The 109,355-nt window shown below is 34.4% G+C and overlaps 4 protein-coding genes and 2 non-coding genes across 16 annotated transcripts; 3 read left to right on the top strand and 3 right to left on the bottom strand.

Annotated features, from left to right (window-relative positions):
* Window positions 1-12,742: 12,742 nt before the first annotated feature.
* LOC18439322 (Cation efflux family protein) lies at window positions 12,743-35,861 on the top strand. 2 transcript variants are annotated; one of them, XM_011626973.3, is made up of 8 exons: window positions 12,743-12,802; window positions 14,139-14,348; window positions 28,772-28,944; window positions 31,326-31,524; window positions 31,954-32,132; window positions 32,737-32,887; window positions 34,415-34,548; window positions 35,368-35,861. In XM_011626973.3, the coding sequence occupies exons 1-8, from the start codon at window positions 12,796-12,798 to the stop codon at window positions 35,545-35,547; spliced, it is 1,233 nt and encodes a 410-aa protein (XP_011625275.1). In that variant the 5' UTR covers window positions 12,743-12,795; the 3' UTR covers window positions 35,548-35,861. The 2 variants fall into 2 exon arrangements, with proteins under 2 accessions (XP_011625275.1, XP_006849552.1); XM_006849489.4 differs by lacking the exons at window positions 12,743-12,802; window positions 14,139-14,348 and adding an exon at window positions 26,511-27,966.
* Window positions 35,862-38,796: 2,935 nt separating this feature from the next.
* Window positions 38,797-38,877, top strand: LOC148782204 (small nucleolar RNA snoR117). The gene has a single exon (XR_016055148.1). It is a non-coding gene; the product is annotated as a small nucleolar RNA snoR117 (small nucleolar RNA).
* Window positions 38,878-38,998: 121 nt separating this feature from the next.
* Window positions 38,999-39,075, top strand: LOC148782203 (small nucleolar RNA snoR116). The gene has a single exon (XR_016055147.1). It is a non-coding gene; the product is annotated as a small nucleolar RNA snoR116 (small nucleolar RNA).
* An 8,595-nt stretch (window positions 39,076-47,670) lies between these two features.
* LOC18439323 (transmembrane/coiled-coil protein (Protein of unknown function DUF106, transmembrane)) lies at window positions 47,671-52,410 on the bottom strand. Of its 3 annotated transcripts, none has more exons than XM_088864417.1 (2): window positions 51,734-52,410; window positions 47,671-48,474 (listed from the first exon to the last, which is right to left on the bottom strand). In XM_088864417.1, the coding sequence occupies exon 1, from the start codon at window positions 52,313-52,315 to the stop codon at window positions 51,767-51,769; it is 549 nt and encodes a 182-aa protein (XP_088720543.1). In that variant the 5' UTR covers window positions 52,316-52,410; the 3' UTR covers window positions 47,671-48,474; window positions 51,734-51,766. The 3 variants fall into 3 exon arrangements, with proteins under 3 accessions (XP_088720543.1, XP_011625276.1, XP_006849553.1); XM_011626974.3 differs by lacking the exon at window positions 47,671-48,474 and adding an exon at window positions 49,209-50,116; XM_006849490.4 differs by lacking the exon at window positions 47,671-48,474 and adding an exon at window positions 51,361-51,601.
* A 2,025-nt stretch (window positions 52,411-54,435) lies between these two features.
* Window positions 54,436-67,928, bottom strand: CLC-F (chloride channel F). Of its 3 annotated transcripts, none has more exons than XR_016053831.1 (9): window positions 67,363-67,928; window positions 59,864-60,266; window positions 58,720-58,914; window positions 57,689-58,143; window positions 57,418-57,522; window positions 57,078-57,300; window positions 56,653-56,865; window positions 56,112-56,344; window positions 54,436-55,140 (listed from the first exon to the last, which is right to left on the bottom strand). XR_016053831.1 is itself a non-coding variant. In XM_006849491.4 (9 exons), exons 1-9 carry the CDS (start codon window positions 67,669-67,671, stop codon window positions 55,065-55,067), a joined length of 2,202 nt encoding a protein of 733 aa, XP_006849554.1. In that variant the 5' UTR covers window positions 67,672-67,928; the 3' UTR covers window positions 54,436-55,064. The 3 variants fall into 3 exon arrangements, 2 of the variants coding, with proteins under 2 accessions (XP_006849554.1, XP_088720542.1); XM_006849491.4 differs by having other exon boundaries at window positions 57,078-57,290; XM_088864416.1 differs by having other exon boundaries at window positions 57,078-57,290; window positions 58,743-58,914.
* A 6,484-nt stretch (window positions 67,929-74,412) lies between these two features.
* On the bottom strand, window positions 74,413-90,419 carry LOC18439325 (casein kinase 1-like protein HD16). Of its 6 annotated transcripts, none has more exons than XR_016053829.1 (18): window positions 90,130-90,419; window positions 88,902-89,454; window positions 86,689-86,817; window positions 86,480-86,553; window positions 86,284-86,353; window positions 86,019-86,074; window positions 84,728-84,799; window positions 84,420-84,514; window positions 84,234-84,300; window positions 83,984-84,113; window positions 83,558-83,776; window positions 83,322-83,464; window positions 82,153-82,327; window positions 81,929-82,019; window positions 75,704-75,861; window positions 75,147-75,335; window positions 74,835-75,003; window positions 74,413-74,723 (listed from the first exon to the last, which is right to left on the bottom strand). XR_016053829.1 is itself a non-coding variant. In XM_088864414.1 (17 exons), exons 2-17 carry the CDS (start codon window positions 89,295-89,297, stop codon window positions 74,944-74,946), a joined length of 2,124 nt encoding a protein of 707 aa, XP_088720540.1. In that variant the 5' UTR covers window positions 89,298-89,454; window positions 90,130-90,419; the 3' UTR covers window positions 74,413-74,943. The 6 variants fall into 6 exon arrangements, 3 of the variants coding, with proteins under 3 accessions (XP_088720540.1, XP_006849555.1, XP_088720541.1); XR_966846.3 differs by having other exon boundaries at window positions 90,381-90,419; XR_016053830.1 differs by having other exon boundaries at window positions 90,031-90,201.
* Between the last annotated feature and the right edge of the window lie 18,936 nt (window positions 90,420-109,355).

Genomic DNA, 109,355 nt, shown 5'->3' with positions numbered 1-109,355 from the left:
TCACTAAGATTACCAGACATTCTGTTATACCGCATATTGATATTTTATGCCCAACAATTGTCCAATGTTTCCTTCAAATCAACAACTTTAGCTTGGGGATTAATAGTCTTATTATAGAGATTGGAAAAAAAAAAAGATATCGTAAGTGGCTTGCCCCCTAGCCCTCACCCTTTCCAATAACTAATTGAACACTTATATTAAGAAAAAGTTTACAAGAGCATATAGCTTTCCACATAATAGACATATTAGGGCTTCCCCTACCTCTCACAATCTAAATTTTATTTCTATCTAGACCATATTTAGCCTCAATAACTCTTTGCTGCAAATGTTCTTGAAAATGAATACTTGTCCACCACCATTTAGATAGCAATGCTTTGTTCATCAAGACTACTTTCATGATCCCTAAGTGACCCTCACTCTTTGGGATACACACTTTATCCTTTCTTAACAAACAATATTTATCTTCCTCCCCGAAACTTTCGTAAAGAAAATTACCATATTAAACATTTAATCATTTTTGCTACCAATACAGCATTTGAAGAGTTAACATCTGGTAGATAGGCAAATTTGTAAAATTAAAACTTAATAATCGTAATTCTACCCGCCAAGGAAAGGTACTTTGGTTTCTACATATCTAATTTGAATTGAGCAGAATAGCAGACAAACCAACCCCAAATAGTTGAAAAGGGCTCTGATAACGATGATGTTACATTGCTAACATCAACTGCTAACAACTCAAGCTCAAGTCTGATTCCTTGTGGAATACAGACTATTATGCATTCATCTCTCTCCATGTCAAAACATGCTAGAAAACACCTTTTTTGTCTGGAAAGGAATATGAATAAGAGAGCTACACTAGCAAGGAAACACATTTTTTGTCTAGAAAGGAATAAGAATAAAAAGGATATATTTTATAGGAGGTTTGGCTGAAAAGGAATACGAGAGTTTTTTAGGGGATTGTTTTTTAAAAACGAGTGATTCAAAAGAGGATATTACATACTTTATAGAGTTGGTTGTCGATTATAAATAAAGGTTTTGCAGTCTCTAAAGTTGATTTGGAAGTGAATATTATTAACCGTATGGCACAATAGGTAGTTAAATCAAGATCGAGAGGGTGTTGGGTAGTTCCTTTGGAGGGTAGTATTAAAATTAATTATTATGGTAGTTCAATAGGTGACCCAGGACAAGCTAGATTGGGGGGAGTTGTGAGACATTATAGAGGGGAAATATTATTCTGTAATGCAAGTCCATGTGGAATTACAATGGCTAATGAATCGGAGTAGCTAGCAGTACTTTAAGGTTTGAAAATTATAAGGAATGTAGTATTCAATTACCGTGCATTGTCGATGGGGATTCTCAGAATGTTATTAATTGGTGTAACCTCATAACAAGATCCCCATAGAGATTAAGATCGGAGTGGATGGAGATCATGAATTTGGTGAGCGAGAAGAATGTCACTTTTCAACATGTGTATAAGAAAGGTAATGGGGTTGTTGATTTCTTGGCAAAGAAAAGTCCTGATATGCTGACTTTGGTAATTTCAAATGATTTTATTATATAAGGTCCTTGCAATTCTCATTCATTAATATATTATGGACATTGTAAACACAAAAAAAAAAAAAATCACATTTTTTGTCTATCTAAAGAAACTCCATAGCAAATTGGCGTCAACGCAAACTGATATCGATATCTCACAGAGTTTAAATTTTATTAGATTTCCTGGAGACCTCCATCTCTGCATTGACGAATTTTAAGTAATTAAGCCCACAACATCACTATCAGATCGAAAGTCAGGGTCAATTTCGGTTATAGATAAAGATCCATAACCTCCAGTCTCAGCTCCTTAGCCAACATACCCAATCGAGTGTATTCGCTCCCCTCAAAAGAATATGAGCTTATGTGCCTACCTCCACTATTAGGACTGCACTTGATCTACTCCATAAATAGGTGAACATGCTCAGTGTTTAAACCAAAACAATCCTCAAACTCCTGATTCTAGCTCTAAAAATTTAGGATATGCTTTTTTTATTTTCGTGTCCATCGCGCTTGCTCCAACTCGATTTGTCAGTGGTTACGAAGAGGTTCAACCTACTTTATGAAAGGTATTTCTCAAAGGTTTCGGGTGTTCTTGTCTTGGTTCAATGTGCTATAGATCTGTATATGGGATTAGGCTAGAAAAAGCAGCATCCCGATAAATAAATTGATACAAATATTATACCAAAATAATATACTTGAAGTGGTGTTTTTTGTGGAATGAAATTCTTTCGCATTAGGAGATTTCTAGTGGCAAGACAACAACCACTGTCCAAATCTAAAATGCAGTACACAATGTCATTATTGTCAACCACCCATCTTATATCTTGATCCTTAAAATCTATTTTTTTTATAGGCCGAATGACTAGTAATGCCATGAGCATCAACACAAACTATTTGAAGATCATCGTCTACACAATGGGTAAAGAGTGAGAAATATCTCAAAGTAAAGATTAGTTGTTCATAACAAAGTAGTGTGAGGAGAATAACCTTTCCAATCATTTACAGACTACCTTGAATATAGAGATGGACTTCACAGTTAATGCAGCAATGATCTGTTCTTCATATCATTTGGATGGATGCAAAACTTAACAACTATTATACTAGATCTACGCTGCATATGTCAATCCACCTAAATCTACTTTCTCTTATGTTATCACCTATTGGAGTTGTTAGCAATGTGACATCTCAAATTTAATTCCCTATTGAACTATCTAAAAAAATAAACTAATTATAGTCCATTAAGGCTTGTGCATGACTGGTGCTACAAAATCATATAGAGAGTGTGGATTTAATGATATTTAAGCGTAGGCATTCTCGTGCCTTATACTCTCAGTAAAATGTAAGAATGAAGGTATCTGTGCAGCGCATGCGATACATGTGACGCGTGCCTGCGTGGGAATAGGCATATTTGAGCTTAGTGGTGGACTTTGAACTTCACACACTCGCATGAGGCGTCTCTCACTTGAGCACATGTATGGGTCGGGCTCGAGGCTTGATATCTTTTTGTGAGTATGGTTCATGTGGAACATCCAATGATCACTAGCCGTTTAAGAAGCTTGTAACAATAGCCTAGTCGCTCCGAAATGTATCAGGGGGAAGGTGATTAAGATGTTATGACTCCATATCAGAGAAGATAATGAGACGACTAACACAAACGAGGGCAAATTCGTCTTTAAGTTTCATATCATGAGAACAAAAGGGTTTTTCTTCTATGTATACTGAGTATATGAGGAGTTATTGAGACTTACAATCTCTGTTATAGTTTACATCGACTTGCTATGTAAGGTCAAACACCTTTGATTCGGTCATTGAATCCTATACATTCAAAGTTCTAAAAGGAAAATATATAGACTAATGGAAAAACATCAATATGAATGGGTATATGGACCTGTATATTGACTACATGTAGGGGTATTGTCTTCAAATATGATACTTCTCGAGTTGAGGCTTCAAGTGAGTCATGATTAACAACTTATCTCTCTCTCTCTCTCTCTCTCTCTCTCTCTCGATGATTTCTACATTATAGAACATGAGATAACGATATTAAGGGCATATCTCTTTATCGTCGGTGCAATGTTCACTCTTGTCTCTTTATCTCTCAATCATGTATAAAATGGAAATAGATGCGCATCAATTTTGTCCAATCCCCTTCTCTATTGAGAAGTATGTTTAAATATACCTTATGAAGTGATAAGAACAAAGTTTAAAGAAGTATATCCAAATCATTAGTCATATCTATCCATCTCTCACTGTTCGATTTTAAAAGATAAGCTCGTACCTTAGCTTGAATTCGAAAGCACTTTCAGATGTTATAACTTTGTTCTCGTTTGATCTTGATATTGTCATAATATTTGAATATGAATATATAACTGCCAAAATTCATCGTGATATTGCATGTAAAAATCAAGGAAAGTGGTTGCTTCTTATCCGTCATTAATCAACATGCATAACAACATTAACATATCTTAGTTTTTTTCACTGTCGCTTTCTAGTGACAAATCTATTTATCATAAAATTTGGAAGGATGATATATGACTCAAAGATGAACAATATGGTTCAAACCTCACCTCAAATGGGTCACATATGAGAGAGATATGACCCATTGAAGCGAACCCATTTATTTTGCAGATTACGACAACAGATCTGAGGATTACAGGTACAACTGCTTCCATCACATGATATTATAAACCTGGGAATATGATAATTTTGTTGAGGGGATTATTACACATATCTCCACAAAATTTGGGTTCAAGATTATCCATATTTTGAGAGAAACCGTCAAGCGACGGTCAAACGTCTACACAATTTTCATAATTATTGATGTAGAGCTTGTCGCTTTCTCATAAGAGATTGATATGAAACCATACTTACATGACTACTAAAACACTGAATCAGAAATCTAATGATTCAAGTCCTATGAAAAACTCCTTAAAGATTGAGAGAAATCTTAAATTTAGTGAGCGAAGATCATCGTGGCTGTTAGTCTGACAAACGATACCTAAGGATCTAACTGTCAACGAATACGAATGATGAGTTTAGCCATATCAGAATGACTTGAAACTTTGAGATGAGGGATATGATGCCTTAAATATGATTTTCCAACAAGTTTCAACCAATACCCAAAATATTAAGTTCGGGGTTGTTGGTCAAAGCATATTTTGGTAGTCGACGGATTATGACCGATGGGTCAAATGATGTCCAAATTGTGTGATTCTTGCACCAGATGCATATGAAGCATCATTGAATATAATTATAAGGGAACACTTCATTGTGATATCATATGGTCAGGTTTCCTTATGCTTCGTCTGTCAAACACTCATTCTTTGGTAGATGAGGGATTTAAAGATGTATCGTAATGCATCAAACTCTTCCAAAATTGTGTGGAGAAGCGTATCATGGCCTCGGGGATATATGTCTTAGAGTTTGTCTCAAATTGAGATGGCTTGATAGCCTTTTATGATTGGTCGTTAGCCAATATGCACATATTTGACCGACGATATATTGGAAAGTGCATCCTACGATATCTAAACTCATCCGATATCATTTGGAGAGGCGTATTGTGGCCTCGACAGTATTTGTCCTAGAACTTGTCTTGAATTGAGATGGCTTAACACCTTGTTATAATCAATCGTTAGTCAAGATGTACATATTTGACCGATGACAGATTCAAATGTGTATCATTTTGTTTCCAAACTCTTTCGATATTATATGGAGAGGAGTATCATGGCCTCGAGAATGTCCCAGAGTTTGTCTGGAATTGAGATTATTTGATACCTTTTACTATCATTGGTTGTTAACCAAGATATATGAGTTGACTGTATTGTACCATATTCAAACTCTTATGATATCATGTGGAGAGGCGTAATATAGCCTCGGCAGCAAATGTTTCATAGTTTGTCTCGAATTGAGATGCCTTGATACCTTTTATTATTATTTGTCAATAGCCAAGATATATAAATGGATCTATGACCATGACTCTTTAGGCATATTGGGGCCTCCTTATGATGCATCTAAAGCACATTATACTCTATTTGTGATATCAATTAAAGACGTGCATGTAGCTTGTGACTGTTGGTGGTACATGTAACTACTCTTATAATAAATGGGCAGCCTCTATGAGTTCTAAAAAGGGGATTATTTTCACCTAATGCATTATACTCTCTACTCAGCCATCAAGATTAAGGACATGCATGTAACTTGTGATTGTTGGTGGTACATATAACTACTCCTACAATAAATGGGTAGCATCTATGAGCTCTAAAAAATGGGTCATTTTTCCCATACGCATTACACTCTCTACAAACATTTTTCTCACACCATTCTGTACTAAATTCCAGATAACGTAACAAAATACTCATCTTTCTCTCTCAACTCATTTCTCTCATTATCTCTCTAAAAAATACAAGACTCTGGTGTCTACTGTGGGCTTCAAGCTCTTGTGCATAGAGCATTGGAGCATAAAAAAAAACCCTTATGTTTTATTGTATCCTGGGGACAAATTGTTTTTCCATATGTACACTTTTTGTAGAATTGAAGGGGGTAAATATCATCTTGAGATGGCGCTCTTGTGTGCCTGAAAACAAGAAATATTCAAGCTTCAAATTTCTTAATTTGTACTATCTTTTTGCCCCTTTTTTCACCCAACCGATTTTATCAATATTTTTCATTGAATCAGATCTTTGAATTGGTGATACACTATTTTTGGGCATCGATGTTGTTTAGAATGTGGGTTGGGGCATCGGTTGTTAGGGGGGGAAGATGCCTTAATATATCCACCCTCCATTACCACCATTAACATATTAAAAGTAAAAAGTATTTGTTCAACACATGTCATGGGCTGCTTTCAAAAACATTTTTTTACTCTATATTTCGATAATATTTATTTGTAAAATGTGGCAAAATGCAACTAAGATCAAAAGAGAAAACAACTCATTCATCTTTTACTGATTATTAGACATAAACAGCAAGACACCTATTCGGTTGTCCAAACTTGACATTAGCCAAATTCACATCAATTTAATGACCACCATAATTAAAACCATGCATAATTGAAACCATACAATGAACCCAATTACTATTTATTTTTAAATTATATAATTAATCTAACTATTATTTATTTTTACGGTCAACTCCCAAAGAAGAAGGTAGATGCATTTTATGTGAAAATACCCCTATGTATAAACCCACAGTTTTCTCTCTAAAAACTTGAAATTTTAAATTTTAGAGAGAGTGCAGACACCCATTTTGAAACTCGTAAATTTCATGGTTTTCTTGAACCTTTAGGACCATGCTATTCCATAAGGTCCCTGAACTATAGAACACCGTAGTCCATAATCCCTATCTTGTGATCTAATATCCTGGCATATCTTTTAGTTATTAAAATATATCCATTAAATTCTAGCCTGTAACTTTCAAACTTTAGATCCAAGATAACCATTCAACCAAGCCAAAGGTTCCGTCAACATTGAAGAGAAACACGAAGGATCCACGACGGAAATCACAGCCACGGTCCTGATATGGGCGAGGCATCGAAGCCTCGGTGGATGATTGGCCAACCAAGTATATTTCGATCCCTTTTGTAGTTCTGTATTCCATTTTTTATTAGATCTAGGTCTTATTTCATTTATTTTACTTCAATAATTCATGTTTGTGATCAACGCTAGCTCTGCCACTGATCTGAGAGCATATCTGCTCATTTATAAGTAAATATGATTTTATATCAGAATTCGAATTGTCCCCACTCTCTGTCACCTTTTAATAACATGTTTATAATGTTCAGATCCGGGGGATCTTCAATCGAAATTCTCTCTGATTTTGCGCTGTAAACAGAGAGAAACTAGCTCAAAATTTCTAGAGAGATAAATTATCTCAGATTTTAAGTTTTTAGAGAGAGAACTGTGGGTCTATTTATAGGGGTATTTTCATATAAAATACATCTATCTTCTTGGAGGTATTTTAGACTTGTAAAATTTAATTTTAAGTTAGCTTGTCTTTGGGGTATTTTAGAATTGTAAGGCATTTTGTAAAGGGTGAGATTTATATAAGAATCCTCTTTATATTGGAGAAGTAAGGTGCACATCTAAATTTTGCTTAAATATGTAGTTTCGAAATCAGAAACCCCATGATTGCTTGAAAATCTATTCTTATCCCTAGTTATGGAATTTAAAAAGGATACAGATCGAGCATATCTATAACCATTTGAAAATCTTAAAAATAGACAATCCAGAGACTTGATACATGATGCACTATTTTTCAACCTCAATAGTCTAAGTTTGCAACCGTATATAAATTTTTTCCTTTTTGAAAATGTAATTTGAATGGTTTTGCTTTACTCTATCCAGCGAACAATGTGTACCGCAATGTTATGGGGGACCAATTTGGAATTTTAAATAGTACACAATTTATTTTCTCTCAATTAGAAGAGGCACACTAATTCAGCTTAGACCTCTCCATCAAAGTGAAATGCAAAATAAAATAATTCAGCTCGATGACTCACTACTTTCTTATTTTTCATTTTTAATGGCTGTAAAAATACCCATTCCCAAGTGTTTAAATGTAAATGTGCATTTTTTTTCTTCTTTCTTTATTTAATTTTAGTGTGATCAGCATTTCGGCCGATCTATATCGCTCATCACATGATCCGAATCGAGCGAAGGGAGAGCTGATCCATGTGGATGCCCGGTTCTCCAAAACACTAGCCGGGAATAAAAGACAGTTTTGAAAAAAAAAAAAAAGTAAAAGAAAGGGTGAGGCTCTAAACAATCAGATTAAGGCGCACGTTAAAAATTCACCAAAAGAGGTTGTTTCAATGCTGAAAAACCCTCAATTAGATATTCTCAACCTTAAGATATATGGACATGAGAAGAAATAGATTTCAAGTTTTGAAAAATGCATCTTGTAATGTACTATCTAGACTGTCAATTTTTAATATTTTTAAGTGTTTAAATATATGCTCGATCTACACAATTTTTTAATCTTGAACTTTTATAATTAGAGATGAAAATAAATTTTTAAACTATCACAAAGATTTTTTATACTAAAAACAACATCTTTCGTCACTATTTAAAGGTGCTCCTCACGTTGATTGATTAGGACCTCAGCCTTATACAAACTACACCCAAAAGCAAATAGTCTCATTGTATATATTTATAAAATAGTCCCCATCTTTCTCACCTGATGCCATTTTCTTTTATTCAGGGCAGTTTGGCTTTTTTCGGGGAGGTCCATCCCTACAGTTCATTGAATTTGGGTCTCTTTAATAATAAACCACGATATCTATCATGCAATATCTACTCAATGTTTGGAAATGGGGACAAATACAAACGTTTGTGGTCCCGCAACTTAACCCGACTTAGGTTTCATGGCACGTGTTATTGGATCAATATGAGCCCTACAAATTATGTTCGATTCAAGAATCATATATATTTTTGAAATTTTAGGGTGTTCGAGGAATTGATAAAGCACAAGATAAACAATTTAAAAACTTGTACGGGGTTGAATCGGTTACCCACCGGTCCTAATTGAATCGGGCAAGTCTAAAAATAAACAAAATTTAAATAGTTTAAGCCGTCAACAAGGTTTAGGAGTTCTAGATTTTTCTAAAAACATTAGTTTTTATTATAATAAAACCTTTTTGAATGTCGGTTCTACACCCTCATGTATTCAGTCCCCATTAAGAGTGGGATTTCGGATTAAGTGGTTACTAGTTCGGCTCGACTCGGGCAGTTCTGAATCAAACTGATGAATTTGGAAACAAAAAATGACCACTAAAGACGGAGACGAAACTTGAGGAGGAATTGGAAGCAGCTCCTTTCTGACGTTTCACATCGAAGTCTAATTTCTGTCTCCTGCCATAGTTGAATGTTGAGAGTTTGTCTTCGTGCAAAATAATAGCTTGGCATCCTATTTTTTTCTTTGGGTAATTTTTTAAAGGGTGCACGACAACGATTTTTTTTGGAGGTCATCCATCCTAATACTATTCTTGTCCAAGTACATTTAACTTGATTGGTTAGTTGTTGACGGCACATGTGTTTGTTTTTATTTTTGAATGGCCCCATTATCCCATTTATTCATGTCAATATTGATGTCTTTCCTTAACTCTTAAAAATCAAATAATTCTATTGTGATTTCTAAACTTTCCTAAATTTTCCAAGCAGTTAACGACACTAGTAAGCAAGGAAATTGACACCATAAAAAGCAAGTAAATGTTAGTAATTTCCAATAAAGGACATTCTTAACCTCAAATAGACAAGGTTATATGAATCATGTGTGTGAAGATTAGTGCTTTATTGGCTTAGTGCCTTGGTGGTAGGATTGTCGATCCCATAGTGAGATCTCTTACATAAGGGCTCAAATCCTCACTAACTTACCATTTTTTATTCACCCAAAAAAATAAAAGATTAGTGCTTTACTAAACTCAATTGGAAACAATATTGCGTAAGCCATTTTCTAATGGAGAAGTATTTTGTGAGTGAGCAGACTCATTAGCCTACTGACTTACAAGCGTCCATCTTTAAGATGAAACTCTACAACTAAAGATTCCTATCCAATGGATAAGAAATTTTTTTTTTTTTTAAAAAAAATATATTTTTATATTCATGACCATGATAGTGTAGATCATAGATCTCTACAAATTTAAATCCAAAATATATATAAAAAATGGATGTTAGAGGGAGCACGCACATAAAAAAGTATGAGTCATGGTCTCATATAAACCGGATCCTTTTCAAATTCAAGACGGGTTTCTTTTCGTAGAAAACTTGAACGCACATACTATTTTGGTAAAAGACACATGTGAATATTAGTGCCATACCATGTGATTGAGGTAATGCCGTCTCGTCACTTCGTGTGGTAAACGGGTCTAGTCAACTTTCCCGCTTTGGACCACAACCGGTCTATGAACCTGACCAATGTTTGGTGAACTAGCCATCCTACAAATTGAATAGGAGCAATAAGAAAATAAAAGCGTTGAGAATAAAATAAAAAATAAAATATAGAGCTAAATAAGCCGATTATGTTATTGACTGGTTTTGTTAGAGAACGAGATAATGATTTTTAGATATATTCAATGAATTAGGACAGCAGCAACTAGTACCAAGGTCAGATACAACAATTCCTATCCAACACAGCATTTATTAAAACATTAGACCCGACTAGGTTTAGGTTTGCGTATAGTCGGATCAGATACAACAATTCCTATCCAACACAGCATTTATTACAACATTAAACCCGACTAGGTTTAGGTTTGCGTATAGTCGGATCGAAGTCAATCCGACTATGCATGTAATTTTGGTAACTTTTCATCAACCCTTAGGGCATCTTTGGAATTTGGTCAATACCCATAAATTTTTATAGGGCATGTTTGTTTGGTAGAAATTTTGGTATTTTTAGAAAGAAAGTACAAGAAAAAGAGAAAAATAGAAGCCGCCCGTTTCATACCCCTATAAAGCCAAAGCCGAAACTTCCGCCAAACAAACGCACCCATGATCTTCCATTTTAAAGGGTACATTGTTAATTTCGAGTAAAGTTAAGAGAAATTCTCATATTCAAGGGCACTTCGACAATTTTATGTAAAAAGTGGCAGTTTGTTTTAAGGTATTAAACTCAAAGAATCAAAGATATACCTCAAAATCTGGTTCAAAGATGTAATTTTGGTGTTGGAGATGCCTTAAAATCTATTTCCACCCCTAATTATAAAATTTAAAGTTGTAAAAATATTGTAAAATAAATGCATCCATAAGCACGTGAAAATCTTGGTGATCATCTACATCATCGTCAAAGCTTTTTTCCAAATAATTGGGATCGACTACATGAATCCACCATTCAACTTCTAACCACCTTGACAAATAGACGTACAAATAATTTATTATAAGATGCACTATTTTTAGAACTTGAAATCTATTTTTTTTTTTTAATATCTATAAATCTTGATATCGAGATAATTGTTTAGAGGCTTTCCAACATCCGAACAACCTCTTTCGGCAAATGATCGAAGTGCAACTTACTTCTACTCCTTTTTTATGGACTTCTCTATTGTAAAATAGCAGGAAAATTTGCAAACTTTTCAACTCCCTCTTGTGAAAGGAAAGTATATACTATATATCAGGTTAATATAGAAGGCGTATATTGTAATCAGTAAATATATGAATGGTAGGATATTCTGTCCGGTATATTATGGTAAGTTTGGGTATAGTTTAGGTGTCTATGATTTAGTTTATATTAGTGTCATCTGTAATTTATCTATCAAAGGCAATTATGTACAAGGAGTTTCTTTAAAGAAACCTGAGATTCTTCACATGGTATCAGAACCAAATTCATTTTAGTTGTGTCAATTCCTCGTCCCTGAAGCATTGTCGTTAATTTTCAATACGAGTTTGTTGCTCACTCAGTCGGTGCAACTTCAGTCGAGTCGTGTTTCGACTATCTATTAAGTCGTGTTTCGATTATCTGATCTGTCCTCACTGCTGAGATGTGTTTCAACTTTCTCTCTACTGAGTCGTGTTTCGACTATTTGATCTGTCTCTCTGCCGAGCCGTGTTTCGACTCTCTGATCTGTTTGATCTTTTCCAATAGTTTCTGAAGCCATATGTTCTCGAGGCCTATTGAATTGCCACTGCTCTCTTTCATAGCATATTGAATTTGAAGGGGAGTGTGAAAAGAAATTATATACTATATATCCAATTAATATAGAAGGTATATATTGTAATCAATTAATATGGAAAAAGTGGGATATTGTACCATGAATATTATCGTAAGTTTAGGTATAGTTTAGTTTGAGAGGGAGTGTGAAATGAAATTATATATTGTATATTTAGTCAATATAGAAAAGGTATATTGTAATCAGTAAATTTGGGAAGGTTAAGATATTGTGTTTGTTTGGGTATAATTTATATGTCCATTATTTAGTTTTTATTAGTGTCCTTTGTACACCGAGTCTCTATAGAGAAACCGGAGACTCTTCCTCTCACTGTGTACATCGCATTTTCACTCTCTCAAATGAAATTTCTGAAATAAATGGCTCACATTTTGTTCTTTCTTTTTTTTATCTTTTCATCTCTCTGACAGGAAATTTGAGAAATAAATGGCGTACATTTGTTCTTTCTATTTTTACCTTGTCATCTCTCTCTAACAACCTCTCTCTCTAGAACAACTCCTCTCTCTCTATTTATATATAGTAAGGATACAGGGAGTTGAGCTTTTGTGACTGGAATGGAAGATTGATCAAAGCTCCACAGTGAAAAATACGCCACTAGATTGAAGATGAAAGGTATTTTCTGCAACCATTCTACCAACTAAATAGAATACCAGGTGTGTGAGTATGTCCATGGCACTTTTCTTGAGCTTTTTGTCTGAAATTTGATTAGAAAAGAAGGCGTAGAACTACAAGTGTGCCTCTTGTTTAGGTTGAAATTATTTTTCTGAGAAATTCGATGGAATTAAGGGATTTTTAGGCTTATTTCCATCCGATCTTCCTTTTGCTTTCTCTGTTACAAGCAAACAAAAGAAGGAATTATGGTAAATAACACAATGTAGGAAAAAAATGCTTTCTAGTAATTTGTAACCTTTTTTTTTAATTCCTTGGTATCAGTAACTGATCGAGATGATTTTTCATTTCTTTTCTCAATTTTTCTTCCTTAAATTTGACAAAAAGAAACAGGTTTAAAACATGTTTTCTAGTATTTTGTAACCTTTGTTTTTTATGCCTTCGTATCAGTAACTGATTGAGATGATTTTTTATTTTTTTAAGCAATTATTCTTCCTTAAATTTAACAAAAAGAAACAGGTTTATGCGTAATTTTAGGGATTCTTTGGCAACTTTTTATGAAATAATGAACACGAAAAGAAGAACTTTGTTGATAATTATCTCTTTGTTTTAGTTAAATATCAAATTTATTCAGAAAATTTTTAACACTGGGATGCTCTGGATGTCTGGATTTTTCTGCGTCAGTTCAAGCTTGAAATGCAATATATTTTTCTTCAAATTTTGCTTAAATTGATCCACTAAACCAGATTAAAAATATGAATAAATGAAACCAGGTTCATGAGCATCCTCTGCAATAGTGGAAAATATGAATAAATGAATATTTTTCTGCAATTTTTCACCCAACTCATAAACCATTGTGATTTTGCATCTCCTTTTAGGATTAAAACAATTAGATTGAAAGCTCTTTTCTCTGCAATTCCAAGGAAATTCAATGGTAAAATCATGTTTTCTTTTCAATTTCTCTATGTGAAAGGCTAAAATAATATGTATCTTTTCCGCAATTTTTTTTTGAAATGTAAACAAAAATCCTGGTCAGTGAGACATTAGAATGAGCCTACTTTTATCTGCAATGTTCTTAAAAAAAAAAAAAAAAAAAAAGCTAAAACCACGCATATGACGAATTTAAATAAAAAATAAAATTTAGTTCCCTTGAAAGTAATAGAAAACAAAAATATTGGCCTGAAATTTAATGAGAAAATGAGATTTGTTTCCTTCAAATATCTTTTCAAACTCGAAAAAAGAAAAAGAAAAAGAAAAAGAAAAACACCATGTCCATGCTTCACTCTGCCTATATCGCATCCTGACCGTTCGATTTCACCCCCTGTGCCCAACGGCCCAGAGCCGAGATCAGACGAATCTGGGCCTCTGTACCGTCCAATTCCTGAGGGAACATCTCAGCCGTTGATCATACGAGTTGATTCAGATGGCCCTGAAGTGTCACTATCAGTAGCAAGAGACAAATTTTTCCATAAATTTTCAAGAGTTTGTAAGGAAAATTACGAGCTTCAATTCCAAGAGAGGAGTAATAATCGGACAAAGCTCAATAAAGGTACGGTCCTTTCAATTATCCCCGTAAATTTCGGTAAATTTCTGCAATCTTTCGTGTATGGCTTGTTTTCTTCTAAATTGCATTAGGTTTCATTGAATTTCAGCGGTTTTTAAATTGGTGCATTCACCATGTTCATTTACTGGATACAAGCACACAACCGTATCATTCCTTAAATGTTGGTGATTTTTTGGATAGATGCATGGTATGCTTTAGAGATATTTCGGTGAATTTCGGCCTTTTTTTTTTTTTGTTCCCTAGGGTTTCATGTTTGTCCTTTTTTTCTTTTTTTTTAAATTAAGAAAAAAAAAGTTATCCTGGTTAAGATGAATCTCGTCGAAAATCTCGACAACCACAATCATGAATATGAAATAAATTAAATATTTTAGATTTTGTTTATAGACTTTTTGTCGTCATCCATTTCATTTATTTACGGAAATTAAATATTTTAGATTTTGTTTATGGACTTTTTGTCGTCGTCCATTTCATTTATTTGCGGATCATCACGGATACGCAATGTTTGACCTACAAAATCACAACGTTGAAATGTACATAGAGTGACTTGAGATGTGCTTCAAGAGGGATCCTCATAAAATAAAACGACTGCATTTGAATACGGCCTCATTTTAACTTTTTCAAGTGAAGAAATCACATTATGGAACTGGGGCTGTAAACAATCAAAGTAAAACACACCTTCAAGTAGTGTTGAGAAATGTGGTTTTAATACCGGAGATCTTTGTGATAGCCTTATAATATATTTTCATCTTTAATTATAAAATTTAGTGTAGATCGAGCAGATCTATGAAAATTTGAGAATCTTGAAAATTAACGGTCCAAAAATACGTTACAAAATGCACTATTTCTATAATTGAAATCTATTTTTTTCTCATGTCCATGCATCTTGAGGTCGAGATGATCAATTTGAGGGTATTTGAGCATCAAAATAACTTTTTCTAGTGAAATTGTTAAGGTGCACCTTAATTTGATTATTTAGAACCTCGCACTTGTATGAACTTTTTCCTTTGAAAAATAACTCTCACATGATCCTTTCTTTTTCTTTTGGTTTGTTCATTGGTGAGATTTACCTTGTGTTGCAATTGTCAAAACAAGATCAAGACGTTCCTGATCATTTTGTAGTCATGGATCCAGTGGTGTGATACCCACTTTTTGAATTTCAAACCATAGTGACAGCCCCTTTACATTCGGTGCATTTGATTAATTTATATATGCTCTAATTTTCGACTTTTGAGTCATATAGTCCTCTGATCTGAATGAATGGCCGGGAACAATCATTCACGAATAAAAAAGCATCAGGCTACTCGCCCGCTAATATCACACTTAAAAACATATCTTTTTTCTCATAATCAACCTCCAAAACTTTTTTTTAATGTTAATTCGGGTATTTAATAAAACTAGAATTTTAAACATCAAGATGTGACCCTGAACACCCAAGTTTTGTAGTATAGTTGTTGTATCAAAGCACGTTTTCTATTAGAAGTTAAGGGACTTTTAATCTATCGTATTGTTTTGGGAGGAAATCATGTTCACATACATTGTTATCAATCTCGGTTCTTTTGGTTGCTTTTGTATTTTTTGTGCTTTTGTGTAGTTGACTTAACATAATAAAACAAATTAAATAAAGGGTGTGGTTTGTATAATGCATCAACCTTATACTAATAGATAGTGTTTTGGTGCCGGGAAACTTTACGATGGTTTAAAAATTGTTGTAATATGCAATTATAAAATTTAAAGCTCTAAAAATCATGCATATTGAGTATTTATGGTGTTTTGGTGTCGGAAAATTTTATAATAGTCTAAAAAATTGTTTTGATATGTAATTATAAAAAATTAAAGATTTAAAAATGATACAGATCGAGTAGATCTATAAATACTTGAATATCTTGAAAATAGACGGTCTAGATAATATTCTACAAGATGTCCTATTTTCAAGACTTGAAATCCAATTTCTTTAAATATTCATACATCTCGAGGTGAAGATGATCATTTGGAGGTCTTTATAGTGTTAAAAAAAGAAGAAGTTTTGGTGGGTTTTTTAGCCATTCTTTACTTCAATATAAGTTTGACACCTTACATAAACTTTTTTCTAAAATAAAATAGAACACTGCAAATGATATTTACCCAAAAATACTTTAAAGGTGATAATTGGGTTGGGTTGATCCAAAATATATGACAATAGGTCTTGACCTACAATGAATAGTAGTTTAGCTCGTGCTCTCAACTGTTAGATGTTGATTGGATAGTTGAAAATACATGTTATTATTTCAATTTAATCTTTTCTTAATAAATAAAATTAATATAAAACCTTGTGTATATATATTACATAATAGGGGATAAGAAAAAATATAAAATAAATATTTTACAAAATATAATATAACCAAACTACCCTTAAAAATGATGGGGTAATTTGGTTATATATTAAATTTTTTAAAACAATTTTTTTTATATTTTTATATTATGTGTTATGGTCTCAAAGATATATGCCTAAAATTTCATACTAAACTGATTTGTAGAAAGAATAAAATAAAATTCAAATATTAACATGCAATTTCAACTATCTGATTAAGATCCGATGGTTGGGAGCACACTTAAACTACTATTCATTTTAGGCCATGAGTTATTGTTAACTTTACACACATATAGGTTTTTATATTGTTAACACCCTATAAAATCATATAAACAGATGATTTAATTTTGATAAGAACTGACCTGCCCCGGGGTGTCAGGGTCTGAGGCAGTTGACCTGGACACAGTTGGGTCTTGGGGAAGGTTGAACCGACCCATTTGGGCCCCTATTCAACTTTTGGTTGAGACAACGCAGTTAGGTATTCCTAACCCTAACCGGATGACCACTAAAAACGGATTTTTTAAAATTGTTTGCAACTATCTTAACAACCCCCCTGAAAGGGATCATGTATAGTACATGCTTAATCATGGGTGGTTTTACTAAATAAATAAGGAAAATTGTTTCGAGCGGGCTGGACTGCATTTCTACAATATGCGGTCCAAAGGTATAGGACGGATGCAAATAAGTGGTCCATCTAAAAACAAGTGTAAAAATATACAGGTATATAAAGGATGCAAATAGGTGGTTCATCTAAAAACAAGTGTAACTAACTGTCTAAATATTTTCTTAATTTAATTATTATTTTTAATTTTCAAATTTTTTTTTCATATTCATGTTCTCCATGTTAAAGATTATATATTCTCTGAAAATTAAGATTAAATTATATTTATTGCCCAACCCGCATTTCTACAATATGCGGGCTGGCCACATGGTAACCGTGTCCAATGATTAATGCTCGTTTTTTTTTATTTATAAATGAACTAGGTTTGGTGGACATGCACACCGGTATACAAAAAGAGTTGTAGCATATGAGGCAAGGAAAAATGACCATAGTGAAGCTTAGAATTGACTTAATTAGTAAAGTAATGTGAAAAATAATAACAAGCTATACACAAAGGTGGTCAGGGTGCCATAATTGACACTGTTCCAAGTCAACATTAAAAAAGAAAAAAATGGGTAAGACAAGCAATGATGTATGTGCTCAATTATAAAATCTTTTTAATTTCTTAAATTGGTTTTCAATGATCGCACATGATACATGTAGATCTCTAAATTTGGGTTATAAAATATATTAGTAATATTTTCTATCATAAATTTTTTTATATTATTTATAAGAAAAGCTTTCTATGTTCTCCTACAACATAGAAGTTCCCCTTATCCAACTGTCCATTTTTGTTATATTATTTATAAGAAAAGCTTTCGATGTTATCCTACAACATAGAAGTTCCCCTTATCCAACTGGGGCTAAGATTGTCCAATCACAATATCACGTTTTTATACTATTTTATTTTTAATTTTTTTATATAAATTATTTTACTATTTTATTTTTAATTTTTTTATATAAATTATTTTGGCATCAAATTTTGGATGCCCATTCCTCTATTAAACTCGTACTAAAGAATAATATAAAAAATATATATTTTCAATAAAATAAAATAACAAAAATACCTCTGAAAGTTTCAAGGGGCATTTTGATCATTATTTTTATCGAAAAATTATTGTTAATATTTTTTATAGGTGCGCCCCAATGAGAAGATGACACGTACCAAATTTTATATCCAAAAAAATTGTATTAAAAAATACTAAAAATAAAATACTTTGAGCCATTGGATCTAAAATCAAACGGTGAATGACTCTCTTGATAAAAAATGAACAACCGGATGGTAAAGGAAGGACATAACTCCTATAACGTAGGGAAAGGACCGAACTCCTATATTGTCAGAGAACATATAAAGCTTTCCCTTATTTATATGTTATACTTCAAAAGTCGGAAGCCGTAGTCCATGTTAGAAAAAAATTGACCTTTGATCCATATTAAAGTAACTATCTATAGTTTATTGTACTTTATTTTCATATATTGTTGTATTAGATGAGTATGTCTAAACTTTTGTACAACACACATGCTTCTTACTTGTAGTTTTTTTACTTGTAGTTTTTATGTGTAGTAGCTTTGAAAGGTGTTTGAAAAATCACATATCTTACTTGGGACCAGATATTTGCAAGGCAAATCTAGGGGTCTACCTTTTTATATATTTAATTATTTATTAAAAATCCCAATTCCCACTCAAACTCACTCAAGTTATATGTTAGGCTTTGGTTGAAAACCTCAAATAGTGACGTCTGACTTTTTGAAGAGAAGATGAAAACTATGACCTAATCGCCACCTTGCCCTCTATTCTCACTGTTAACATATCCCCTTTTAAAAAAAAAAAAAACTTAAACTTATGATCCCTTAATTGCCACACAATCCTATCATATGAAGTACATAGTAGATAAACATCATAGGTTGCATTATTGTACGAGCTTCTCAGTACCCCACGTCCCTTGTCATGGCTATAATAATAGAGGATAGGGAGCCCTAATGGCTTTTTTTGTTTTATTCTCATTGTTATTTTGTATGTTTTGCTGAATACAAAACACTCACAGGTCTTGCTGACATACGACATCTCTCCCTCACCTCACCCGCTCTGTCGTTTCATACCACTTTGTCTCATATGGTTGTTAAATTTGACGCGTGAGTGCAATTTGCTCGTGCGGGACTATAGTATGCATTTACTTCTTCGAGTTAAATGACCAAAAGAATTTTTGCATAGCTAGAAATTTGGGAGCTGCCTTAGAATCACAAGTTGTGTATTTTCAAAACAAATAAATTTAGATTTTCTCGTCTCGTATAAATTATTAATTTTTTAATTTATTTTTAATATGTCCCCAAATTGGGGATCCCGAGTAATTCTTAAAATACTCCTAGTTGGGTATCTCCTCGCTTGGTTTATGAGCCCCTGGACATATCCCTCACGGGTTACCTATTACATACCCCTGAGAATGGGACCAACGATAATTTGTGATGAAGTCTTGGGACTAGTATTATCAAAGATCAGATCAGCTATCAAACTAGTCAGAGGTTTAGTTTGGTCCAATCAGTTTGATTGTTGGTTGAATTGGATCGAAAAAAAAAAACAGATACACGATAATTTTAAATATAAACTATATTAAAACAATTTCCAACTTCATTTCGTCGGTAAGCCACTTAAGACTAAATGGCATGACTAGTTAAAACTAGTCAAACATTGATTTTTACATGCTTTTAACCAAACTTAATTTTTATTTTGTACCATATCAGCCGAGCATCATTTGACGGTCCACTTGGTGTTTTAAAACCCGGATCAAGAGTGCAGATTGGTCATATATTAGTCTGATCCATATCTCCAGTCCGTGCCTGTTTAATTGATTCTATGGTATAGGAATCGGTTTTAAAATAATTAAATAATAATTTTAAATTAAAATTAAAAATTGAAATGGCCGGGACCTGCTGCTTCGAACGATCTAGATCTCGTAGTTCCCTAACAGACTCGCCTTGTTCTCTGATAGAACCAGGTGAATGTACCAAAATTAGATTAATTCCCTGATTCCCAGTTCCAACTAGGAACATAATAGGTCCCCACCAAATCCCAATCTTGTTGATTCTCGATCTAGTTTGACGGTGTTTAAGACACATTTTTAACAATCTAAGGATCACTTTGAATTATCTTGGCCCCGTTTGATTCTTTGGAAATGGGTATCTTGGGGAGATGCCTCTCCTGGAATTGGTTTCTCCTAGAATTGATATCTTTAAAAATATAGGTGTACGCTGTTTTGAACAGACTTACCCCAAGTTCTTGGGTCCCAGACTCTCTTTCAATCTCCCGTGAAATTGGAATTTCCAGCAAAAAAAAGCTTACAACATGAAAATCAATCTCCATGCAGAAATGAGACTCCCGCCCTGAAAGGGCTTCCAAACAACATTTACTTGCCGTTTTCCATAGAAACGGGTCTATTAGAGAGGGAACCGAACGGACGTAAAGAGGAGTCACTTATCTTACTACCCTTAACTTTCCTTCTCAATTTTTTAAGTGCATGAATGATTTTTTTATGCAAATATTTACGGATTTTCAATCTCAAAAGTCAAAAGTCATACCAGGGTGGGCTAAATGCTCCCTCTTGAGCAAGTTGTACACTTGCTTCCTTTCACAGATGACTTGGGAGGATTATCTTGATATGAAATTCTCGAATCCACTTAGGTCACGACCACTGCATGAGTATTTTCATGAAAATAAAAGAATGATTTCCAAGACACCCTCTGTTCAATCCTAGGACATGGTTTCTTCAGGCACTTCGTAGTGCATAGAGAACTTTTTTATTTTTTTTTAATTTTTAAGTCGGTGGCTAGATTGAGTGGGTTATGTTCTCCATAATTTGGGTCCAAAAAATGCTCCCACTAAGGGTTCACCTGGGGATCAAATGTACAATTTGATCATGCCGGAGCTATAATCTTATCCATTTAAAGATAGAAATAAATAGAAGGGTTTGGTAGGTGGTTGGTCATTGGATATATGGCAAGTGTAACCCCTTCTTCAAAGTTGGTGGCTAGCTAACTGGGGTAAAAATGGCTGGCAAATTATGACCAAGTTAATGTATTTGGCATTATAAGGGGCCTCTCATTTCTAGAAACTTGTCCTTGTCTGATGAGGAGGTGCATTTAAGGGATTCATAGTCATGGGACTTGTTTTTCTATTTGGGGCCAAGTTCCTCTCTAATATTAGATATCACACTCCTGTGTAAAAAGAATTTCACCTTGTAACAAAAGTAACTGGTGGTCTCTTTGTATACAGTCCCCCCATCTTTATCACAAGGAGGTCATAAGTATTTATAGTCATCAGATGTCAAAGTTGGATGGATGGCTTAGGGTGTATTATGAAGTTCGAAATTTTTTTTTTTAAACTTTGAGTTTAGTCTACAATACATTAACAACCACCCGTTTTGAAATCCAATAGACAAGAATGATTGTGAACTAACTGAACTGAAAGTAAACTAAATACTCTCTTTGTATATTTTTCCTTCACATATTTAGTTGAAAGACTTTTCAAAGATGAGGCAAAAATAGGATGATAGGAATATTTATCCCCCGATTTGGATGTTAATCATTTGAAATGATTGGAGATGCCCCATTTTCATGAGAAAAATATCTTGGAAACAAAATTTCAAGAACCCAACAGGTATTCCTAGTCATGTGTGTTACATGTCTCTTATGTTTTTAGAGTCTAATGCTTTTGGAAATCAAAAAATAGATCTCAAGAGCCGTGAACAAGGTTAGCGTTGTTTACTTTTAAATGAGGCTGGGAGATTTGGTTGATAAAAATTGAGTTTGATAATTTCATCAAATGAAGACAATGATCAAATAGGAGGAAGGAAAAATTTGTAGGAACCTAGTCACAAATAACTGGTTGAGGATATTTTTAGGTGGGGAAATTGCAAGAATGTGTATAATTATTAGCTTGTATGTGTATGGTTATGAGCACGCCAGTAATTGTATGCATTTGTGGCTTTTCATTCTCAAGGTCTGCCTACAAGCAGTATCACAAGTGATAGTATGTGTATGAGCATGTGTTGTGCGTGCATGTATGGGTACATTATTTAAGCTCACACTAAAATAAGACACTCCAAACAAAGAAATGCAAGACAGTGCTGCTGGACTGGCCATCGTATTCGTACTGGTGAGGGTTTTGATAAAGTCAAATGAGTTCAAACCATTGATTGAAGCTGCTGGATCGATTTTTAGCAAAAATGAAAGAAAATTTGATATGATAGTTTAAAAATATAAGTTGTATTTTAAAAAATTTTGTAACTTTATTTGGTTGGTTGAATTGGCCAAAACTAGCTAGTCAAATCGGCCAAAATCAATTAAACATTGTTTCTGATTGGTTCTCAATCAAACTCAATCCTTACTTTGGATCAAATTTGCTAAGGTAGCAGTTGGTCCGACCATTTAGACTACTAGATCAGTTCAATCTTTCAATCTTGAAAACTATGGCGCGAGATCTCTATGGGTCTAGGGATATCCAGCTATTCAATGGTCAGGCAGTTGAAGTAAGTTTTATTGCTTGACAATATTCTCCATTGATTTTCAATTGATAGTTTTGGATTTTGAGACACATAAATTGGTGTGGTTTTATAAGGTGTCAACATTAAAAAATTGGCGCCTCACCAAATCCTATCAAAAGATGCAGTTTCTTCGTTGGGAACTCCTATTATGGCCTGAAAATTTATTTACACTCTTAATTATAGAATTCAAATATAAAAAAAAATGATGTGTATCGAGAAGATCTATAAACAATAGAAAACCTTGAAAATGGATGGTCCAGATAATTTGTCATACGATGCACTTTTTTTTTGTTTTTTTTCATTTCCGTATATAATTAGGTGGAGATGACCAGTTGGAAGGTTATTCGAACAACCTTTTCTAGTGGCTGTTTTGAGGTGTGCCTTCCTTTTGTAGTCCAAAATTGACAATTTATACAAACTTTTCTTCTTTTTTTTTTTTTTCTAAATTATATGTGTGGAGATACATAGGTATGCTTCCAATAAAAGAAACATTTCCACATGTGGCAATTGTTATTTTTTGCCGTTTTGGTCTATATTAGTATAGTTAAAAGCAGGTAAGAGAATGGGTTGGTAATGGCCTGGTTGGCATTGCTTGGGCGGCCATGCTTGGTCTGATCCTAAAAAACTAGGGCCTAGGTAACCAAATGTGGTCCTAGCAGTAGGCCTGACGTTAAGAGTTAGGGCTGGCTCAGGCCGAGGCAACATCCATGACAAGACCGGCCTAGTTTGGCCTTGTCCTTTGTCTATTATTTTGTATTTACTTTTATTATATCTAGCCTAGCACAGCGGGTCATGTCAGCCCTATCAAGGCCGGGCCGGCCCTCTAGGGTCAGAGAGTGTTTTACTCAAGGGAATGGGCTTCTCTTACCATTATCAATTAAGTGGCAGTGCTATGTGTCTTTAAGGAGAGAGGACCAGTTCTGATATTTAGAAAACAATAGATTGTGGGACACATAGCAGCTCTCTCTTTCTCTCTTCACATGTTGCGATGACTGCTAAACAAATTTATACACCATCATTAATTGGGCCTGAGTGCTATGCTCGCTTACCAAACCAAGAAAAGAAAAACTATATGCATATAAAATATACCCAAAGCTCCAATTGCATGTGTAGCATAAGGTCACCTGCACTGTATAACAATAATAATAGAACTATATGGAATGCAATGTTCACAATAGGTTGGGGATTTCCACCTATACAAAATACTCCAGGAAAATGTTATATAAGGTGTCAACCTTATACTGTACAAGCAAGGTGTACTTAAAAAACTCACTAGAGAAGATTGTTTTTGTGCTGGAAAATCTTCAAATCAATCGTCTCGACTAGAGATTGACAAAAAAGCAAAAAAAATAAAATAGAAGGGAATTTTTAGTCCTAAAAATAGTTTAGCACATTATCTGGACCCTCCTTTTTTAAGATTTTTAAGTGTTGACAAATCCACTTGATCATCACTATTTCTAAAACTTTAAATTTCATAATTGGGGGCAACAATAGATTTTCATATCATCTTAAGGTTTTGTGGCACCAAAAGTGTATTTTGGCATAATTTTGAAGTGCACTTCAATAGTATAAGGTTGACACCTTATACAAACCTCACCCATATTTTAAATACCTTTGCCATTTTAAGATGTATTACTTTAATAGTATAAGGTTGACACCTTATATAAACCTCACTCATATTTTAAATACCTTTGCCATTTTGAGGTGAAGGTGTCACCCATACTTTAAATATTATAAATACCTTTGTCATTTGGAGGAATAAACCACTTGAAAATAAAAAATCAGTAAAAAAAAATACAAGTATAAGGATTCGAATCCTCCGCCACTCACCACAAAAACAATAGAAGAAAGAACCCACAAAAAGACTCTCTCTCTCTCTAACATGTTAGAATGAGACGTTCAACCTCTTTAAAACTTCTCCAAAAACAAACGTCCTACTCTTTCTCTCTAACATGTTAGAATGAAGTAACTAACTTCCAATTGTTATTTAACAAAAACCTTCCTAAAACACCTAGTAACCTACTCTTGATAACCTTCATCGCCAATTCATGTTGAGATCTAATCGTTCTAAAAAAAAAATCGAGTGCGATAATCTCGACTGCATCAAAAAGAAAGATGAAGAGCATCATCTCAAGTTAGGAAAATCTATGAATAGTAACCTTAATCTCAACTGCATCAGGAAGAAATATGAAGAGCATCATCTCAACTTAGGAAAATCTATGAATAGTAACCTTAATCTCGACTGCATCAGGAAGAAAGATGAAGAGCATCATCTCAAGTTAGGAAAATCTATGAATAGTAACCTTAAAGAGAAACTAATAAGGAAGAGAGAGAGAATCATCTTAGGTCAGGGAATTTATGAACCTAACCTGAAACAGAAACTAGTAAGGAACATATAGGGCTGGTAATGGCTGGGCGGCCCCGCCATGAAAAAAGTAAAGCCGGGGCCACAACCTATAGTAGCTAGGCTAGGGCTTGTGTCAATCCAAATTGGCCAGGCCCGACCTTACCTGTTTTGTTTTTTTTTTTTTTTTTATATTTTTTTCATTTATTTTTGACTTGAACCGATCCGGCCCGACCTTAACTAGAGCCTGGCCTCGATCGGCTACACAAAGACAAGAGCCAGGCCATGGCTCAGGCTGGGTTGCCACCCTTAGAAGGAAAGAGAGCAAACAAGCCACATTGAACCCAAAAGTTCGCTGAAACTATCCTATTTTCTAGCTATGATTCACCAGACTTTAGGGAATATCTACGAAATATTCGACTAACAAAATATCGGTAACCTTATCATAAAGGGAAATTATCATAAATATACATTAATTTTTGTAACCTCAACTTTCATAAACCACCTCGCCCCCACCCTTTTTCCATGATAGTATTACCGTGAACCTAATTATGACGATTTAATTACTGCAAAAACTAATCCATGTTATACAGCATTTTAAGTACCGTCATACGTTTTTACGGTACTTAAAATACCGTATTACAAGGTGGGTTAGTTTTTAAGGTACTTAAAATTACCATATAACATTTTAGTTTTTACGGTACTTTAAGTACAAATGCCGTATTACATGGTGGGTTAGTTTTTAAGGTACTTAAAATTACCATATAACATTTTAGTTTTTACGGTACTTTAAGTACCGTAATTGTGCTTCACGGTAATACGATTATCGTGAAGATTTATTTCGATAAAAAAAAAGAGTCAAAATTGAAGAAAAAGGATATAGAAAGAGTTTATAAAAATTAAAGGATTTTTTCTAAATATACTTATATTTGTCATAATTTCTCTATCATAAATAAAAAGGTTCATATAAAGCCTAGGCTCTAAACAATCAAATCAGAGCCTACCTCAAAAATTTCACTAGAAAATGCTGTTTTGATGCACAAATGTCGTCAAATTGGTCATCTTGACATCAAGACTCATAGACATTAAAAAAAAAAGATTTCAGGCTTTAGAAATAATACATATTTGTAATGTATTTTTGGACCGTCAATTTTCAAGATTTTCTAGTTTTCATTGATCTGCTTGATCTACACTATTTTTCAAGTTTTAAAATTTATAATTAAAGATGAAAATATTTTTTAAACCTATCATAAAAATTTTTAATATTAAAATCATATTTCTTAACACTATTTGAAGGTGGGCTCTACTTTGATTGTTTAGAGCCTCGCTTCTCTACAAACTGCACCCTATCATAAAAGTTTGATTGTCCTTTAGTCCCCTCTTTTTGGAACAACCCAAAATATTCCAGTCAGTTGCAGAAACGGTTCTGTGTCCGCTAGCTCTAAAATTTAGGTCTCTTGTTATAGTCCGCATATTTTCTAGGGTGAAAAATCCAAAATTTCGCAAAGATTTCACCAAATTTCGGCTCCCCGCCAATAGTCTCTAAAACTCCAAATTTAAGGATTCATGGCCTGTATTTTGCAGAAAATCTACATTTTAGGAAATGTTTTATTTTTTTGCTTGATTTTAGCAAAATCCCTCAAGGTTTTGAACTGAATTTCTTTAATTTTTGCTCAAATATTTGCAAAGATTGAGCCGCAATAGTGTCGAATAACGAAATCTCCGTGACGTTTATCCGAAATATAAAAGTGGGTTTGACCAGTATAAGCACTTTCGCCGAAGTTCACCGAAACTTTTTAAAGAAACGACCGTGTTTCTTGTCTCTTTGTGTTTCTTGTGGACGCTTTTGCCTTTATCGCCTTTTTACCCGGCCTCACCGCTGACATCACAGGTTTCCTTTCTGTAGAACGAAAAGGGCGGACATTTCAGTCTTATCAGGTAAAAATTATTCATGAAACTTCGAAAAATACCCAAAATTCCGAAACTTTTGGCCGGCATGGAGATCCCCTTATCAGACCTTGCTGGATTTTTTTAAGGCTGAAATTTATTCAAATTCACGTTCTCTCTCAACCCAAAAACTCAAATTTTAATTTACTTCTCTCTCGACATGGTAATGTAGACAGCCCCTTATCAAGGCTTTTGCTCAATTTTTGAAGGCTGAAATCTCCTGAATTCCACGTTCTCTCTCCTGTTTTACCACCCAAAAAATTCAGCTTCAATCCCTTTAGCTATAGTAGTTGCTTTGGAATCTCAGAAACCCAAGAGGCAAAACTCTTTATTTTAGATCTTGCTGCCAACTGATTTGTCAAAGGAGACTTGCAGAGAAATCTCTTCTAAAAAGGTTTAAACTCCAAGTTCTCTTTATTTGGAGCCACGAATTTAATGAGAACACATGAACGATTGGCCACCTGTATCTTACTTGCCCTCTAGGCCACTCGTTCTATAAGAGAAACCAGAAAACGAATTATTGGGCAACCCAAACCAGTATTTTTGATGTTGGGTTCTTTTTAAACCTGTAATTCTAAGCTTCCTGTTGGAGAGGTTTAGCTGGTTCAGTTGATTTCTTTAGTGGGTGGGGAATATGGAAGGTGGTGAGGGAGCTAAGAAGCCATTGCTTGGAGGGAGTGCGAGAAAACCAAGGCTTTATCATAGGATTTCTTTGAATACATTAAGGGGTGATTTTATATCCAAGCTTCCTGAAAAGGCGAAGAGTGGGTTGGATCCAGAGAAACCATTCCACATTGATGTGTCCAAAATCAAAGGGCTGTCGGAAGGTGAGTTGGGATTCTGTGTTTCAACGTGGAGGAGCGCATTTCATGGAATTAAGGCCTATTACTTTGAATTCTTGTGTCAAATGTGCCTGACTTCTTTTGTTCATCCTGTACTGCTTTTGTTATAATTTAGTGATAGTTTTGAGGTATTGGACTCTCTCTGTCTTTGACGCCGATGTGTCTATTCTTCCTTTCTCTTATGTGAAGGAAATTCTTTCCAAATTGTTCAATTATTCTATGAAAATTGTCCTGCAACCTAAAAATGTATGTAACTATGGCAATAACTGGCATCTGTTAGGCTTGGGTTAGATTATACGTCTCAACTTATTTGTGTTCTCCTGATTTATATTTTTCCTGATTGTTAAACAAAACTAATATTGAAGTATTGAGCGGTGCTATGTTGTGGCAAAGGCCAAAGTTTCATAGCCTTCAACTATTTATTGCAAAGAGGGATTGATAGGATTGAAATTTAGCAAGCTTCTTCATTTTCAAATACACAAAAAGATAATTGGAAAGCAGAGCAGTGGGACTAAAGCTAGGGATGCATTTCTCATCTTTCTTATAGAAGACAAACTGTGAATTTGACACACATTAAGCATCGCCAATTTGCACTTTATTCTGCGCTCTTATCATGAAAGAGGTAAAAACAGCCCTTCCTTAATAAATATCCTCCAGGGGACATAATAAAATTTCACACGCACAAATGCATGCTTGCACGTGCGCACAAACACACATATCAGAGAAATTGTATTCTTAGCGGCATTTGTTTTCTTTTCTTTAACATTTTGATATGATTTTACTGCACCAGGGGAGAAAGAGTACTATGAGAAGCAGTTTGCTACTCTAAGATCATTTGAGGAAGTGGACTCATTGCATCTGTCCCATAGTATTGATGAGGATGAAGAACTTGAAGAGCAAGCCCAACATGAATATGCAATGAAGATATCCAACATTGCAAATATACTTTTGCTAGCTTTTAAGGTAAAACAAATCTATTAATTTTTTTGTCCTATTATGTACATGATAGAAACAGATAGTGGGAATTCAATGATCTATATTTTATTTAAATAATATGCTTTTGCTTTTGTATATGAGTGTGTCTCCTTTTGCTTGATAAAGTTATAAGATGTCATGTATGATACTGCATGATGTTTCCCAAAATCGATATGGTAAAGCACTAGAAAGGATTTATCAAGCAACTAAAGAAACCACGAGGGCCAATTTGCAAGCTATATTAATCATCTTTGTCATTTAACACCAAATTTCTCGCACCCAAGGAGATATCAAGGGAGACCTTAGTAATGTTATCATCTTAGGCCTTCTCCATGTGTAATTTACAAACAAGATTGTGGCCAGCTGGCAATCCATCCCTTATTTGCTTTATACAAAATCCCTTTCAGCAAGGAAATAATGATTCCCAACACTTCACAAAGCCTGTTGGAGAGGACCTTCTCCAGGATTGGGTATACAGCATTGAGAAGGCTAATGGTAGGAACTAAGGCCACTAAGTTAGTATTAATCCTTGGATTGATCACTATTTGCTTATGGAATTCCTAGTACATAACCATATTTTCTTGCTTGTGAACCTCCAAAAAGTCCTGAAATAAAGTTAATAGAATGCCCTTTGAGCGCAGGGGATGTTCCTCCTTAATGCAATAGTGGTCTAGTCAAGCTTGGGCTCATCAAATGCACATTCTCACCAAAGGTGTTGGTCTTTAGGCCATCAAATTGATGTCTCAGGATGTAACTGTTCTCAACGGCTAAGGAGAGAAGCCAATAGTAGTTGTCCTCACCCTCTCTTCTTTTCATCCTCTTTCATAGCTAATTTGAGAAGAAGGACCATCCTCTTGTTATTACCTCCTGCTGTAGCTACGACATCTGAATCTACTTTTCATGTTTTGATTTCTCCTTGAAATTTTGGGATTATTTTACTAGAGAGGCAATGTCTTGCAACTTCCATAGTGCAAATTCAACTAAAACATGTACATAAAAGGATGCTTTCTACCAGACAGGAAAATAATGAGACTCTGTCTTCCTTTCCTTGCGCACCAAATGAAATTGAGATACTGCCAAAATGCCTTTTTTTATTTCTTTTGGATTTTGAAAAAAATGAGTTTTTTTTATATTCATGAGCTGTGGGAAAGAAGGATTCATCTCATTTTGTTGGAAATTTTCAAGTACCTTGCCTTGCGCACTTTTCCTTAGACCTTTACAAGGCATAGTTCTTATGCTTGTCTCATACAATTTGCTGTATAAGTGTGCAAATTCAATAATCTTTAACCTAATACCACCAGATTTCATTCCAATTTTTTCTGTGCACTTTGAGGGAATTGCTTAATGTCGAAAACTTCCGTATATTCCTACACTCCTTTAGTTCAGTTAAACATTTTGTCACGTACAAGTTGCTCTTTTACAAATTCAAGATTCTTTAACCTAATCACCACCAGGTTGTCCTCCAGTTTTTCCTGTGAAATTTGAGAGAATTGCTGAATGTTGAAAAGTTTCAAATGTTCCTACACTCCTTTAGTTCAGTTGAAAAATAGAAACAGAGATTCTCCCTCAAATACCTGCATGTGTCTAGTCATCTAGTGGTCCCGGTACACACATTTGTGGTTATAGAATGTCTAGATATATTATACTTTTTCGTACCAGAATGTGAAGATTTGTTCAATCTGAGGGTTTCAGAGAACCAAGATCTCATTTATGCTTTCCCTTTTTGTAGCTAGACCATAATAAGAAGCTGATGCAAACTAGCCATGGATAATGCGATTCCAAGGATCCTTTGTGCAACTCCTATGCGTTTATTTAACTTATAATGGACATGGGAATGCGTTCATAAATTATAGAAGCCAATATTGTCAATTTTGGGGCATGTAAAGTTTAAGTTGTGTCTGATGTTCATTGTGATGCTTCCCATGTGGCATCTTCAGTATTAAATGTTAGTTGGAAATGCTCGATTTCTGTTCGTATTGAGCGTCAGCTTATTGAAAAATCTTACATAGTGAAGGGATCTAGTTTTCTAATGCTAGGGGTGCTGATTAAATTTGAGCCTCTTTTCCTTTCTCCTTTTTTTTCTTTTTTTTGAGAGTGGTTCCATTTTCCCTTCTTGCTAGGCAGTGTCTTAATAGATGCATTTTTTGAATTCTGGAATTTAAAAGTGATCCAATTCAATACCCTTTTTATTACTTATTTTGGGATATGTTCTGAAGCTTGGTGGCTTTTTCGATAATGTAATCTGGAACTGTAAATTTTCACAAGAAGGTTTCATTTCTCAAAGTTTTACTTAATGATCTCAAAATTGTAGGCACTAAGTGGTATTCATGGATTCCCCTTTGTGACTGCTTTGTAATGGACTACTTCAGGTATACGCGACAATAAGGAGTGGATCCTTGGCAATAGCTGCATCCACATTGGATTCTTTGTTGGATCTCATGGCAGGTGGTATCCTCTGGTTTACACATCTGTCAATGAAAAGCATAAACATTTACAAATATCCCATTGGAAAGCTTCGGGTACAGCCAGTTGGTATTATCATTTTTGCTGCTGTTATGGCCACTCTAGGTATGTGTAGTTATTTCATGGATCTCGTCTCTTGTGATAAATTTGGTTAATATTTATTGATAAACAAATGATATTAAATAAAAGTATATGTTATCTACTATAAAATGAGTGCATCATGACTGAATAGATGAATGGAACTCATGATATAGCTTGAGAAATAGGAATTTACATAATAATTGTCTAATTCATTTGTATTTTCTTGGGGAACTTATCAAAATACATGTTAAGAGATTAGCTATTTAACATTTTAGCCATATCTTTTGGTTTAGTTTCAAAATACCATCAAAATACACCGGACCATGAGTTGAAATGGTTTAAAAAGGGGTGAACTGTCAAATTGTTGAAAGTGGTGTTTTGATAAATTTCTTTATAGAATTGCTTAATAAGTTGGAAACTGCAAATAACATGGTATTTATTTCTCAATTTCAGGCTTTCAAGTATTTGTCCAGGCACTGGAACAGTTGATACAAGATGAAGTCAAGGCTAAAATGAGCTCAGAACAATTGGTGTGGCTATACACCATTATGTTGACTGCTACTTTTGTAAAATTGGGCCTGTGGATTTATTGCAGGAGCTCAGGAAACAAGATTGTTCGAGCTTATGCAAAGGTTGTTTTCCCCTATTAATAGTTATTGAACTCTTATTACTTGCTTTGTTTTATTTATTCTCTGGAATTCTCAGTCATTTTCTCACTGATCCCAATCTGTGAAACTGACTGTATGTTTCAGAAACTTCTTTTTCCTTGTGGGCACGAGTGACTGCTGATTTTGAAAAAAGAAATCCAGAACAACATTGTTTCTCATTAAACTTATAAAAGTTTTGCAACATCTTTATTAGAATTTTTCTGAAAAAGGAATTTTTTTATAGAACATACTGGTTCTAAAACTTCCCTTCTACCTCACCCTCTCTCATTGCATTTGTGGAGATTTTTCGGTTGTTGATTCTCTCTCTCTCTCTCCCCCCCCCTTTCCTTTCCTCTTCTTGCAAGAGGCCTTGCACCAGTTAGGGAGAGAATGGGTTTCAAAAATGACATTTCATCCTCACCCATAATATGATAGGGCAGTTTCTCATTTTTACTTGAACTATGTTATCTTCGTGATTCCCATAAGCTCTTTTCTGTTTCTATTATTTTCTTCTCTCTTTCATTTATTGATACTTTTCTCTTTCTTAAATAAGTAACTGATTTTTCTTTTCCTTGGTTGCACCATCCAGGACCATTATTTCGATGTTGTAACCAACATCGTGGGTCTAGCTGCAGCTGTTCTTGGTGATAGATTTTACTGGTGGATCGACCCAGCAGGCGCCATTGTTCTTGCTGTTTATACTATAACCAATTGGTCAGGAACTGTTTTGGAAAATGCAGGTTGGTTTTCTAACTCTATGTTATGACTAAGTGTGAGTGTTGAATCCTATTCTCTTTTGGTGGAACCAATTAAGCTACAATTCTAAAGAGAGAGTTGACCAGTGCTTCATGTTTTGAAATCTTATTCCATTCTCTCTACTGGGTGTGGTTATTATGGTGACACCATGGGCTTTATCCAGGGCACTAACCAATTTTTTTGGGATTGAATTCCCAAAACCACTGTAATTGACCTCCAAATCCATTTTCACCCAAGAAAAGTGGTTTGAAGATCCTAAAAAGGATATTCTGCTTGATCTGGAAAGGATGGTCAAGAATAGATCTTGCGACACCAATCAATATGGAGTATTTTTATGGCTCCAAGTTCCTTTTATATTTTTACAGATCAATGATCTTGGTGGGGAAGCGAATGGATCTGCATTTGAGGCGTGACCACCAAGTACTTTTCCTATTATCCTTCAAAAATTTGGGGTTTCCAGGCTAATAAACATAATTTCTACAAATAAACCAAGTCTCATCCCATATCTCCTTGTGAAATAAAGTGGAAACCACGCCTGTTTTTCCACACCTGATTCTTTATTTAGTATGAGTAAATGTTTCAATTGTGTATAGGGTAGTGTTACCGTGAAAGCCCTGCCTTAAAGACCATGTGCCCCCACTTCAAAATCTATATATTTCTTGCTTGTTTACCAAAATCATTCTAAACTCCTGCATCTCCATTTCTGCCCTAGAGAAATGGATTTGGAGCTCTAAAATAATGTAAATCTGAGTGATCTAGGGTACAATGAAATGGACAATCCAGATTACATGCTGATATAACATTCAAGATGGCGCATTTTAAAGCTTCAAATCCTTGTTTTTCAGAATCTTGATCTTGGGGGTCAAGAGGATGGATTTCCTGACATTTTGGTCCTCAATCATCGAAAATGTGAAGAAATGAGGGGGCACCACACTTTCTCAGCTGAGGATGCCGCCTCACTAATTATGTATATATTGTTTTGTCCAATATAATGCTCGCTATATTAAGTAAATACCTAGTAAAGATTCGTTTTGTTCTTTTGTCATATGGGTATTGCAAGTTTGGCTTCCATCCTACTTGTAAAATAGATAAACAAGACAATATTTACAATTACAAGTATAAAAGATACATATATTTTGTAAAGTTTCGTAGAAACACAACAAAATAGAGTTACATAAGAAGAGAAATATTCTACTCTTGGAAGTGATACATTTAATCCTTGTCAACACATCCTTGTTTGGAACCTTGGTTGTGGGTTTTGTTACTTGAACTATTTCTTTTATAGACGACAAGCTTGGCTGTGATTTGTTGCTTCTCACAGTTTTCGTTATTTGCCATATTTGCAAATTTGTTTTTTTTTTTATAGCAACCATATTTGCAAAATTTTGTTGAAATGTTAAAAAATCTTGAACTATGTTTTAATTTCTCAGAACTTATTTGTTATGAATTATATGAATCCATTGCTTACTTTTAACAGATTTTTCTCTTACACAAGTGGTTTACTCTTGCAGCTTCCTTGGTGGGTCAATCAGCCCCTCCTGAAATGCTCCAAAAGCTGACATATCTGGTCATAAGGCATCATTCTCAAATAAAGCGAGTGGATACAGTGCGAGCATATACTTTTGGTGTTCTCTACTTTGTTGAGGTTGGTAAATTGCATTTCTCATGTTTGAGCTTATACACCTTGACAAGTGCTATACTCACCAAGCTATACTCACCAAGCCATTGCAAACTATGTAACTAAAACCTTGGCATCCAAAATACTTGGATGAGATATTTCATCTCTCGGACACTTTTTAACATTTTTTCTTGAAAATTTTACTGTAGAAATCCATAATTTCACTTGAAGTTCTGTCTCCCACTCTCTTTAAATGGTATGCGACATGTATTTGAAAGGCGAATTTTGGGATTGACCTTTTTGACACGTGTGTCAATGTCAGACATCGACACTCATCCATATCCTTGAAACATAGCTTGCAAAAGTTTCTTTTGTAAGGGGATTGTCTGTCATTTGCTCAGATTAATGGTAAAAATATCTTTGCAAATTATTAGTTAAATGCCTAGAATTCAAAGGTGTTCTAGGCTTTTGATAGCTAAATGTCAACGATGATATGATTATTTTGTTTCTGCCCCTGATAAATATAAAAATAATCCCCATCCCCACGCTCCTCTAAAATGGTTTGCAACGCGTAGGTACAGGTACTACTAAGACATTATAAAAGTATGGCATTTCTTGTTAGGACATGGGGTTTCAAAAGGGAACATATGGAAACTTTCTGCCCTGTGCCAATTTTCTTCTTGCAAGAAAGAGAGGAGCATTTATGTTGTTTTGGAGAGAGAGAGAGAGAGAGAGTAATACAAGGGGAAGATGAGTTTACACCAGAAGCAAAAGTCAACTTATGCATGAGACCTTTTGGAAGCTATTTTGAGAATGACTGGTTTTTGTACATGTGCAATCGAACAGGTTGACATTGAGTTGCCTGAGGATTTGCCTCTGAAAGAGGCGCATGCAATAGGAGAGTCCCTCCAGATAAAGATCGAGGAACTCCCCGAAGTCGAGCGCGCATTTGTCCACCTTGATTTCGAGTGCGATCATAAGCCCGAGCACTCTATCCTCAGCAAGCTACCCAACAGTCAGCCTTGACAAATTCAAATGAGGTTTCTACTTGACCTTCAAAAGATTTCTCTCCTAATATGAAGAAGCGATTCAACTGGTACATGATCAGAACTTAGTTGTAGAAAAAAAGGATGAGTTTTTTGTATCACAGAATCCTTATCCATGCGCTGAATATCATCTGATATGTCTGACCTTCAAGTAAGGACTCATCATGAAGGTACTACTAGACAATCCTGATGTACAAAGGTAGTGCCGATTTGTGTTTCACGAAATATTTTTTTTGGTTTTTCGAATTGTCTTGTACTATAGAGATAGAGAAAAAGAGAGGTCTTTTTTTTGGACGTGGTTTCTATGCGGCCAGCCCGCATATTGTAGACATGCGGGCTTGGCAATAAATATATTTTTTAAATATAATTTGATCCTATTTTGTAGAGAATATATAATCTTTAACAGGGCGATCATGAATACGAAAAATAACTAATTAAATTGAAAACTAGAAATAATAATTATATTAAGAAAATATTTGGATCGTTAGTTACCATTGTTTTTAGATGAACCTCATATTTGCATCCATCTTTAAGATGAATGCTTTATATCTTTGGACTGCATATTATAGAAATGCGGTCCAGTCCGTATGAAACAATTTTTTCTTTTTTTAAGGAAAATGTTAAGAAAAAGTATACAATGAGACCACTTAACCTTTGTACAAAGTAGTCACAAATAATCTTGATTATTAGATGTTAAATTGGGTGGCTCTATTTATTTAATTGCTGAAGCTAAAAGTCAAAAGAAATTTTTTTCAACTTTGTGACACGTCAAGCTATCAAATTTCACATCAAATGGTCAAAAGTAATTGTGATCTCCTTATACAATAGGTAAATGTCTCATTGTATCCAATCCCAAAAGTTTATATAGGGTGTTAACTTTATATAATAGAAAGGTGCAGTTGGCGTATGGATGCATCCGTAGCTATAGAGGTAAGGTGCACCTTCAAATTTTATCATGATATATAATTTTAATGTAAAATGTTCTTAGGATTATCCCAAAATCTATTTTTATATCTAATTTAAAATTTAAAATTTCAAAAAATGGTTAAAATCAAGTAGATCTTTAAACATATGAAACTCTTGAAAATAGACGGTGCAGATAATATGTTGTAAAATGCACCATTTATGAGACTTAAAATCTTTTTATTTTTCATGGTCATACATCTCGATGTCGAGATGATCAATCAAAGGGTTTTTCAACATTAAAACTATCTTTTCCGAAGGATTTTTGAGGTGCATAGAATAAGGTGACCTCAAACACCTATAAGGTGACCTCAAACACCTATAAGGAAAGGCTGTGCAGATGCTAAAATCCTTCAACTGTCTAAAATAATGCATCTTGTAATGCATTATCTCAACCGTCTATTTTTAAAAAATTTAATTGTTATAGATTTGTTTGATATGCATCATTTTTGTAACTTTAATTTTCATATTGAGGGTTGACAATGGATTTTCATATTATCGCAAGTTTTTCTTGAACAATATCTTTCAGCATAGTTTTGAGCCATAATCTTACCTCAATTGCAATAATATAAGGTGGACACCTGATATGAACCTCATCATTTTTTGAATATTTAGAAAAATGTATACAATGAGATCATTTTGTTTTAGTATAAAAAGGTCACAAGTATTATAGACCGGTAGATGCAAAATTGGGTAGATGAAAATGTATTATTAATTGTGTAAAAAGTCAAAAATAAATTTTTTCGAATGTTGTGACACACTTCAATATATTGAATTTTACATTAAATGATAAAAAATATAGTGACCTCTTTTTATAAAATATATGTGGCCTCATAGTATACAATTTGTTTTTTTTCTTTTTTTTTTTTTGGGTAAATTTGCAGCGTAGAAAGTTGTACAATTTTTTAACGTGCACATTAGGTTGTTAAGAATGGGCAGTTAAGATGACATGTAACACATAGTTTGTCTACATGTAACAATTGTACGATGAGGTTTTTTTTAAGGCCTAGGCTTTATGAAAACAAAATAAAACCTCACCTCAAATCTTCATTTAAAAAGCGCTTTCAACAACGAAAATCTATATGATAGTTATGAAAAAAATATGCAAGGATAATATGATGCGGTTTCTTAAGGCATAGGCTTTGAAAGTCTATATGATAGTTATGAAAAAAATATGCAAGGATAATATGATGAGGTTTCTTAAGGCATAGGCTTTATGAAAATAAAATAAAGCTTGATCTCAAATCCTTGTTCAAAAAGCAGTTTTGGCAACGTAAATCTATGTGATAGCTTTAAAAACAATTTTCAATGTCAAAAATAAATTTAAAAATTCAATAAATAGTACAAATCTTGCAAGTCTTTGAATATTTATTTATAGGGCGAAAGGGATGGTCTAGCTAATTTGTTGTGAAAACCATATTTTTAGAGTTTGATTTTTTTTTTTTTCATAATCATAATGTTCAATCCAAGATAACCGCTTTAAAGGTTTTGTAAGACAATCATAAAGCTTTACTTATTTTGATAGGGCAGCAATTCTAACGAACACTTGTCTTTTATCTTTTTCATGTAAAAAATTACAGAATCTTTGGCCGTCAAATGTGAAATGTGGAGGTGAGGGTATCATACTAATAACCCCATTCTAAATCTAATAAAAAATTTATCAAATTTGGGGGAAATGTGATGTACTTGGAGCCTCCCGATTTTACATTTACTATAGGGGTAGTTGTATTCTTATTGCATCAATGGTAAATGGTGGCGTCCAATTCCACAGCCGGGTGTTCTTGTCTTTCTGAAATAGATGAGGATTACAATTGTCATTTCCCTTTTAAAACTGCTAGGGTTCCCATTCCTTAAGACGGCAAACTCTCTCTGGTTTCGTATAAATATCGTCCATCCTTGCCATTCTCCTCATTATCCTAGGGCTCTCTCTCTATCTCTAGTTTTTTGGGTTTTTTCTCTGTTTAAAATCTGTTTAGCTTTAGGGTTTGATCTGTGTGCAACCTCTGCCATTCAGGTCTTTCATGAGTCATTCGGTGCTCTTTACCATTCAGGTTTTTCATGAATCATCTCTTTCTCTCTAACCCTAGGTTCTTGCTTGGCCCTTGTTCGCTCTTTAAAAACCTGCATGATGTTATTTTTCTCGAGTTTTCATATGGCAATAGAGTCATCTCTTTCTCTTTAACCCTAGTTCTCTGGTTTTCATATGGCAATATGGCAATAACTGTTTCTGGTTTTCATATGGCAATATGGCAATAACTGTTTCAATGGCCATTGATGCTGAAATTGTCCGTACCATCGGAGATGCTTACATCTTTGACGATTGTATCTATATATATTTCTGAGGCCATTTTTAAGATAAAAGATGAAAAGAAAACTCCTGCTGTTTTTAAGTTTCTACTTAGTTTATACATTCAGTATTTATTGTCTTTTAAGAAATGTTATATTATATTTGGCTTTCAAAAACTTACAGGCAAAGATGATCAGAATATACCATCAAACTCTGAAGCAATTCATTGATGTACTATGCCTTTTATCTGCTGAGCCTGTCTTTTCTATTTCTTCCATTTAATCCAATTCTTTTGTTTTTATCTGGTCATTAATTTATGTTTTAAATCATAGTTTTATTCAAAAAATTTAAATACACTCTTTAAATCATATTCGTGATTTAAAAATTTTGTTTAAACTTTTTAAATCATATTTCTGTTGCAAAAATATTAGATAGTTTATTTTTTGCAGTAGGCAACAAATTAGAGTCTCTTATGTGCTTCTTGATAGTGCATACAGTGCTTTACGTTGCCTAGATTGATAACGGAGTTGAGGTTCTGAGTATTGTCCCATTACATTTACAGGCATTATTCTTCCTGATGCTCCTACAATTCCTTTTCTTTACAAATTTGCAAATTCGTTTAAATTTTCAACCGCATTTCTTCATCACTTTTGAACCAGTGATTGGGGTTTCGGGATGGGGACGATCCTGATTCTGATTGGGATCTTGGTATCGGGATCAGAGAGGGATCCATGATTTCGAAATCGCTGGTTTGACAACTTTCAGTTGGGTTTTAAGTAATTTGTCTTGATAAATTTTATAATTCAGTTTGAACTCTAAACCTCTGGTTAAGTAATTGGCAATTTCTGAGGCTGTAATTTAAATTATTATTTATCCTTTCATTGAAATTAAAGAGAAGATTTTTCATGAAACGAATAATGGGAATAAGCAGTATCAGGCCTCCTTTTTCTCTCTTTTATTTTTCTATTTTTCTCTCGTTTATTTCTCTATTTTTTTTGGGTACGTGTTTTCAATCCTTTAACCCCATCTCAAGAAAACCAAGTACCCTATTTATGGTTTATACATCAATCTTATGGATAGTTTTGGTCTTCCTGATCCGTTGTATACATAAGCCATTTAAATAAAGAAAAAAATAAAAAAATTTAAGGCTGAGATCTTAAACAATCAAACGAAGGCGGACCTCGAAAATTCACAAGTTATTTTTTCAACGTTAAAACACCCTAAAAACCCATGAGATCTATATATTTAAAAAACAAATTTTAAGTATGAGTGGTTTTTATAAGGTTGCAACTTTAAACCAGCGTACTTCCTAACATGTAATTTTGGTGTAAAAAGTTCATAGGATTATTTGAAAATGTATTTATTTTTCTTTAATTTAAAAATGCTAAATCTTCAAAAATGATTATCAAGTAGATCTATATGCATACGTAAATCTTGAAAATCGACTGTCGAAAATCCTTTTCTTTTGTATTAATACATCTTAATGTTGAGATAATCAAGGGTTTTCAATATCAAATAGTTTTTTGAGGTACATCTTTAATTATTGCAACCTTATATAAATTTTTTTCCTTTAAATAATAAATAAAAAACAAGTTTGCACATGAGATCAACTTTACTTTGTAGTAGAGTTCGGTTTAACCGCAAAAGCCCAAAGGCTTACTGATAAAAAAAAATTTGGTGTAAAACCCTCAAACTGATCTGCCTCGTTATCGGAACTGGTCGGTAGCCGGTTTTGGTTTCCGGCAGTTTTGGCGATCAAATTAGCTTTGACGATCAAATTTGCTTTGACGGACATTCCATATGATTCGTGTTTCGGTTTAAATTTTGCCGCCTTGCCGCCCGAGTTTTATCTTGAACGCTATTTTAAACGTCTGCCATTCGTTTACTACTTAGGTGATTTTTTTGAGTGCCATTTATTTACTATTTAAATGTCATTTACCTGCCACTGAAAAATGCCATTTTATTTACTATTTTATTTACTATTTAGGCTAGAGTAATGATTTCATACAACTGAACTTCTAGAACACCATGTTTTTGGTATTTATATGGTTTTCAAATCTTCATAATCAATTTTAATGGAAAAAAAAATTCAATTTGCACTTTAGATATGGTAAAATTAGTACTTTCCAACAGTAAATCTCAGTTGTCGATTCGGTGAATTTCATGATCTAGGCTTTGACAAATTCAAAATCAATTTTTTTTTTTTTAGCATCATTAATCTAATGATGATAACACTATATAGAAATTTTGAAAAAAAAAAAAAAAAATGATCCTATGAGACCTTCTTACATCCAATGATCACTTTTAAATGTGGTACAAATCTCTAGAAAATCAAGTCTCAATTCATGTGATAGTTTTTAAAAAATCTGTACCATATTTAATGGCGATCTTTTGGAGTCTTACAGACATAGGTGTAAGAGGGTCTCAGGATTTAGAACGGTATTAGGATTATTACTCATAGAAAGTCCTTTTGAGGCATATGTCTAACTTTTTCGTTAAAATAGAAAATTTATATTAATTGGGTTAGAAAAACACTTTTTAGGTTGTTTTTTCTTAATTTTAATTTTTGTGATTATTCTTTAGAATGAAAAGAGTAAACATCTAAAATATTGTGTCAAACAAATTTCTCTAATATGATTTTTTTAATGCGGTTGCATTATATTATGATACAATTGTTGTATGAAATTATTGACTATGGTGCTTTTTTTAGCGTCATTTATTTACTATGTAGTTGAATATTTGACCCATTAACCAATATGTCATTTACTACTTAGTTGACAAAAAGAAGGGTTTATATTATATTATATGTAACTTAATTTCCGCTTCATTTTATTTTTTTTGTATATTTTTTATTTTCTTTTAACATTTTTCTTATTGTTTAGGACTTGTCTAGTTGTAGCGGTTGAATCAGCCAGTTTACGGGTTAATCTGCTTTCAAGCCTATGTCCGGTTAACTGTTCTGCTTTGATTTTACGAATATTGATCAAGGTAAAGATGCTTACGGGAAAAAAATTGGCTTTGATGTTTTAGAAATACGGTATCTTGTAATTCATCTTCTAATTATTGTCAAGATTTTTAAGTGTTATTATCAAGATTTTTGAGTATTATTATTACCCGTCTGGTCGGGTGAGGCAGTACCTTTATCCGGACCAGAGACAATTTGGTTATCTCTTATTGATCATGGACTTTACCTGTGGGTTCAAAATTTGGACCCGTACCCGAACTCATGTGGGTTATACCTTGTGGGTGTGGATTGGGTCTAGTCCATTGCTACCCCTACGTCCAAGGGTATTTGACACCTGAATTGTTTATTAATAGAATTTGGGGATTGTATCTATCAATCTATCAATAGAATTTGGAATTTGGGGATTGTATCTATCAATCTATCAATAGAATTTGGTGATGTACCTTACTTTGACTGATAAAGGTTTAAACCTTGTCTAAACCCAACATCAAATTTCTTTCCACATATTGAGATGATCCTTTACAAATACAAAAGTTATGTGCACACTTGGTCATAAAAATGAAACTGTAAAATTTGAAATTGTTTTAAAAAATCTGAGATTATATTATGAAGCCATTTATTTTTGGCTCAATTACTTATACTTATTGGATGTGAAATTCAATAGATGAAAGTGTCGCAACATTCTTGAGATTTTATTATGTAAAATATCTCTATATCTCTTATTTTTAGGTTTCATTTCACAATAGATTAAGTTTTTAAAAGATATCTTGGGACAATAAAAATTGTATATTTTAATTCTTCTAACTCTTTAGTTAATTTAAATTTATTTTTTTTAGGCTAAACAAATATAATAAGACATGCTTTTTTAAAAAGTTATCCTCTCATACTTGTAGAGAGAGAGAGATGGATTCCATGGAGGTGAGAGGTTATCGGTAGGAGAGAGAGTTGTTTAAAAAAACACAAGGGAAACAAAAAAGGTGCTTGGAGAAATACAAAAGAAAAGAGAGTAAAAAAGATACGGGAAGAGAGAGAGAAAGAGAAGTTTGGTATATAAAAATGAAAAAAGAAAGGGTTAGGTTTAGAAATAGCATGTATTTATCACATTTGTTTAGGTTAAAAAATAGGTTTAAAGTGGTCAGGGGGTAAAAAGATATTTTTTGAAACTTTAAATGAAATATAAAAATAGGGGATATGTAGATATTTTTCCATTTTATTATGGATTGTGTCATTGTTCTGTGTCAAAATAATATGTTCTCAAGTAACAGGCATCAAATTTAATGTTTAATGTTCATTGTCAAAAGTAAATAGTTTCATTGTTGAAGTAAGGTGTACCTTAAAACAAATTCGAAAGTGCATTTTCGGTATTTCAAGCCTTACAATGATATGCAAATCTACTGTTTGTTCTAGTTATGAATTTAAAGTTTTAGAAATGGTAATGATCAAGCAGTTCTATTAACATTTGAAAATCTTGAAAATGGACGGTTCATGTAACGAGTTAAAAGATGAATTATTTTTAGGATTGGAAATTGACTTTCTTTCATATCTATAAATCTTGAGGATGAGATAGAGTTGACACTTATATAAACTTTTCCCTTTCAAAATGGGGATTAGAACGCAGCACTCTAGGTTTTACGATTTTATTTTTGCATTTGAGCAGGTTACAACTTTTTCCATAATGCGGGTGCATTTGGATTTGCATGTGGTAGGGTTCATACAGAATTTCATTTCCCTACATTCGAACTGTGCAAGGTGTTCGACACCCTAAGATGCCTTGAAATCTAATTTCATTCCAATAAATTTTGATACTTCTCAAATGTAGTTAAAACAAATTTATAAACACTTAAAGTTGAAAATAAACAATTAATTAATGTAGGTGCATCATATTTAGGACTTGAATCTACTTTTTCCAACATTTTGGATTTTGAAAATGTGAACCTCTCTAAACTTTAGATCGCAAAACTCTTGTAGTTTTGTTTGCATCCGGCTATCCCTATGGGTTTGTTGTAGGTTGGGGAGAATTTTGGATTTTATAATGCATCTAACAATCCCACATACAGTTAAAAGTAAGAATACTAAATCTTCAGAATTCCAAGTACTAAAGCTAGGGCAGTTTGTAAAAAAACATAAAAAATGTGAAAAATAAGTGCAACCATTACATTTAATTTTTCAAAGGATTATTTTAATAATGGTAACTGAACGGGGTATAGGCATGGTATCAAGCTAGATTGGCGGTGCATCACTACAATTGACATCTTGAATTTCATTCCTACCACGGGTAAAAAAATTTGCCCCAATGAACTACTTCAAAAAAAAAAAAAAAAACTTAAAAGGGTATGTGAACTACCCCCCCAAAAAAAATAAATTAAAAGGGTATGTGTGTAAATTACTTTCTTTTGTATAAGGTTTGCAAGTCAAATATCATCAATGTGTGATACACTTTCTTAAATATTTTTTTAAATTTTTTTGGGTAGAAAAGTGGAGAATAGAGGCCCCTATGCATATTAGAAGTAGGTAGAGATTTTTGAATACCGATGTTGGAATAGAAACTTAAGATGGGTAGCTACGCTCAGGTGGTTGCTACCACTACGACTTTGATCCCGTTCTCAATGTGATGCACTTTGATCACATTGGCGTTTTTTTTGTTTTGTTTGGTGGCAAGTGGAGCACATAAATTCATAGAATAAAAAAACAAAACAATTAGTTCTCTGTATTTGAATCATCTTAGAATAAAAAAACAAAACAATTAGTTTTCTGTATTTGAATCAGATTTAATTTGAACCATAGGCCTATTATTTTTCACCATTATTTGTTACCCCTTATGAATCTGATGCTATATGGATCCATGAAACAATTTGGATTTAATGGTTCCGTCCTCTCTTTAAAATTTCCAAAGAAATTTATTTACATGGAGCCAAACAGGCCTTTGAAAGAATAAGGCACACTTCTATAACTAACTAATGTTTACATCTAATTTTATCACTATTCAAATCCAAATCCAAAACTCCCACAAACGTCTCTCTCTCTCTCTCTCTCTCTCTCTCTCCTTGTGCCTACATTGGCTGTGTTATCGTGCCTACATAGGTTTTGTTATCATGCCTTCAAAGAATTTTAACATCATATAAGGCCAGTAGAATTCCTCAAACACTCGGCATATTAGGTTCGCATGAAAATATTTTCTAGAAAATATTTTTGAATGAAAAAATTCTCATGTCGTTAGGTATGAGAATATTTTATCTCAATTAATTGTCAATTAGTGTGAAAAGATACACTAAAACTAATTGGTATGAAAACATTCCCCACACTTGACCGCATGGAATACGAGCAGATAAAAAGTTAGGGTCACAATGATAGCATTCCGAATACCTTGGTTTCACGTTGTGGTTTTTATTCTCACTTACCACTTCAAAAATTGAGAACCATTTCAAAAACAAGTGGGATCTGTATTCCCTCTTAATTACCCAAAAAAAAAAAAAAAAAAAAAAGAGAACAGGAGGTGCATCTCTTTGGCATAGAAAAACATTTTTTCTTTGCTTTCTAATTAAGACTCAGCTTATTCACTTAGGTCTAGATTGGGCAAACTATTTGTTAGTGATAATCCCATCTCCCCTGATTCATTGATCAATGATAAGGGCATCGGTAAATACTGTTCCCCTATCCTTGGAAATGTTGGAAAACGTTACCTCATTTCTTTTCAAAAGAAATACCAATCGCCCATTCATTACATTAATTCCCTATGTTTGAAGAGGAATAAGAGTGCATTCATATTCGGACTTAATTAACAAAAGAGCATACGTACTATGCTCCCGAGGGAGTATACTGACTTGCTTCGTAGGATTTTATCTATTTGAAATTTTAGAATCCATCTAAACATTACCAGAGGACTATTTTTAAGAAAACCAATTTGGATTTTGAGTGAAATTTTAGAATCCATCTAAACATTACTAAAGGACTATTTTTAAGAAAACCAATTTGGATTTTGAGTTTTCCACATGATTTCACCCTCCAAAATATTCAACGGTCTCTGATCAATCTTGGGACATTAATTTTATTATACACATTGATATTTGATTATGTTTTTTTTAAGGGAAAAGTTTGTATAATGCCGAGGCTCTAAACAATCAAATTTGAGGCTACATAAAAATTTTACTAGAAAAAGCTGTTTTTATGCCCAAATATCATCAAATTGATCATCTCAACATCAAGATGCACAAACATGAAAAAATAATGGATTTCATGATTTGAAAATAGTGTATTTTGTAACACATTTTTGTACGGTCAATTTTCAAGATTTTCAAGTTCTCATAGATCCATTGATCTACACTATTTTTGAAGCTTTAAATTTTATAAATAAAGATGAAAATATATTTAAAAGCTATCACAAAGATTTTCAGTATTGAAACCACATTTCTCTACACTATTTGAAGGTAGCTCTAATTTGATTGTTTAGAGCGTTGCCTCTGTACAAACCGCACCCTTTTTAAAATGTTAGTTTGTGAGTTGAAACAGGCAGTCAAATATTTTACAGAGTTTTGCTACCACCGCCACCATGTGCATGAGAGAGAGAGAGGCTTCATTCACAAAAGTTGGAAGAAAATAAATAATCCAAGCTTTTGGGAATTACTCGAATGAAAATTCTTCACTTATCAAATCACTCAAAATGCAGTTTATTTTTAACTTAACGTCTTTTTCTTTTTTTTTTGTCATTCAAAAGGGATGTCGAACCTCTAACCAATTTTTAAATTGTTAGTAGTTTTTGAAAACGTTAATGGAAGCCTAGACCTTAACTGGGGCATAGGTAGTGCTACGACCCCGACGCCGACCCCGATCTCATTTCCACATGACCTTTTCAAAGGAAACTTGCACAACCGCTTCGGATTTTCTAGGTGCATTCCATGTGTAACCATCCAAAAAATGTATAAATTTGTCACAGGTTCCAACACACATTTGCTCAGCTATATGAGATAATGAGACCTAATCAACACTGACTGCACAACCTATCTATCCCATACTAGTTGGGAAAAATGCTACAAATATGAAAGGAAAACGTTCATGAGGTTGACATCTCAAAATGTAAAATTAAGGTGCACCTCTAAAATCCTTTGAAAATGGTTGTTTTGATGTACTTACTAAAAAAAATGGTTGTTTTGATGTTGAAAAACATCTAATTAATCATCTTAACATCAAAATATATAAATATAGAGAAAAAAAATGAGATTTCAAATCCTAAAAGTAGTACATCTTGCAACACATTATTTGGACCATCCATTTTCAAGATTTTCATGCGTTCATAGATCTATTTGATTTAAAGGTAAAATTTTATAATTAGTGATAAAAATAGATTGTCACACCATCCTAAGGATTTTTGGTCTAAAAAAAGTATCTCATGACAAAGTTTGGAGGTGCTACTTAATTTGATTGCCTAAGGTTGCAACCTTTGCAAACTACACCCACTAACACCCCTCGCCCGGTTTACCCTCGTTCTCTAGGTTCAGGGTTGACTGGATATATAAGGTTCTTAGAGAAACATCAAGAAGCTAAACTTTGAGAGCTACTTGAGTAATCTATAATGGTAAAGTATATTATAATCCAATGAACATGATGGCATATACGGCTCGAAAGAGGCATCCACTGTCGGTTCTGAATGGATAGTAAATAGATGGAGGGGATTAACTATACCTGGGTGAATATCCCAATGGATCGAACTATGAATAATCGCCCCCATTCATTATCAAGAATGGATGGTAGATGCCCTATTGAAACACTACATACAATACCGCCACGATCTCTGTTAAGCTCAATTCACAAAAGGGAATACCAACCGACGTGTCTTCATTCTTTTAGCCTGATATAAGCTCCTGATTTTGTAATGCTTCTATTGAGTAATCTATGATGGTAAAGTATATTATAACCCAATGAACATGATGGCATATACGGCTCGAAAGAGGCATCCACTATCAGTTCTGAATGGATAGTAAATAGATGGAGGGGATTAACTATACCTGGGTGAATATCCCAATGGATCGAACTATGAATAATCGCCCCCATTCATCATCAAGAATGGATGGTAGATGCCCTATTGAAACACTACATACAATACCCCCACGATCTCTGGTAAGCTCAATTCACAAAAGGGAATACCAACCGACATGTCTTCATTCTTTTGGCCTGATATAAGCTCCAGATTTTGTAATGCTTCTATTGTTTGATCACTTGGCTCCATATAAAAACTAAACAACATATTGGAAGCAGGACTCATTTCGTTCATCATCTCTCTTCCTCCTGAAGATTTCACTTTCTGAAAGTCCAAAACTACTTCCATAGAATACTGAACATAAAGCAGTATGAAGTGCATGTAAAAAACACTAATGTGGATTTTATCAAATAAAATAAATCTCCAGCATGGACAAATCTATTTGACACAGCCATGGACACCAGGCTATTGTGGTTTTTTCAAGAATTCATCGTCTGAAGGACTCCAATCTACATGTCAGTCAGTACCTTTGGCTAGCAATGGAGGAGACATCAATACTTCATAGTCTCATCTCCCTCTAAATGCAGATCATTCCAAAAATAATAAATTCCTTCATCACATGACTCCTTTGAAACTTGTATCCTCCATCTTTTCATTGCCATGACATATACATAATCCCCAAATCTTCTTGTGCTGCCAAAGTCAACCTCCTAACCTTCATCTACACGATAAAGCAACATGGACCATGAAGTTCCTATCTTACAACTTATGGAATACCAGAAAGGAGAAAACCATGTATCAACAAGCAAAATAAGTTATGCACAATCTGAGAGTAATTGTAAAGAATCCCTTCCATCTTCCCACCATATTGAATCATGGGTTCTGAGCTGTTCTTCCCCCCTTCGTTTGGCAAGATCACTCCAAATCCAAACATGGCAATTGAAGAGGAAAGAGTCATCAAGTTCGGGATTTAGAGCTACATCTATTTGACAAACCATGACGCTGGAAAAGTTACGAACTTGATAAGAGATTCATCACTATGAGACCAATTTATCTTTGTTATAAGGATGTCACCATTACTTCTATCCATTAGATGTTAAATTAGGTTGCTAAGAGTGTGTTAGGAAGTTCGAGTTTTTTTTTTTTTTTTTTTGAATGTTGAGTCCCTCTTACAACCACCGGACTTGAGTGTTTGTGACCTCCTTGTGCCGAAAGTAAACGGTCTCTTTGTATACTTTTTCCCAACATAATCCTCCCTTAAATAGTAGAGAAAACCGAACTCATATCCCTCGTCAACTAGTGGTTTTTTATCAAGTGGAACAGCAGACCATGCAAGATAGTAAAAAAAAATTAACATTTATTATTTTGTCTAGTTTTGGTATTGTCATTGCTTAGTTAAAACATAAAAGGTTTAGAAGACCAACAAACATCCTGATGGTTGTGCTTCTCAATACATTAGATAGAAAATTACTTTAGAATAGTGAATGTATTACAACAGATGTAAGATTTGATAACTAATGCTGAGAAAAAGCTCAGTAACAATGTAGTACTTGCACCAAGGTAAAATATTCACTTCAATGTTACAGCAAAGTGCCGATAAAGTTTCAACAATTGTCCGCCAAATGCATAACCACAAACTATTTTCATATATTTTACAGCTAAACTTTGTCTTTTCTCATAAGCAAGAAACTTTGACCGCTCTGACCAAACTAGTACCTCCACCAGTTCGATGGCTAACATTGGCGGAGATAAGGATCTAATACGTTTCAATGAGGATGATGAGGAAAATGGTAGTGAACTAGATGAAGGAAAGGAGTGAGGAGGTGAGGATGAAGATCACGCATGACTTAATTTATGTGTTTTGTCATTTGTGTCATGGAATTCTTTTAAAGGCCACGTTTTGTAAGTATGGATTGCTTGGTTTGTGTCTTTGTGAGAGTGGGAGTGTGAGCCATTTATGTTGTGGGGCTTTGTATGGATATGGGGTACACTTTACCAATAAGCCTACTTAATGCGCTTAAAATTCAATGTTTAATTGTTATTACTTAATGAGTTAAGGCCTTACTAGAGTACTTTATGTACTATATATGTCGTTATTTTGTAATGTTGGCTTCTAATCTTGTTTATTTATGGTTTTATAATTGGTTTGATAAGATTTTATTATTTCCTATTGTTCTTATTTTTTAATTTTTAAAAAAATTCCTAGAGTTTTGTATTTTTTTTCCCTATTTTCTCCATTTGTTTTCAACATATTTGTATTTTCCTTATTTTTTATTAATTTTCTTACCATTGCACTAGGCCACTTCAAATTCAACCGGTCCGACCAAATTCTTGCCTCCACCAATTCTATAGCCGGTCCGGTCCTGACAACATTGTGAAATATATTTTAAAAGAAGCTCCTACACCCTCGAAGCAAAACAACACTGTAACAGTAGGTGATGAAATATTTCTTCAATATCCCAACACATACAGCAAATATTGGGGAATTGAAGACCCTGTTGGTGGAAATGATTATAATTAAATCAATAAATATTTAGGCATACAATAAAGGTATAATATCTTGACAAGATAAAATATATTTATTATTATTAGAATAGTAACTATTCATTAAAAAGAATTAATGATATGCAAATTACAACATTTGTTACTGGGAATGGACTATCAAGAGGAGCTATGGACAGTTTCACTTATCAATCAATAAAACCATTAAAGAACTTGGATATATAACATTACAAAGGTCACCTCTAGATAAAGTTAACCACAAATAACTCTGAAAGAGATTTCTTCAGTTGCAACTAGAGATCCAGTTCATAATGTTGATCATTATCAACAGCCGATGATCATAATCTTACCAATTATAAAGGAAATAATCATTTTTAACGCTCCAAACATCTGCCAGTGTACATTGTTCACTTCCATTTCTGCCATTGATGATTAGAATTCAACCAACCCTAATTGTGCTTGGTGTGCTAATATATATATATATTTTAAATGGTAAGCTACTATATAATTTTACATATGGTAAGGAAATCATATTAAAACATCACAACAAAGAACCATGATAACTTGATCTACTATAATGACCTCAACAACGGTCACTTCAATCAAAATCACAATCTCTGCCATATTAACAAGAACACTACCCATTTCTTTCCTTGATCTATATATCCTTATAGAACCAGAGCACTAAACATGTAGTCTGCACCCAATACAAAACTCTATCCAGCCCTGAACTATGGACTTTTTTGTTCATATATGTACATGCCAAGTACGATACTTAAAAAATACCATTCTATGCAGCACAACCTCCATCCATTTGGATGAGAAGAGAAAGGACCTCGAATTGGAATCTCAATCAAGAACATCTTTTGTTGACTTCGCCTCAATTGAGAACATCAATAAGAGTTAAAAAAAAAGAAAAAAGAAACAGAGAGCCTTTCGTGTTTAATGTACTCACTGAAACTGCTTGTTTACAAATCCCTCAGAAACCGAATAATAATTCTCCCTTTCCATTGGAACAACAAGGTCGTTAATTACTAAACTAGTTGGAAGAATTAAGACATGGATTTCCAATCAGAGGTTCATTCAATCATGAGAAGAAACCAGATATTAAAAGACAACTTCAATGAAATTCGAGCAAATGAAAAGTTACATTTTGATTCAAACTGAAAAAATATCAAATACTACAAATTCAAAGCTTTTGCCTTCATCTTCTACGTGTACATTGCATCATGAGAAAATCCGCGCATAAATCTAAAAACTAATAATTTTCCATCACTCCTGCTAACTATTTCACATTATCCACCTTCATTTTTCAACCACCCACACAGGGCGACACCCTAATCCTACTGATAAAAATAAAAAACATCAACATTACCGATCATCAAGACATAAAGAGAAAGAACTGAACAGAGCGAGAGGGAAACCAGTTAGATCGTCAAGAGAGATAAAGATAGAAAGAGATAGAGAGAGAGGAGTACCACTTAGCCCAGATCTTGACAGGAACGAATCAATCAATTGGTCTTGGAATCAGGCATGGGAAAAAGGCCAGTACTGGGTGCTCCACGAGGTGGGGCGAACCCTAAAATCTTCTGTAAATTGGTCCTAATACTCATCGAGCAAAGGAAGTAAAGAAACACCATTGAACAATCAGTGGGGTCATCACCAGGTAAACCCCTATGGCTCATCTTTTGCACAAAACCAGACGGTGAAAAGGGCAATTTGGCCACTGGCTTCCCCTCAAAGAGAGAATTCAATAGCCCAAAAACAATGATAAGAACCAATGCCACAACCCCACCAGACTTAAATTTAGAGAGAGAAAGGTCTCTACTCGATTCCTTGAGAGAGGTTTCAAATCGATCGATCTTTTTGGACTTGGGCTTCTTTGCAGAGGTGGTTTTCATGGTCTCGAGCTTCTTCGAAGCCTTGTCAATGGAAAGGCGAAGGGATCTGTAATTTGAGGTACGATAGATGAGGATCCATGAGATGCCTTCACATAAGAAGGCAGAGGCTATGGAGATGCCTAAAACAACCAGACTGTCTGCGTATCTTGGGGAAGCCATGGCCACTTTAGAGAGAGAAACAGCAAGGACTGATCTCGTAATGAACTTTCTTTCTCTAGGGCTAAACTCGCGTACATACCCTGTGCTCCTCTCTCTCTCTCTCTCTCTCTAGGACGCAAGCTTAAATACACTACCATCTCTGTCTCTGAGAATTATCTTCTCTCATTACTATTTCTTGTGGCTACAGAAATGTATGGTCTCAAGCGTTTATCACCGTTCAATTAATGAATCAGAAATTACCAGAGAGTAGCAATTCCCACTTAGGAAGAATTTTTCAATCTCAAATATTTGGAATCACCTAGTAATCATCAAGCTCCATCCCTACTACTGAACTACCCCCCACCCAAAAAAAAAAAAAAAAAAAAAAAGAGAAGGTATATGAGTATGTTTTCAAAATAAAAAAATTGGATTATGACATCTCTAACATTTAGTTCTCACCTTCCCAAAATTAGGTAATCTCTGTTCAATCGTGATGTTTAGAGAGTGCAATTTGGAAAAAAAATAAAAAAATCATTGCCCACCATTCTATGAGTTGAAGATGTTACGTCGCCCAAGTTTTAAGGTATTAAAAGTGCTTCATTAAAAGTGCTTCTAGATTGTACTCAAGGGAGTAAATAGGCAAATATACTTCGACGGGAGTATTAAATCTTTTAGCATATAATATATACTTGTCTAGGTCATCAACAAGGTGAAAAAAAGTATTTGGATTATTTCAAAATCTACTTTCATATCTAATTATAAGGTTTTAGGTTAAAATCAAGTAGATCTATAAACATATGAAAATCTTAAAAATGGACGGTTTAGATAATGTATTGTAAGATACATTATTTTTTAAACTAAAAATCATTTTCTTTTCTTTGTTTTATATTCAAACATCTCGATGTCGAGATGACCAATTAGACGTTTTTCAACAGCAAACAACTTTTTCCGATTGATTTTTGAGGTGCATATGTAACTCTATATTTTAAGGTTGCAACGTTACAAAAACTTTTTCCTTGATTTATTGATAGTTTTAGATATATTTTTTTGAAATATTTTCAAATAGAAATAACCTTATTTTCTGCAAATAAATGTTGCAATGGTATACCACTCATTTTATTTGGAATCTATTTTATTTGAACGATGCTTAAACTATGTAATGTTTTATTTACCTTTACTCCTACATGGGAGGATTTTTTAAATATAAAATTTTCGAAATCACTTAGAATCAACTAGATGATTATTCTAAAAAAAAAAAAAATTGATAATTTTCTAACACTTGGATCTCACCTTTCAAAAATTGGACAATTTCTATTCAATCTTGAGACTTTATTTTTTTCGTGCTTAGAGGGTGCAATTAGGATTTCTTTTATTGTGGCTAATCTATATATTAGAAAGGTTATAGCCCCAAAAGTTGGGATCCTAAAACTATCCTAGGTGAAGTTTTAACCAAAAGAGTAAATGGATAGTATAGGTACTTTAAATCAATTTAATTTTTACAAATAATTTTTTAATATTTTTATTGAATATATCTTTGTAAGAAGAGTGGACACTCTCAATTTCAAATGATTTGAAGTTAGAAAAATAGTAACGTTCAAATAAAAAATAAAACCATGACCATTAGATCGACTTAATTTCAATCTCGACTATTGAACTTATACTATTTCATCAATTCCATAATCTTTTCCCCCCTTGTATGGAGTGATTTTCTTGCAAGTGCTCTCTCTCTTTACGTTGGGTGCCAAGCATAAGAGTAAGTTTGTACCCCCATTGTATGGAGGGATTTGCTCTCTCTCTTTAGGTTGGGTGCCAACCCAAAGAGTAAGTTGTACCCTATATAGGTGCTCTCTCTCTCTTTAGGTTGGGTGTCAACCAAAAGAGTAAGTTGCACCCTATGTGATTCTTTATTTTACTTTTAACTTCCTTGAGAGACCCTAAACTTTTCCATCAAGACTACGTGAAGTGTCAATTGGCATAAAAACAATGCCCCAAAAGCACCCCACGTAAAAGGTAACTTGAATCACATCGTTTACTTTAATTAGTTGTTCTCAATACATACACACACAAAGAGAGACCCCCCCCCCCTCCCCCGAAATCCGGGGACATGTAACTGAAAGATGGAAAATTATCTCCAAGCAAAATGAAAGATCCAAACCAACAACTACGATTTGATAATACATCAATACTTACATTTCATGTTTGTATATATCCTCCGAAAATACATACACTTGCAACTCTCTAACTGGCAGCTCAGAACCCGAAGAATGAAAACCTGAAAGAAAATAAGAGCGAGCACTCGAAGAAGAGTAGAAAGTGGAAACCAAGTATCACAGGCTGGAGTAAAACAAAAAGACTTAAAATGTACAAATGCTAAATTGACCCAATAAAATACAAAGGCACATATCTATTTGCATGACCAGTAAAACTTCCTTTCATATGTATGCCTACTTGGCCTGAATATAGAAAAAAAAAAAAAAAAACAGTAAGTATCTCTACACCGAACAATGCTGTTACAGATGGGCCTAAAAAAAATTGCAACTATTTCCATATTGATAACTGTAACTGATGCTCCAAACCCATGCTGGATCCCAATAGATCTTGAGCAATGCACACGACGCACGCTAATCTGGCAAAACAAGGAAAAGGGCTGTGAAGTGTGCCAATGATAATGAGTTTGAACTCATTGTGCTGACAGCGACTCATCGAAATGGCTTGTTTTCATGTGCAGACGCACTACAGCAGAAGTGCAAATTGCAACATACTATTTGGATCAATGATCATTTGGAGTGATTTCCCGCTCCTCTTCTTTCCTTTGCGGGTAAGAGTTCCCCCGGATCAACTCCTCTCTGTACAAGAAGAAACAAATATATAACATTTGGTGGCCCCTCTAGCTGCAGTGCTCAAAGTGAAAAAGTTTTTTTTTTTTTTTGAAGAGTTGCTCAAAGTGAAAAAGTTGAGAAGAGTAAACTAGCAGTTCAAGAATTTCAGGCACAACATTGGAAAGAGAGAAACAGAGAAATGATGGTCTACCATATGATATGCTAGGCCTCTACCAAACATTGTTTGTAAACACATATATTATTGGAAATCTCAGAAATATTTATAGCTAGAAAAAACATGTTTTCAACTGTTTTTTCTGCCTAGAACATTGCCAATCTAAGAACTTGGCCTATGCAATACTATTTATATTATTGGAAATCTCAGAAATATTTATAGCTAAAAAAAAGCATGTGTTTGACTGTTTTTTCTGCCTAGAACATTGCCAATCCAAGAACTTGGCCTATGCCATACTATTTTATGCACTGGCCCAATAAGGAACCAACCTAAAAATACCTAAAATGCCAAATCATTAGTCTCAAGGCCTTTTTTTCTTGGGATAGATTAAACAAAGCGTTATAAAATGATCTATTAAAGTGCCCCCCCAATCAAATGAAAACAAGACACCATGATTTTCTTCTTCTTCTTCTTCTTTTTTACTTCTTTTCTTTTTTTATTGTACTGTATCAATTGCAAGGACAATTCGTCATTCTTCAGGAATTTCGGAGAGGGGAGGTCCCTCTACCTGGTTTTTTCTTTCCTTATTCTTTCAAAATCCCTTCTCTCTCCATTTCTTTACAAAATAGTCGTCCTTTCCCATTCCATTTGAAATTTATTTACTTTTAATTTCGTTGAAACCTGAAAAGCTGATGCATCTTCCTAACCAATTCAACACCCAAACGCAATATATTAAGCAAAATCTACATCATAGGACAAGGCTGAATTGACAATCAAAGCTGATGGTCCCAGATATATTCCTATGATGTCATGGGAAACTAACCTTAAGCAATGCCCAATTAGATCATATGAAAGAAGAGCTACAACTCTTCGCCGCCTCTCTTTCCTCAACTCTGAACCACGCCTAACAACTGGTAGCTGATTGATTCCTCTTGCCTCCATGAGTTCCCTTGCAGTCAACAACTCCATGTCTGGATAACAAACCAGAAGACCACGCTCACTCCCTCGATAGCGTATCCTCCGAGTACAGGCAGAGGACACAGGGCTGGCACTCACCTGATATGATATGTCAGAACCAAATGAAAAAGGAAAGATAAAAAAAGAAAAAAAAAATACAGAAACAAACCAGTTTTCTGGCTGTCCAACAAGTGTGCGCACGTGCACATGCACACGCACACGCACACGCACACGCACACGCACACGCACACACACACACACACACACAGAGTACAGATTTCCTTTAGTAGTAAGATGGCTAAAAGGTTGAAAATACGAAATTCCAAATAAATTTAGGGTTTTTATTCTCATAATAAGAGGAGCCTTATGTTAAGTGAGAAAATGGAGAATTCCTAACACATACATACATTCAGAATTGTCAAATCATCCCTAGGAGCATCATCAGATCTCTGGGATATGAATCGTCTGATGTCACCATGCGTGATAATTCCCTCAAGAAGATCATCAGCATCAACCACAAGGGCACATCTTTGTTGGCTATCTAGCATTAGCTGTAGTACCTCTTTCACTGTAATTGTTGGCAATACTCTGATGAAGTTCTTTGACATTGCTTGAGATACCTGAAAACAATCACCTTCATTGATAAAGGATAGTTCTTTACAAACCCCATGATTCAAAAAAAAAGAGGAGCACTAAAGAGAAGACAACCCATAACCTTGAAATTTTCAATCAGGGAAAATAACTGATACAAGAATGTACTTCAAATAGGAAAAACAATATCACAAAATTCTGAAGTTATTTCAGAGCTAAATAGCAGAAGAATGCAACCAACCTTGAGATCCTCCAAAAGTATCTCTTCAATTAACATTTGATTGTCAGCCCCATTTTCTACAATAGAGAGTTCTACATCATTTCCGCTATGGTTTTGGTCTTCAACAGGTGAAACAGAAGCATAACCCCGACGGGGCGCCCGTGCTTCAGAAGACTCGGTCTCCTTTGGCTGGTTGGCTACAGATGGTACCCATATCGCTAACCCAACAGCTCCCTGTTTAAAACTATATTTAACATATGAAATTGATTGAAAAAATTCCCTTAGCGATAATTTTTATGTTCTTTTGACAAGTTCAGCTAGAGATGAAAACAGAAAGCAAGTCATCGACATGCAAGCTTACCATGAGTGGGAGCAATATCCTATAATCCTTAGTCAGCTCAAACAGCAGCAACACTGATGTCAAGGGAACAGAACATACTGATGCCAATGTTGCAGCCATCCCAACCTGTAAAGACATTTTGGATAACTCAATCACACCATCTATTAAAAAATTGAGAATTAAAATAAAACACAAAAAGGAACCAAAAGAAAGGAATAGGTAAATATGATTTTAATTTTCGATCCTTTTATGTATAGCAAAATCTAATTGAGTTTGAAAGGAAAAAGCCAACCAGTGCATAGGCCTGTGGCTGAGCAACAGCTGCATTTCCTGGTATTGCTGAATTGATAACCTCAGCTGCTGAACCACCAAAAACAGCCCCAACTGCTGCCCCTATCATCAAGCTCGGAGCATAGAGACCACCCACAAGCCCAGATCCCTTGCAGAGAGCAGTTGCCACGACTTTAGCACCTGCCAATTGAGCCAATAACCATATTCCAGGTGCCGAAGCACTCTTCCCAGTACGCAAGATTTCTTCAACATTTGTGAAACCCCAATAGAGTATTCCAGGGTACCTCAGAGCTATCATACCAGCTCCCAAACCACCTAAAGCAGGACACATAACTGGAGGTATCCCAAATTGATCCTTGATGATGTCAAACCCCTTTGTAAACCAGGTCACCAGTCGGGTAAAAGCAACACTAACCACTCCACAAAGCATGCCTAGAATGAGGTACAATGGCAGTTCTGTGCATTGATGTTTCAACGTGTAAGTATCAAGGGGTCCAAAAAAGTCAGTATCAGTCTTTCATTAGTACAAATAAATTGGTGCAATACGAACCAACCGATACAAGCAGATACAAATATAAAGCATTAATCATCAAGTCAAGAATACTTTTGTAGTTTCAGGTTCTGCTTTCTACATTTTTCTTTAAACTTCCATCAACTTTACAAACATAAACCCAGGGACATATACCATTAACAAGCTGCTTGAAAGCAAATGCAAAAAAAATGTTTGCAGTCTAGACCCCACAGGTTAAAATAATAGACAATAACTCTTTCCATGAAGTCAAAATGAACCTAAATCCACTTTATGCCAATCCACTCCCCAGAAGCATCACCATAACAAGCAAGCAATTTGTCAATTAAGAGCTTGCACAGTCACCCAGAGTAATTTAAGAGACCAATGTCTGACAAATAAATTAGAAGAGCCACAACGGAATATGCAAAATCTTAAACTGCACAACATGCAAGCACAGTCTCTACAGCATTAACCTCAGACCATAAACCGATTTGTCTCAGATATAGAATAAGATAAAATACCAGCAGCAGATTTCAGTTCATACGTGGGCACCGTAAAAGCTGGCCTTTCTCCAAGCAAAACATTTGACACAGTTGATGATATAACAGATGCCAATATAATCATTGCAGTTGTAAAGGGAGGTGAATTCTCTGCACGGAGGGGCCTTAGTACAGTCTCTATGGCAAAGAAACAACCAGCCACAGCAGCATTGAACCCTACAAATTCAAATGCAAATTTTAGTAATGACAAAGACAATGAGGGGAAAAAAGCAACACAACCAAGAGCATGATTACCATTGCAATTCAAAAAAGAAAAATAAACGGAAAACATATGTGCAGCCATGTTCAAAGATTAACTCAAATTGGGTCAAGTAGATCTCAAAGGAATGAAATCACTCTATCATAAGGATAAAATTTCAAGTTGGGAGGAGGAATACTGGTGGAGAATAGTCGGTGAAAGCTTGGACACAGGGTTGCACACTTCGTCATTTGGTGGAGGAAGGCATAGGGGTAAAACGTGGATCACAATAAACCATGTTCCAAGGGGAAGGCTTGGAATCACGTGGATAGAATGATGTGGCCATTTCATCTGTAATAGTCAGAACGTGCTTGAATGGGTGTGAAATGCATAGATATGGAGTTGGTCCTAATGGAATGAGTGCCAATAATGTAATCAACAATTTAGGAGCAGACTAAAATGATTTTACAGATGGCCCATAATGCTCCATCTTGAATGGTTCCTCCAATGTTTGAGAGTTGGGGAGTTACTGAGAAGCATTGTTTCCCCTTATCATGGAGCTTTTGTTAAGAGTAGACAACACTTTGTCGGTTTTCTTATCGCTCATTAATGTATCTCTTAAATTTAACTTTCAATAGACAAAAATGTGTATACTCAAGATCTAAGGAATGAAGGATTGGCTGGGGAAATTATGTCTTAGGCAAACAAGAAACAGACACATACCCTCCTCAAAACAGGATTTTTTTTTTTTTTTTTTGAGAATGTTAATCATGAAAATGGAGCTGGTGTATTGTAAAATTCAACCATATAGCAATATGAATGTTATGAGAGAGTACTGTTTACAAAAACAATGACTATAGCTAGCCACGTTAAAACCATACATCACAGAACATGAATATGGTAGAGATTGGGAATTGGTTGGCTCACCAGAAGCAATTCCTGCAGCTGCACCAGCTGCAGTAAGAGCTATTCTCCTCTCGTTGTTGTTCTCCATCATTTCGGAACACCCATTTGCACATGATTTGCCAATATCCACACTAGGTCCCTCAGGACCTAGACAACAACCAGTACCTAGAGTCACTGCAGCTTGAATAGCTTTGATTGTAGGGACAACTCCTCCAAGCAAATCAAAGCTTCGCCTCTGAGAAGGCCGGGACTGCTTTATTTGGTCAATGGTCTCCAGTAAACCATGCATCATCCCAACTACAACTCCACCGGTCACTGGTATTAACATGATCCTATGCCATGTATCGGCTAGTCTCTGTTGGCGAAACCAAGCAGCACCCTCATTAGGAGTACCTGCCCAGGCCCACTCATGTATTATATGCACCTAAATGGAACAATGCTTACAAATCAGAAGGTGCCGAGGATTTGCATAAAAATGAATGGGTATGATAGGGAGTAAATTGCTGGCATTAGCATCTATATATCAGAAACTATGTTCAAAGTGTATTAAAAAGAAACATGAAAAGCAATGAATAGATAAGGGAAAAGGACTATATTGTTCATGCCAATCAAATATATCTAACATAAATTCACTATTAACCTACTTATCAAAAAAGAAATCCATGAATAAACTAATCAATGCATCTTTGATGAGACTTAAATAATGTTAACACTCATTTTGACAATTCCGGACAGCCACTGAAACTTTGCAGAACTTTAAACTCTTGAAGGGCCCCACCTTAAGGAAAAAAATTTGTCCCACAAGACATGAAAAAAAATATTTAAATCCTGAAGAAGTGGGAAGTGATATAACAGGTATATGTCTTGTACATAAGAAATAGTAAAGCAAACAATCCTATTGATGATCCTAAAAAATTATAATTTGTATATAATGACTCCAATTTATAATTGTACTGTAACCTAAGATCAGCCCTCATAATTTCGCCCATAAAGTCAGAACCCTACCTTTTACACACCATTAACTTCAAAACCCTTGAACTAGTCGATGGAGATTCTCTAAAATTAGTTTAAAGCTGTTCTATACCCATTTCCTATTCACGCAAACAGTATGCCCATATCTTCTCTGTGAGATGTATGCTAGTCTTAAGTTCAGCAGCAATCAATTTTATTTTGGCTGATTTTGTTTGAGGACAATTTTCAATCCAGTTCAGATTCAAAATCTCATCTCCCAAGCACTAAAGCAATTCTTAGATTGCATGTTAATTTACACAGGTTTGCTGATTTAGTTTTGTGAATGCCCTACTGGAATTGTAGCAATTTAGCCCTATTCGAATTTAAATTATTCTCTAAATGTGCTTTAGGGTCTTGTGATCATGGCAGATGGCTGATCTTAGGTTACATCAATTTGGTCTCGGAACAAGTTCCATACTTGGGCTAGACTATTATTGAGTTGATTAGGATCTTTCCTGGAGTTTTAAGGTGTCAATTAGGCCTTTAAGGTGTTGTCCCTTTGCATTTATGTACCTTAGGTGATACAGTGTTCCTTAGTATTTAAGGTGGTCTTAAAGTCAATAGAGAATAATTGGGATCTTTTGGTTGCTGCCCTAGAGCTTACAATTCAGGCAAGTTGTCCAATTAGCCATCCAGAGGGTAGGAAATGTCCCTCTTTTTTTTTCCCTTTATTTTTTTTAATAAGGTTACATAGGAATGGAACTTGAGACGTTGGGCTATGAAAACGTCTGGTGACTGTGTTTGTAGAGATAATACATATTAGAAACAAAGATTGCTTCAAAGATTGAAAAAAACAGGATAGGAACTTTTGATTTCTTCCCAAACGGAAAAGTATAGAAGCCGATAGTTTTTAAGATTTAAAGTGGTCTCAAAATAAGTGTTTTGGCACCAAAGATCGTGGAATTGAGCCAAGTTTGATTGGGTTTTGAAAGCTTAGCGTATTTCAAATATAGATTTATGGTTTGGCGATATTCATGAATATTGGGTTTTGATTTGTTTATTTTCAATTTTTGTTTTTTTTTTTTTTTTTGGTCTTTTCTTTTGAGTTTGACTTTTTTTGGGGGGGCCTTATTCAAGATTGTGTTAAGTTTGATGACATTCGATTAAGATTGGCTTTAAATTTTGTGTTTTTTTCCCCTAATTTCAATGCCCGTTTCATTTTTATGATATCTTCTTGATATTACTTAATATTTTTTTGGGTTAGGGTTATTCAGTACAAAATAGAATCAATGCTTGAGATCAAGTCATTGAGTCCTTCTTGATTTCTTAAATAAGTAATTAGTTACTACGTTAATACTTGAGATTTGTAAACAATTAAAAATTGTTTAGCTTGGGTTATTCACTTGATTTTGAGTTTCTTGACCACATTTTCTAAAATTGTGTTACTTTATTCAATATTTCAATTTAATTTGTTGCATTATAAATTACATGTACTCAAGATTGGGTTTTGGTGGTTTTGTGCATTTTTCGGATTTATTTGAGTAGGTGATAGTATCTTCCTCAAGTACAAATAGACAAGTTGGTCCAGGTTAGGAATAGGGGTCATGTCCCAACCCAAATGACAAAAATAGGGTGGAGTGCAGTTTTTTGCCATAAGAATTGCAATGCTGGAATTAATAGATTAAAGAAGAATTTGGGCAGCATTAGATGTGATGTAACCCCATGCACACAAGTGCCTGCTGAAGTTAAGAGAGAGATGTTGGACCATTTGCAGGCAGGCCAAAAGAAGGAAGAAGATATAAAGAGAAAACAAAGACGGTGGATCTATTCAAAGAAGGGCGAACTAACACGAAGAGGAGCTCTAAGAAAGAGGATAGGGATCAAGTTTCTCAATATGAAGACCATTGGTGTTCTCAAGCAGACATTTCTTTCAACGACGCAAGCTTGAAGAGCTTCAGCTGTGATAGAAGCAGTGGGTCAGTCAGTTTAGGCCACGGTACAGGGCCCCTACACTTCATAAGCTTTGGGAGCTTCTACCTAAAAAAAAAGAGGTGGAGCTCACCAATCAGTAGACTTGAATACCGACAAGGATGTGTGGGGGAAGTATGGGGTCACTAGATGACTGACACTTAGACCGATAGGAGAGGGAGAGGAGAAGCACTATGAACTTTATGGCAAATTGTTTAATGCTGGTAATGTTTTTGAGGTCAATTGATGCGTCTGAAAAATACATGATGTGGAGTTCATTTTTAAGTTTGTAGATCAGTGTGTGAAGCAAGTGGTGGAGAAATATGTCATTCAAATTTTTACTAATATGGCTAAAGCCAATACAATGTTTGCTAACACGATGTCGTTGAAAAGGCCGCACATTTTTTGGACACCTTGTGTGGTGAATTGTATTGAGCTCATGCTTGAGGCGATAAGCAAGATAAGTGGGGTGCAAACAACAATGAAGAAAGTAAGAGCACTCACAATGCGTTGTCATACCTATGTCTCGGCCATGATGAGGAGGTTTGCTGAAAGGGACTTGGTGAGGTCAGGGGTTACAAGATTTTTTAAAGCTGTCTAGGGTTACAAGATTTGCAACCTCAAATTTGATATTGCACTGTATGTTTGGCCCTAAAAGTGAAGCTCTGAAGCATGTTTTTATCTGAAGATGGAAATAAAAGCAAGTAGATCAAGCATCCAAAGGGGAAGATAGTAGCACTCATTGTTTTGCAGCCCCAATTTTTACGCCTCACAGATCTCAAACCATCGGTGAAGGTATTGTTGCATTTGGTGGATAGTGAGAAGGAACCACCAATGGGTCATATTTACCATGTAATAGAGGTTACCAGGGAAGACATTAAAAGAGACTTTGGAAACAATGAAAATAAAACTATATCTGGTCTCTAAGAATTGTGGAAAACGAATGGAATACCCATCTGCAAAGGTATTTGCATGTGGCAGGGTATTATCTCAAACCTGCTTTTCTATAGTGATCTTCAGATTGAGCCTGAGCATTAGCTCAGGGATATAATCAACTTGTGCCACATAAAACTCAACCCTGATAGAGATGTCCTAGAGCAAGTGATACTCCAACTAGTTAAGTATAGATTCTCATTGGACTCATTTCACAAGGACCTAGCGATAAGGCAGACAACCAAATATCCAGGTTAGTACAAAAGTTACTTTTTTATTGGATTTTTTTGTGTTTTGAATACTTACTTGATTTCTAATACTTACTTGATTTCTAACTTCACTTTGAAATAGATTTATATACTTTGATTATTTTTTATGTAATTGAGCCACAAGGTGCAACTCACATCAGAGTAGCGCAAGGCACTTGCAAAAGATGGCCCATGCATTTTAAATTTAACTTGTAGCTCCTCTGGTTGCAAGAAGAATTTCAGCACATTCGAGATGGTAATTTCTTAACCCACACAGTGACACATTGTTCATTTGTTATAGTCTCATGATACCTCATAGGCCGTATTACGGCAGCCATAAGCCCCCAATTTGTAGCATATTTGTGATTTTTCAAGGTCCAATCATGCATTCATACATTATCCAACAGGTAAATACCAAAAGGCAAACATGCTTGAGCAGAAGAGATTGAACGAACTTGTGTAAGTTTGTATAATCAGAGGCTGAAGGAGCACCACCTAGAGCACAGTCTAACTGACCCCGTCTCTGTAAGATACATGGATGAATTTAGTGAGAGGTCGGTCGATGCTGGAGATGAAGAAGTTCTCCGTGGAGATATCTTGACATGGAAACAAGTTTGTGAAGATGTTGCATGCGCAAAGAACTTGAATCAGGAGGAGGAGGATGAAGAGAGAAAAGGAGGAGCATAAGGAGTAAGTAGCGGACTTGGAGGAGACCATGGAAGAAGAACAATATGTCGAGAAGGGGGAGACTTTGATGATGATGGTTAGGCATCATCATCATCATATTCAGATGCAGCAGGTGCTGGTAATGGAAATGGAGGTGGTGGTGGTCCTAGAGCTACTGGTGGCGGTGATAACTTAATGATTTCTCGTGAACTTCTGCTCCTTTGAGTTCAATTTGAGTTAGACTTTGTGAGGTTTGAGTTGTGAGTCGTGTCTTTTCTTCTGTATATGACTATGGCAACATTGGCATGTAATGAGAGAATGTTTATATAATGGGTGCGCTTTGTATAGAGCCTAGGCTCTAAACAATCAAATTAGAGCCTATCTTTAAATATTGTCGAGAAATGTGGTTTCAATACTGGAAATATTTGATATAGCCTTAAAATATATTTTCATCTTTATTTATAAAGTTTAAAGCTTAAAATATAGTGTTGATCGACAGATCTATGAAAACTTGAAAATCTTAAAAATTGACGGTCCAAAATGCGTTACAAAATACACTATTCCCAAATTTGAATAGTGTCCATGGATGTTGAAGTCGAAAATTTGACGGTCCAAAATGCGTTACGAAATCTATTTTGTTCATATGTCCATGGATGTTGAAGTCGAGATGATCAATTTGAAGATATTTGGGCACAGTGATTCAAAAAGCGGACCGTCTAGCTCCTAGGCGGCCGCTTAGGCGATCTAGAAGGCCTGGGCGCATCGCCCAGGCCTAGACGGCCGATCTGGGTGGCCGCCTAGGCGGTACAGAACCCACCTAGGTAGGCGCCCAGCGCCAAGCCTAGGGCCTACACCCCTCCTAGGCGGCCGTCCCTCCTAGAGGCAGAGATTTTTTTTTTCAAAGTTGACAAAATTTGATCAACATATCACTCATTGATATTATATTTATTTTTTGATGTTTTATAAATCTATTGGGGGGTTTTTTAGAAGATTTTGAGTCCTTAGAAGCATCTTTGATTGCGCATCTTTTTTGGATTCAACTGGGCTGCCCAGGTTCTGGGCGCCCGCCTAGGCGCTGGGCGGCCTTTATCCCCCAGGCTGCCTAAGACCCACCTAGTGCTTTTGGAACTATGTTTGGGCATCAAAACAACCTCTTCTAGTAAAATTTTTGAGGTAGGCTCTTACTTGATTATTTAGAACCGCGGCTCTATATAAAATTTTTCCTTATATAATTATTTAGATCCACATTTCATTCAATATTGCCCATCAAGTTTGAGCAAGTTTCAATCTTCTAAATTTTAGCAATTCCATTCAAGTGTCAACAAACTCATGTATGAATGTGATTAGTTAAAACTAGGTTATTTTCAAAATACTTGATGCTTAAGTTCAATTAAGGGGTTTTGGTAACCAACCCAAACCCGCAAACAACCTCCTAGAGGGGCCAAACCCTCCTCTTCTACATTTGGACCACGCAACTGTAAAATATTGGATGCAACTCTTGAAGATCATTCAGGTGCTTCTGGAAGCCTCAGTTTGATTCTTAAGCACAAGGATGGTGCCCTTGAGAGGAAAAATATTATATCCTTTGGAAGCACTTCCAGAAATTATTTCTGGGGAATGTATTAGGAGATAAACAATAGAGTTTCATGGGCCAAGATCAAGAAGTCTAGAGGTGGAAATGAACATTAGTTGACCTTAATTTTGTGGTCTCTAGGTACGGAAGAGTTCAAAGAGGCCAGGGAAGTGGACCTAATGAATGAGGATGGGACCCTCATGGGTAGAAAAGTTTCCTGTTGGAGGATTGAGAACAGGTGTAGGTGTCCTTATAAAGGGGTTTCAAGCTAAATGTGATACTAGAGTGCTTTGAGACCTTTTTCCAAATTGTAGCTGGGGCTGGTAAGGACCACTTAGGGGGAGTGACTTAAGGCATTGAGAAAGTCGGTTAGAGTTACAGATCCAATGAAAACAAAGAAGCGAAGGATCCCCTACGTGGTTTTGGAATTTTAATTTTGAACTTCTTTTCAAAGGGCCACTAGACTTCCTTACTACTTTTTGGGTAGTTCACCAGTTGGAGTCAATCTTGGGACTTAGTGCTACAATCAACAACAACTAACCAATCAAGCCAAAGCCCAATTCCTGATGCTCCATTAGATTGCAATCACTTAAAAAAATAAAAAATTGCAACAATAATCCAAAATTCACAAGAATACAGAAGAATGCAGGTCTCGACAAGACATCTTGCTGTCTAGAGAATCTCATACAATAAGGAAGAGTATCCAACTCCATTCTCAGCCAAAAAAATTCATTACATTCGTTCATTTAGCATAGACTAAAGAAAAAACAAACACTCACAAAACCCAAAAGCCTATCCGAAAATGGTAACAAGTCTTACATGCTATGGAAACACAGTAAAGTAGAACAAGATATGAGTTCCATACAAAGTGTCAACTACCTGATAATCCCATAATCCGTCCATATGGATCATCGAAACCCAATCTATCCCAATAACCAAACCTACAATCTCACATCACAATTCTTTCCTTTTGATGAACCCTAACACCAGCAATTCTACCACCATAAAAGACAGGAAACCATAAGATTATACTACCCAAAGTTTCAGTTCAACAAGATACGAAAAAAAAAAGGCCAGTAAATACTATTATAAATCCTAATTAAATCAAGCACAAAAAATCCTCAAACCAGAGAATTTAGACAACAACAATATAAGGCTCTTGGATCGAAAGGAACATATACCCCACGATTAAAGGCGGCCACACAGAGACCAGTAGCAAGCCCTAAAAGGCATCCAATTAGCAAAAGAGCCCATTCAGGAGGAGCTCCATCTCCAAGCATATCCGGATTTTCATGAGGAGGACAACGATGAGAATTCTCTCTTTCCAAATGCTTCCTGCTAAGTATTCTGCCCGATAGCCGTCGATCAAGTTGCTTCAACAAATCCCTAATCCCAACTTTCCTCCCATTCTGAGCTTCCAAATCTGACTCTGAATTTGCAGAATTGGACCGAAGAAGGAATCTGCGATCCCCAAACTCCGCTCCAGCCATTTCTCCCTCTCTTTTCCCCAATACTTCGCTTCAAAATCTCTATAAAAACTCGTAAAAAAATGGAATTTTCATTAAAGCTTTCAGATGGCATCAAATCACTGCAACTTAATGTTGGGTGGGATCAATTCGATCTTTGGTTGTCTTAACCAAAAATCAATGCAATTTTAAATAGAAAATTTGTGGCAAAAAACAAAAACTCCAAATTCATGGAAATGCTTATAGAAAAAAAAAGAAAAAAAATAATTCTCTTTTTTCCCCTTATTATGACGTGGGATCACTTTGCTCCCAGGAAATGGAGGAGACAAACGCAGGACATATTTTGCCCAAATTTCTAACCTCTTTCACACACATCGAAAATTTCGCACGTGTAAGTAAGTTTCGTGGAACCTACCTAACATTATAAAAATTCCTAACATTATAAAGGGTGCGGTATGTATAGGGCCTAGGCTCTAAACAATCAAATTAGAGCCTACCTTCAAATAGTATCGAGAAATACGGTTTCAGGATTGAAAATCTTTTTTATAGCCTTAAAATATATTTTCATATTTATTTATAAATTTTAAAGTTTCAAAAATAGTGTAGATTGACATATCCATGCAAACTTGGAAATCTTGAAAACTAACCGTCCAAAAATGCTTCACAAATACATTATTTCCAAAACTTGTGATCCATTTTTTTTCTCATATCCATGCATCTTGATGTCGAGATGATCAATTTGAAGATATTTGTCCATCAAAACAACCTCTTGTAGTGAATTTTTTGAGGTAGGCTCAAATTTGATTGTTTGGAGTAAGCTCAATATAAACTTTTCCCTTATAAAAAAGGGTGCGGTTGGTATAGGGCCTAGGCTCTAAACAATCAATTAGTGCCTACCTTCAAATAGTATCGAAAAATGTGGTTTCAATACTAGAAATTTTTGTGACAGCTTTAAAATATAGTTTCATCTTTAAGTTATAAAGCTTAAAGCTTCAAAAGTAGTGTAGCTAAATAGACCTATAAAAATTTAAAAATCTTGAAAATTGACAGTCCAAAAATCCTCTATAAATACACTATTTCCAATACTTGAAATCTATTTTTTTCTCATGTTCATGTATCTTGATGTGGAGATTATCAATTTGAGGATATTTCAGCATCAAAACAACATCTTCTAGTGAAAATTTTGAGGTATGCTCTTAATTGATTGTTTAGGGCCTCGGATTTATATAAACATTTCCCTTATAAAAATAATAAATAAGTATAAAAAGAACGGAAAAAGTTTATATAGTCTGGTCTGTTGTACAAGGATCACCCCTAAAATAGTGTCGAAAGATGTCTTTTATTATCGAAAATCGTTAGGATGATCTAAAATTTTATTTTAAAGATTTGCATAGCATGGGACGCTTTATCATTGTTATATAGAGGTCTCAATCACTTATAGCTATCAGATGTCAAATTAGATGGCTTGGTATGTGTCGTGAAGTTCGAAAAAATTTATTTTTAGCTTTGAGTTTAGTCAATGATATACTTTCAACCACCCGATTTAAAATCTAGAGGATAAAAATAATTGTGACGACCTTGTATTAAAAATAAAAAAAAGTATACAATGAGATCATTTATCTTTGGTTGTGGTTTCCATAAAGTTGCAACCTTAAACAGTCCATTTAAGGTGCACCTCTAAATTTTATCATAGCATATAATTTTGATGTGAAAATATTCTTAAGATTATCTCAAAATCTATTTTTATATATAATTATAAAATTTTAAACTAAAAAAATGATTAAAATCAAATAGATCTATAAACATATGAAAATCTTGAAAATGGATGGTCTAGATAATATGTTGTAAGATGCATCATTTATGGGACTCAAAATCCTTTCTTTTTTCATAGTCATACATTTCAACGTCGAGATGATTAATTAAAGGTTTTTCAATATATATATTTTTTTTGGACCAAAGTTATAATATTTTATTACTCAATTAGGCATCAATTACATCATTCAATAAAGAAATAGAATCCATAGAAACCCCCCTTTGCAAGTGCATTAGCCTCAAAGTTGCCCTCCCTATATATATGCTGAAAGAAAATAGAAAAAGAAACCGCCAAATCCATCACTTGACCCCAAAGTGATATGAGAGACCAAAAAACTCGTTGCTCATTTTTACACCACCTAATGACATTCAAGGAATCGCCTTCAACCAATATAAAGTTCCTCACATTCATATTTTTAATGAAACGTAGACCAAAGAGCGCTGAGGTAATCTCCGCACAATTGGCCGTAGCATGACCAATCAGGCCAGCATAAGCCAACAACAGATGTCTCTATGAATTCCTCACCACCTCACCAATACCTGTTTCACCCGGATTATCGAACAAGCTACCATCGAAGTTTAGTTTCAGACAACCACTGTGAGGGGAGCACCATTGCCCAATCACTCTAGATGAAACAATCTCAAATAAAGGGTTTTTCAATATTAAAACAACCTTTTCGATGGATTTTTGAGGTGTATCCGTAGTTCTACATTTTAAGGTTGCAACCTTTTATAAACTTTTCCCTTTATCTTTTATACAAGAAGGTCACAATTACTCTTAACTATTGGATATGAAATTCGGTGCTCAAAAGAAATTTGTTTGAACTTGGTGACACATTCAAGCTATCAGATTTCACATCAGATGGTTATAAGTAATTGTGTCATCTTTTATATAAAAGGTAAATGGTCTCATTGTATACAATCCCTCAAAGTAATTGTTTTATTTGTATACTTTTCCTTATTTTAATATCTAATTATAAAGTTTAAAGCTTAAAAATAATGTATATCAAGCATATCTATGAACACTTGAAACTCTTGAAAATTGACAATCTAAATAATGCATTACATGATGTATTATTTTCAAATTTTGAAGTCTATTTTTTTTTAAGTTCATGTATCTCAAGGCCAAGATGATTAGATTGGAAGGTTTTTTTGCATTGAAATAACTTTTTCTAGTGAATTTTTTAGGTGCTTGTTCAGGGTCTCAAGCTTATATAAATTTTTTCCTATATGGTCTTGAGCACCTACCCAATTTAGGTGGTCTAGCCCAAAAAATAGATTGTGAATCGAACTCTTAAAAAAGGGCCAGAATACAATAATATGGTTTATTTTTAGCACATGGAAGATCACAAATAATGTTGATCATTAGATGTCAAATCAGGTGGTTGGGTGTGTGATTGATTAGACACTATACTCAAAATAAAATTTCTTAACCTGTCAAATTTAACATTTGATCGCTAATAGTGATTTGTGACCTCCTAGCACTAAAATTGAAAATTGAATGGTCTTACAATATACGATCTCTTTCTAAAAAAAAGATAGAAATTTACATAAACATCTTAAATATTTTTAGAAATTACAAATAGTCTCAAATTTTCCATTTTTTATGTCAAGGTCCCACTTTTTGTCAAATTCTTGGCTTCGTTGCCGACAGCTCTTATCCTTCCAGGATTATATTATGCATTTATTCCCTCGAGTGAAACCCAATGCAAGAGTAATTTTAGGACCTTACTCATTAACCCACATAGCAACTTCAATAAAACAAAAAAAATCCCAATTGAAGCCATTGTATATTTAAAAAAAAAAAAAAGGGCAACTATCTTCATACTCCCTACTTTTATGTTTTATTTCACAATAGACTCAAGGTTTTAAAAGATATTTTGAAACATAAAAATTATATATTTTATTTCTTCTAACCCCCTGAATTAATTTAAACTTGTTTTTTAAGCCAAACAAATATAAAAAGACATAATTTTTCTGAAAGCCATCCTCCCAAACGTTTAGAGAGAGAAAGACTTCATTTAGGTGAGAGATTACCGGGAGGAGAGAGAGATGCGTTTGGAGAAACACAAGAGAAGAGAGAGAGAGACATAAGAAGAGAAAATTTGAGAAAAGTTTGAGGTATATAAGTGAAGAGATAAATGATTGAGTTTAAAAATAGAACGTCTTTCATATATTTGTTTAGTTTAAAAAATATGTTTAAAGTGGCCAGGGGGTTAAAAGATATATTTTTCAACTTTGGGTTTATCAAAAAATAAAACTTAAAAATAAAGGATATGGAGATATTTTCTTTTAAAAAAACAATATCACATGATTGAACAAAGACCGTCCAATTTTGTAAGGTCGAGATCTAAGTGTCAAAAACTCCAATTTCAAAAAAATAATTTCTTTGAAAACAATCATCTAGTGATTTTTAGGTGGTTCTCAAAATTTTGAACAGAAAAAAGATCCTCCCAAATCAATTAAACAATCTTTTGAGTGAGGGATGAGTGAGGGAGCAGATGCACAAAGCTCCTGTGGGAGTCTACTATACATGTTATTCTTTGACACGCTTATGCGACTATTCTTTGTTTCCCTTAAATACCCTCGTATTTGTAACTCCAATTGACCCTACCAATGCCTTAAATTACTCCCCTACCCTCGTAAAAAATTGACCCTATCAATGCCTTGAATCACTCCCCTCAGCCCTTACTAGCCCCAGCTGGAATTGGAACTAGGAATTTCCATATCATGAATTTAGAACATGAAACTTTTAGTACTCGGCAATAAAAAATATTGTGTTTGGTTTAAGTATCTGGGATTCTAGGGATTTTGGAAAACTGTATTTTGTTTAACTTTAGATTTTGCAAACTTATAGAGATGAAAATTAGTCAATTTTAGCCGTTCATTGGAGTTTTCATCAATAAGAAGATGTTTTTTGTTAAATTAACTAGAATTTTAAAGCACAGCTCATCCACAATATGTCTGAACAAATACATGGTTTAGTTCACAAGAAATAATATTGTTTTTTATCATAAAAAGCACAAACATTTTAAAACAAATGTGACTGCATGTTTGTGAAACAATTGTCAATAGCTTTTCCAATTTTCTGGATCTATACAGTATGGTTACTTTGTTTATTGTGATTAACAATACATGTAATAATTTACTGTAAATCAGTGTGGTTACTCTGATTTGCATTTAATACGATATCTATTGTGATGTATTTTGATTACTGCGTAAATTATTATAGTTTACAATGATGCATTTTGAAATGAAAAAAAATTATATAAGGTTGACACCTTAAAATATATAATTAAAGTATACTTCAAAAATCCCTTGAAAATATTATTTTGATGTTGAAAAAATATCTAATTGATCATCTCAACATCGAGATATATGAATAGAGAGAAAATAAATATTTCGAGTCCCAAAAATAGGGCATCTTGCAACACATTATCTAAACCGTCCATTTTTAAAATTTGCATATATACGACCCACTTCTTTGTTAATCAATAAATGATTTTCGCATGCAGCCCAAAACTAAGGTTAATACTTGTTAAGGGAGCATTGCGAGGACAAACATAATGGCCCGATATGACCCAGGATTGGTGGATTGAGGAGGCGGTTATTGGACAGCCTACAATGGCCCGATTCCCACCCAATTTTACTTTCTACGATTATTTTTCTCCGATTCGCTATCAATTTGCCTATTCGGATCAACCAGGAGGTGATTCGGTTAACCACCCGATGTCGTTTTAAGAACACAATGAAGGACCATTCCATGTTAAATGATCTTGTGAATGGCATTTTAGGACCCCATATACGTGATGGTATACTGAAAAAAAAAAAAAAAGGAGAGGAAAAGACCACCGCTTCCTTAGGATGGAAGCTAAAAATACTAAATTGCATATCCCTTGCAAAACAATAATCCACTTAAGGCATATGAATAAATATATGTAAGTTGAGCACAAAATATAGATCGTACATGTATACATTAGATTGTTAAATTTTTAATATGAGAATGTCACGATCACCTTTTGCAATAGAACGTAAAAACTCAACAAAACCTACCATTTAAATATGTACATGTATAGCACAACCCACCACTATATTTCATATCTAATAGTTAGAAACGATTGTGACCTCATTGTACCTAAGAGAAATAGCCTTTATATTTTACCCCATGATTTCGAGGGATAAATAAAATTAAAAATATATATATATGAGATGGCAGCCTTAATGTTGTTTTAATTTTGAAAAACCGTGTAATTGATCATCTCGACATCGAGATGTATGAATATGGAAAAAAAAAAAAAAATTGAATTCCAAAAATAATTCATCTTGAAACATATTGTCTAAATTGTTTATTCTCAAGATGTTCGTAATGATTATAGATCTATATGATTTTGACTATTTTTTGAGTTTTGACATTTTATAATTAGATATGAAAATAGATTTAGTAATAATTCTAAAAAAAAATTTAACTAAGATAAAATTTGGAGGTGCGCCTTAATTGGAGGTTGCAACCTTATAGAAACCACACCCATTAAATTATTAGTGCAGGTAGAAAGTTGAACTGCACATGAAATTTGATCTCGTTTGACATACATTTCCAGTTCGATATTTATAAAAAGAAGTCCCAAAATGTGTGGCGATGATAAAAGTTGGAACAGTATAAACAGCTAATGTAGCTTTCGAACACTACATAGCATCCACATTACCAAAATATAACCTAAACTTCTTTTTTCCAAGTCAAATGCTAGATTTGTCTTGTTAGAACAAAATAGGAAAAGGATTTGGGCAGTAGAGAGAGAATCGTATCTCTCTCTTCTCGTGGAACCTATGTTACATAGACAAACATGTCTGTCATCATCGAATCAGAATATCAAAAAAGACCTTTTCAGATATGAACACATCATTTAAAGAAAGTAATGTAAGATTTTAAGTGGCATTTACTACTTTTATGTTATATTTTCAAGAAGAAATGTCTAGATTTATAACATATCTATCACACGACTGTGACTTTATCTTGGCGTGTCAAAATGTGCCAAGAGCCATAGACACGAGTCCTGTTACACGGCTTGGATCAATATATCCAAGTTCCACTTCGGACAATCGTCAGGGAAATTACAGCATATGGACTTTACGAGAGTAGACCTAAAAAAGCATCAAAAGCATGGAGGCACTGATATACATTCAAGTAAATATACATGATATTTCTCGAGGTCCAGCGGGGGCAGATCAAACTTCTGGACTTTATAACCCATCGAACCATCACTTCTCTTTCAGCATTTTATACAATTAGGAGGCCATTCAGAAACAAAAATAAGAAATAAACCAAAACAAAGATAACAAAAAATACATAGGATTACCAAACAAGTATCAATAATTACCCCGATTTTACGTGCGTTGATCCTTGCACCACTTAAGAGAGAGAAACGAATGCAGCCGATCTTCTCAATATTCCGATATTCTAATTCTCCACTCAGGAAGGGGTGCTTCTTAAGACACAGTTCGCCCATAACATATTGAAGCTAGATAGAGATTCTTTGACCATTTCTCCTGGTCAACCATTTGTCAATCATCAATACATTTTCGATTGTGCAATAAGACACCCCAAAAAATACTAGAAACCAAATTTAATCAAGACCATCTCCACTCTCTCTCTCTCTCTGAGATACGCACATGGGAAGATGGTGTCATACCTTTACATGACTACTTGGGAATGCAGATGTCCGCAGAGTCTCCTGAGTTTCATCCCCTGGCTTGCGCTTGGGTACACTCAAGATGAGCGCAGCCTGATCAAAAGTGGCTGCTGTTGCTGTAATCCTATACCCGCTATCCCAACGTCTGTGAATTCCTTCACTAGGATACAGAAAATCCAGCTCAACAACCTGCAAAGGAAAAGGATAAATACCGTTCATTTCTTTAAGTTTGTCACAAGGCTCGTGACATGAAAGCACAGCTGCAACAACAAATGACGATACATGCCAAAACAAATCATACAGGATTTTCACAAGTACCTATATGTACGACAATCCAATCACTATTCTCATAGGGACTAGAGATTTCATATGCTCGAAGGCACCAAATAAATTGCATCTTTCATGAGAAATGTAGACATCCATCTCTCTCTCTCTCTCTCTCTCAATGCACAGTAATCGTGTAATATTGTGTTAGATGAAATGGTCGACGCACAATAAGCAATTATCATAGAATGTAAAATTGATTGTGGTGACTGCAAGGAACCAGGAAAACTGACCTGATCCGAAAAACCCGCATTACGTGACATGACAACTCCCCATCGACTTCCAGCAGTGGCCATGGAAGTCACATGAAATCCTTCCCTCCATTTCTTGTTTATCCATTTGAAGGGGAACGTATCACTAACTTTGTAAGATTGTTGAGTATACTGGGTTCCTGAAAACAATAGAGACAGCAATATCAGGCTCGAATTGAGAAATTCCTAAAATGAAAGGAGTTTGGCACGACAATAGGAGAAATAAGAGTAAATAGCCAACCTATAAGTGAGATACAAAATTAGAATGTAAAGCAAATATACAAATATACCATGAATATATTCTTCATCAGTTCATGCTTAACAAATAGAGCATTATCAAATAAGAGATCAAAACAAAGCATAGAACTGCAGAGTAAGAAAACAAGCATCAAACCATCCCCCCTTAGTTCAGGAACGTTATAAATCTTCCACATCTCAATGTTAAAGAAAGTTCCTTCGATTGAGCTCAGGTAGACACTTCCTAGCCAACAATTTCGAAGTTTGAACATCAACATACAAAGATAACAAAGCAGTTTTAATTTGAGTTCTTTTTGGCTTTTAAATGAAACCACCCAGGAATATTGGATATATATATATATATATATATATATATAAGAAGACACTACGCAACGCCTATGAGAGAAAATGAACAGTGTTTTCGCCCATAGGCTCATTGCCGTCCGAAAAAATCGGGCGGCATGCATTTTTCAACCGTCACGGACCTAGCATGTTCGTGGCCGTACATCATAGGTCCGTGATAGTCAAAAAATAATGTGGAACCGCAACAGCCAGCACGCAGGTCCGTTCAATAAACAGCCATGGATATAGCAAGTCTATGGCAGTGGCGAAACACTGTAGCATTTCACCTATAGGCGTTTTTAAGGTTTTTCTATATATATATATATATATATATATAGAGAGAGAGAGAGAGAGAGAGAGAGAGAGGTGGGGAAGGGGATGCTAAAGACTAGATAGGGAGGAGGATTTTTTTTACAAGAAAACACTACAAAGGAAACCAGGGTTTCTTCAGTGAAATCGTTCTTTTTTGTCTAATGGACAAAGGGTGGTAATTCAACAAAAGGAAGGACGGTCTGTAAGGCTAATTTTCCTTTGCAGCTAAGAGTCCACTGACACATCTATTTCAATGAGTCCTCCCTCCAAAATCCATCCTAGAGATGGATTTTAGATGCAAAGTTCTCGGGGTTGAGAAGCTCAACCATGGTGAATATGAATATGAAAAAACAAATCAAATTTACAAAATAACAAATAACATGCTTTTATATATTTTTAACACCATCCATTTTAATTTTCAGGTGGGGCCATGATTTTTCACATCCATCTTCAAAAAGGATATTTGATGCATTGGATGATGCAGTTGTGGAATTGCGTCCCCAAAGCATGAAATACTATTCCCCACATAAAAATGCCCATGAGTGAATTTTTACAGTGTTCCGTTCATGGCTCATTACCATCCAAAGTCCATCAGACGGTCACAATTATTTGAGAATGCTTGAATTTCAATTGATTTTTTACCAAATCTGTGTGTCTACCTCAGTGAGGTGCACCTAAATAAATATAAATAATAATTCAAACAATAGAAATGACTAAATTATCCCTATGACTATTTCAGGGGTATTCTGGCCATTTTATATTTGTATAACTAATTTTTTATATTGTTTTTTTGAGAGATGGATAGGATGTACACACCCAAATTCAGATAAATCTTATTAGCAAAAAAGATAAAAGTAAAAAAAAATTCAAACACTCTTGGATAATTGTGACGGTCAGATGTTGTGGAGGTGATTTCGTGATGAGCCATGAGTGAAATACGAAATAAATTCAATCTTACTGCAATCTTGTAGAAGTAATCTACACCGTCTATTTTATTTGGACGGTGTAGATTTAACATTGTCTTAAAGACAAGCCACCTTTTGATAGTCTTAAAAGATATATCAAATTTACACCATCCAACTAAAATAGATATTATCTTTTAAAAGTTACAACTTTCTAAAAACAACACACACACACACACACACACACACACACACACACACACACACACACACATATATATATATATATATATATATATATATATATATGAGAAAACACTACGCAACGCCTATAAGAGAAAATTAACAGTGATTTCGCTTATGCTCATCACCGTCCAAAGCTCATCGCACGGTCACAGTTGTCCGATAGTGTTTCAATTTTCATTTTTTTCTATAAATCGCATTGATCTAAAATTTGGAGCGAGTGTTCATCAAAAATAGGAGAATCTAATAAAAATATAAAAAAAAATAATTCATAAAATATAAATTGACTAAAATACCCCTGAAAATTTACGGGAGTATTTTGATCAATTTATATTTTATGAAATATTTTTTCATATTTTTATTAGGTGCGTCTCACTAAGATGTACACATGCTTCAAATTTCTAATCATTCCGATTTATAGAAAAAAATGAAAATTGAAACACTACTGGACAATCGTGACCGTACGATGAACTTTGGACGATGACGAGCATAAGCGAAATCCCTGTTCATTTTCGCTTATAGGCGTTCGGAAGACTTTTCCTATATATATATAAGTAAACCTTACAATAACTGGGCAGCTATAATGAATAGTAATATAGGTGAATCTCAGCTGTCAAATCTTCATCATGTGGTTCACAATACATATCACTATATGACTTTTAATATTTTTTCTAGAAATCGGATCATAATGAAATTTTAGATGTGTGTACTAAAAATAGGGCTCACAATTAAAAATATATAAAAAGTAGTTTTCAAAATATAAAATGACCGAAACACCCCTGAAAATGATGGGGGTAATTTAGTCATTTTAAATTATTGAAACTATTTTTTTTATATTTTTATATGGTGCGCAACGGTGTTAGGTATATGCACCAAAATTTCATCGTAATTAGATTTATCAAAATAAAATTAAAATTCATATAGTGATATGCATTCTAAACAACATGATGAAGATCTGACGGCTCGGATTCCACCTATATTACTATTCATTAGAGCTGCCTATAGCCGCCCAGCTATTGTTAGCTTTTTCCTATATATATATATATATATATATATAGGAAAAAGCTTGGGTGAGCCCACTAGCTCACAGGAAAAAATGGGCCCAACGGCCCAGATTGAATCTAGGTCGATCTGACTATTACGGATGTCCGATAGTGTTTGAATTTTAATTTTTTTTTTTACAAATCCAAATCACTTGAAATTTTAAACGTGTGTTCTTCTCATCAAGCCACACCTAATAAAAATATAAAAAAAAATAATTTACGAAAAAAATTGATCAAAATACCCCCTAAACTTTTCATGTAAAATATTTTTTTGATATTTTTCGAAGATTCACCTATTTTTTATGTACACACGCTCCAAATTTCAAGTGATTTGGATTTGTAGAAAAAAAATTAAAATTCAAACACTACCGGACATCCGTGATCGTCAAATCAGCCCAGATTCAATCTAGGCAGTTGGGCTCATTTTTTCCTGTGAGCTAGTGGGCTCACCCTAGCATCTTCCATATATATATATATATATATATATAGGGAAAAGTTTATATAGAGCCGAGGCTTTAAACAATCAGATTCGAGCCTACCTCAAAAATTTCACTAGAAGAGGTAGTTTTGATGCCCAAATATCTGCAAATTCATCATCTCCACATCAAGATGCATGGACATGAGAAAAAAAATGGCTTTCACGATTTGGAAGTAGTGTATTTTTATAACGCACTTTTGAACAGTCAAATTTCAAGATTTTCATGTTTTCATAGATCTCTCGATCTACACTATTTTTTAAGCTTTAAACTTTATAAATAAAGATGAAGATATATTTTAAGGCTATCAAAAAGATTTCCAGTATTGAAACTACATTTCTTGACACTATTTGAAGGTAGGCTCTAATTTGATTGTTTAGAGCCTAAGCTCTATACAAACCACACCCATATATATATATATATCAACACAATAATGGTGAACTTAGAATTTAATACTTCAAAAGTTTTTACCATAAAGTATCATTATATCTTCAAAATTGACTTTTGAATAAATAATTCATGTATTTTAGGCAAGGTTTTGTTGTCTAAAAATCCCCCAAAATTCAATTTAAAATTTAAAAAGATTCTTTCAACTTTTTGAATGATGATTTAGTATTAAATGCAATCAAACTATAGATATGCCCTATTCGAAATTTACAAACAAGTTATTGTTAATGTTATTTTCGTATTTGTGAGGATATTTTATGTGAATAGTTTTGTAGTCGTAAATTCTTAGTTTACCGTTAGTGTGGTGTATTCTAGAATATATCCTTTTATATTAACATGTTATTGAGGGAGGATTGGAACTCTTAATGTCACGTTATGGCTCCACCATCTTGACCACCATGTCAACCTTAAACAATCAAAGTAAGGCACACCCCCAAAATCCTGCTGAAAGAGCAGTACATGGGTCGTAAAGCACTGTGATGGTCTAAAATCTATTTTTATCCTTATTATAAAATTTAATAATAGTGCAAATAGAGCACATCTATAAACATTTAAAGATACTGAAAATGGACAGTCCAAGTAATACAATACGAGATGAATTTTTTGTCGTAATCATAAATCTTGAGTCGAGACAATCAAATTGGAAGGTTTTTATAGCATTGGAGCAATTTATTCCAGTGAATTTTTTTATGTGCACCCTACTTCTATAATATAATGTTGATACCTTATATAAACTTCTTCCATATATATTTCAACTTCTTAATTTGTGTTGATATGCAAAGGGGCCACACTAGAACATCTCATTCGCCAAAAAATATTTCTTTCATGATTTGGAATATTAAAAAGGCTCCCTAGTATTACAGTGGGGTTCCTGAGTCTAGAGGATGTCAAGGCCTAGAGTAAATTTCTCTGACTCATTGTCCAATGGCCATATTTTGGGAGGTGAAGTAGAATGATATTTAGAGCGGTGACCGCAGGTCAAGATATGCTTGCAGAACATGTCACGATGCCATGTTATTTACTAACAACAAACGAATTCTATTGTACATCAGTGTTCAAAAGCTCAAGCTCAGTGGCCAACTCTGCCCCATCAAACCATGTGAAAAGTTTGAAAAAGGCACAAAGCAGTCCATAGTGGGATTCGGACCTAGCCCATAGTTTTTAATATATTAAAATTCACCCCCTGGTTGAGCTGAGTTGAATTGGAAAGTTTTTCTGAATCAGAAACATTTTTTCCTCTCTGCTAGATGTGGACAAATTTTACAGCAACACACAAACCATGGACTGGTGTCCGGTGTCAACTACGTAAGACTTTGACACATGTTGACACCTCACGATATGGAGAAAGTATTAAAATAAAGGAAAGGTTTCTATACTTCCCCTATTGTATAGAAGATATATTTCCCCCACATCCAGCTGTCCAATTTAGATCAAGTGAGCAACGGACCGTTTGATTTTATTTTAATTATTTTTCTACAAATTATATGAATATGAAATTTGGTTCGTGCGATCATCTCAATGGGGCGCACCTAAAAATAATATTAAAAAAATATTTTTGATAAATATAATGACCAAAATACCTCTGAAACTTTCAGGGGCATTTTGATCATTATAGTTTATTGGGAATATTGTTTTTATATTTTTTACAGGTGCGAGTTTAAGATAGGAGTGGACGCATAAAATTTTGTGTCAAAATGTTTTGTAGAAAAACAATTAAAAATAAAATAGTGTAGAAGCGTGACATTGTGCTTGGGGCCATCTCAGCCGTTCATTCAAAATAGACGGTTGGATTGGGTGAAGTATATAAGTTTTATACAATAGGGGAAGTATAGAAAGCTTGCCCTTAAAATAAAATGGAATAAAATGGAACTTATACCCAAAACAGTAAAAAGGATATAACCACTGATTGCAGGTGTATTTGCTCCTATCATGATCACATCTATTAGTAGAATGCTTCAAATGACACCCATTAATAGTACCACCCAATGCAAATTCAATTTCTAAAATCCCATAGCCATCAATTCGTATCCACCACACAATTTACATATTGCAGAGGTTAGCAAATCTTAGTATTTATTAAAGAAAAAATTAGCGAATTCAAAACTGGTACTTCATAACAAGAACTTTTCAGTGTCAACAAACATGGGAAAGGTATATCAATGTACACCTTCAAGAGAAAGGTGAATACATGTAAAGAAGACTCACCTTTAGACATCACTACTAAAGAACTCCCATTATTAGCACCACCAATAGCACTTATGTAATAGTTCCTTTCCCATTGCTCCATGATCCATTCCTATATAATGTTCAAAATATGTTAAAAGTATAAAACAGAAAGCTATAAACTAAGTACTTGACTATAGAAATGACTCTGAATTAAATTCTCAAGACACCAAAAAAGCTAAAATTTAACAACCAGAACCAAGTACCTTGTTAAGAAAGTATGGCGATAGATCATAAACTTGACTTGTAAACCCAGTTCCTGCATCCATAACTAGTGCCCATAGATTTGAACATGACGCCACACAACTTATTAGAAGACCATCCACTATTCCTCTATCGACATGTTGTGCTAGTCGAGCATCAGCCACATTATAATGATACCTAAAATATCAAGTAGATTTGAGAAACTTCTAAAGAAAATTTATGCATCAAGTAATTTTCTGTATAATAGAAATTTTATGAGCATAAATAACATAAATAATGAGAGTGCCTTCATAGAACCAATACTATGACAAGGTCAATACATATAAATCAGGACAAGCTTTTTTAATTTGTTCTGAGATTGTGCCAGAAAGATATTTGCACGCTCCTTGCCAAAGCACTTAGACCGTATAGATCCCTATGCGCACCCATGGGGTATAAAGAAGCCCGTGAGTAAGGTTTTCTTTGGCAGTCTTCCCCACTTAAGCGGAATAGAAAGTACCACCTAGATCCATTTCTACCAGTCTACGAGGATCATACATTCATACATTACAAGAAGAGAAAATAAAAATAAATAAAAGATAAGTTCTAAAACTTCAGTTCAAACCTTAGTTTTAGGGTTTAATATCTCGCAAAAGACTTTGTACTTCTTAAAACTATGATGATCGAACATAATTCCAATCAAAATGAAGAAAAAGCTAATGCGTAAATAAATTTCCTATACTGATCATAGCAGAACAACACTTTGCAACCAACTAAGTAACCATGATCGCTCCCTTTTTGCACATAATTAAATAAGCACAAAGAACCCCAAGAAATAACCGAACGCATATTTACTGCAGAAAGACGGACAAGCAAGTGACAGCATGTGAAAAACAGGATACATGACAAAGCACGCTCATTGCTCTCGAAATAAGACTGAAAAGCACTAATCATGATGTCCATTTAAAGAAAATATTTTCCCTTCGGAGATATCCACATGGTAAAATTTGAAGATTATCCAAATGTGTTCTAAAAGACCAATGTAAGGGAAAATATTTGATTCTATAAACTACTGTTTCCTCTAACAAAAGGAATGATATTAATGGTAATGATAGAAAATAACAACAACACAACAAAAAAAATGAAGCACTCTACTCTACAAATTCAAAACAGAGAGTAAACTTTTGTTTACCTTTGTTTCATTGGATGCCTAGCATTGTAGACTGAAATCCACTGAGTAGCAGGAAGTCCTAAACGGACCTTCTTCTTTGGTTGCCCATCATCTTCTTCATCAATAGTTAGCCTACCTCTTTTCTGGCCTACTTGACACATAATCTGGCAAAAGCACAAAATCAGGTACACAGGCCAAAGATTACACGTCATATAATTATTCAAAAAGTTCGTTATCATCAGACAACCAAGAATTACCCTCTGAGCACCATCTGTATTAATTGGCCTGACAGATGGATTTGGACCAATTACTCCATCAAATAGAGATATTAATTTCGAATAGTTGGGTTCTTCATCAAATTTCAGATTCACCACAATTTCAAGGAACTGCTTGAAAGGATAAGGGCAAAGGCAACACAGCATCTCTGGAGAAGTCGCCATCTTCTTCTTACAAACTAGAAAAGATTTGTTGTCACCCTGATAAGAAAATGTCAAGCGTCACTAAGCAATGTCATAGTGTAACTTCAAAACTCAGCACTAATGCATTTTTTGGTGAACCATTTCAGTCCAACAAGAGAAACTCCAGTGCTACTAAACAAACATAAGTAATAAATTAATGAAAAAGCCAGATGTCACCACTATCTATATCCCAATTTATTATATCTAAAGCCAATGAATGCCCACCTGATAACCCTGCCATGGTAACCTCCCTCGAAGAAGAAATATAAGGGTGTATGCAAGAGACTCCAGATCGTCTCTTCTGCTCGCAGTTCTTCCCAAATGTGCATGAACACTAGCATATCGCACAGTTCCTCTATAACCGATGCAACAAGCAGTCCCCCAGAAAGGAAAAGGATAAGAAACAGACTAAGCAGGGAAGTAAAATAAGAGCTCTAACCAGAAATGCAATGCCACATGAAGAAACAGAACTTGCCTGAAGACATCAGGGCGTTGATCATATTCAACATGCTGCCCACTGGTACTGTCTCTCCATTTGGTAGCTGCAAGGGAAATTCACCAATTATGTGTGAAATTAGAATGAGAACCTGAACGAAATTTTAAGTAAACAGGGACCAAACAGGAAATATATTTCCAAAAACCAAGTTTGCTCAATCCTCACCTAATCCAAGGTCCACAAGAAACAGCTTTTTCTCAGATGGCGTGGACGGCTGACCAAGTAAAAAATTTTCAGGCTTTACGTCTCCGTGCACATAGCTAACATTTGACAGATAGATGAAAAAATGTGAGATGCTATTACTTTATAGTGTGAAACAGCCATTCCAACTCTTGGAATTAATATTTTCTGGTAGTTTAATTTGCACCACACTCATAACACATTTGATTCAAAGTTACTATGGAAATGAGAACAAATTTTTTGGATTTTTAAAGCATCACATTTGAGTCAAAAGTATTTGATGAGATAATTACCCTTTAGAATGCATCTTCTCCAGTATCGAAATAGACTCAACAGCAATACAAGCCACCATTTCAACAGGCAATCTGAAAATTTACACAAGTTAGATAATTACCCTCTAGAATGCATCTTCTCAAGTATCGAAATAGATTCAACAGCAATACAAGCCACCATTTCAACAGGTATGAAAATTTACACAAGATGGCAGTGTTCAAAACTTCAAGTTATATATTTCTAACAAAACATTAAAGATACACACAAATTTAGTAGCAATGATGTAAGAATCAAGACAACTAGCTTCAAAGGAGAGTCCAAGATTTAGGCAGAAATCTCTAAGATTCTGATATAAGATGTTGGCCTGCGATACAAGGATTATCAGACATGGGCGCTGGACTTGTCTCAGATATTTAAGAAACACATGTTATCGCAATGCATGTATATTGAGCCACACTCATAGTTGTATCCATGCAGAAAAAGTTTAGGTGAAGAGAAATCCCAGTCCATTTTTTAAATAGGTACTGTAGAGGGGCTTTGAAGGAAAACAATGGAAGAAAATTAGTTCATACTGATATCGAGCTCTCTCCCAGGGCTGGGCCTCCCCTATTTGACCCTGACTCTTCCTTTTGAATGATCCCTTTATTCCCATTAACTAAAGGGCTAAAACAGTGGTTCGCATCTTTGGATTTTATAGAAAGAGAAGAAAGAGGGAGTGACTTGAGAGAATTCTGGCGTTTAAAAAAAAATCAACAAATCACTAACATTTCTTAGCACCTGTATCAATCAAAAAAATGAACCATTTCGAGACTTACGAATATTTTAAGGAAAGTAAATCACATAATCTGATGAGACTAAAAATACAATAGCATGCCTTCTTTTTTTTGTTTTTTTCGAAAGGCTAGGTAACAAAATACAATAGTACTGAAAAAGAAATTAAGTAATGATAACCTACAAGATTTTGGTGAAAACCAACATGCATTCATTGACACTACAAAATTGCAACCAAAGAAAAAAAGCGAGAAAATATCTTCTACAAGATTTTTTTTATTTTTTTATTTGTTGTGAGAAAAGTTAACTTGATTTTCTGCAAGATTTTGTTGATGATAAATAACTAACTAACCCTTTTTTTTTAATGGCAACTAACATTTTAAGAACCAAAAATTGAATTAACATATGAACTAGACTAGAGTTACTAAGCAAATTTGGCTATTCTAACACCCAGTCGAAAGATAAAAGGGGAGCTCGCACCAAGAAAAAGAGAAAACCAAAACCAAAACCATAAAACTATCTGCATTAAAAAGCACTCACGCTTGACCGGATGTGTTCCATGCATCCCATAAACTGGGACCCAACATGTCCATGACCTGCAGATCAACAGTAAAGAGGCATTTCAATTTAAATAACATATGGGAAAACGAATTAGCGGCTTAATTACCAATATTGGTAACAAAGCATTAAAGAAATGAAGCAAGTGTTAGAATGAAATCAGAATAAAATATATCGGTTGTATGTAAGCAATACAAATATAATAATGAATTCCAACTTCCAACATAAGTCCCATGGCAAACTTTACCATTATGTAATAATCACCCTGCCTCCCTTTGTAGTGTACTCTTGGGACACCATGGCTGCCACCGAGGGTGCTATGCAAATAAAACAAAATGGCCAGTCAAGAAAAGGAAAAACAGATGTTCCGTACATATCGCAATTGAAATGAATAAAGCACACCAAGATAATCAACAAATGCATGGATATAGTGTGCTACACACTTGTAAACTTGCCACTCGTAAGGAGGACCATAATTGCAACCTTTGCTGTTTCGGTGCTCAAACTTCAAAGCAACCTAAGACAAATATACAGCAGCCAAATGTAAGAAGGAATATTCCATTACGTACAAGAAGACATTCAAATGCCATGTACTTTCCATTCCTTTAAAATATTAAATTTATGAAGAGTCATCACAAACCACATTGATTACCTCTATAGCCCCGGCACCACTTGAACGTTCACTACCACCAGAAATGCGACGTCCAACAAAAACCTGACCAAACCCACCTTTCCCAAGCTTTCTTTCAATCTTGTAAACTGGAGATCCTCCAACTTGAACCTAACAGATACATTCAAATATAAAATAATTCAAAGCCCATGAAAATCATTGTCATTCAACAGATAAATCCAAGTTATAGTAACCGTGTGACCGGCAACTGCAAAAATAAAAAACAAAAGCATTTTCCTTTATCAGTATAAAAAACAAACACATAAACCACAATTACTTAGCCAAAGAGTCAAAGGTATGATTCAACCCTTTCTAACAGAAAACCAAAGGAAACGGTGAAGAAATTTGTGCAAAGAAGTTGGCATAACTCAGAACAGTAGAATGCACAAAATTTCTAATTTCCAACAATGGCCAGCAACTGAAGCTCTTATTGTTTTTGGAAAGCAATAAAACTCTCAAATAACAATAATAAAAGAAAACAAATAAACAACGTAACAATGAATAAAAAAAGTCCGACCAAGGTCCAGATTGCCAATCAGAATAAAAAATAATAACGTGTCTAATCATCATCATCATCATCATCAAGGCCTTTTCTCAACTATTTGGGGTCGGCTAAGTCCGCCTGCTCTATCAAGGACCATACTCTTAATGAGGCCATAAACCCCTATATCTTTTCGCACTACTTCCAACCATGTCCTTTTGGGCCTACTCCCTTTCGCTTGAACTAACTCGCACGTCCTAACAGGTGTTATATTGGTCTGCATTGCACATGGCCAGCCCACCTAAGCCCACTTTTTTTCATCTTATCGCCTATTGGAACCACACCTGAGTTATCCCGAATGCATTCATCTTGAATTCTATTCTTTTTTGTCTTGCCATTCATCCATCCCAACATCTTTATCTCAGTTACATTCACCCTATGGCTATGTTTTTTCTTGACCGCCCAACATTCCGCCCCATAAAGCAAAGCTAGTCTCACAACTTCCTTATAGAACTTGCCCATAAGCTTTATTGGTATGCGGCGATCACATAAAACTCCAGCTGCACATCTTCACTTTGCCCACTACATACGACATCTTCCTCAATCTCTCTATTTTCCTGGATTATCGACCCAATAAGGCGTTCAACCATTACATGAAAATTGGCAGAGCTAATTTGGCATTGATCTAAAAGTGATTTAGGTTTCTAGGATGACCTGCTATCACAACAATTCTATTTTCTGAAGTGTTGTCATTGAAGTTAATATGAAAAGATATTAAAAAAATAAAAAATAAAATAAATAAAACTACAAAGCTAACTCATTTTGGAATAACAGTCCAAGTCAAATTATCAGTATACATTGACAAAATAGAAAACCAACATAATTTTGAGAATTGAAGACAAACCAGGAATATTAATAAGAGACTAAATCCTAAAAGGAAAACATAAGCCGATGCTCCCAAATACATTGAAACATAAAAAACAAAAAGTTCCCAATTTCAGGTTATAGGGATTGAAATTCTTCTTATAACTGTAGCAGAGAAGGGCTCATGCTTTATGCTTTTGTTTAGGAGAGCAGTGGTAACGCAATACAAAAGTATTTAAGTAACATTCTGTTGGCAACCAGTGAAGTATGGTTCTGTTTGCAGTATTGCAAGCATGCAAAACACCAATAAGCAGTGGTTTGCATTCTTTATAGAAAGGGGTCCCCCATCTTTCCATCTCGACTATGCAGCCCCAATGGTGTACCACACCTAGTACAGTATCACATGTTGCAGTGTTTCCAAGCAAACCCTTAACAAACCCAAGATAATACAAGATCTTCCCCAAGTGGATTTTTTGAGCCTCTCCCACTCCAGGACTGTCTTTGTGCATGAAAGAGATGAAGAGTTCAATGCTTGTTCCTCAAAACATCAACTAAATTTTTCCACTGAATTAATATGTTGGTGCACAGAAGAAAAACGAAAAAAGTAATCAAGATACCAAAGGACTGCTATGTTAGTCCTTTTTAGGCTAGTGGCAAACAACCTGGATTGGGTGCAGGAGATCAAGGAGTCAAACCCTTCAGTTTGTCCTAGAACACCAAACAAGCTGACATTTTTTCGGAAGATAAAAATGATGGAGAACAGAAAGGCCTACTCTACATCAAAAAGAAAAAAAAAAGAGAAATCTTAGCTACACAAATGAAAAACAAGAGTGCAATAATAAATTCTTACTCTCTCGGGAAATGGGGCGGTACTGCCCTCATCTTCAGGCGCAGCAGCTCTCTCAGCACTAATGGCCCCGCTGTCGTCACCCATGACGTCCTTTCCTCGACCACTCGGCTCTGACAACAACTCCAAAACCCCAGCACTTGGTGGTCCCACCTCTTTGGCCTTTCCCTTCTTCCTTGTTGGTGCCCTAGTTCTTGGCCCCACCCCTCTTCCTCTTGGCTTAGTCCCTAAATCTGCAGCGTTCTCTTTAGCAGCTGCAGCTCTTGTGCGAATGTAACAAGGGTTTCTTGGGCGTTGCACAAGCTTCTTTTTTGCAGGTGAAGGGCACTCTTGTGGCTTTTGTCGAGTATTCACAGGGGGAGCGCGGCTTTTGCGCACTCCACTCCGAAGCCTGGGCATGCTTCCTCACCCATACAATGCAAAGTATTCCTCCTCAGTCTAACCATATCTTTCTTGACATAAAACCTAAACCCCCACCATATGTTTCCCTCAGATTAAGCTCAGTTTTTAAATGCCCAAAAGATGCTCGTGAGATTCCTGGTGAGATAATAGAGACCTGCATCAATACAAAGCAATCAGATAAATGCACATAAACAAAATGACTTATTAAAGTTCTTTGCAAACAGGAGAGCATATTTCAAAACCTCAAAAACAATCACTGAATCTGCTAACAGCACAATGGATAATCAAAGCCCCAGTATGAAACTAGAGCAAAGAGGGAAGGATGGGTTCTCAGAAATGCTATTTTACCCATGTTATACAAAGAATCCAACCTCAAACCCACTGAATCTCTTTCATCAGTAATCCAATTCCCAATCAAATGACCAAACCTAAAGTATCCAGAAACCTATCAAAATTGCAACCCCCTCAAAATCCTCTAGGCTTCTTGCAAGAAAAAGAAAATGCATATAACTCCCATAGAGACAAGGTAATGATCCTATGACTCAAGAGCAAAACGCATGATTTTCAAAACCCCAATATTTCCCCAGTGGAAAGAAAAAAGAAGAGATTACAACACTAGCTCAATTGTGGTTGATTATAATTCAAGGGAAAAAAGTAAAAATCTGGATGCAAAATAAGAGAGCGACAAAGAGAGAGAGGAGTTGGAAATCCCAAATTTCGAGATAATCACCATCTCTGTGACCAGATTGTAGAATTTTCCAGTATTGAGAGAGAGAGAGAGAGAGAGAGAGAGAGAGAGAGAGATGATATATGCAAATAGTTGGCGTACAAATTATCATATCCCCATGAACCCCATGTCTTCATAATCTCGTTCTCAGAAACCAGGTCACCATCTTGAAAACCTCAATTTGATTCCATCACCACAAATCCTATGCTTTTTGCACGCAGGATCGAGATCCATATAAAAAAGTAATAAATAAATAAAAGAAGAAATAAACGAAACTCATCGCGATCATGCGAATTACGAACAGAAAATCAAAAAAAAAAAAAAAGTATTATCAGAGTTGCAGAGGATCTTACCTGATATTCAACGATGAGCTTTGGACGAAGGAGATGCACAATCGCGGTGGTGTCGAATGAAGAGGGCCTTTTGCGCCTCTCTCTCTCCTCTCGCTCTACTTTTTCCCCTCTCTCTCTCTCACTTTTCCCCCTCTATCTCTCTCCACTTCTCTCTCTTACGGTGAAAATGACTCCGATCGTCCTCATCTTTTATCCGAAAGGCGAAACAAAAGTCCCTAAAGTTTAAAATTACTAAATAGAAACAAATAATTTCCCTACTTTAAGGGCCTTTTTATAAATCTTATAATTCACTATTTCAATTGACTTAATTACCTATTTTTTTGGTAGTGTATATGATAAAACTATCTGAGATAAACTTACAAACAATTTTACAAATAATGTTATCATTTTGAAAAATAAACAGTTTTACAAATAATTTTATCATTTTGAAAATTTATTCTTACTTTAGTCACATTAATTTGCTGAAATCACATAGAAATAGTTAAAAATAATCAGAACTCATAAAAAATTTCAATAATTAAATAGTGAAAAGATTGCATAAGGTTGAGGCCCTAAACAATCAAATTAGGGCACACATTAAAACTTCAATAAAAGAGGTTGTTTTCATGTCAAAAATCCCTCAAATCGATCATCTCAACCTCGAGATTTATAGACATGAAAGAAAATGGATTTCAAGTCTAGGAAGTAGTGCATTTTGTAATGCATTATCTAGGCCATCAATTTCAATATTTTCAAGTGTTTATAGATCTGTTAGATCAACATTATTTTTTATGAGTTAAATTTTATAATTAGAGTGAAAATTAGTTTTTAGGTCATCACAAATATTTTTTCTATTCAAAACCTATATTTCAATACTATTTAGATGTACGACTTATTTTGATTGTTTAGAGCCTCAAATTTATACAAACCACACCCATTAAATAAGGGCAAGCTTTTATGCTTCCCCTGTTGCATAAAACTTATATACTTCTCCCTATCCAACCGTCCATTGTGAATGGACAATTTAGATGACTCCAATCACAATGCCACGTCTCTACACTATTTTTATTTATTTTTTTGACAAAATATTTTGATGCTAAAATTTGGATGTCTAATCCTTTCTTAAACTCGCACATATAAAACATATAAAAAAATATTCTTAATAAAACCTAAATACCCCTAAAGATTCAAGGCATATTTTAGTAATTATATTTTATCAAAAATTTCATTTTAATATTTTTACGTGTGCTCCATTGAGATGTTGGCACATACCAAATTTCATATTTATATAATTAGTAGAAAAAAACTAAAAAAAAAATACTTTGAGGCATCGGATCTCAATCAAATTGTCAGTGGCTCACTTAATCTAAAGCGGACGTTTAGATATGGGGAAGTATATATCTTCTATGTAGTAGGGGAACTATAGGGTTTCCCATTAAATAATATTATAAATGGTACAAGATAATAAAAAACAGTTAACAAAATAATATTATCCAAAGTATATTAATTTTAGATAAAATAATATATTCTATATAAAATTAATTATCGTCCAAACAAACCCCAATTGTACTTATATGTCCTTAATTATAATACTTTTCTATAACTTTACCATTTGGTAAAGTTACACCATGGTGGCATTTTGGTTCTACACACCAGTTGGAGATCCTCACCCATGAGACGTCAATGAAAGGACTAATTTTTGTCACTTTACTAAAATTTCACTGAATCGGTTAAGAAGCATTGAGATTTGAGAATATTGTGTTTGTGTTTTTCAATGTTTAACTAAAATTCATTAGTGAATAACTTTGTATGGTGATGAGGATATATATCATATCATCCAAGCTTTATCTTAATTAATTGTCGTCTATCAGAATCTTGTGCAGAACATTGTACAACGAGCACAACTTCTTTCAAATTTATTACATCATATTCTTTTAACAAGATTCATGATAAGATGTGGTAAAGTTTTATAACGAGGAGGATGTTTAGTAACAAAAAAAGAACACCCGAACCATCTATTTTTAGATATTTTGAAAAGAACACCCGAGCCATCCATTTTCGATATTTTGATTGGGGCGTGTTATTTATCCACGCAAAAGTCCAAGATTTCTTCTTCATCTTTTTTTTTTTATTATTCAAAATTTAAGCATGATCAATAATACATCTCAACTATCCAAATTCATAATTGAATACTATATATGATTGTAACTTTCATATACTAAACATAAGTGATCTTATTACATACTTAATTTTAGGGCATTAACTACCACAAGGTATGAATCCTCGTACCCCTATCCAAGACTTTCATACTTTTTGTACTTGAAAAGATGATACAGTATCCAAACTATTCTGCCAAGGGTGTGGTTTTTATGTGGTTGCAACTTTAAACAATCCAATTAAGACGTATCTTCTAATTTCATCATAACATATAATTTTGGTGTAAATATTTTTTTAAAACTATTTGAAAATCTATTTTTCATATCTAATTATAAAATTTTAAACTCCAAAAATAGTTAAAATCAAGTAGATATATAAACATATAAAAAATTGAAAATGGACAGTCTAGATAATGTATTGCAAGATGCATCATTTCTAGCACTAAAAATCTTTCCATATTCATACATCTCGATGTCGAGATGATCAATTGGAGGGTTTTTCAACATTAAAACTACATTTTCCGATGGATTTGTGAGGTGCATCTTTAATTCTACATTCTAAGGTTGCAAACCTTATATAAACTTTTTCCTTGTGGCAATTGTCCATTTTTTTTTTTTTTTTATCATAGCAAAGAATGAGTCCTACTTATGCACAAAAATATTTGTTTTTTTATCAGTTATTGATACATATTTGGTAATTATTTTTTCTCCAAAAAACTCCACAATATATAAGCATGTCATCAAGAAACATGTGGGGAGTGTGAATAATTACAGGTTTCTCTGAATAGACTTAGTACCTATTAATCAATATAAATATATAAACTTGTCTTATATAGACAATAAAAATGACAAGGATATAAATAAATCATATATACTTATACTATACCCAGAGTTACTATAAAATACAAGATATTGTACCTACCATTTCCATATATACTGATTACAATGTGCACCTTCCATATTATCATGGTGGACAATATATACTAGGACGAACTATAAGTCAGTTGCCTTATGCATCTGCCCTAGTTTTCAAGGGATTCACCGATTTAGGAGCTGAAACACATCCCAAAACTATGCAATTCATTATCCTCTGAGATCTGTGATTCTGGAGCTCCAAAACCATATGTAGATTTATGATATTTTAAAAACCGAAATGATGACTCTCAAAAGAGAAAAGATGTAACTACATACACCATTTTAAGGTCAAAATTCATTTTCTTTTACAGTGATGCTCGAGATGATTGACCTGCAAAATTTTGGATCCAAAATCAATATTCATTGTTGATTTTTAACTGGTGGACTCACTGTAATAGGTGAGTCCCAAATCAAATGAAATGTGGATGATGCTTGAAACTCAATAATTTATGTGAGGAAGTGCACTAGGGAACTGCAAAGGATTTCTTATCGAGAAAGTTTCGGTATTGAAAACTTACAAATTAATTATCTCAAACTCGATAGTATATATCCGAAAGACTGAAGCCTAAAAATAATTTATTGTATGAGATGTTTATGGCCTGTCCATTTCAAGTGCCCTTAACTCATCAGTTGTTCGACATTATGGAGCTTCCAATTCCATAATTAGAGGTAAAAATAGATTCGCAGACCGGGTCCAGATGCTTACAACCCTAAAACTATACGGCACGGCACGACTTCACAAAATATTGTGAAGCCGTTGCCGAGGCTCAGCCACACCCGTTATTGTTCCACATCTTCATTATTATCTGATGTTGTACTAGCAGTACATCTCCAAATGCCAACGAAAGGCCTACCATTACCACCAATTAGCACCATCTTAATATTATATTTTTGAGATAGATTTCGGACCTAATTTTTCAGAAATACATAATCTCTAATACAAAGACATGTAAAAATAAATAGATTTAAAAAACTAAAAATTATAATTTATGAAAAAAATATTTGGACAATTGGTTTTAACTTTTTTTTCTTGAGGGACCACCAAATTTAAGAGTTTGAAATGTACAAAATATTGGCATAACAGTTTTACTCACGTTTACAAGGAGGCCAACTAAATTTGTCGATGAAGTCAATTTTGTCAACTTTTCATCACGTGCATAAATGTTATGTTTAGGGGGTCCCACTGTTAAAAAAAAAAGTGAAAATATCGATTATATGAGTGAAAATATCGGTTATATGGGTGGTCAGCTCTAGGCCAACCCTATGGAGTAACATGGTCATCGTCAAATTATCGATGACTTTGAGGTCTCCACGAGTTTTTAAACGTTCTCTAACTCTCACTCTCTTTAAAGCCGGGTGGCAACGGGTCGGGTCACGTTGGATTCGGACCGAAAAAAATGATATGGGCTTGGATTTTATCTAAAAATTAAAATATCTATGTATTTAACTATATTTATATATATTTCATATATTGATATCCAAAAAATATTATCGGATCTGAACTAAGACCCAAATAGTATTCAGGTCCAAAAATTGGACCTAAATATTACTTGTCGGGTCCGATATTTTGACCCATGCCCAGATCAGGGTCGGGCCTAGCCCTTGAGTCTTGGGTTGGGTTCGGGTTTAGGTCCATTGCCACCCCTATACCCCAACTTCCCTAGGAACCTATGCCCTAACCCCATTCCCACATGTTTCCTATAAAATTCCAGCAGGTTGGGGACTCGCTCAAGTCAGTTTGGGTTGAAGGTGGATAGATGGTTTCGCGTTGAAAAACCTAAAATCACTCGAGTCCCTACTTTTTCTGCATTTAAAGTTTTTATTAAAACTTCTAAGTTATGACTCGGGATCACCTCTGACAGGTACTGTTTTACAGAGGCCATTATTTATTAGAGAGTGGGGTAATATATTGCTCTTTTGATATTTGAAACAAGCTGGTAGCATAAACCCTGTAGTATCCAAATATTCAATTGCAATATAACAATATTGTTTTGTTTTTGGAATTCAAAAATAATCTTATATATTTCATATGTTATACTCGACTCACCGTTTGAAATATAATGTATTTTAATTTTTTATATACTTTATATTAAGCTCAAATTTTGCACGTTTATACTTGTCGTCTACGGGTCAGGTCTAGGTCCCGCCGGACCCGAACCCGAAAACATAATGTGGGACCCATAACCGATCAAAAAATTAAAATATCGATGTATTTAATATTTAAATATATTTCATAAATTGGGATCCAAAAAATATTACTGGACCAAAACCCGAATAATATTCGGGTCCAAGATTTGGACCCGGACCCGACTTGCTGGGTCCAATTTTTGGACCCATACCTGGACACGGATCGGGTCAGCCCCTTGGATCCGAGTCCATTGCCACCCCTATTCTCACCATTGAATATGTACAAAATATATTAATTACAACTTAAATAAATTTACTAAAATAATTACAACTTAAATAAAATTACTAAAATATACTTGAATGTTTTTTTTTTGACAAATGTTATCAGAGTTTATTGTCAACTAAAATGCAGTTACATCACTCGCTCATTACATCATTCAAAATAGAAAAGGAATCCATAGCAACACCTCTTTTAGCTAAACTATCAGCAATATTATTCGATTCTCTAAAGACATGATGGAACGATAAAGATAATTCCCTTTTCAAATTCACCACTTGGACCCAAAACGATCGTAGCAACCAGTGAACTCTTTGTTTCTTTTTATATCCTTGAATGTTGTAAGGGGAATTTAGGTCATTATTATTTTAAATCATCTTTATAGGAATGTTATAATGAAAAGTATGAACACACCAAATTTAAACTTAATCGGACTTACAGAAAAGGGATTGTCTACAAAGATACCCTTCATCTTTTGTACATGGAGGTCACAATTATTCCCCAAATTATTTGTTTAGGTAGCAACTGTAAAACTTGGACTATGTGATCAAGCACGGTGTATATAAATTAAAATTTTTATTATTTTTCTTATTCTTACACTGGCAATACCGTTCACAATGTCCAATTACAAATAAATAACTCATTAACAAATAAATAAAATAAAATAAACACGGTGTTCTCACTTACTACCACTATTGAATACATTTCCTTAAATCAAAACGTTAGCTCATTACTTTATTGGAAGAGAATATCAAATCACAAATAAAGATTTAAAAAAGTAAAATTGTTGGAGATTACCTCAACTGGGCTTAACACACCCCCACACCGAGTCTCATCTTTCCGATGGTGCTCGGGATCTTGAGAGAGATTTTGGTTGAAGCGGGCCCTTAAAAAAACTTAGGAGAGATCTTGAAGCTCTATGTGAAAAACCTTGGGATCTTGAGAGAGATTTTGAAATTTCGGTTGAAGCGTGCCCCTTAGAAATACTTAGGAGAGATCTTGAAGCCCTACGTAGGATCTTGAGAGAGATTTTAAAAATATTTAGGAGAGATCTTGAAGCCCCACGTGGGATCTTGAGAGTGATTTTGGTTGAAGCGTGCCTTTAAATAAAAACTTAGGAGATATCTTAAAGCCCTAAGTGAAAAACTTATAAAGAGATATTTGAGAGAGAGATAAACCCTTATAGAGAGAATAGATAATAGGTGTCAAAAGATTTTGAAGGTGAAAAACTTATAGAGAGATCTTTGAAAGAGACATAAACCAGAAGAGATAATAGGTGTCAAGGTTTTATGAAGTGGGAAAGCCTATTTATATAGATTTTTTATGCTGCCTCAATTCGTTGGGTCAAATCTTAACCGTCGAGACTTATGGGATGAGATATTTGAGTCATTCATCTCATTGATCCACCGTCAATATTTCCACCATTAAGATTCAAAGAGATGAGCTAGAGTCTTATCCTATATTTACTAGATTTATTTCTATCAAATATTTAAATAAAGAATTTATATATCTCACTTTCTATTTTAGTATATGAAATCCTTATTTATTAGATCAATCAATATTCCTTGAAATATTTATTAAATATTTCAAATATTCAACCTCATCATCTAAATTGGCTATACCCAAAAAATAAGCCAACAAACAATGGGATAGCTATCCCAATATTGGAGAAGAAGTAGTCCCTATAGGTAAGGAGGGCTCCATATAATTTTAAAAAATATTTTCTTTTGTATTTAGAATTTTTGAATCTTATATTTTATTTAAAACATTGAAAGTTTATTTTTTCTTAATTTATAAATCTAAATGACAAAAATAAAATATCAGAAGATTTACAAGAATTCAAATAAACATTCTAAAAATCATATATCATAAAATTAATTAAAAATAATTAATTTTAATAGGAATAGGATCCGTTAGGTTTAGAAATTTATTAATATACGAGAGCACTCTACCTTCAATTGTGGACCACAATCCACCTAGTTTTCTCAAACTGACTTCATGACCCACAGTTCACTGTAGGGGCTCATGATTGGACAACTAAAGTTAGCCAATAGACTAGGAGACGCAATCTCAGTTTATAGATTTCAAGTTCTCTCCTAAAGACAAAAAAACATGGTCCCCAAAACCATGATGCAACAATGATTCTATGGTGAATATGGGTAACCTCTCACACACGCTTCACCCTCATTGGTGAATCTCAAAACGACTATCTATGTACATGACCTGTGATGATATAACGACGAGGTTTTAGCTTTGTCTCTAAAGGTTATTCATCGCACATAAGGGTCACACAGTCTTTCAGCTCTCATCTAGGCATACTCCGACCTCATTAAGGGCTAACATACTAAACCATTATCAGTAGATCCCTATGTCCAGGTATCTTGGGTTTTTTCAAACTTGACTGGCCTATCACCTCGAGCCTAGTCCAAGTATCAGTAAATTGCGTTTGCCTAATATGCTCTACAAGAGGACCACACTCCCACTGAGTTTATGTTTCACTATATAAGATGCTCATACAAGCTCTCATAAGGCTTTTTAAAGTCCACACAAACCCAACAAATTGTACATTCACGTAGTCTTGTTCTTTAACAGGTAAATAGAGAAATAAGTGTAAATGGTCAGTCCAAACAGGGCTTTCCATTTGACATTACTAGCCCATGGACTTTGGGTGGGGTAGAGGCATTGCCCTTCAAATTATGAAAAATAATTTTTAGGCCCCATTTGGATGAACCACTTATCATGGAATACTGTTACTCTGTTGTCGAGACATTATACCGTATTTGGATTAGCCTTTTTTTTTTTTCTTTACTTCATTTATTGAAAAAACGATGCCTAAAATGGTTGCAACCAGCAAAAAAAGATGCATTACACTCAATATTATGGAACTTGGCTTGTGTTATGGTTTAAGGGAACAACTTTCCACGTTTCCATCATTCAAAGGTTTTGAGGCGTATTGGTTAGCTACCTAACATTTGCTATTAGAGCAACCACAGCAACCCGGGTTCAAATTCTAAGAAAAGGCTACCTGTGGAAAGGGCTATCTATGGAAAGAGCTACTTGAATTAGAGTGAGAGCCGTCATAAAGTGAGAGCCGCGGAGGACGTTGGCTACGGGGCGTGGTGGTATGTTACGATCTTATGTGGTTTAAGGGTCTAACTTTACGCGTTTCCATCACCCAAGGGTTTTGGGGGGTATTTGTTAGGTACCTAACAATTTGGGGCATGGATTCAACCTTGGCTCTAGTTACTAGGGCGAGTGGGAGTTGCCTAAGTAGTGTACATTCCTAAAAAGGCCATAAATTTGAAAAAAGAAGAAGGAATTATTAAAAAAACCAAAAACAAATTGAATCACAAACCGCACTAGCAGTCTAAAAATATATAAAATATGGAAATTGGAAAAAAAATATATGTATAGTTGGAAATAATTCATAAAATTCTAAAATATGGGAAAAATATAAAACTAGCGTAAATGATTAAAAAAAAAGAGTTCATAATTCATTATCAAAATCATCAAAATTATATAGGAACATGTTTATAGATTTACTTATTAAAGAAATATATTTTTTATGATTTTATTTTTAATTAATTTATTCACGTCAAGTGGGGGCTTTCACATAAGCCGTCACATAGAGAGATAAAAGTAGAATGAAAAATATAAAACTAGCGTAAATGATTAAAAAGAAAGTTCACAAATCATTATCAAAATCATCAAAATTATATAGGAATATGTTTATAGATTTACTTATTAAAGAAATATAATTTTCATGATTTAATTTTCAATTAATTTTATTTTCAATTAATTTATTTTCATGGTTTCATCGGCACCATTCAATTCTAGTTGGTCAATAATGGATATTTTCAATCGTTGTTTTATGGTAGTACAAAGGGGAATCTACTATGCTATTTCAATTACGAGGTAACTCTTGTATTTATAAAATATAAATTAGGGTGTGGTGTCTTGCGGTTTCAGAATTTTCATGTTGTACTTTTACTTATTTTTTTATTTTCCTTCATTTTTTTTTTTTAGTAATTTAGTGAGGAAGACAGGCCCCTATCCGTTTTTTTTTATAGATTAGAGAGATACATTTTGAAGGTGTTAATTGGGGGTGTGAGCGGTAGGAATGGATACCACGATGTGGTAACTGGGTGTGGGGATGCTACCACTACGACTCCAGCCCCTTTCCTACATACTTTTGATTGCTTCAAAAAAAAAAAAAACAATAAAAAATTAAAAATTTTAAAAAAAAGAAAATAAGGAAAAAAATAAGAAAAAAGAAAAAATAGTGGTGAGTCAGTGAGGATTTGGCTGAAAGAAAAACCTATGTGATCTTTTGCTGGGGAAATACAAATTTTTTATTTTTCTTAATAATAATCACCCCTTATAATTTTGGTAACAAGATCACTAACATATGGTCTTATTACAAACAATAAAAATTCCAAAAATAAATAACACATCAATAAAATAAATTTCAACTATTTGATGCCATTCATACAACCCAATACTATGCTTGACAATATAAAATAAAAGAACAAGTAAATAAAAGAAAAGATGCTGGAGATTACCTCAATCAGACTTTTTACACCCCACACCGAGTCACCACATCCAATGGCACTCGATCTGCAGTCTAGCTTCAATCTCGATCCGGGATAGCTGATTTCGGCCAAACTAAGCAACCACCCTTAAAATTTCTACTAAACCTTAACCCCCAAAATTAACTTAGGCTTCCCTCTAATTTTTCCAACCCTTAGTTTCTTATTAGGTCTAGAAGGCTTCCCTCTAATTTTTCCAACCCTTAGTTCTTAGTTTTTTTTTAGGTCTAGAGAGGAGAGAGATAACTACCTAGGGTTTTTGGAGAGAGAAAGTTTAGATAGAGAAATATAGAGGAGAGAGAGTGGGGCGTGCCCCTCTAAGAGAGAGAGATTAGGGGAGTGAGAGAGAGGGTGTCAAGAGATGGGGAAGAGCGTCCCTATTTATAGTGAATAATTAGGTTTAAGGTTTCTTATGATTTTTCCATAGTTTGCCTCTTTTATGAGATTGAATCTAGATCGTTAATCAAGATGACTTGTGGGGTAAGATATCTGAGTCATCTATTCCATACATGGGTTATCAACATTATGGAAGGTGCTTGGACCATTATTCCCTTTTCCTTAAACCATTTTTCCATCAATATATTTAAATAAAATAAATATCATGCATTCCATAAAATTGCATGATCCATGTCACATATTCCATAAAGATATGTCAAATATTATCAAGCAAATAAATAGTACCAAATATAAATAAGATAAGGTTAATATTTACTTTCTATTCAATTTGACCATATCCCTTTAAAGCAAACTTGTTAGTAAACAAATAAAGCCATAGTCAATATTTCCCTTCCAAGACCACATGCCACAAAATAAAGTTGCCATAACTTAAAGACTTGAGCGCAAAGCAAACAAATAATCCAAAGGGTGGGGAGTGCCACCCCTTTGTGGCACATGTGGGCCCCCATCGACATGCCACATGGTGGGCCCATGTGCACTTTGGCCCCCCCATGGAATTTTATAGAAAGTTCTAAAATTATATATTTGAATTTTTACAACTTAGTAAAATCAATAACTGCATTTTTATAAGTCCAAAAATCATAATTAAAATATTGAGAGATTCATAAAAATTCAAATAATAAAACTAAAATCATTTCAATAATAAAATGAATACAATTAAATTCATATGATGAGAAAATGATCCATATAGTTTTAGGAATTCAATATGTAATTATGGGGTACTCCACTTTCAACGGTGGACTATAGACTGCACTAGCTTTATCAAACCGACCCAATATTTCCCATGACCCACAGTCCAAGCAGGGGCTCATTAGCGGGTCACCAAAGTCAGATCGATGGTCATAATCCTAGTCTGTGAATTACAAGTCCTCCCCTATAAACGAGTCAATGTCACTACGACTTGAGGCGTCCACAGCTCTATGACGCATAGGGGTATCTCTCGTGCATACATACGCTTCAGCCAAAGGTGGATATCTGACTTTCCTGAACGATCTATCGATGTGCATGTCGTGTGATGGAACATGGATGAGGTTTTGGCCCCCGTTTCATCAGGCATACCATCACACACAAGGGTCACACTGTCCATCGGCTCACTCATCTAGGCATAAGCTCCGACCTCATTAAGGGCTAACCCAAAACCCTCATTGGTTAATTCTTTATGCCCAAGTACCTTAGGTTTTCCAACCGACTGGCTTAGATCGATAAGCACAGTCCGATATAAGTAAACATCATTCTCTTAATATGGTCCTCGAGGGACCACACTCTCACTAAGTTTATGTTTCATTATACTAAAAGTATTTCAATACACACTCATAAGGCCTTTAAATGCCACATAAACATAACATTGGCCCTTACCCTTTTTGGTGTATTGGATTTGTTTTGGTAGCAGTTTAATGCAATGAGTGATCAATAAAAACTTAAGTTAAGTGTGCAATAATTTGGTGAAAACAGTAAGTTACAAATTTGAAATAGAAAAGTTTGATGGGAGGAAATATTTTGAACACTGAAAAAAAGAATTTCATGTATTTATTCCACAAAGTTTATATAAAGGAAAACCCCGATAAATTGAATAATATGAAAGATGATTATTGGGAAGATTTGCGTGAAAGCGTTTGCCACTAGCCACTTGTCTTGACAAGATGAAATACTATTTAATACTGTGGGAGAAAATATGGCAATTGGTTTATGTGCAAAGCGAAAAAAACTTGTATCAGACTAAATCCATAACAAATCAGTATTCCATGAAAATAAACTTATATTCTTTAAGCACGGAATAATGATTTAAAAGTGCCCGAACACTTGAATGATTTCAATAGCATAATTTATCAATTTGAAAGTATTAAGATAAAGATGGGTGAGGAAGAAACGCAGTAAGATTACTTTGTTCATTATCAAATTCATATGATAGTATATTATTAGATGGCGTTGTAACATTGAGGGATCCCTCAAATTGGATTTAATTTGTGGTACTCTCTCCTTGCTAATGAATTATGAGAGGATGGATGAATGTTCTTGTGACAAGAGGGAGGGAGGGAGGGAGGGTGGATGAATGGGGTACTTCACTATCAAAGTTTAAAAAAATTTATAGTGAAGCCATACATCATATGATTGACTACATAGATCATGGTTTAATGCATATAATCCATGTGAAAGTAGTTTCGGATTATTTAGTAATAAAGTCAATAAGCAAATCAATTGGAATGTACTCAATTCGTATTTAGATTCACGAAGTGATTATTATACTTGAAAATATGAGGCAAGTGTTAGACTTAAACAAGAACTTGATTTCACCTTTCTTTCTCCCGATATGGAAGGCTGCAAATTTATTTGGCAAAGTATACCGTGAAAGTTTTTAATGATTTTTTTTTTTTTTGGTAATTTAGTGGGGAAGACAAGCTCTTATCGATTTTTTTCAATGAAAGTATTATAAATTAGGGGTGTCAGCAGTAGGAATGGATACCCTGATGTGGTATCTAGGTGTGGGGATGCTACCACCACAACCCCGCCCTTTTCCTATTTCTAAAGATATTTTAGCTATAATGAAGGAAGTTTGTGATAGTAACTTATATAAGTGTGCTTTGGTTGAGATTTGGATTGCGGTTTTGCACGAAACCCTAACTATCATGTGTTTTTATTTTGGTTAGTTTCATGGTGCTTTTCTAAGGAAGAGTCGTGATAATGGATTCAACAATGGAGGTTGTTTTAATGCTTGATGAGACATTGGAAAAAGGAGCTTTTCTTCTTTTTTTGGGTGAATAAGTGGGAAGAGGGCCACTGTCTTTTATAGGAATTGAGCCTAAGACATAAGCCCTGGCTCTTTTCCTAGGAAAATGAAGTTGTTCGTGCTTTGTGGATGTGTGAGATAACTATTGTATTTACTCATATTGTAATTACCACATAATATGAAATCATATCATTAGCAATTGCCCATTGATGACCGATTAAGGTGGACTACATATAGTTGTGTCTTGGTGGTATGTGAATTTATTTTGCAATGGGTTGTGGTTTTAGATTTTCCTATTTTGCTTCTTCTTCTTTTTTACAAATTTATTGCATCAAATTTTATTATCGGGTATTTGAATTTCTTAAAATCGATTTAAGGATGATGAACGAGTTGGTTGTAGGGTATTGCATTTATTCTAAGGAGGCGCATTACAAGAGATAATTGAAATTATCTATTGCCAACACTTCTATCATGAGCATGAACCCTTTACATTTATAATAAACGAAAGGATTTATATAAGGGGTCAACCTTGTACTATTGATATAAGATGCACCTTAAAAATCTTCTGAAAAGACTGTTCTGATGTTGGAAAACCCTCAAATTTATCATCTTGACTTCGAAAAATATAGATATGAAAAACATAAAAAAATTTCAAGTCTTAAAAATAGTGCATATTGTAATGAGTTATCTAGTTGACTTTCAAGTGTTTTATCGATCCATTTGATATGTACAATTTTAAAAATTTTAAACTTTACAATAAGAGATGAAAGTAAGTTTTTAAGCCATCACAAAATTTCTAATACCGGAACTACATCGCTAGACAAAATTTACAGCTATGCCTTCTATAGAATAAAAAGCGTAGACAAAATTTAGAAGTATGCCTTCCATAGAATGAAAAGTGTGCCTTATGTAAACCTTACGAGATCTCCAAATGCCTTTTGGAAACTACCATGACACCAATATTCCCACCCCCCCATATCACATTTTTTTAGGTAATTCAGCGAGGAAGACAGACCCTGCTCATTTTTTCAAGTATATTAAGAGTTAGTTTTGTTTCAAGATATTAGTGAGGTCGTGTTAGTGATGGGAATGGAAACCACGGCATGGTGACTAGGGTGTGGGGTGCTAACCATCCCTTGGCCATAATACTCCTTGTAATAGCCAAATGTGTTAGATCTTTCGAAAAAATTAAAGAACTCAACTTTAAGGAAAAAGTTAATATAAAATTGCAACCTTAAAATGTAGAATTAGGGTGGCCTTAAAAAATCCATCGTAAAAGGTTGTTCGGAAGTTGGAAAATCCTCTAAGTGATCATTTCAACATCGAGATGTATGAAATATGGGGAAAAAAATATATTTTGGGTCCCATGCATGTTGCAACACATTATCTAGCCGTCCATTTTCAAATTTTCATGTAAACCTACTTGATTTGAACCATTTTCGGAGTCTAAAATTTTATAATTAGAAAAAAAAATGGATTATCAAGCCATCCTGAGATTTTTTGACACCCAAATTATGACTTATGATAAAATTTGGTGGTGCACTTTACTTTGATTGTTTAAAGATGCAACCTTATGCAAACTACATTCCAACTTTAATCACCAACAAAAAGTTGTTGAACCCCAACTTTTTTTGAAGTTTAATGGCCCATAACACTCCTTAAAAAATGACCAATATCATTAAAAGGGCTTAAATTATTTTATAATATTATTAAAGGATCATGAGATCCCATTTATCAATGTATTGTTTACTTTTATATTCTATTTCATACGAATACCTCCATAAACAATTTTCTCCAAACTGAATGACCCATGTTTAGAGTTGGTAATCATGAACACCTAGAAGGCATTTTGCTCATTTGAATCACTTAAATAGCTTATGGTGAATTACAAAAAGGGGAAAGTTTATATAGAGCCTAGGCTCTAAACAATTAAATTAGAGCCTATTTCGAAACTTTCATTAGAAAATATCGTTTTGATGCCAAAATATCATCAAATTGATCATCTCAGCATCAAGATGCATGGACATGAGAAAAAAATGGATTTCAAGTTTTGGAACTAGTGCGCCTTGTAACACATTTTTGGACCGTTAATTTTCAATATTTTCAAGTTTTTCATAGATATGCTCAATGTACACTATTTTTTAAGCTTTAAATTTTATAACTAAAATTTTAGGTTATCACAAAACTTTCCAACATTAAAACCATATTTCTCGACACTATTTAAAAGTGGGCTCTGATTTGTTTAGAGCCTCGGCACTACAGAAACTGCACCCTTACAAAAATGTCCCTAATTTGTTTAGGTTTAAGAAGATGGAATTTCCAAAAAAAAACCCCTTTGTTCCATACCGCTAACACTGAACAACCAAGGGTATATGAGTCACTTTGCAATTCAATTTCTAAAGCTTAAACGAAGATGGATATTTTACCTGCCATTATAATATAATGAAACAACACTTCTAGGGAACCATGTTTTTAGTATTTGTATGACCCAAAATTTTGTACGCACACTCTCTTGATCTCAATAATTAATCTAAAAAAAAAAATTAAGTTACACCCTATATATGGTCAAAATGAGTCCCCTCTAACAATGAATCTAGACTGTCCATTTGATGAATTTCAAGATCGAGCCTTTTCTGAATTCAAAAGCAATTTTGTCTTCTTTAACATTGTTAATCTAATGACAATAAAATTATTTAAAAATTTTAGAAAGAAAAAAGATCCTACTAAAGCCTTGATCTAAGTATATCACTAAAATGGACGGCCTATGTTAATTAGGCTAAAAAACACTTTCTAAATTATGTTTTCAATTTTTACATTTTCTATGATTGTTCATTAAAATGAAAAGAGTGTATATTTTAAAATATGGTTAAACAAATGGCTCTAACATGATTTTTGAAGATTGTTAAATTATATTACTATACAACCGTTGCATGAAATCACTCCCCTATTTTATTCTCAACCCAGAATACGAGTAATTTGATAATTAACAAAGTTTTTATACAGGTGCCACTACTAGAATGAATTTAAAAAAGGGTAAGGTTTGTATAAGGTACCAACCTTATACTATTGAAGTAAGGTGCACCTCAAAATCTTGAAGATGGACCGCCCAGATAATGTGTTAAAAGATGAACTATTTTTAAGACTCGAAATCCCATTTTTTCTCATTTAAAAATCTCGAGGTCGAGACGATCGGTATGAGGATTTTTCAAGCATAAGAACAATCTTCTCTAGTGGGTTTTTTAGGTGCACGTTACTCCAGACGGTATAAGGTTGAAACCTTATATAAACGTTTTCCTTTAAAAAATAAAACCTAATAAATAAGATCTTTTGATCCTTTTAATTTTTTTGTAAACTAATTTAAGCCATTTGATGATATTTTTCTTTGAAAATAAAATATGAAGAACTGACTTATGACACCCACAAAAATTAGAGAAAACCCTACAGTTTCGAAATTAAAGAAATACAATTTTGCAAACCCATCCAAATTGCCAAACTCCCCATCCTTAGCATTCATACTTGTCTAATATCCTAATATTCAATGAGGAATTTTGGTTCATTGTGAGGATCAACTTAGAAATTTAGGTAAAGACATGGGCATATGTTTGGGGATGCCATTTCAAGATATGGATACAACACGAATTAATGCCTATGGATATTGGATAAGGGCTCTTGTTGGTTGCAACTCCCTTTGGCAAATGAAGTAGCCCCTCCAACCAAATTGCCAACCTCATCCTAACAAAATGACCAAAAAAAATGGACCCCACTTGAAAAACCACTTGCACCAAGTTGCTGGACTTTCTTGGTCCTTTCAAGAGTTGTTGGGCCTCCAAATGAGGTTTGTCCTCTTATACTGAGGGGTCACAACGGGTCAATCCGGGTCCCCGCCCAACTGGACCAGACCCAAAATAATATATATATATAAATATTAAAACTAAAATATATAGTTATATTTATTTAAATATTATTAAAATATTATATGTAAAAAATTATTTAAATAATAACATTGTTCATGTCGGGTATCGGTCGAATCCACATGGACCTGTACCTGAATAGTGTTCAAGTCCAATATTTGGACCCGCCAGGTCCAAGATTTGGACCCATACCCGGACCCAAGTCATCGGGCCCATATCCATTGCCACCGCTACCTTTATTTTATATGCTCATATAGAAGAACAATGTATATACTGCATTATTGGGCTAAACCTATCAAGTTGCCAATACACCCTTAATAGGCAGATTGTATGGGCTTTCAAACTTTCAAATCATATTTATCTCATAGTAAAATCAATTCATTGGGAAAAAAATGAATTGGAGTTGTATAAATGCCTCAATTCATTAATGGATATCCAGGGCTTGCAATGGCCGGCCTTGGGCAGGGCTGGCCCGGCCCTAGTCCCCACAGGGCCGGCCCAAGCCCAGCTTGGCCCTAATAGGGTGACAGGGACCCTGACCCTGGTCTAGGTCCTAGCCCTATCAGCACAGGACCAAGCTGAGCCATAAAAAAAAAAAAAAATGCAAGAAAAAAAAAAGAGGATGGGCTAGCCTTTGCCCAGACCCGGCTGCCCTACCCTTGGGTTGTAGTTGCTCAGCCCTCGGGACACATTTTGTAGCTCGAGCTCTAGTTTCTTGGGACCGGGCCACCACGCCCATAGCCACACATATCCATCCATCTTGATGAAGTTTAGATCCAGGGAATTTCGAAACTCAAAATCATATGGAAAAACATGATTATAATTTTAGAATTAAATCGAGTTATCATTTAGAAAAAGTAGATTCTCTATTGAAATTAACGTGAAAGGAAAGTATATATTATATACCTGGTTAATATAGAAGTATATATTGTAATATGTATATTTAGGAATGGTAGATGCAATATCTTGTATTTATGGTAAGTTTGGGTATTGTATAGAAAACTGTGATTTACTTCTATATTTTCTCATCTATAATTTGTCTATAAAAGACAAATTATATATTCATAAGATCAATGGAGCCTATGTCTTTGCAGAGAAACATGAGATTCTTCACATGGTATCAGAGCCAGATTCACCTTATTTGTATCAATTCCTCATCCCTGAAGCATTGTCACCGATTTTCAAAACGAGTCTGTTGCTCACCTAGTCAGTGAAACTTTTGTTGAGTCGTGTTTTGACTCTTGGATCTGTCTCTCCGCCGAGTAGTTTTCGACTACATTATTTGCTTTTCTTTCTTGAATTTTTTTACTCTGAAATGGCCCTTAGTTTCTAATGTCATCTATTCCTGAGGCTTGTTGGCCCCCCACTGCTTTCTGTGCTTGTTGATCAAGTAATCGGATCATGACAACCACTACATCTACTGGTCATGCTATACACTTGAAGATCCAACCGCTCGTTTCTGTAATTAGCATTTAAACTCCAGCTGCTATCTCATAACATCTTTAGTTTAAGGGTGAGTGTAAAAGGAAAGTATATATTATATATCTGGTTAATATGGAGGTATATGTTATAATCTGTATATTTAAGAAGGGTAGATACAATATCTTGTATTTATGGTAAGTCTGGGTATAATATAGGAAACTGTGATTTATTTCTATATTTTTGCATCCATAATTTGTCTATAAAAGACAAGTCTGTATATTCATACGATCAATGGACATAGTTTTTCTTTAGAGAAACTTGAAACTCTTCACAATTAGTACTTTGTTGTTTGGCCATTTCTCACATTTTGTTATCATAAAGTCCTTATGACCGCTGGAACATTATGGTCTCTCTTTCC

The sequence above is a fragment of the Amborella trichopoda genome, chromosome 4 (assembly GCF_054954075.1).
Source record: "Amborella trichopoda isolate Santa Cruz 75 chromosome 4, AtrichopodaSantaCruz75HAP2 v2.0, whole genome shotgun sequence".
NCBI lineage: Eukaryota > Viridiplantae > Streptophyta > Magnoliopsida > Amborellales > Amborellaceae > Amborella > Amborella trichopoda.
This window is presented reverse-complemented; position numbering and strand designations above follow the sequence as displayed.

Bases quoted from the DNA above. Each gene is read 5' to 3' on its own strand.
- LOC18439322 (XM_011626973.3), top strand. The intron at 32,133-32,736 runs GTTGTTTTCCCC...TGCACCATCCAG, and splicing joins TTGTTCGAGCTTATGCAAAG to GACCATTATTTCGATGTTGT. The intron at 32,888-34,414 runs GTTGGTTTTCTA...TTACTCTTGCAG, and splicing joins AACTGTTTTGGAAAATGCAG to CTTCCTTGGTGGGTCAATCA.
- LOC18439323 (XM_088864417.1), bottom strand. From the start codon at position 52,315: ATGGCTTCCCCAAGATACGCAGACAGTCTGGTTGTTTTAGGCATCTCC.
- CLC-F (XM_006849491.4), bottom strand. From the start codon at position 67,671: ATGGCTGGAGCGGAGTTTGGGGATCGCAGATTCCTTCTTCGGTCCAAT. The intron at 58,144-58,719 runs GTATTTTATCTT...ATCAATGCACAG, and splicing joins TGAACTGAAATCTGCTGCTG to AACTGCCATTGTACCTCATT. The intron at 56,866-57,077 runs GTTGGTTGCATT...GATTGTTTTCAG, and splicing joins TACTTTTGGAGGATCTCAAG to GTATCTCAAGCAATGTCAAA.
- LOC18439325 (XM_088864414.1), bottom strand. From the start codon at position 89,297: ATGCCCAGGCTTCGGAGTGGAGTGCGCAAAAGCCGCGCTCCCCCTGTG. The intron at 86,818-88,901 runs GTAAGAATTTAT...TGTATCTGTTAG, and splicing joins CCGCCCCATTTCCCGAGAGA to GTTCAAGTTGGAGGATCTCC. The intron at 83,465-83,557 runs GTAATTCTTGGT...TGCTTTTGCCAG, and splicing joins ATACAGATGGTGCTCAGAGG to ATTATGTGTCAAGTAGGCCA.